Source organism: Leguminivora glycinivorella, chromosome 14, assembly GCF_023078275.1.
Source record: "Leguminivora glycinivorella isolate SPB_JAAS2020 chromosome 14, LegGlyc_1.1, whole genome shotgun sequence".
Lineage (NCBI taxonomy): Eukaryota > Metazoa > Arthropoda > Insecta > Lepidoptera > Tortricidae > Leguminivora > Leguminivora glycinivorella.
Window position 1 is genome coordinate 19,664,440 of NC_062984.1, and position 144,179 is coordinate 19,808,618.

Below are 144,179 nucleotides of genomic sequence, written 5' to 3' on the forward strand. Positions count from 1 at the left end.
TATCTCTATGAAAAATTGAGCTGTTCTTTTGGAGTCTGATTTGACGAAAAGGTTCTTTGAAAAATTCTTCGATTTCATCCGGAAATGTTGGTAATATTGTCAACAGATGTGACTGAATAGGCCAGGTGTCCAATGATTTGTACATATTACTTTTCTGGTGAGCTATGTTCAGGAGCAAAATCAAGGAAATAAAATAATATTAAGTAAATAAAGAAGGAGAATCGTATGCAAAGGGAGCTTAACGTGTTATCTTATGTGATATTTGTTTTTTTGACCGAACCGTCCCGGCTTCTCACAATGTGGGTACAAAACATCTCTAAACATTATACGTTCTTAAGGAAATCGCAGTCCGTTGCCTCGCTCAAGGGGCAGTTAAAAAAGCTGTGGCTATCGGAACATGGATGACTTGTTTGTAACTAGTTATAGATACTATATATAAATATATATTTATTTACTATATATATTGTTATATATTCTTTATATTTGATGTACCTTTTATTCCAATTTTATTTTATTATTTTTGTTTTCGTCTCTTTTATATTTTTATGGGCTTTCCTATAAACTGTTGTACTAAGTGCTATATTTGTCTACCATTCTTCATCACATTTCACCTACTCAAAGGTTAGCTGGAAGAAATCCCTTAAAGGGATAAGTTCGCCTTTGTACTGTCTATCCTGTGTCATATTTGTGTTTTGTGTTTTGTACAATAAAGAGTTTAAACATACATACATACATACATACATATACGGTAAGATACAATTATACACCTACCGCCAAATATTTTTTTAAAAACCTCCGATTAGTGGACCGATTTCCATCAAACATGGCTACGAAGTAAGAACACTCCCGACTAAATTTTTAACTTCTGATTAGCAGAAACGTCTGCAATCGATGCCACTAGGCTTAGAATAAATTTAAAAGTGGAAAATGTCTGCCTTGGGTGAGATTTGAACTCTTGAATCCAGAGGCCGTGAGTTCAAGTCTCACCCAAGGCAGACATTTTCCACTTTTAAATTTATTCTACTCCCGACTAATTCAGCTATCACACAAAAAAAAATTCTAAATCGGTTCATCAGTTTGGGAGCTACAATACCACAGACACATAGACACACAGACAGACAGAAACGTCAAACTTATAACACCCCGTCGTTTTTGCGTCGGGGGTTACAAAAAAGGGGAGCAGATAATTTAAATCAATTTTCGACGTTTCATACGCTTTTCTTTATATCTCTAAATATCTCATTTGAGTCTCAAATTCACCTTTATCTAAGGTACCTACCTTGTTATTTGATTCCAACATAAATGCCTTCAAATCTCACTTTATTGTTTACAGTCATATGAAATCTTATAATACCGTAGCAAGTAGCAACCGCATATCCAAGAAATTTCAGAGAATGATACAAACAATACGTAAAAAAATATTGAGAAAGATTTCTTCAGGGAATTGGAGTTGCCTTGACTGAAATTGGATAGTGAACTAAAGCTTGTCTCAGTCTTATTCTTACCTCGCCTCGGTTGCCCATAGATCAATGTGGAAGGATAGAAGGTTCACTCCATGCATGATAAAAAATATAAAATGTTTTGAGACATTTTTAGTTGAATCGAATGTCCGAATGTTCTCAATGGTTTGGGATGTGGATTGTGAGTAAAATATTTACAGCTATAGTTAGTTATACTTACTTACAAACATTGATTTGTATTTAAAATAAGAAAAATAATAAATTAAATGTCTAAACTATATTTTTGACAGTCACTGCTCTTTTATTTCGTATAATGATAAATTTGAGTGATAAATCCACTAGGCAAAATGTAACGTGTGTAAATTGTGCCTGCAGAATAACAAGCGTATGTGTGTGTAACGAGTGTAAATTTTAATGTGTCTACAGAATAAGAAAATAAAAGATATTTGTGTGATGAGCACAGATATTTCTTCCTGAGTCATGGATGTTTTCTATGTAGACATACAAGTATGTATATCGTCGCTTAGCGCTTAGCACCCATAGTACAAGCTTTGCTTAGTTTGGGGCTAAGTTGATCTGTGTAAGGTGTCCCCAACCCAATATTTATTTATTTATTTATAAATGAAGTGAGCACTCTATTTATTTATTTCTCTTTGGTTTAGCGAAGAAATCCTTTTCACCGCTCGACTATCCATCAAGATTTCATTTGTATAATTTGCCTTTTTTGCAGCGACGCGTTCTGTTTTACTGATGGGCATTTTTGTGATGCGCAATGTTTTGTTTTGGCTGTAAAAACACGCCATGTTTTCGAGTTATTGTTTAAGTAGTTTTTATGGAATATAGGGCAAAGATAAATTCGCCTGCCCTAAGCAGAAATCAAGTATCTGGGTTTTGTCAAATTTTACAGTAGAGCGAAAAAACGATTTTATTTTTATTTTTCCTGATTATATGCTTTTTAATTAATTGATAGCCTTTAAAACAAACGAACTTTATTATACTAGATATCATTAATAGTGTACTATAATTATTTTTTCAAAATTATTAACACAATCATTTTAAAATACAAAAACAGCTTTCTGCGTAGAATGCGATAAGAAAATTTTAAAGCTTTTCTACAAGAAAGCAAGTATCTTGAACTGTTTTCATTTAGCTTTGGTAGGCTTGTTATTTCTAACTGTATCTAAAACAAAAACTACAGAACGGATTTTCATGCGGTTTTCACCAATGAATATAATGATTCGTGGGAAAGGTTTTGGTATATAATTTGTTGAGATCTTGATTGAATTGGTTGAAATACGTCAATTTTTGCTAATCAAGTCGGACAAAATTCTGCTGGCTGAGAGCTTTAATCGAAAACTAGTTAATTTAAAAAAAATAGTTAGAAAAATCGAGCACGAAAGTCAGACAAAAAAGCATGTCTTGGAGAACTGCCATGTAGTTAAAATAAAATATTTTATACCATGTAAGAAATAAAGCATCAGATAATTATGAGAAAACATGGACAGCAGTTATTTTTAAATCCAATTTCTACTTAATAAGTCAGGTAGAAATATATAAGGTCCTAATTTATTAGTTGCAGATATTTTAACACATGATACTTTACATTAAAATAATTAACTTTAAATATAAATTAGGAATCTTTTCATGTAACTTTTTTGATTTCATTTTCCTAACAAAAAAATTAATTATAATTTCGTCTAAAAAAAATCATCATGTGCATTATCACATGTCACAATAACACTGTCTGTCATGTCAACAATTGTTTGTTGTAAATGTCGTAAAGGTTCAGCGGGAAAACTGCACATGTCATTGAAGTGGCCAGTTACAGTTAAGTGGTACGTAAAAGAGGTACTAGAATCTGTTCAATGAGTTTTCATTTAATAATCACATAAACAGGGTGTTTTTACGTAGCAAATTTGTTTTTCCGTTTTCTTCAAAAAAACATCGTAAAAGCTATAATGTTTCACGGTTTAATATACTCCAGAGACCGAGTACTATCAGCTGTAAAAATATCTGCATCTAATAAATTAGGACCTTATATATAGTAACTGAGTTGACCGTGACGTCACTCAATTCAATTTCATATAAATTCCATATTAGCAAGTCGTTCAAATTCGTTTTGACAGTTCTTAAAAATAAGCTGATTTGATTAGGAGGCAAGTAGCCTATTGATCAACTAACCAACATGCAATAATTATGTAAGTATGTTCGTTATATGTATTTTCGTATTTTGGATAAAAGAAGTTACATACTCGTATTAAATAAGACAAGTTCCTCGTGCTTTTACTGTTTACATCTGGTAGTTTTTAATACTAAGACAATTTCTACCTGAAACCCAAATTTTACATTTTAATACATGTATAAGCAATTACAAGCTTTTGACATCATAACAAAATGATAGACGCCGAAGTCAAGTAACTTCGCAATCAATATCAATAGTTCTACGCTGAAGTCAAGTAACTTATCAATAAAATATCAATATTTCTACGCTGAAGTCAAGTAACTTCGCAATCAATATCAATATTTCAACTCTGAAGTCAAGTAACTTAGCCATCTAATATGAATTGCAAGTATCTTTCGCAAGATACTCGATTTCAAGATAGAAATAGGGTAGATACTCGACTTTAGCGTAGAATACCCCGTTAAAAAAAGATACTTGAATTTTTGAAAGTTCTGTATTTTGAAAAATATACATTATAAAAATTTCAAAAAAATACTGAAAGATGTATTATGAAAAAATGAATCGAATGATGTAAAAAACCATTTTTTGGAAAATTTTGAGATACCTACTTGATTTCTGCGTAGGGCAGCCGAATTTACAAGTACACAATATAGCTGTAACTTACAAATAGGCCGATAATGCACTTTATTTTTAGTCAAATCAGATTCTTTTTACCCACGACGGCACGGAGAAGGTATATGCGTTTAGGGTGAGAGATTGTTTATAATAGATGTGCTGGCTATCAGTCATATAAGTATTGTCTTAATTGAAAAGTGGCGCCATAATGTCGTCACATACCTACCCGTCATCTAGGTGTTTTTACAATCTACAACTATATGAACTATATGTATATGTGAACTTTATTTAGAAACTTACGGCGGTGACAAAATTCCGTGACCATAGAGATCATGGAGCCAATATTTGATAAGTAAATGTGTAAGCCTTCCATGATAGTCTGCGCCTTATAAAATATTGCTAAATGATATGGTATAATTTTATCAAAATGCACTTTATTTTGTGAAATTGTGGTGAAATAGACGAAAGTTTGAAAAAAGAGTATGAATAATAAATACCAAATTACTCATTAGATAAGTAATATTTTCATTTACTATCTGTAACGAACAAATAAGTCATCGTTGACAATGTAACGTCAGTTCAAAGAAAAACATTTTTTTTAACGTTTAGCTCGTATTTTCTTATTTATTTTCTTTTCAATAAATTTATAAAAAACTTTTAAATCATGAATCAGGAAGCGAAAAAAAATCTACCATGTTTCAGCAAAAGCCCGACAAGCGAGAAAAGTAGAGTGACGTATTGTACTGACCTTGAAAAATCGGTGATAATGTCCAACTTTGAGCGCAGAGGCTGGGTCCAGGTGGGTCCTGATGATGAGTGGAACTTCTACTGGTCCTTCACGACCAACTGCCGGAACATCTTCAGCATCGAAAGCGGCTACAGAATGAACGACAACCAAATCATAAATCACTTCCCGAACCACTACGAACTATCAAGAAAGGACTTACTAGTCAAAAACATCAAGCGGTACAGAAAAGATTTAGAAAAAGAAGGCAGCGCTTTAGCAGAAAAAGCCGAGGTGCAACTACCGAACGGACACGTAGTCACTCGATATATCCATCTAGATTTCATACCTGTGACATATGTACTGCCTGCAGATTACAACATGTTCGTGGAGGAATACAGGAAATCTCCGCAGAGCACTTGGATAATGAAGCCGTGCGGCAAATCTCAGGGTGCCGGAATTTTCTTAATAAACAAACTTTCCAAACTAAAGAAGTGGTCGCGTGAAGCGAAAACTCCCTTCCACCCGCAGTTCAGCAGCAAGGAAAGTTATGTAATATCGCGATATATCGACAATCCGCTTTTGATTGGCGGTAAAAAGTTCGATCTGAGGTTATACGTGTTGGTGACGTCGTTCCGTCCTCTGAAAGCTTATTTATTTCAGCACGGGTTCTGCCGCTTTTGTACAGTGAAATATGACACGAGTGTTACCGAGTTGGACAATATGTACGTTCATTTAACTAATGTGAGCGTGCAGAAGCACGGCGGAGATTACAATAGTTTGCACGGCGGAAAGATGAGCATTCAAAACTTCCGTTTATATTTGGAGGGAACGCGCGGTCGGTCGGTGACGGATAAATTGTTCGCGGAAATGCAATGGCTTATCGTGCATTCATTGAAAGCAGTCGCTCCGGTTATGGCAAATGATCGGCACTGTTTTGAATGTTACGGTTATGACATAATTATTGATGACGCGCTTAAACCGTGGCTGGTAGAGGTGAATGCTTCACCCTCTTTGCAATCTACTACACACAACGACAGAATTTTGAAGTATAAGCTGATAGATAACATCGTGTCTGTGGTGGTGCCGCCGGACGGCGTGCCGGACGCGAGGTGGAACAAGACGCCGTCTCCGGACGCGCTCGGGGACTTCGATTTATTAATCGACGAGGAATTCATGGAGAAGGAAGAATGTAATATACGTCACTTCATAGTGAACAGTCGCCGCTTTAGACAGTGATTATATATTGTTATCAAATGTTTTTATATTGTTTTATATGTAAAAATTAAAATTTTCTCACGTTACTGGTGCTCTTTGTTTTTGTATCTCGTAATTTCTCTAATTTTTGGAAATATGTACCTAGATAAAATGGGCATACTAACCATAACATTAATTAGCTTTAAGGGTGTTGGATTGCTGGCTCGGGTATAGGTACTAAGCGGGCTAGTAAAAAATAGTATATAACAATAAAATTATTATGAGCAACATGAGAAGCAACCGCTAGCTAGCATGGGGGCCCGGAACGAGCGTATACATACGTGTGAGCAAGTGGATGCCCTTGTATTCAAGAAGTAAATTCAGAAAAACATTTACATTAATCATATAACAATTTATGTAGGTACCTATAAAATTTTACGCAGTTAAACGTTATAAATTATTTTTATTTAACGCAACAAGAATAAGCATGCATCTAGCTATGTTTTTATTGCATCTAAGAAGTATTTTAAATAACACATGCTTGTTTCAACATTTTTTGAAGTAAACCTAAGATTCTTCGGTACATAAATTTTCATCTATTAACAGTTCGAAGTCTCCCAAAGCTTTATCGCTCGGCGCTTTTTTCCAGCGAGCATCAGGTATCCCACTCGGGGGGAGTATCACAGACAGCATGTTCTCCAGCAGTTTCCTCTTGAGGATGCCGTCGTTTTTAGTCGTCGCCGTCATCGAGGGCGACGCGTTCACTTCGATAAGCCACGGCTTCAAATCCGCATCTATTATGATATCGTAACCGTAACATTCAAAACAATGGCGGTCGTTCGCTATAACCGGCGCCACGGCTTTCAGCGAATGCACTATAAGCCATTGTATGTCGCAGAACAACCGCTCGGTTACTTCCCGACCACGTGTACCTTCTAAATACAACTTTAAATTTTGTATTCCAAGCTTCCCGCCATGTAAACGGTTGTAGTCTTCTCCATGCTTCTGAACGCTCACGTTCGTCAGATGCACATACATGTTGTCTAGTTCGGCGACACTCGAGTCGTACTTCATCGAGCAGAACCTACAAAAGCCGTGACGAAACATGTAAGCCTTTAAAGGCCGAAACGACGTAACGAGGACGTAGATCCGCAAATCGAATTTCTTTCCTCCAATCAAAAGCGGATTATCTATGTAGCGGGATATCACGTAAGAGTCCTTCTTGGTGAATCGATGATGTAAGTATTTCCTCGACTCTCGAGACCATTTCTTCAGCCGCGACAAATTGTTTACGAGGAAAATGCCTTCTCCTTGAGATTTGCTCGTCGGTTTGAGAATCCATGTAGTGTGGGGGTAGCGTCGGTATTCTTCGATGAAGAGATTATAATCTGAAGGTAAGACATAGGTTACTGGTATGAAATCTAGATGTAAAAAGCGAGTGACTTTATGATCTCCTTGGAAAAATTCATGCTTCTCAGCTAAAGGGCTGCCTTCTTTTTCTAATTCTTTGCGGTATTTCTTTATGTTTCGGACGAGTAAGTCTTTGCGGACTAACTCGTGTTGTTTCGGGAAATGGTTGATGAGTTGGTAGTCGTTGAGTCGGATGCCGTTTTCTGCGTTGAATATGGAGCGACAGTTGGTTGTGTTCGACCAGTACACGTTCCAAGCATCTGTGGGCTCGACTTGCTTCCACCCTCGATCCATAAACGTATTGATAACTATAGTTTTGTCGAAATCCGTGCAGAACGTAAGCTGTTTCGGTGGTTTGTTGGTGATTGTTTTTAGTTGGCCATACATACTAAACCCGAACGAAGATGGAATCATCTCGAATTATTCGTTAGCAATCTTTCAGTAACTTAATCTAGGTATATTGTTTATTTTTGCAATATTACGTTTTTTTTTGTACAATATTTTGTAAATAATATACTACTGTCATTGAGAGGCAGATGACATGCAGATGACTTTGTATTTGATGTTGCCTTATGTTCGAAGAAAGTTCAAGTAGGCTAAGAAATAGAAACCTATTTAGAAAAGTATACATAATTCTAGCAACTCTAGCGATATGAAACTTTTTAACTTAAATTATAATTATAAATTAAGCAAACTATGATAGAGATGATGACCTTCGACGGAGATATATAAAACGTTAGGTATTTGGCGCAATATAAGTAAGACTACATATCTCCGCCATATACCTACGTAACTTTGTATATATGGCAACGCTCGCTATATATCGATATTTTCATCTTCAAACACACGTTATATTTACACTACTTGAAAACTCTCATAAAGTTTATTCAAAATGGCCGCGTGTCCAATGAATTCGCAATTTAAATGATGATAAAGTTACAAAGATCGTTAAACCAGTGTCAGCTTCACCCGAAAACTTTTGATCGAACTTCACTTAGCTCCGACCATAAATTATGTTCACTCCGGTGAAGCCCTGAGACCTTAAGGACGCCATCCATCTTGTATTTAAGACCTTCATTCTGTCAAGGTTGGTCGCGGTATGAAACATCTTTTTATATGTTTATAATTTACGAGTATATGTCTTTTCCATCACGAATCATTGGGTATTCCCGACATGTGGGGTGGAAGGCGTGCGCGAAGCTGAAATAGTTATTTGTTATACCTACAAGGGTGCAAAGTTGTATTTTAACGTCGAGTGTGGAATTGAAAAACGAGCAAGTGAAAGGATACTATAGTTAAACCACGAGCGAAGCGAGTAGTTCGAGAATATAATCCTGAACTTGGCGAGTTTTTCAACACACAACAAAGTAAAATACATTTGCACCCATGTGTAACACAAAACTCTAGCGACTTTCCCCTCACTATAGCGAGGAAAATACCACGCAAAAAACGAGTTTATCACTGCTTCCAGTAGTTCCACAGGTGGTAAATCATCTTCGTCATTACATTCACCTAGTTTTATCAATTTTATAGCAGAAAATTTGACTACATTCAAGGACAAATTACTTAATCCCCTGGTGGATTAAAATGCGTTTTTATGCGCTGTGAGGGGAAAATATTTAAAAAATAATCAATGACGACGAATAATGTGGCAGCAAGGACTTCACATTGTTGACCAATATTTATTTGTATCCGCAATTCGGAACGTACCTTCCAAATTTTAACGAAAAAAAGTTTGAAGGCTTTGATTAATTTGAAGGTCGGAATGTCAATCGATGTTGGATATTTCCAAAATAACTATGTGAAGTCTAGTGTGTGTTTTGTATTTCTGTATAATGCGCTATTGAAACTTTATTGTACAAAATAAATAACCTCTAAATGAAGTGTTAAATAATAAGTGCTGAAGAAGGATTACACTTTTCCAGGTACATTTTTCCTTCTAATATGTTCTGGCTACTGAGGTGAAAAGTTGTATGTGCGATACGAGAAGAGAGTTATTTACATATCGTTACTTTTGAGTCCCTCGTTGCGCTCAAGACTCTTTCACTTCCTCGGGTTTATAATTTTTTACTTAATTCAAATGTCAATTTTATTCTATTAAAACCGAAATAAATTACACATAATTATGAAAGAAATAGCACAGGTTGAAATATTTTCAATAGATTGACTTGTGTCAATTAGAATTTCTCCTATTGTTGCACAAATTACTCTTGAGACATAATATATTATGTTCCGAAAAACAAAGGAACCTCTCCCCGCATTCCAGAAATCCCGAAATACGAAAACGAAATACGTTCACGGGACATTCAACGCGTTAATTTTTATATACGTTCGTGTGCTTGTGTGCGTACCTGAATGCACAAACGCTCACGAAACGCTCACGACAATATCTCTTTCGTAGCTATCTATCTCCATCGCTCTTGTGTATTGGCGCGACAGAGCCAGACTACATTTCTGCGGCATTTCGGTGGCGTTGCGCGTCGCAAAAATGCCATTCGGCTACGGGGCTGGGCCTCTACCACGAGTTTATAACGTTACTCGATAACGTGAGAGTCACGGAAAGGGTATGTAATTTTTGTTACTAGTTAGTCTGGGGGCGCTGCCCCCTTTCGCCAAACAATGAATGTAATTTTATTAAGTAACGTATTATAAAACTTCAATAGGGTATATGCATGATTTTTTTATACGATTCTACTAGTTATTACATTACTAAAAATAAATATTAACACGTCCAAAATATAAACTGAGAAACTAAAAAAAAATTACAACCACTATCATTTACGGGCAATTTAAACGCGGCCATTTTGGCGCGCTCGATCGAGCGTAATCTGACGTCACAAGTACGCCCATACTCACGAGTGGGAGCGAGAAAAGAATAACTCTTTTTCGTTCCCACTTACAGACGTCAACTGATACATGACGTCACGTTTTCAGAATTTTTGCGACGCTGACACTGGCTACGCTCGCGGTTCAATATTCGAATCTTTCGCTTGCTCGGGTATCAATATTGGCACGTGCGGTTAAACAACAACTTTGCCCCCTTGTAAAACAAATAAGTATTTTTTTATGAGATAGAAGGCAAACGAGCTGATAGATCACCTGTTGGAAAGCGGTCACTGCCGCGGATACCCGAAACACCAGAAAGATCAGAGGTTAAAGACCTAGACAGTATGGTAGGGCTGAATGAACACAAGTGATCGACAGCTCATACACTACAGCTGTTGTTGTTGTATGTCCTAAGGCACCCCATAGGTGCATAGGGTCTCCACAAAATCCTTCCACGCCTTTCTATCTTGAGCCACCGCCTTGGTCTCGTTCCAGCTCAGCCCATATTCCCTCAGCTCGTTCTCAACGCTCCAGGTGTGTACGGGGCGTTTGCGGGCTCGCTTTCCTCCTTGAGGCCGCCACTTAAACGCGATACTGGCGCTGTTGGTACACTACATCTACGTCTCAAATAATATGGTAGGTATTTATATTACGCGTATAAACAGTAAAACATAGACCTGCATAAAGCCTACATGAATGCATGCAAATTACAATTGTAGTTTCTACGATTATTAACATCAGCGGTCTCACATTTCATATTACTAAAATCTGCTACGGAAGTAAAACCTGGCCAGTAATATATGACTACGCGCCATGTTGCGGAATTTCATTAGAACTATTTCAACCCATACGTCAGAATGAGGAGCAACACTGACATTTTATCCCGCCAGACGGCGTGCAAGTGCCTGGGCACGTCACTGTCATTCATAATTATGTGAGAGAGAAAAACAATCATCTTCTCGCTCTCACGTCTGATATTCTTTATCTGTACAATGGACTAATAAGGTGGCGACATCTTTGAGTGTGCCTCCTCATAACAGCGCCCTGACAATAGTCATATATTTCTGGTCGGGCTTTACTCTTGAATGGAAAAAAGTTTTTGTTAAAAAAATTATGAAATGTCTCATGGTAAAGGCTCACGCCGTCGCGAAGCATTCAAAGGACTCGTAGCAATGTAATAACTATTTGGAGTTCGCATTGCTGAATAGCATTTTCAGTCGACTTTATGCCGTATGAGTTTCTACCTTCTACCTCTTTTGTCACAGTAGGTATAATAAAGAGTACTATCTTACAGTATGGCCACTCCCGCTCCCCGCTGAAAATGCCGTGCACCCGCTCTCGGTTACTTCATAGTTACCACCTGTCAAAAACGCAATCAGTCGGCCTGTCATATCTTACTCATAAAAGCATGGTACGCGTTACCTACACGAGCTTAGACTGTGTGCGTAGGAACGCCCCTTTCAAATATTTGACTGTCATTGTCCGAGGTGTAGTACAGTCGTCGTCAGAAATATCTGAGCGCTTGAGTTGCTTAAAAAAATCTCAACACGCGAACTAACGCCAATAGCACAATACGACAATTATGTTACTCGTATGGGCACATTAGCAAATGGACAGCGACGTGGGAGACATCAATTCAGCTAACTACAGGGTAGTCCCTCTAGGTTAAGTTAGGTTTTGTTTAGCCTTAGTTTTACTGTGTATTAGTACACCTCGGACACTGGCAATCAAATATATGAAAGAGGCGCGTTCCTAACACACATTCTAAGCTCGTCTAGGTGAACGCGTACCATGCTTGTATGAGTGAAATATGACAGGTCTACTGTTCGCGTTTTTTACAGGCGGTATCTGTGAGGTAACCGAGAGGGGGTGGCCGGCACTTTCAGCGGGGAGCGGGAGTGGCCATACTGTACGATAGTACTCTTTATTATACTGTGGTATTAGTACCTATTTTGATTGTGATCTCAATTCTTTAGATTTTTCATTTCGCATACAAATTAAAAATCGTTCTCTCTAGCTGATCGAGTATAGTAGCTAAATAGCTGTATTTATTTCTTTTACATACCTGGCAATTTTCAGAATTCGGGACCCCCCAATTAGCGTAAGTTGTTAACAAAAATTAACACACTGTCAGTTTTGTGACGACAATTAAGCATGACTATAAAAATAGTTAAATAAACTTTGAGCGATAATCTACATTCAGAATGTGAAAAAAGTAAATTTTTAGACAGATTTTATGCTTAATTGTCGTCACAAAACTGACAGCGAGTTAATTTTTGTTAACAACTTACGCTAATTGGGGTGTCCCAAATTCTGAAAATGCCCACATGCTATATTTATTTATAGTCGAAACTCGATGCTCATAACTAAGCGGCACCCAGTCTGCCAACTTCCTCCTATAAATTTAAAACAACTTTGAACTCAACTGCTCGAAATGCAAACCTATTGTGCATACGGCTAACTATTATTGAAATATGGAATCTGGATTTTTTATATTTTTAGAGCGAAAAAATTAACGCTTTTCGGTGGGGAAATAGTTGGGATATCATTTATTTACTACATAAACTTTTCCGGGTTATATGAAAAAGTTTTCCTTTCAGGCATGAAATTATTTTTGTGATAAGCTTTTGATATTACTAATTTATTTCACGCATAGTCTGCCTTTTTAGGGTTCCGTAGCAAAAAGGTACATAAAGAACCCTTATGGTGCTGCTGTCCGTCTGTTTGTAGACCGTGGTTACTTTTTTGATTTTGAGAGCAGATCGCGCGCTGTCTACACAACTTTGTGAACTTTGACATCCACCCGCCGTCTTCAGTTTTCCGTGATCATGATCTGCTGCGTCGAAATATTGGGAGCTCGACAAAAATAAAAAAGGTAATCACGGTCCAATATAAGTCTAATGTTTATTATCTGTCCGAATATCTTTATGAGTTTGGGTTAATTTGATCACATAATTTATTGTTATATTGGGTTAGTAAGAAAGTAATGAGCGATCGATTGAATTCCACATAAAATTTTTGAGAGAGTTCTAGAATCTTCTATGGTCGAAAGTATATAAAGGGCGAGTCGCACAGTTTCTCGTCAGTCATTCACTAGCTGTCGCCGAGCTAATATAAGGAAGAAAATGGACGAATTAAAAGTGCATGTAAGGCATTGCTTACTATATGAATTTCAGTCTGGCCATTCAGCCGCCGAAGCAGTGCGTAATATATGTCAGCGTGTTGCTCCTGAAGTTGTGCCTGAGGCCACGGCGAAACGATGGTTCCAGCGGTTTCGTAGTGGCGACTTTTCATTATCAGATCAACCTAAGTCTGGTCGACCGGTGAAGATTGATGTAGCCAAATTAAAAACCTTAATTGAAGGAGATCCGAGGCTAACGAGTCGTACTCTTGCTACCGAGTTAGGCTGCTCTCATGTCACCATAGAAACACATTTACACGAGTTGGGAAAAAACTACAAATACAGTGTTTGGATACCGCACGAACTTGATAGAGATCAACTAAACCGCCGTGCCGATATCTGCATAAAACTTCTGTCTTTTCGCCGCACATTCAACTGGTTGGACCATCTTATCACTGGAGATGAAAAATGGGTCTTATATATAAATCACACACGCAAACGTCAGTGGCTAGCTCCAAACGAAAAAGGAATAGAGGCACCAAAAACAGAGCCTCACCCGAAAAAAGTTATGCTGTTCGTTTGGTGGGATATTCATGGTATTATTCACTGGGAACTCCTACCAAGTGGAATGACTGTTACCGCATCAGTATACTGTAATCAGCTTGAAAATTTAAACCAAAAAATCTGTCAGAATCGTCCACAGCATGCTAAAGTTTTTTTCTTACACGACAATGCTCGCCCACACATTGCAAAAGTGACTCGGCTAAAGCTATTGAAGCTAGGTTGGAAAGTGATACCTCATCCACCGTACTCTCCAGACTTGGCACCTACGGATTACGCATTGTTCAGATCGCTAAGCAATGCCTTGAATGAAAAAACCGGCCAAGAGCGTGTCGGGCCACGCTCAGTGTAGGGTTCCGTAGTTTTCCGTAATTTACTCAAAAACTACTGGATCTATCAAGTTCAAAACAATTTTCCTAGAAAGTCTTTATAAAGTTCTACTTTTGTGATTTTTTTCATATTTTTTAAATATATGGTTCAAAAGTTAGAGGGGGGGGACGCACTTTTTTTTCCTTTAGGAGCGATTATTTCCGAAAATATTAATATTATCAAAAAACGATCTTAGTAAACCCTTATTTATTTTTAAATACCTATCCAACAATATATCACACGTTGGGGTTGGAATGAGAAAAAAAACAGTCCCCAATTTACATGTAGGGGAGGTACCCTAATAAAACATTTTTTTCCATTTTTTATTTTTGCACTTTGTTGGCGTGATTGATATACATATTGGTACCAAATTTCAGCTTTCTAGTGCTTACGGTTACTGAGATTATCCGCGGACGGACGGACGGACGGACGGACGGACAGACAGACATGGCGAAACTATAAGGGTTCCTAGTTGACTACGGAACCCTAAAAAGTTCGATGATCAAGCCCATCTACGACAGTACATAGCTGAGTTTTTTGAATCTAAACCTAAGAACTTCTTCGCCGATGCTATTCATTCTTTACCAGAACGATGGAGACAAGTAGTAGATAACGAAGGCCATTATATTTTTGATAAATGATTAAAATAATAAATTAAATAAAAATTACAATATTGGTTATGATTCGCTCATTACTTTCTTACCAACCCAATATAATTACATTTCTCAAGTGGCTCAAGTTCTAAACTAACCACTGTTAAGAGATTCTCCAAGGTTAGCTGGAAGAGATCCCTTATAGGGATAAGCTCGCCTTTGTATCTCTATTCCTACAAATTGTATATAAACTGTTGTACACAATAAAGTGATTACTACTACTACTACTAGATTCGCCCATATTATATTCACACACTGTATAAGTATAACTGATAACATATCGGCCCACTTTAATATTTGACTTGCATATGCATATTCAGTTGTGTACCTACACATAAATACAGTCTGCATACATACATACATACATATAATCACACCTGTATCCCATAAATGGGTAGGCAGAGCACATGAACCACTAAGTTTCACTGCCACTCTTGGTAAAAGGGGGTTGAAAGAAATCCAAATTGTGACATTGCAGTGACAGGTTGCCAGCCTCTCGCCTACGCCACATTTTAACTCAACAGTCGATCTGCAATAAGACATATATAAACTCAGATATGTGTATGTCCGCCCACAAACATATGTTTTGCAAGCATATTTACATGTCTAATAATCTCTCCCCATTTATCATCGGGTCCATATATCACGAGTTTGCGGCTGTTTGTCTTCTCATATCTCCTTGCGTGCCGCAATTATTGTAGGAACTCGCTTTTGGTATTGTAATATCCGGATTACTTGAACCGTACAATCCGAATGCCTATGGAGCCGTGGAATAATTTTTATTTTTAAATATAGCTTTGCTGTCCAGTATGTGGGTAGGTATCTATTTTATTTAGGATATTTTATTTTGTGAAAAAAAGAAATGACATAGATTTTTTCTAGATTTCGCCTAGGTACTTTCAGAGTTATAAGCATTCAAAAAATAACTATACATGCTTATTATTTCTCAGAACAAAACGCTGTTTTGATAGCTTTGATACCATTATCGGACATAATCTAACTACCTTCGTTGCAAGATATCAAAAATTAACTAGTGACTCATTGCAAAAAAGTTATTTTTTATAACATTGTAATTTTTTTATTTTAAGCACCAGTTTTATGAATACCATTTACTTTTTATACGAAAATTCATCCAAAAAATTACACAATTTTTTTGTGCGAAATTAGCTTAACGTCATATAATATTTTATCTTTATTTTGTCTCAGAAATACGTAGTTAAAATCCTTCGGTTTCCTCATGCTACACCGTGTATAAGGGCGTCAACGATTGAAACAGACAATTAACGTCATATAAGCAAGAAAGAGACAACGCTCTACGAAGACGAAAAACCAATTGCATCCTTTATGGCCGGCTACAGTAAGTACTGAAATGGCAATTAGTTTTTTTATTATAGTGAACACTAGTTCTGAAACAAATCTGGCCAAATCTCTTCTTGTCACTTCCAAAAAGAAAGCAGCGAAAAAAAAAAGGTTCTTTAACAACCCTCAATAATAACCATGCATGGCATGCATACGCTCCTATGGTTAGCGCACCACAATTTAAAAAAACTAAATTGCCATATCGACTTTTTGAATCCCGATTCTCATAAAAGCATTGCAGCTTGTCATTTCTGCAAATGGCATTTTTATAAAAAAAAAAAACAGCCGGCTAGTCGAAGTGACAATCGTGGATGTAATAGCAATCGAAACGCAGTCTGGCTCTGTCGCGCCACTACTTACAGGAAGGCTATTTTTGAATCTCCCATACGGGATTTTGTCACTAAAATACCGGTTGAAAACGGTGACTTGCCTATTATTTTCAGTGACACCTTTCTGAATTCGAATGCGTGAGACTCAAAAATCGGCCCGCTGAAGAGCGATAGGGAGCTACCTATCTACTATGCGGTTACGAAGTGTGCGATTGTGACGTAGGCTAGGTATTCTGTGCATTTGTGCAACGCCAATTCGCATTCGATTTTAATGGACAATCCGCTCGTAAAGATGTGTCTCCGCTTTTTCACTGCAATTCGATGTTGTTTTGTTTTTCGAGAATGGATGGCACGCGGGAAATGGGGATAATTCTTCGCAGCTATAAGTACAGTAAATTGTAGTGAAAAGTGACTTTTCCTGCATAAAAGCTTATATGCAAGGTTCAGAGCAAATAAAATACTGCTATGACAGTAGGGACATTCTAGCTCTTGTATTGATCTTATTGTAATTTATCGTATCGTATTTATTTAGCTTATAGTCAAGTCGTTCGTGGTATAGAGTAAGGCCTGATTTAGACGGTGTGCGAACTCGCATGCGATTTTAGGTACATTGCTGGCTGTTGAGGTTACATACAATTTTGCACAGCCATCAAATACCGCAATGTATTAAAACTCGTATGCGAGTTCTCGTACCGTCTAAATGGGCCCTAACAGTTATACCATTAGATCATTTTTTATTTTATGATGAAAAAAAGCAAACCAGCAGACGGATCGCCAGATAGTAAGAGAGAACTGTCCTACAAACACTCACTACACTCATATTACACTATAGTGTTGCAATTGTAGGTACATATTGCCATCCTCTTTTCTAATTTTAGGGCTGAAATGAGATTTTTAAAGTTGTCTACTTCGTTGGTTAAAGATAACGAATAAACATTCAAAATATTAATCAAACAATAAAACATGCAAGAATGTTTTATTGTTTGATTAAATATTTTGAGTGTTTTATATCATTTTCCCATCCTTTTTCATACTGCCAAATGCCTCAAAAACCTTGGTCCAATATTAGATACCAGCAAAATCTGGCCCTTTGATCTTTGACAGCACTTTACCCAATCAGAAAACAATTTCCTCCCGTTCTGGGCAAAGTATAAAAACGACAATATTTTAAGGATGAACCCGGGCGTACGAATGAGTTCGCACATCGCTTGAATCCCGGTAAGCTCTGTTAGAGGCTAGTTAATGTAGAAGACGGACAATAAAACTCACATAGCGACGACAACAACGTACAAGGCCAAATCATTCTGCGATTTTTCTTTGTAGCAGATAGCACCTTTACGTTGGTGGGTAAGGTGCAATTTTCTGAAAAAAATAATTGCAGGTTGCACCCTATACGTTGTTGTCGTCGATAGGATATGTGCGAGAATCAGACTAGTTGCTGGTTTTGGCAGCTTCAGTGAAATTTCCAACCGAAAGAGAACTCACCGTTGGCCTTATTAAATTAATACTAAAAATGATGGCCATTTACTTTAATTATAGCCGACACTGTAAACATTTTAGTTAAAAATGCAAGTATTTTTTTTATTGATCGATTTTTACTTTTGTGCCTAAAAAAGTACCAACAAAATAATAATAATACAAATTCCCATAAAAATGACAAGCCGATAAAATTCAATGAGGTCAGAATCACTGAGCTTAAGTATTCCGCTACGGCCTTTAAAAATGTTAGCCTGCACCTGACACTTACGCACGTGTGTAATAGCTTCATATCAACTAAGTATTGTACTTTATTTTATTTCTACAAGAGTACAAAATATAAAACAATGTGTACTTATACTATACAAGTACACAGGAACCGACGTAAACAAATTATCCGTCTTCAATGTTGACTACCCTTTGTCTCCACCAATCCTGCCACGTGTTTTCGAACATTTTCAGTTTTTCCTTTGTTGTCCAGGATATACAATCAAGGGGGAAATTCTTAGTTTGAGAAATGTAGAGGCTTTTGAAACCATCATTTTTGCTTCCTGACTTGAATTTATGTTTAGGCTAAGCCAATACGTGATCCGACTTGCTTATTTTGGTTCTGACGTATTATATGGCGCGATTCGAAAATTCGAGGTAATGTTGAGATACGTCAAATACAGACAAAAATTAGCTTTAAATACAATATGGATCGGATATGGCATTTTCGATCAATAAACTAATTTTTGGGACCCGTAACTGAAAAAAAAAACGCTATTCTTATAAGATCACTTTTGCGTCTCTCTGACAGTGCACCTGTAACAGCCTATTTGGGGGCCGATTTTTGAGTCTCACGGCGTTCGAATTCAGAAAATTGTCACTGAAAATAATAGGCAATTCACCGTTTTCAACCGGTATTTTAGTAAAAGTGAGATTCAAAAATCGGCCCCCTGTTCCAAAACTACTGGGGCGCGTCAGACCAGACAACCAAGCACATAGTGGAGGAATGCCCTATGAGACGCTTCTCTGCACGGGTAGCATGGTCGCGCGATAGACGATAAAATATCAGGCCGTCCCTATCGCACTATTAGTAAGGGTGATAGGAACGGTCAGATGTTTTAACAGGCGGTCTTATCGCTCTTTAGCGATAAGACCGCCTGTTGTTACCTACTATTTAAGTTCTTTATTTGTTTGTTTAGCTGTTGTCGTTGTAGTAGTGCAATAAAGTATTTTATTATTATTATTATAATTGCCTGCCTGGAGACCTGAAAAAACTGCACGCTATAACCGCAGATGCCAGGGAATAGAAGTAACACACATTTGGTGTATAACAGCTGAATAAAGGCATTTTTTAACGCTTTAGGCTGTACTAAAGGTACATAAAAAGCTATGTAAAAGCTCTATAATAGCTATGACAGCCCTTAATACTCTTAAATGGGCACAAATTAGACAGCCTTAAGGGTACATAGTGCTTTAAAAGCGGTATAGCAGCAATGTAACAGGGGTATAAGGGTGGCAAGAGTTATAAGGGCTGAATATCGGCAGAATAAAAGAACACAAGTAGCCACTTACTCAGCAAAAGCGGTATAGCAGCAATGTAACAGGGGTATAAGGGTGGCAAGAGTTATAAGGGCTGAATATCGGCAGAATAAGAGAACACAAGTAGCCACTTACTCAGCTAAAGGGTCACATTATATACGTGATTTCATACATTTAGGTGAAATGCAAACAAATTTTTACTTATATTCTAGCTATTTGGTTGGAACTTTAGTGAGTGAAACTTTAATGGTGAATGGTTTATCTGTTGGTATTGGTAACTACGTTTTGTTTTGTATATCTTATGCAAATATGTTTGGGAATGAAAGTTTACCGACATTATATATACATATTTACTAACAAAATTTTAATGCGCCACGTAATTAATTAGTTACGATAAATAAATAAGATGTGCTGAAATATTTTTTTTTGTGTTTTGGAGGCATTTATACAATACAAAGTAAGCATTATGGTTTTAAAAAGTAATAACTGATACAATACATTCATAATTTATACCCAAAATATCATAAAAGTCGAAATTAATCAGGATGTATTTATAGGTTAAACAATAAAAATGGTGGATTCATAATAAAGACGAGGAGGTTACAAGTTACCATAAAATAACATTTATTCAGCTTATTCCTAGTTAATAATCTACGCGTGTACCACTATAAAGCAATAGCCGTTATTACGGTACACAAGTGCCCCACAAAATAGCTACCAGGCGTATAGCGGGTATTTTAAACAGCCGCTATGCAAATAATAATAAAGGCGATATAAAGGCTGATTTGTGGTATAAATGTTCAACTCTAAGCAGTATTATACGCCACATTTTCTCCATTATACCTCTTTTGGCTCTTTAATGGTCCACATGTGCTATCTTAAAAAGTCAGCGTTTTAAAAGGTCACAAGTGGCTTCTTATACCGCTTTTGGAGTAGTGTGATCTACTACGCAGCTCTTATTATATTCTAGGCTGTCAAAAATGCTTATAGCTGAATAATGTCGTTGCAAATATACCATTACAGCACTATTGGCGAATTAGTGGTACTGTTCTCCACCGTAATGCAGCTCTTAAACTGCTTAAGCTGTTTAAATTTCACTGAATGCTACTATGCAGCCGAAGGTTCCTCTGACTGCTCTTATAACAGTGCTAAAACGCGTAAAGTTACGAATAAAACCTAATGTGTGCAGTTATACAGCTATCTGTGCTACTTGAGATATCTAACTTAGATCTAAAATTATAGATTGAAACATGCATGTAATTTTAACGATTTTCTAAAGCCTCTCTGTTAAAGATAGATGGCTTTTAATAAAGCCATACGATAATAATAATAGTAAAAAAAGTGCTTCTTTATCGTCCTAAAGCAAGAAGCAGTACTTCATGTGTAGGTACAACTATGTCGAACCTATACAGGGCAGGGCAGAACCTATATGTACTGAAAATATAGATATATCGACTGCAAACGTCATACCATACGATGCACATTCAAAGAGGCAATTCCCAACTCGCGTAAGTAGTTAATTTTTTTTTCTGTTTATTGGGGTAAACAAATAGTCACAACAAGATATGCTCCTACAATATATTATCTGTAGTCTGCATCGCTTACTGTTAATTAGTACAAGTAGTTTACCTTCAGAGAAAAAACTGCAGATCGTCTGACATACGAAAACTTATAATACTTACTCATATTAGACGACCGGTCTGGCTCAGTCGATAGTGAGTTAGTGACCCTGCCTGCTATGCCGCGGTCCTGGGTTCGAATCCCGGTAAGGGCTCTTATTTGTGTGATGAGCACAGATATTTGTTCCTGAGTCATGGATGTTTTCTATGTATATAAGTATGTATTTATCTATTTAAGTATGTATATCGTCGCTTAGCACTCATAGTACAAGCTTCGCTTAGTTTGGGGCTAAGTTGATCTGTGTAAGGTGTCCCCAATATTTATATTTATTTATATGAATGTTATCTATTAAGGATTACATTTCAATAAGCATGTGTGTTTGTGAATGACACGATCATGATCAATATTCACCTACTCCTACTGTGTCAATGTACTATTGTCGACATTGTCGTGTTTTAAGTCCTTTTTTTCCTACTTTTTTAGTCGTTATCCGCTTTCCAAATGGCCCTTTCACGTCTGTTTTTATTTTTCCGCGACACATGTTACTGTCGCGTATTTAAAATGTTTTGCGTTCTGTTTTTCACGTTTCGCGTGGTCAATGCGGTGGCGTAAAGCAAAAATAACTGTTTGTACCTAATACCTTCCTTTGTTAGTTGTTTGTCGTTTTACGTTTCGATGTTGGTACTCTTTTATATGCAAACTACAGGAGTGTAATTGAAGGGTTACTATTGCCAGAAACAAAATAATAAAAAACTTCACAGAAAAGCAAAAAGTATTCATTTAAATGAGTAAAATCATAAAGTCCACAATGGGACATAATCATTAGGTTAAATTAATTTCTAGTGCTAACGGGCACTGATTCGCGGACGGACGGACGGACGGACGGACGGACAGACAGACATGGCCAAACTATAGAGATTCCTAATTAACTAGAGAACCCTAAAAACACTTGTATTAAGTAAAAACTTACAAATATTTTCACCTAAGTCCGCGTCCTTAGGTAAGGTGCCCAGAAGGCTGGCCGCAATGCCAATTAATCCGCCGAAATACCTAATGGTCAGCCCTCTGGGTATAAGAATTTGGAAGCTGAAGCCTTTTTGCAAAGTTGATAAGGCTTACCTACATAGGTTACATAAAAATCAACTGCATGCCGCTTAAATACGATTTGAACAACTTTACGGGCATGAGAAGCGAAATCAGAGTTTAAATTACACGCAAACGTCCGTGTACTTAGTTTCAATAGTTTTCCTCTGTTAACAAACACCCCTACCATGATTGCAGTATACAGTGACTGTACTCGATTTGAGTTATAGACCGCGGGCCAGGCGAAACATTTGCCGACCCTAAGTGCGTTTTCACATTATCCGATCCGATACCGGATGTAGGACCGATATCCCATAAATTTAAGCCTCAGATTTGAAATCCTTACTACATCCGATATCGGATCGGATAATGTGAAATTGCACGAAAGGGTGGTGTCCACTGAAGTCGAATCGAGCCGCGTTGAATCTAGTCGTATATATTATGTCGAGTAGTAAACTCTTTATTGTACAATTAATAACAAAAAAACACAGTATATATTATTTGCGTGCGTCTATCACAGATTTCGGTATCGAATCGTCTCTCAATAATTCGCTTTGTACCTACATTTCGCAGTTTAATAGTACCTACATTTTCCATTGGCGATGAGTCAAATCGACTTCACAGTTCATAGTAAACATAATAGACGAATTTTTGCGATTTGATTCGGCGAGCCTAGTGGACGCCAGCCTTTAACAGACCCCATCTTATTCTGGCTACCTTACACACTATCAGAAACACAACACTCACGCTGGGCACATTGCCAGGAACTCTGGAATGGAAGCCCACTAACACCCTCGGCCGTGGCAAACTGCCCCTGAGATGGAGAGATGGCATCTGCCAACAAGTTGGCAAGAACTAGTTGCAGGTGGCAATGGACGGACACTACGGACAGGCGTGGAGGAATGGAGAGGAGGCATATGTCCGAAGACGGGCGTTTTAAAGGCTGGTATAGATAGATGTAACATGTATATAACAAAATTGAATCCCCAACAAAATAGACCACAAGGCAAGCCAAGAAAACGGTGGATAGACTGCGTGGAAGAGGATATGAGTAAAATCGGAAAATACCTACTCAAATTGGAGAAAAAAAGGCAAAGGCCCGGAGCAAATGGAAAAGCACTATAGAGGAGGCCTAGACCCTCAAAGGGTTGTAGCGCCACAGGGATAGACTCATATTAATGTAGATCCACACTAATATTATAAATGGGAAAGTGTGTGTGTCTGTTTGTTTGTCCGTCCTTCACGGCAAAACGGAGCGACGAATTGTCGTGATTTTTTAAATGGAGATAGTTGAAAGGATGGGGAGTGACATAGGCTACTTTTTAGGGTTCTGTAGTCAACTAGGAACCCTTATAGTTTCGCCATGTCTGTCTGTCCGTCCGTCCGTCCGTCCGTCCGTCCGAGGATAATCTCAGTAACCGTTATCACTAGAAAGCTGAAATTTGGTACTAACATGTATGTATATCAATCACGCCGACAAAGTGCAAAAAAAAAAAAATGAAAAAAAAAAATGTTTTATTAGGGTACCCCCCCTACATGTAAAGTAGGGGCTGATATTTTTTTTCATTCCAACCCCAACGTGTGATATATTATTGGATAGGTATTTAAAAATGAATAAGGGTTTACTAAGATCGTTTTTTGATAATGTTAATATTTTTGAAAATAATCGCTCCAAAAGGAAAAAAAGTGCGTCCCCCCCCCCCTCTAACTTTTGAACCATATGGTTAAAAAATATGAAAAAAATCACAAAAGTAGAACTTTATAAAAACTTTCTAGAAAAATAGTTTTGAACTTGATAGGTTCAGTAGTTTTTGAGAAAAATACGGAAAACTACGGAACCCTACACTGAGCGTGGCCCGACACGCTCTTGGCCGGTTTTATTTCTTTCTAACGCGTGAGAAGCTGCGGGCCAAATCTAGTAGATTATAATTTTAATTTACCCATGGTAAAGGTGCGATTGCTCAGTGAAGTGCAGAATAATTGCATGCACCCGAGTTCGGTCAACATATCCAAGCACAGTCAGTACAGTTAGTTCCAGAGCCTAACTACACAATGGACTCAGCCAAATTGGAGTTTAAGCTGGGATCGGAACTCAATTTGAGACGCGTCGACATGAGGGTGTTAATTATACAGGGGCATACAGGGAAGCGCTGGTGGCCTAGCAGTAACAGCGGGCGACTTTCAATCCGGAGGTCGCGGGTTCGAACCCAGCTCGTACCAATGAGTTTTTCGGAACTTGCGAAAGGTCAGTCGTTTTCGCTAGTGCTTGCGCCAGATTTTGAGATTAGTTGTCAAACCGGACCCCAGGCCGTGGCGAATGCCGGGGCAAGGAAGATGATTTAAACCAGGCATAGAATTTATTAGTGTTCATCATTAATTTTTTTACTACACATTTCCTTATTTTTAAATCTTTAATACTGGTGTGTTCGTCAGTATACTTTACATACCTACATCTAATCACATCTGTATAAAGTGGTAGGCAGAGCACATGAAACTACTCATGTTTCAGTTCAACTGTTGGCAATTAAGGGGTTAAAAGAAAAAGGAATTGTGACATTGTAGTTACAGGTTGCTACTTGCCAGCTTGCCAGCCTCTCGCCTACGCCACAATTTAACCCATATATCCCACAGTCGACTTCTACGACACCCACGGGAAGAAAGGGGGTGGTGAAATTGTTAACCCGTCACCACACGGGGGTGAACTCTACATAAATTCCCTTATTCTTATTGTTATCATCTGTCTACTACACGCTTCTGTTCAAATACATTTAGGGTACATTGGCGTGAGAAAATTACATGTGTAAATATTTACTCGGTTTGTCTGTCAATAACAAACACTAGAACCGATTCTGTAGCAGCCATTTTGATATTTTATGTCATTGTTACGGGGCATTAAGTTTGACGACCGGTCGGGCCTAGTCGGCAGTGACCTTGCATGCTAATTATAAAAAGATAGAAAAGAAATGTCATTTTATAATAACCAAATCGAATTTTATAATAAGTCGTTTTGTTTTCACGTTAAAAATACAACGCATAAAATTTCACTCACTTTTCTTCGTCTACAAATGAGACACGTTGCCATTTGTTACCTAATTAATTTAAGTTTAAAGGATTCCGATTAATCCTTTTTACCGTTTCGGTTAAACAGTTAGAAAAGCAAATTATTCACGTTTTCATAATATAATTTCTTGAGTTTAAAACTCTCAATGACACTTGAAATTATTCCGATTGTGGTCTCACTTTCGATCTTTGACAGATCTGTGTGCGTATCCGAATGCACAAACGCTCACGAAACGGAAACACTCATATGTCTATCGCTCTTGCGTATTGGCGCCACAGAGCCAGACTACCGCTTGTAGACAGCGTTACATTTTCGTTTCGCGTCGTAGAAATGCCATTCGGCTGCGGGGCCTGCTTTGTCATCCTACTTATATGGGTACGTATTAAGGTCGTATCAAAATGACATGACAACCATGTAAAATTGTTTGACAGAATAAGCCTCTAATTCTCTTGTGGAAAGGCTTTATTTTATTTACGAATGCCACATTAGTTGTAATAACGTTAATTATTGAATAAATGTAATTCTCATAAATATATACGGTTGAGTAATTGGCAAATTATTATCATAAACTATTACATCGTACGAGCCATATTGACTAAAATACAGCGGCGACTGATTGTAATTAAGTAATAAATTACTGATCTTACCTATACTTAAATGTGAGATTCGTATTGTAAAGTGTGGTAAAGTCAAGTGTAAACAACACACAAGTGTGTGTAAGTGTAACATATGGGAGTACAAGATTTCCTCAAAATTATGACTCATAGAAATTCAGTCGTAGGCCACGTTTTCGCCTCGGCTAGTCTGTGGCCATGAGGCCCATGAGTAATCCCATTTTACAGTAAAAAAACAGAAGCTCTTAATTCCTAAAAATAAGAGGGATATCATTCTGAGCAATCACGATGAAAGACACACAGATCAGATGATGTTGATGGCAGAAGCTAGTAAGTTATTACTTAAATTATTGCAATCCGATAAGAAATCTGAATTCAAAGGTTTATTATTTTTTGCTTTTTAGTTTCTCCGTGTTTTGTAACGCGCTTATTTTTAAAGGCGGTTTTATTTTTTGTTAAAAAGTTTATTTATTTGTTGATTTTTAGTGGTTCCTATTGATATTATATGTATCAGTCCGAATATATGTACAGTAGTGAAAGAATTATCCTTTAACTCCTAACCATTGAGGAGTTGACCTTCCATCATTAGCTCAGCCACATAAAATTACTACCGTCAGGCGTAAATACTGGTGTACCTTTGAAAAATACACTAAACATATTACATGTGCCTATAACGTTTGAAGAGTTCCCTCGATTTCTCCAAGATCCCATGATCAGATCCCGACTTGGTGCCAATGAGACCATCTCGGGGTTATACCTGATCGATTGAAAAAAAAAATTTTGAAAATCGGTCTACGATTCTTGGTGATATCGAATAACATACATACAAAAAAAACAAAAACATTAAGTCGAATTGAGAACCTCCTCCTTTTTTTGAAGTCGGTTAAAAATACTGAACGCAAGGAACATACCGTCTACTCAATCAAAAGAATACGTGAACGGAATACTTTATTTATTCCTAAAAAGAATGGTCAGATAATGAAGCCTGATTACTAAGAACAATTAATTTTTATTCTCCCCCTATTTCAGTGTTTCGAATAATACTTAATTGCATATCGGATTCAAATTACAATTACTCAAATCTGGATGGAGTATCACGATTTCGTTTTTTCATCCTTAGTATATTTTAGATCATCGGTTCGGACGGACTATTTAAGTACCTAGTAGAATAATATTTAATAGATAGAATAATATTCTTAAGAAAACAATTGAATTGTTAGAGTTCTTTATAGATATTAAAGAAAAAAGAAATATATTAAAGACAATAGAAAACAGAACAGGCGTACTAGTTGGACATCTGCTACGACACGACCTGTTCCTCAAAAACATCGTAGAAGGAAAAGTAGAAGGAAATAAGGGAAGAGGAAGACCTAGGAGAAACTTTTTCACCCAAAGAAAAGGTTCAGGTCGTGTCGTACCAGAAGGTGAAGGAGTTGGCAGTGGACCGTATTAGTTGGAGATTGCTCCACCGACAGAGAGCTGTGTTCTGCTCTTAAGTTAGAAGAAGAAGAAGAAGAATATTCTTAAAATGTGACCGTATGCATCTTCCAACAGGCTTTAAAGGAGACCTTTTTATTTTTTTTAAATTAAGGTCGTAATTCTGAGTCCGAATCTGAAAAAATCTCAAAAATCAAATTAATTGATATGTGGCCGTTAAGAAGGCATGGGACGATGTGAGTGCCTTGTCTTGACCTTTATATGTTCATTGTAGACAATTTATAAGTATCAAACTTTATAATGAATTTTATAATACTATCGAGCGGCTTCAGAATTGACCCCCTTCGTAGATATTATCAAAGTAGACCACTCAGACTTATTGAACTAATTTGTCCGCTTCTCACGTCTAAACTCAATCCTATCTTGCATTAAAACTTGTGGCAACTTTAAAGCTATTCTAAACTTATGCTTTTAACTGAAGTATATTTGCTAAAGTTATGTTTAAGTCACGTCGGTTTTAAGACTACCACACTTCAGAACACATATTCCAAAATATGTGTCATTGACGTATAATTGACGTGAATTTATATAATGTAAGTGCTACATTAGGATATTCTCTGCCTTTCGTTTTTTCAATCTCTCTTTAAATTTTTCATGGAAATGAAATACATTTAACATTATAATATAAATTATGATTAAATTTCACATTACTTACTTCAAATTCGACCGAACGATTTAACGACTAAATCTGGCGGTACGTAGTTTTAGATTTAAAAAGTTTATGTAATATATTTAAATTAAAGAATAATATGTTATATCTATCTAAAATTTTTGATGAAATAATTTAACGATTGAATTTCCACAGTGCGTACAAGTGAGAACTGTTCATACAAATGTCTGTGCTCCCCCCAGCAATCTAGAGGCGTTTCCCGACTTATTCGATTATGGAAAACAGCTTGTCTTTGCGAAGTACACGTACTCAAGGGTTATCGCCATGGCGGGTTATGGGGGTCGTTACACTCTCATGTTATATACTCGTACTGTTTAGCTAGTAGCTACCATGAATTTAATAATACATTACGTTACGAGTACGGAAAAGAGCGAATCTGAAACGAGTGGCGATAAATTAAAACACGACCAAAGGAAATCGACACCAGCCGGCGTATCACTTCTAAAACCAATGACTATTTTTCCTTCATAGGTACGTATATAATATTTTCAGTACAGATGGTGTTTTTTTTACGCACTAGTGTGAGAAGTGCAAATCATTATATGCCAGGTCGAAACTTCGGGGGGCCATCTGTACTGAAAAACGTTGTACGATACACGTGCGAAAAGGAAATTCGTTACTCATGTAGATTTAAAACATGTATCGTATACACTTGTATCGTAATGTCTTGTTGTTTCAGAATCCATTTTTCCAATAGCTATAATCGGGGCGGGGTAGCTGTAGTCGGTTGACTGCCTCTTGACCTTTCAACACGGAGAGAAAACTGGGCCATGGTGGTATTAGTCCGATTTCCGACGCGACATTTTGCTGAATAAGTAGAAAAATCATTAGTACGAGCTTTTCATTCCAATTCAGAGATGCGTACCTATATATCGTCACTACTTTTAAAAAAACTTGTATCTTCGTCTGTCAATGAAAAGAAAATTGTAGTAAGTATGTATGGAATGCATATAGACTTACTGCGTTTTAACTTTGAGGAACAGCGTGAGATACGAGATTTTTTAAAAGTAGTGACGATATGTAACTTCGTTAAAGCAGATAAAGTCGAAAAGAAAAAACGTATCGGGGAATTCTGGGAACCATCAAGAAAAATATACGGTGGACTAGATGGCGCTACAGCTTTTGTTGATTCTCAGCTATCATCATCATCCTCCTTGCGTTATCCTGGCATTTGGGGTCCGCTTTGATAACTAACACCAAGATTTGGCGAAGGCACTAGTTTTACGAAACTGACTGCCATCTGACCTTCCAACCCGAAGGGTAACTAGGCTTACTGGGATTAGTCCGGTTTCCTCACGATGTTTTCCTTCACCAAAAAGCGACTGGCAAATATCAAATAACATTTCGCACATAAGTTCCGAAAAAGTCATTGGTGCGATTCTCAATATTGCTATATGGGCCAAATTTTCAAAACGGAGGTCCAAAGTTTCAATGCACTGTGACCTGTGACCTGTGACTACAGATTTTACTTAACGGTAATTCTCTATACCTATACCTACTCGATCCTCTTTGGTATCACAGATACCTTATTGAGCTTATTGATAAATAAAGTAGTACTTACAAACACTTCACTAAATTTATTTGGCACTATGTGTCGATTTCTTTTTGAACTTATTAAATAAATTAGAATAGCACAAATGTCATTTTTGGTTCCACTAGTATATTTACTTACATTATGATTTAAGTCGATACAGGAGGGGTCAATTCTCCATACAAACGCTCTCGATTATTTCCTCCCTGGTTTTTGAAGATACGGCAATGATTTTTTCAACACATCCCTACGCCTCAACACAGATTATCATTACTTTTATTTGTGTCGGACCGTTTTGATTTTTTTGATATTCTTACTTTTAAGGACACTAAAGCTCACCAAAAATTTCCAAAAACAGGCTTATTGATTATGGCGTAAAAAAAGGTGTCGTATTCAAAATTAGTGACAATTAGCCAAAAAAATTAAAAGATCCGACACAGATCATTTCATTGTTATCTATCACATTATTATTTAGATTCTCAAATTTTGTTACGATTGATTAAGTTTTGAAGAAGGAAACAGTCGAGAGCGGAACCTCAATTTTAAAGATTTTTTGCAATATATTTTAACTGAGTTGTTCTTAATGGACATTTTTTTTTTCGATAAATCTAGTATACTAGAATTCCCAAACTGGAAGTGGGCTCCTTTCCATTTTAGCATTTTCGCACCTGTAACGTCTTAAAAGGTTCATCTTTATTAGAACAATTATCACGAAATAAATTCCCGCAGCTTCAAAGAGGGAAATATTGGAAGTGCATTATGTGGGGAGGGTTGTGTGGGGGCTCGCGCTTATCTTTTTTATTCGCTGCATAACTGGCTTAAAACTTTAAATTGGCTGCTAGCGTTTACCAGACGATGGCATTTTCATATATATATATATATGAAGAGCATATTCGTTAGGAACAAAATAGTTACTGCCAAGTTAAAATCAATATTACTGAAGTAGGCAGTTTTGAGGCATTACGTCATCACGACGCGTAAACGGCTGAATCGATTTTAATGGACAGTACCTAAGACAGTAGTAGTCGATTATTATAATGGGTAACAAAATAGGTATATACATAGCTATTCAAATAAAGTAAGAAATCTCATGTCTTCAAAATGTTGACTTTTTGGTTTCATTTTACTCAAAATCGTTTGTGCTGAGGCACATAAAAGAGGCAGACCTTTAGTGTCCCAGAATTTTCTTTCAAAATTTACACTTTTTTGTATGGCAGTTTTTTTGCATGAGCTCACGCTGGAAAACTATTTTTCATACGAAATTTTGGGACACATTTTTTCATGCATGAGACGAAAGTATGCACGATTCCGAGTAAAACGCTTACTAACTACACTGAGAGAAATTTGCATTGTGAATTTAACAAGTTCGACTTGTTGCGGTTTATCCGTTTGAATCAGCCAAACGTATGTTTAAAACAATATGTGTCGGTGTCAGGTTGTTTTTATAAAATCGACTTGTTGATTCAAATATATTGCCGATTCAAATGACAAGTAGCTTGTTGTTTGAACCAAAGAGCACGTAGGCGCTATTTTAACCAAAAAACTTGTTGAACGAACATGAAAACTGGTTGTATTTTCTCTCAGTGTAGGTACTTATTTGAATGTGCGTTTTGCTGTATTATCGGTCAGGCTTAATTGGTCAGAAAGCAGGCGGTCTAGCACAACTTGGTGAACGCAAGTTATGCTAAATCTCCAGGAGGGTTATCAAACGGCCTAGAATCGACTCTTATAATTCGTAAATCAGAATATCATGCGCCGTCGGTTTGACACCTTGCCCGTCGTGAATTTTAATGAAGATCCAAATAATTCCTTTCAAACAAATGCTATAGTCTTCACGGATTAACGTTTAGGATTAAAAGCCCTTTGTTGCCTAACGGGTTTAAACAAAGAACCGGTAGGACCGGTTAAAACCGGTTTAGCTCTTTGGCTCTTTTGTTTTGTTGGTGAATGATTTGTGAATCCGATTCGATGTGTATAATTTTGTAGGTGTAGGTATATGTGTTGAAAGTGTTTTGTTATATTTTATGTGTTTTGTAAATACCATGTTATCTGCTGTGGACATTTAGGATATTGTTACTTATGTATAATTTATTTAAAACACCTAGTACCTACTCGTAAATAGTTAGTGACTTGACACTTAAACAGAGTGTTATTGCATTTGAACACAGTTTTAAATAAAATTCTTTAAATACCTATTTAACAGAGACAAAAGAAGAGATGTGTGTAGAAATTGTCGAACTTCTCGCTAAAGAGCAATCTCTTCCAGAATATCTCACCTTTTTTTGTTTTATATACAAGTATTTTTAGATGCAAAATAAATAAATCAAATTAATATATATTTCATGACCGGCAGTGGGACACGCTATTTCCCTAAAGGTCCTCACAGATGTCAATTTGATGAGACCCGTTACATTAACTCGAGAATAAAACATTTGGCAACATTGTTGTAATCCGACGTTATTGTCAGTATTCAGACAGATTTAGCTCTGAATGCATTGTACAGTAAATAATAAAAGCCTCGTAAAAAGTAATGAAATCTCTCTTCCCTAACATGTTGTCGATCTTATTTACATTCAATTTTAATTTACATTTTTAAACGCCGACGCAAAAACGACGGGGTGTTATAAATAAGTTTGACGTGTCTGTCTGTCTGTCTGTTTGTTTGTCTGTCTGTCTGTGTGTGTGTGTGTGTGTCTGTCTGTGGCATCGTAGCTCCCGAACGGATGAACCGATTTAGATTTAGTTTTTTTTGTCTGAAAGCTGAGTTAGTCGGAAGTGTTCTTAGCCATGTTTCATGAAAATCGGTCTACTTTGTCGCGGTCGGGGGTTTTTCAAAATTGTAATTTTGTGGTTAGGTTTTCTTAATAATATGAGATTTTTGATTTACAATATTTTTACAATATTTTTTCCCTTCACTAGCTCGGAACGCCACGTAGCGTCAACGATTTTCACGTGGCTAAGGCCAGCAGTTAAGACTATTTTGAAGTGTGGTGTCTCTGAATGTTTGATCAGGATCATTTTGCGTGGAACAAAAGAACTTTTGATATGATATTACCCGGAATTTCAATAGAACCTCCGGTCTATGGAATATTGACTACGTTTGCTAGTCGTTAAGGTGAGTTGGGGTAATTTTAGAAACGAGCAGACAAATCAGGTATGTAATTTCAAAAATATATTAACATTTATACGTATAAAAAAATGTTTATTTAGGACCAATTAAAAATCAATAGAACTTGTTAGTATCAACTTAATATCTAGGTTGTTAGTTACTTAATATCTTACGGGTAGTTCGACAACTATAATAAACATGAATAATATCCTCTGACATAAGTTGACGCAAGATGCACGAGAACAAACATTGGACTTTCGGTTCGAACGCCATCTTAGCGGTTTCGTGTCGTGAATAATTCATTTTTCTTTTACTCATTAATATTGTTTAAAGTGTAATATCGATAGCTTATTATGCAGTAAACTAATGTTGTAGTGAGAAGCTGATGAAGAATTAATCTCGAAACGCGTTTAGCCTCTTTTTTGTCGTCAACGGCCGGTAGTCCACGTGCTCTTGTAAAATCTAGCTATCAATAATTTACAAGTGCTAACTCACCGTACACTGTCGTACTTACCGTACAAAAAATATTAATAATTAGCTCATATCACCTTGACACTGGCGAAATAGTCCAAATGGACTGAAGCCATTTAATTAAAAAAAAAAAAACTGAGAACAAACATCAATTTGACATTGAAATGTAGGATCGAAATAAGTAAGTCTTTGCCTTTGGCTAGTCTGTGCCGTCTGTGGCCAAAAGTAAGCCCATTATAATAATAAAAAAGTAGTTAAGCTTCTCGCTGAAATCGCTCGAAATTTCCGACTCAATTGCCTCACCCTGCGCTCGGTGATTTTTATTACGACTACCCTATATCAGGGAAATCGGAGATACATGTTCTCAAAAAAATCTCCTTTCAATTTGCAATGAATAATATAGTACATTACGATACAAGTGCGAAAAAAAGGAAGTTCGAAACGAGTGGCGATAAATTAAAACACTAATACACAGTTACATTATACACGTGCAAAAGGGGATTCGTAATATTTAAAACCTCCCTTCGTTTTTAATTTATCACTCGTTGGTTCCTTTTTTACGCACTTGCGTAATGTACTATTTCAGTACAGATGGTGTTTTTTTTTTACGCACTAGTGCGTAACCACTACTGGTTCATTATATTCCAGGTCGAAACTTCGGATGGCCATCAGACTGATGGCCCTCATAAGGCAATTGGCGATATCCCAAATAAGACGACGACGACGACGACGAGACGACGTTTTTCAGTACAGAATTTCTGTTTACGTCGTAGGTACGATACACGTGCGAAAAGGAAATTCGTAACTCGTGTCGACTGAAAACACACCCTTCGGTCGTGTTTTAATTTATCGCCACTCATTTCGAGCTTCCTGTTTTCTACACTTCTATTCTATCAATATATTTACTCTTCCTAAGCTCGTCATAATAACCCGAACGCACCTCACTTCATTAATATTCCGCCGTTGTACGGCGCGGGCTGTTGCCGTTAAGTTCTGTCTTATTATTACAATGGTAGGGGACACGGTTTTAGGGGACCAGGTTTAGCTGTTGACGAAGGAAATACGTAATGATTTTAAAGTAAGTACTTGACGCTCCTATATTTAAGTTATGTGTTATAGCTTGTTCTAGTATTTTTATTTAAGCCAAACCAGGGGCGGCTCACTCCTCAATTCTATCGCCGCGCTACAAGTACATTTCAGCGGCCGCGAGTTCGCGGCCCATTCATTGGCAACGACCTTCGCGCAGCGCAATAAAATTCAATGTTGGCTGCTCGCGTGCGGTCCGTTTGTTAATGTAGGTAAGAATTTAGAATGGCGGCATTTTGTGAACATCAAAGGAGTGAGCCTTCTGTACTTGTACTATTATATATTCTGTGGCCAAACCAAGCTGTGAATATAGACAAAGTGGCAAAAATATGTATACACACCTTAATGTACAGTCAAGTGCAAAAATACGTATCGAAAAGATCGTGTCATAAATATGGTAGGAACTACGATCTTAATATTGTCTTCGGTTACATGAAATAAAACTATGGAAACGGATTAAATCGCGTATAATGAATTTAAAATTCATTCCGACGTTTCGAAGACTTTACAGCGTTCGTGGTCATAGACATGGTAATTTTTTTGAATATTGTATAACGAGCTTTATTAATAGTGTGTGAACATGCCTTAAAAATCTATATCATTTGTGGTCATGGTTCGTTAATTAAGTTATTTCCTGTATGCGGGCAGTTTTTGCACATTGTAATTTTTCCTCAGTCACCCGTTAACCACAAACGCTGTAAAGTGTTCGAAACGTCAGCTTGCTAGTCCAGACCGATCGTCAATGCAATATAAGCCGCCATTATAATCAAGGTTAGGGTTTGATTGTGGCGTAGGCGAGAGGCTGGCAACCTGTCACTGCAATGTCACAGTTTCGTGTTCTTTCAACCCCTTATTTGCCAAGAGTGGCACTGAAGCTTTAGTAGTTTCATGTGTTCTGCCTACCCCTTTATGGGATACAGGCGTGATTGTATGTATGATTGTATGTATTATAATCAAGTCAATACAACATTCCGCTCGGGGTCACTTCCAAGACGGCCCGATCGTTAAGTTTATCACCTAATTTGAATTTAAATACTACATTTCAGAATTATGGCCAAAGCTTTTAATGTCCTATATAAAGCTCTTTAGACTAATTAATTCCCTCCTCTGCAATTTATATTGCAATAAAATTTAAATGTGGGGGCTTACATTTTAAAGAGATTTTGCAATCTTTTGATACTGGCCATACTTGATGATTCCTTTTTAACCCCCGACGCAAAAACGACGGGGTGTTATAAGTTTGACGTGTCTGTCTGTCTGTCTGTCTGTCTGTCTGTCTGTCCGTCCGTCCGTCCGTCCGTCCGTCCGTCCGTCCGTCCGTCCGTCCGTCCGTCCGTCCGTCCGTCCGTCCGTCCGTCCGTCCGTCCGTCCGTCCGTCCGTCCGTCCGTCCGTCCGTCCGTCCGTCCGTCCGTCCGTCCGTCCGTCCGTCCGTCCGTCCGTCCGTCCGTCCGTCCGTCCGTCCGTCTGTCTGTCTGTCTGCCTGTTTGTCTGTCTGTGTGTGTGTCTGTCTGTGGCATCGTAGCTCCCGAACGGATGAACCAATTTAGATTAAGTTTTTTTTTGTCTGAAAGCTGAGTTAGTCGGGAGTGTTGAGCCATGTTTCATGAAAATGGGTCTACTATTTCGCAGTCGAGGGTTTTTTCAAAATTTTAATTTTGTGGCACATGTAATGTACGAGGTTTTTCAGTACACATGGCTCTTTGAAGTTTCAACATAGGTAAAATGTACAACTTCTCTCACTAGTGTGATAAAGTAGCTCAAACAAGATGGCATTAATAAGCACATTAACTTTACCAGATAACAGGCGGTCTTATCGTTAAAGAGTGATCTCTTCCAAACAACCTATAATATACATATAGGTTATTGTCATTATGTGTAACAAAAATAAAAGTTTCGATAACATTGAAAATTTTTCATTCATAGACTTAATTAGAAAGTAATTCTCAAGTCTCTGAGAAACTAAAGGAGATCCTAAGAACTAACTTAATTATAAAAGTTATGAATAGTTTGATTATAACTTGGATATTTGAATAACTTGGATAAAAGTTTTGATAAAGTTAGAAACAAGTCCTCAGTTTGAATGGACATGTCAAGTTTTCAACTTTTCTGGAGTATTTCAGGATTTGGTTATTACATTTTCACCCCTACTGGTAAAGGCTCTCTTGATTCTTCGAAAACGGATGCAATATCGCATTTTATCCACGAGAGTGCAAAGTAATTTCATAAGGTACAAATTTTAACTTGATGCCCAAAGCTGGTTGGAATTCACGTATAAATGATGATTTTGAATCATGAATGTTAAATAAACTGAAGGATTTGATTTATTTTGATGTTGTGGCGGTTATAACAACCTAGGTACTGCCCACCATATACAGTTTGAGCCACTGAAATTTAAACCAAATTATTGAATAAATAGGGTAGATTTTCCTTTGTATTACGATTTAGGTAAAATATAAAAAAATAGGTATTTTTTGCCCACCCCAGGCTTTTAATTTATAAATTCCAATGGAATATGTCCTTTATAAATCACATTGGGCAGGACAAGGATAGACTACTTATTTTATTAAGTTTAGAAAAATACTTAAATTAACCATATGGTAAATTAAGGCTGGCTATAATATTATGCAACATCTCTTTTACACAAATAAATGATTCTACTTTATTCTATTCTAATAAAATGCTTTACAAATTATACGCCGTATATTCCAGAAGTTTAAATATGAAACTGCAAGTACAAATGCTCAATCTAGCATCTAGTAATCTATGAATACGAATCATTGAGGACGTCATGAAACCCGCATGCGGCATAAACGTGATCAGAGTTTTTATGGACCTCAGCATAATATGCCAGAGTTTATAGACCCACATATGTGGAGGTTGGCAAAATAGTAAGGATATAATAGAATTTGTATTTTAATCATGGGTCATTGATGAGGGCATCTACCAGGGCTGTTAAACTTCCCTCAATTTCAAAATTTCTGACACTGGCATTAACAAATTTTGGGAAATAACCTAACCACAAAATTACAATTTTGAAAAAAACCCCGACATAGTGGACCGATTTTCATGAGACATGGCGAAGAACATTCCCGACTAACTCAGCTTTCGAACAAAAAAAAACGAAATCTAAATCGATTCAGCCGTTCGGGAGCTACGATTCCCCAGACAGACACACACACAGACAGACAGACAAATAGACAGACAGACAGACAGACAAACAGACAGACAGACACACACACAGACAGACACGTCAAACTTATAACACCCCGTCGTTTTTGCGTCGGGGGTTAATAAATGGAATGCCGCAGAGTGAAGTACAAAATTGTTCAACATGCCTACACGAAAAAATACCAACTGTAAAATTTAACATGAAACTAAATCAAAACCATAAATTTATTATACATAAATCGTAATTTTCAGGCCAAATAACAATAAATATTTCAACTTGTGATATCTTAAATATAATTTGACTTGTGTTAATTAGAATTGATTTAGCAGCGCCATTTCTCGAGCTGTGTTGAAACTAACCTGAGTTTGGTACACATGGGGGCAAGAACCATAACGTTCTACCCTAGGGATGGTCAGAGGGCGCTACGAGTCCTTGTATAGATTACTAATATGAGAGATAATTTCGACCTCAGCAGCTGTGACCTGGGTGGCCGAGCGGAAACAGGCATCTGCCGCGATTGCAGGGTACGCTGGTTCGATTCTAGCCTCAGGCACTGGAGGCCTTGGTCACTTTTTGACTTTTTACATATGTGTAATTTATTTACGGTTTTGAATTTATATATATGGTTGAGTGGTGTGACTACTTTATGATAGCACAAGTTGAAATATTTTCAATAGAATATAATTTTGACTTGTGTTAATTGAAAATGAAAACATTGTAAAACATGGAAAAAATGGACCAGTTACATTTGCCCCCCAGTTGAGATTTGTCCCGCTGTACCTTATGGAAAGTTTGAACGGTGCTTTTTATTTCACCGTGTATGCTCTGAAATGAGTTTACTCTTTTTTTGTATACTCTGGCAATGACAATGAATCTTCACTGGCTTCCACCTGGCAACAGACAACTAATTCGCTTACACTCATCAGTCACCATCCATCAACTGCTCAATCTGGTGCCGAGCTTAATGAATATTAGATCAACCGAGAGAATTGCTTTTAAATATCTAATAAAGCCGAAAATACTCCAGCCAGGCTAATATTGCATTTACTTCCCAGTAGTCTACATAAACCTACCATCAATAACCTAACCACAAAATTAAAATTTTGAAAAAACCCCCGACCGCGACATAGTAGACCGATTTTCATGAAACATGGCTAAGAACACTCCCGGCTAAATCAGCTTTGAAACAAAAAAATACTTTGAAAAAACCCCCGACCGCGACATAGTGGACCGATTTTCATGAAACATGGCTACGAATGGCATTTCTACGACGCGAAACGAAAACGAAACGCCGCGAAAGGTAGTCTGATATAATACATAAAATCGATAGAAATAGATATCTACGAGCGTTTCTACCATTACGCACCAAGACTTTAATTACACAGACGTTAACGAATACGTCATTATCAAACTCGTGGTAACGCTAATGTAAACATGTTGCATTCTAAGGAGACGCCAAACAGTCTCAAGCTGGAATGATTTGCATATATTATTATGTTTCACGTTCAACTGAGTCTCAATCTGCTGGCCTAGCCTAAGTGACAAACGTTGACGCTACGCGCTCGAAACGCAGTGTGGCGTTCGCGCCACTACGGAGGAGCGATTGGGAAAGCTAGCTACAATACGCAATACGCGTAAACCATTGACACGTTGGCTACCTAGCCAGACTAATATTCATCAAGAGGTACCCTTCTGTATACAAAGCGTAATGAATATTAGATCAACCAAGAGAATTGCGTCTAAGCCACAATATGCAATCACACAGGAAAAGGCCTCGAAAACTTCGAGATCGTCGCAGAATACCTATAATTGTGAGTGTGCACGGGAAAACGACCCACTTTGTTGATTAATATAAAGCCGCTTTGTCAGTTTATTCATATAAAGATACAAGTAATGCCTGATTTAGACGGCGTAAATGCAATTTTAGTTACATTGCGGGCTGTTGAGGTTACATACGGTTTTGCATAGCCACTAAATACCGCAATGTAATAAAACTCATATGCGATTTCTCGTACCGTCTAAATGGGCCCTAAATCACGCCTTAATGGTAACCGAAAAAGTGGGACGTGTTATTAATAAACACACTCACATTTATAAACGGTTTTTCTTTTTATTACATTAATGGCATCTGGCTTCAGCAGCATGCTGTATCGTATCCAGAGCTCATTTTTGACGTATATAAAAGATCGAACAAGGCCGAGAATCAGTGGGTACCCAATCGGCTGATCGAAACACTTTGATTGCGATTTCTTTTTGTACTCGTTAGATTCATTGGTCTGACCCGAGGAATTTAGTTTGGGCCAACGTTTTAATAAAAGGCAGCTTCAAAATAATCGTATTTCAATTAGTCACATATTAAAGTGAGTATATTCGATGTGAGAACATGAACATCCTTCAAATCTAGGGTGAGCACTTGAGCAGTCATCTTCTGGGTGAGCTCACTCCATCATAGGCCACGTCTTTGATTTTGGCTAGTCTGTGGCCAAGAGTAAGCTCAATTATAATAATAATAATAGATCGATTGCAACGCCGGGCCGTGCTCGTCGACATCACCATCCCCCATAATGAGAATCTCGTGAAAGCCGAGAAGGACAAATCCAGTAAGTACCTAGACTTGGCTCACGAGATAACCGCCATGTGGGATGTTGAATCAACGATCATTGTTCCGATAGTCGTTTCAGCGAACGGTCTCATAGCGAAGAGTCTCGACCAACATCTTAAGAGACTCTCGCTAGGTGGCTGGATCAAGGGCCAGATGCAGAAGGCGGTGATCTTGGACACAGCGCGGATAGTCCGACGGTTTCTCTCTCTGCAGCCCTAACCACCGGTAGCTTGGGCCCTGCCCCGCTGCTGGCGGCACCCTAGGTTAGGTTTTTTATAATATGTTTATATTTTTTTATTGTTTTGTATGTGTTTTTGTATTTTACTTTTATATTCATATTATAAACAGTCTAAATCAAGAAGGAAAATAAATAAAGGAAATAATAATAAAAAAAGAACATTCGCATTTTTGGAAATTTCTCTTCGGTATACACATTTTATAATAAACCTAAGGAAGTTTGCAATCTTTTTCAACGCCTAAGCGTGCGTACGGAGTAAACGACGTCGAAAATCTCCCGGCGCCATCAGGCGTGAAAAATAATGAAAGTTCCTGAAAAATGGTAACGGCTTGAAACTGAATTACATCACACAGGCCAGTTCGAATGCGATACTGATATTTGAATCATATTATTTTGTTATCTTGGATCTTGCTCTGAGCTTACAGATTTCATATTATCCTAATATAGATCAAGCAAACGCATCTACTTAGTGTGTTTAATGAACAGTCAAAACGTCTAGGTTGTCTGTCTTCACTCACAGCTTGCAGCTTTTGGGCGTCAATTTTTGTAGGGGGAGGACAAGGGAAACAAAAAAAAACTTCAATATGTGATATTTAATTCGAACAACACAATAATTATGACCACCCAAAGGCCCATAGATAAAATGAATTAGTTAGTTAGTATGAACAATTAAAACATTTAAGTTCTCAAGTTGGATTCAAATACGAGTAATGTCAAAATGAAGTCAAATCTGAGTTCGAATCGACAAAGTTCTCTCAGTTGTGCACGGGATATTACGTAGACACACTTTAAGGGAGTACTCTTGACTTCATTCATCACACCTTATTTGTTATCTTGACATTCAGGTTTTTTACTAGAGAAAGAAAAGAAGAGTGAAATCTTATACCTTTAAGACGATACGGTAGGGGTCAATTCTCCATACAAACGCTCTCGACTGTTTCCTCCCTGGTTTTTGAAGATAGAGCAATGATTTTTTCAACACAGATTGTTATTATTTTTATCTGTGTCGGACCGTTTTGATTTTTTTGATAATCTGCTTTTTAAAGACTTTAGAGCCAATCAAAAATTTCCAAAAACGGCCTTTTTCATTGTGGCGCAAAAAAAGGTGTGATACTAAAGATTGGTAACAATTAACCAAAAAAGCTAAACGGTCCGACATAGATTATTTCATTGTTATTTAGATTCTCAAATTTCGTTCCGATTGATTAAGTTTTGAAGGAGGAAAGAGTCGAGAGCGGAACCTCGATTTTAAAGATTTCTTTGAAATATCTTTTGACTGAGTTGTTCTTAATGGACAATTTTTTTTCGATAAATCTAGTTCATAACACTTGTATATTTAACTAAAATTCCCAAGTTGAAAGGGGGGCTCCTTTCCATTTTAGCATTTTCGCTGCCGTATCCTCTTAAATGAGCAATTCTTATATATTTATTATTTATATATATACCGACGATCTCGGAAACAGCTCTATCGATTTCGCTGAAATTTGTTATGTGGGGTTTTTCGGGGGTGAAAAATCTTCCGGTCAGAAATAAAGTTTTTTTTGTATTTATAATAATAATAGAACCGTCGCCCAGATATTGTGGATTGAAACATGGATCTTCATTTGATTTTTTAACTCGTCAGCAAAAAGGTTAAAAAGCTTTCTGCAATTATGCAGAAAGTTTTTTTACCTGTTTGCTGACGAGTTTCAGTTGCAGTTATTTTTGATAAAAGTTATTTTGCTGACTGCTCTTTTACCAATAAGGAACTACCTAATTGTTTTTTTGTTCCGTCAGCGAAAAACAGTTCTGTCAGCAAAAATCTGACAGCATTTATAAGGAACCCACACACAATATTCAAGAAAATAATACGATTTCTTCCCTAGTTGTATATCAGCTTGTCAGTTGTTTCGCGGCTGTTAACTTTTGCGTTTTATCCCCTAATTTAAGTACCTAGACACTGTACATATCTAAAGGTTCAGCTCAATCTAATTTATTTATTGCACATTTTCAACTAAAAATGCAGCTCAAAGTTCATCGATTAATCCACAGTTAATCCATTTTGCCCACTGACCCAAAAAGATTTCCTCGCCAACAGCAATTTCCTTTTACTGCAAACCCGTTGCACCAGGTGATGGCCGAAATAGATTTACTGGTGAAATAATAGAATTACCAATTTCATCGCTAGTTCCCAGTGGGTGAGACTATTTTCACTTTGTTGAGCTCATCTCCGTACTATCTGCAATGGAAAATCAATTTTATAGCTTGGTAAATACAGCTTGCATTTGTAAATGATAGAACACCGATGCCATTTATGATGGCGCGTATTGTGTCAAATTTAGCCTATAAAAGCGCAAAAATACGACCCAAATCAAACGATTTCATAAACGACGCGATCTAATATTCGTGTCATTTATGATGTCGCGTAGATTTGTCAAGTTAAATCTTTAATAAAATGATATTAGGAGTCAAAGCATGCGTCTCTTATATGACACGATCTGTATGACAGCATTCATGACGTATGCTGACAGATTCATTTGTAGTATCAATATTGGTGAAGTGGTCGGTCAGAGATTTGGTTTAGTTGTACACGCATATTTATGAAGTCTTTAAATAATAGTTTGTGATTTGGCTTGGAAGTCTAGCGCGGAGTGGGGAATTAAGTGTCGTGGAATGTAAGAGGTAAAGGGCACAGTTTTACAACTGGGCGTTTATACTGTCCAGAGGCTGTGCGAATGGTGGCGACGGAATGTAAGGGAATTGATGACAGCATTCATGACGTATGCTGACAGATTCATTTGTAGTATCAATATTGGTGAAGTGGTCGGTCAGAGATTTGGTTTCGTTGTACATACAGTCGAGTTCATAAATATGTGCATATTTTTCAGGTGAAAAAATTACGCATATTCTGTAAATAATAGCATCTAGGTTTTAATGTAAGGGAATTGATGTTCTAGGACTCTTCAGGTACTTTTCGCATCTAGGTTTTATCATTATTCCTCGGGACAGTGGTAATATAAATTTATTGTATGTATTTAGGTACTAAAAAAATGTTTTAATCTAAAAGTGAAGTAAAAGTCGTACAGTATGTTGTAAGTAAAGGTTTAACCGGTCTGGCCTAGCTGGTAGTGACCCTGCTGCCTGCTAATCCGCGGTCCTGGGTTCAAATCCCGGTAGCGGCATTTATTTGTGAGCAAAGATACCTGTTCCCGAGTTTTGAGTGCCTTGAGCACAGTTAGGGTTTGAAAAATTAACCTAAATCAACAAGGTATTTAAATTGTATGCTTCAAAAATCCGTATTTTACTAGGCAAAATACGTAGTATACTGGTCGTAATTTATACCTCAGGGGAAATTATATTGTGGTGCCAAATTGCTTGCATCATAATTTAACAGCATAATTATCATGAATATATCATTCTGACGAATGACTGGAGTTTTGATATATGTGTAAAATAGGGAATAGATAGGTATTTTCTTTCCAACATCGACTTTGTAGATATATGTAGCGCTAAGAAGTAAGAAAGAAACAAAATATAATCCATACTAATATTATAAATGGTAAAGTGTGTGCCTGTTTGTTTGTCCGTCTTTCACGGCAAAACGTATACTAGCAGTTCTCGAAAAGTTTGTACAAAAATTAAGAAAAAGTTAAATTTGTTTTTATTATTCCTATTTTGTTACCAATATTTCTTTGATGAATTGAGATTTTAGTAAGTTTTATTTCGTCATTAAGGTTTTCTAGTATCTATATTTTCTTAATTATGACAATTATCCTGTATATATCTTACGAAAGTCGACTTATATCACTAAATGTTGGTAACAAAATAGGATCAATTATCGCTATTAATTAGGATCGGATAGGTATTATTAATTAGGATCGCTCGAATCTAGAGCAGAGCCCAACTGGGGTAGTACCTCCGCCTTACAGAAGACCGCAGCCAAATAGCACTAGACCCTACTCATAGTGCTGTGTTCCTGTCGGTGAGTAAGGCTGCCAGAGCTCAACGAGGGTGCGGTGTGCTGATGACAGGAGGACTTACGGAACTAACTTGTTCCGTTTATTGTCCTTTGGAGTCGTCGGCAACCCGAACCCTCCATGGAACTTGTACACTCCTTTTTGCTGGGTACTTAACACAGTAAAAGGGAATGTACAAGTTTCTAATGGGGTGACAACGCGCATGTGACACTGTTTGAGTTGCACGCGTCCGTAGGTTACGGTGACCGCTTTACATCAGGCGGGCCGTATGCTTGTTTGTCACCGACGTAGTATAAAAAAAAAATTAAAATTTGCTGACGTAGTACAAAGTATTCGGGAACTGCTCAGACACGAATTGACGTGATTTTTTAAGTGCAGATAGTTGAAGGGATGGGGAGTGACATAGGCTACTTTTTGTCCCTTTCTAAAGCGAGTAAAGCCACGGGCAAAAGCTAGTAATAAATAAGTCAATAACGTTCTGAATGACAGATACTTTGAAGCGTTGATTTGTCCGCAAGTTTTTGGCTGAGTATGGCTTCCCACAGACAGTCTTAAAAATTCATAATCTTAAAAAAAAATTGTATGCAAATTGACACTGACAGATCTGTCAGTGTCTTGTCAGTGTCAGTTTGAACTGTCAGATTGCATACAAGTTTTTTTTAAGATTATGAATTTTTAAGACTGATGATGTCAACTTCAGCCAGTCTGCTCCGAAGACATAGTGTTTAAAACATAGTAAATACGCGATTAAGTCCCGTTTGCAATTTTAAATATGTGTAAAAATCGTGAAAGTTTGAATCAGTGTTTTTAAGACTGTCTGTGGGAAGCCTATAACTGCAAGGATAAACTATTTGAGTACCTGTACCTCAAGCACCCGCTCTTGGCATTAAACGTCTTACGTCTGTCACCTACCCTTAGCTATTTGTCTAGAGGGCAACGTGTTATTTGCTTAAGCGAGACGGATGCGACGAATTAGTCGCAAATCGGTCCCAAAACTAAATTAATCGTGTCGATCATTGGCTAATTTGATTAATAGCTACACCACTACCATGAGGTGACGTTTTTGAATACGTTAATCGATAGGAAAATAAGCTGGAATGGAGAAACTGAACAGTTGTTTTACAAGGGGGCAAAGTTGTTGTTTAACTCCACGTGCCAGTATAAATACCTGAGCAAGCGAAAGATTCCGATATTGAAACGCGAGCGCAGAGAGTGGCTCAAACAGTTGAATCTTGAGCGCTGTGAGATTCAATGCACGAAGGTCGAACAAACCTTGCCATCGAGTGAAACACAACATTTTGTACCAAACACGAATAAAAAAGTAGTACACATCAAACTTAATCAAATCAGTCGTCAATTGATTAAATATTTATGATTCAAAATCATCATTTACAGGTACATAAGCTCTAACAGCCAGCTTAAGACATAAAGTTAGAATTTGCTCTCTTGTGGATAAAATGCAATTTTTCTATCCGTTTTCGAAGAATCAAAAGATCCTTTACCAGTTCGTGCACTGAGAGAAATTTGCATTGTGAATTTAACAAGTTCGACTTGTTGCGGTTTATCCGTTTGAATCATCCAAACGTAGGTATGTTTAAAACAATAATTATGTGTCAGGTTGTTTTTATAAAATCGACTTGTTGATTCAAATATATTGCCGATTCAAATGACAAGTACCTTGTTTTTGAACCAAAGAGCACGTAGGCGCTATTTTAACCAAAAAACTTGTTGAACGAACATGAAAACTGGTTGTATTTTCTCTCAGTGTGTATTTTATGATGTTTACGATATCAAGCGACGACTAAAACTTCAGAATTCATAGTAGGGGCTAGAGCCCCGCTGGTTAGTCGGGCGGTCTGGGTTTAATTTATTGGCAGGAGCTATTAAAATGTAATCAGATTCATACTCTAAATATAATTTAGTAGATATTAGATGAGTTGTAATAACTTCAATGACAGGGTAGTTTATTTATTTATTTAACCGATATTGTACAATTAAAAAAAATGGCGGGCTTAATGCTAGTTTCAAGTACACTCGACTCGCTGCATAGTATCATAGCATTTTGAATATTTTATCAATATCATTAATACCTAACTGGGAGTTCGTTAAATGCTTAAAAATTTAGAAAACTTTGAAGATTGTGAATTGAAGAATGTTTCACAATTGAAATATTTCCATCAATGCCACTGATTTTAAGAGACAGCGGTCAAGAAATTTTAGTCTAAAACTTTAATAAAATAAAAAATAATATGTTTACTTATTATTATTGTATTCCGTATTGAAGCCAATAAAACTGAAACATCGGTTGTAAATAATAAATGCCAGCGAAGTGAAGGCTTACCACGGGCCAAATCATTTTAAATGGCAGTTGCAGCCGATCCGCTAGATAATATAAATACAATAATCTTCGACACAAATATCGTTTAAATCAATTACGATTCTGTCGGTGTTTTACAGGTTGCACTTCTTGGAGTGTGCTCATCAAGAGCTACACGAGCTTATTCCACCGTCCCCATTCTACCATCGGGTAGACCTTCAAATCAAGAGTGAACAGGCATCTCCTTGGCGAGCTCACTCCATCGTAGGTCACGTCTTTGCCTTTGGGTAGTCTGTGGCCAAAAGCCCATTTATAATAATAATAAAAAAAGAGTAAATAAGTATGATACTTATGTATAGTTTGAGAAGTGTCTCAAACCCTATATCATGCTTGAGGTATTGCGCTTCGAAGCATTTTACCCTAAAAAGTTCATCGACGCCGACTACCTAAGGTAAGACTTCCATAGAGATCGAAGGTTTGATTACATCGGGCCTCGTCGCATCGCATCGCCGTCGCGTGCCCGTCCTCCCCGCAAGCCAGGGCGTTAAACTTTTATCTAATAGCAATTATTTTAAAGTTCAGGTTTTGCTGATTATTAGGGTCCCACTAAAACATTTGTATTATGTATTTTATTTATTTATCGTACAGCGATTCATTACACACATAATATTATTTACATTTGAACTTAAAATTAGAAGTCTGCAGGTACAAACACGCAGTTTGTGTCAAGTTTTTAAAATCCTCAGCTGGTCCATTGTATCTGGTAACAGGGCACTCAAATACCATGTGATAAATGATCTGCTTTGGATCCCCACACTCGCACGCCGGCGACTCGCTCCAACCCCACTTGTGCCAGAGGTACGCACAGTTGCCAACACCGGTTCTAAGGTGGTTCAAAGCACACCATGCTTGTCGGCTTTCGTTAAACCCTCTGTCTCTTGTGTGGTGAACTCAAAGATGGTGTTATCTACATTGTGCTGCTGTGAATTCCATTCTCTTTCCCACGCTTGTCGCTCATTCCATATCGGGTTCTGTGTATGAAAGGCTTTAGCTGGTGAGTTCCGGGACTTGAGTCGGTTACTTCTAATGTTGTCCAGGTCTTCAGCAATATGTTTCCTGACATTTTGGTAAGCTCCCGTGATAGGCATTTTTGTCTCCGAATTCCAGGTGGCATTGCACCACCTGGAATTCGGATGTATGTATAAAATCATATCTTTAGTCCAAATTCCTTTCAAAATAGCACTGGTAATTACTGCATAGTAAAAAAAACGGAAAACAGCAAAATCTTCTTGCAAGTCTATCAGGGTTCAAAACTAAACGGTGGTTACACAGTTTTATCTTTAAGTACCCTGGTACCAATTATTTATTTTATTCTTAACAAAGTGCTACAAGCTTTATACATCGAATCCAAGGTATTTCCTTTTACGTTGATAAATGTGTTTTCCTCCCTTGAGAGTATAATGTTTATAAAACGGGAAAATGTCGAGCACATTCAATGGACACCCAGAAGTGCTATTTATCATCAAAAAAATTCAGTTCATTTTTATTATAATTAATTATTTTTTGTGTCGTTCTTGTGTTACGTTTTTAAACTTTAACATTTATGTTTCGTTAAATAAAAAGCGCTTATTTAATTAAATGACTGAACAATTATAAATTAAGCACTTCTATATAAATATCAGAAGACAAAGCGGACCCTTGATTCATGAGTGCAAGCAAAATCCTGGGATAAAGAAATGAAGAAGATCGCATATAAAAGGATATACTCAGGGTGGCTAGCCGAATGGCACAATCGCTCACGAAACGCTCACGAAACGAAGCGCTAGTAGATGTCTATCTCTATCGCGCTTGCGTATTGGCGCGACAGAGCCAGCGGCGTATCGCTTTCGTTTGGCGTCGGAGAAATGCCATTCGGCTACGGGGCCAGATAATCTAGAATGAATGTAGTAGTATAATGTCTCACATGAACCCTGAAAGGGCACAGCATGTAATATAATATAAGATGTATGCACAGATTAATGAAGCCATATTTACTAAGATACAGAAAGAGCGAAGAAATGTTAACATCAACCTTGGTACAATGCTTCATAGGCCTATTTTAGATTTGAGCTAGCTATTAAATTTTATGCTTAGTCTTTTGGTCTTCGTTTCATTAAGTAGTGGTTTTTTATGTAAATAAACGATTGCCCATGGTAAACCCAAAAACGTCACTTTTGGAAGTTCAGTATCAGGGTAGTGGTCACTGGTCACTCCGTAGAGTATTAAACATGTAGAATTGGGTCACTCACGTGAAAATGTCGAAGATCGCTCGACATGTTAGCTGGAACTGCTGGAAGACGGTTTTACGTACCTGGCCGGTATAGTCTGTGTGGATGAGCCCTTAGCAAATGATGTAGTGAGTGTAGTGTGCAACCCAACAAATGATAATTTTGCCGAAAGTGAGGGTAGTTTCGCACCGTCCCTGCCGCCGTCGACCCTCTCGCAGTCAACAGTCGCAGCGAGCTGCGGCCCGCAGTGTGCGACGGGATACCATCGGCATCGTGCGAGCTCAATGAAAATGCTCCTCGTTACGGAGCGATCTTCGACAGTGACCCGATTTTAGATGTTTTACATGTCAGTGTCTCACGGTAGTTTGGTATCTAATATCTCTCTCTATCACACTAATACAGAAGAGCAAACGGACAGTATTTCCTTCGGTATACCCACCCTACCTGCGAGCACACGTCCCCGTCCTTAACGACCGTAATTCTAGCGGAACCCGCAGATGTGGATGTGCCCCAGACTACCTCCAACACGAGGTTTTATAAAGTCACAGCATTTTCAATTAACATTTTATATTGACCATTACGAATACGAACTCGTCTAAGTATCCAGAGAACCTGATTTCTGCTCATAAGCCCTATCTATCATGCGCGTTCTGTGCCCTGGCAATAACGTTTACGGGCAAATCGCATTGATTAAATTTCCATACTCAACATGGGTTTCCGATTAGTTATTTGAGAACGGTGAAGACATTTGGCATTTTATTAATCCTCTCTTTTTGGTACATTGTCGCACACCCATAACATTGCTGTCTTGATATTATCATTTTTCTCAAGCTTCTAAAGGACTGTTTTTTGCACATAAAACCTGCCAAAAATGAGTAGAAAATAATAGGGGCGCCACAGTCTATGTAAATCGTTCTGCATGTAACAACTATTAAGTCATTTTTGTATTAAGAAAAGTAAGTGTTGCTATGATAAAAAATATAATTCCATTTTAACTCTTTTTAACCCCGACGCAAAAACGACGGAGTGTTATAAGTTTGACGTGTCTGTCCGTCTGTCTGTTTGTCTGTGTGTGTGTCTGTCTGTGGCACCGTAGCTCCCGAACGGGTGAACCGATTTCGATTTAGTTCTTTTTGTTTGAAAGCTGAGTTAGTCGGGAGTGTTCTTAGCCATGTTTCATGAAAATCGGTCTACTATGTCGCGGTCGGGGGTTTTTTCAAAATTTTAATTTTGTGGTTAGGTTATTGGTGAAGCTGTAAATGCTATCTAGAATGCAAGATCTGTGTATGCTGGCAATGACGTTTACGGGCAAATCGCATGTGCACGACGCATTAGGGCCGCAGATTGCGACGCAATCTCGCGACATTTCCGTGCACATACGCAATTTGTGAGGTTTTTGCATAGCGTTGTTTTGCATAGCAAATAGACGATGATACTAGATTGTCTGGGTAAAACCTTTGTTTACTAGTTTGTTCTGTGTATTGGCTTTTTGAACAAACTTACTTAATTACATATATTCCAATATTAAATGTTCTTATGTGTAGGTATGTTCTTTGAATGTTTTTTTTTGTCTGCCGGCCTAGCCGAAATGAAAATAGTTTATTCTAGACGCCGACGATTCTGTTTGCCACCGACGAGGTATAAAAAAAATACGGAAGAGCGATGGATATAGCTAGCTACGATAATGATATTATTATCATAAGCGTTTGTGCATTTTTTTTATTAGGAGAACAAACAGAGTTAAATGTACATAATTTGTATAAAAACTAACTTAAGTGTATGGTAACTTAAGTATTTGGCTAGGTATCCAGCATTGCTTCTTTATCCAGCCTATAGTGTAAGCTCTGACACTTTTAATTAAGGTATCTTCTTTAACAATTCAACCAGGGGGCCCGTTTCTCAAAACTGAAAGCTACAAGTTACAAGTGGAAGTCTCTTTCCAACTTGTCATATCATATAAGACATTTGGCCCGTTTCTCGAAAGGTACAAGCCTTGTATTACAAGTGTGTTTCCATGACAACCCATACGATTTGACAGTTCGCGCACTTGTAATACAAGGGTTGTACCTTTCGAGAAACGGGCCCATTGACTACCACTTGTAAATTGTAACTTGTAGCTTCGAGAAATGGGACCCAGATCATATAAGAAAACATACATATCTGCGCCGTTTGGGGTTGAAACCCTGGGGCCGTTTGGCCCTAGGGCGTAAAAGGAGCTTTCTAAGCGCCTCATGGATACTTCTGGTGACCAGAGGGCTGGTATTTTATATTTTGCTCAGAGGATCAGCATTTCTATCCATATGTTAGCCGTACGGGCTTTTCTATTTTTACAAGCTTTTATTTGCTTTTATTCAACTTGCCTTGTTAGTGTACATACATCAGTGTGTTAGTGTGCATCAAAACGTAAAAGCTAAATTTGACCCACTTCCCGGTTTCGAATTGAGCTGAAATTTTGCACACATTATGGTATCATGGAGCTGATCTGATGATGGAGCAGAAAGGTGGTCATAGGAACTCTGTCATGAAACGTCGTATCCCATCCAGTAAGGGGTTTTTAGAAACGTCTCGGAGAGCAGTAGATTACTCTTGAAAGGTATAGTCGGCGATAAAATCTTGTGCCAAAAATGAAATTTTTGCAAAAAACTTATTAAGTTTTTTTAATGCAAGTGTTTTTTTATTATTGTGTTGTCTTTTATGTTTACGTTGTTAATGAAGAATACATTTCTTTAGAAAACATACAATGTAGCTCCGTAATTCAACATCCAACAATCGGTAAGGCAAACTCGAGCGGAATTCGGCAAGCCTTGACTAAAGCGTCCCCGGAGGCGCGTAATTTATGAATGCGAGATACATGTCTCCGTAAATTATTCCCTCTTGTAACAAAACACTCTGTTACCTGCTTAAGGTGACATTTGAATTTAGACTGTACGTGAGTAACAGCTGCTTAATTGTTAATATACCTCTATGTTCTGGTAGGATGTCTGCCATCAAAAAATACTTAAGTACCTAAGTATCAATCTTATTATTCATTCAGTAAATAGGCCGCAAGAGCACTTTTAGGGTTTCCCCAAACCAATCGCCGCTGAATCGGCTCTAGCCGACCAAAAGCTCGTTTTTATGAAGACGCTTACGGCTCAGCCACGACATTGGTCTAAGCGCGACAGCGGTGAGCGGCGGCCATACATTGGAGCGAGACACATTTTCATTCGCACGTATGGCTGCCGTTCACCGCTGTCGCGCTTAGACTAATGACGTGGCAGGGTACGTAGCCGAATGGCACAAACGCTCACGAAACGCTCACGAAACGAAACGCTCGTAGATATCTATCTCTATCGCTCTTGCGTATTGGCGCGACAGAGTCAGACTACCTTTCGCGGAGTTTCGTTTTCGTTTCGCGTCGCAGAAATGCCATTCGGCTACGGGGCCAGGGTGGCTAGCCGAATGGCACAATCGCTCACGAAACGCTCACGAAACGAAGCGCTAGTAGATATCTATCTCTATCGCGCTTGCGTATTGGCGCGACAGAGCCAGCGGCGTATCGCTTTCGTTTGGCGTCGGAGAAATGCCATTCGGCTACGGGGCCTGGACTGTTACACGTCGCCGTTCGGTTGCTGAACGCATACGCACGCACGTTCATCATAACGAGCGATTTTTGGTCGGCGAACGTCAATTCTGCGTCGAAAGGTTTGGCGAGACCCTTACACATCAACGACAATGTACAACAGATTGAAAATATGATTGAACATTTAATTGGTAATATTCTAAAGTAAAAAGCTACTATAATCAGTTGCTACCTACTGATTATTTATATGACTGCTGTCCACCCGACTTTTTTTGTAACATGGGTATATTTTACACGATTCATACTCAGAATCGCGAGGTCTATCGATCCTGATAGGAGAAAAAAAATGTCCCAAGATTTCCATACATTTTTCAGTCCTTCCATTCCGTTAGCGCCATACAAATGTATGAAAAACTGGTGACGGAATGGGAAAACACCTTGGCACACTTTTTTTCCTATTAGGATTGAGAAAGCTCTCGATTCTGAGTGGAAACCACATAAAAACTTTGAAAATAATTTTTAAGAAAAAAAAAACGCCGCTTTTGGGGTTCTGGTGAAAGCTACTTGCAAATGTTGGATTATGTAGAAATGTGTAGGTATTTTTTTTAAACTGCTTTTAATGCTTTATAATTATTTGATGGCAACAAAAATCAATATACGTATATCGTTAAGGTTTGAGGAGTTTCCTCAATTCCTCATGAATCCGATTATAAGAAATCGAAGCTTGACAAAATTTGACTTGAAAAGTCAACATGCTTAATAAATATAACTAAATAAATGTTACTGTTCTGAACTTAAATGCATGCTGTTCTTATAAAAATCACTATTGTGCCGTTCAGATTTGAGGAGTTCGGTTCTGACCATCATCTGCAGTTCCACTGCACCAAATGTCACCATTCTGGACGTAAGTGCATGCTGTTCTTATAAAAATACCAAAGTCACTATAAGCGTGCCGTTCAGATTTGAGGAGTTCCGTTCTGACCATCATCAGCAGTTCCACTGCACCAAATGTCACTGTTCCGTACGTAAATGCATGCTGTTATTTTAAAAACACAAAAATCGCCATATGTATGCCTTTCAGATTTGAGGAGTTCTCTCGATTTCTCCAGGATCCCATCATCAGAACTGGGTTCTGAGAAAATGGGACCAATCTGTATGCATATACATTCAATCAAAAAAAAAATCAAAATCGGTCCAGTAACGACGGAGATATCGAGGAACAAACATAAAAAAAAAAATACAGACGAATAGAGAACCACCTTCTTTTGAGAGATTTGAGGCGGCGGTTAAAAATGGCTCAGCTGTAGCAGTGCTGTACCAGTAATTCTGCGCAGCAATGTAACGTTGTCACATTAACGTAAAGTTTTATATGATTACCCAGCGGTCGAAGCACGCAGAATTATCTGGACAAGCCTTATCACCTCGACAATAGAGTTGCGTTACTTGCGTTCATATATTTGTGAGCACCTTAACCGCTACGATATATCTGTACCTGCTCGTACTCAGTAGTAACGTCGTGAGAGTAAAGTGAGTGATGGACGTTCGAGCAAGTCATCATTCTCTTGTCCTCTTCCCATTATTTGGGGTCGGCGCAGCAGATTTTCCTCCTCCATTCCTCCCTATCAGCCGTCATTTCTATACTAACACCGTTCACTCTCATACATTGTTCACACATTCCATCCATATTTTCTTACGATAGACGTACGAGCAAGTACGCGTACTTATGGCTCGACGACCTTCTTCGATTGTGTATCACCGTAAGTACGCGTACTTTAAAACCGCCGCGCATAGTTGTAGACGATCCAACCGGTTTGAAATCTTTAAGTACGCGTACTTGCTTGTGTGTCTATCACCAGAGCTATCACCCACTTAACGCAGCTGCAATGGATATTAGAACATCACCTTAAAATTCTGAAATACAAATATGACTTTTAACATTTTTTCTAATTAGCCTTTTTTGTGTCCCACTGCTGGGCAAAGGCCTCCCCTCGCTTTCTCCACTCGACCCTGTTGTCGGCATTTTCCCACCATTTTGGGTAGAATGCGTCCAGGTCGTCCAGCCATCTCCTTTTTGGTCTGCCTGAACCCCGGCCTGCCCCGTCTATGGTATTTCGCGGGTCCCAGTCTGTAATCATTTTAACACTAATTATTATAAATTAAATCTTTATTCAAAATAACCTTTATAAATACGCCTGCGTTTGATGACTTTGATGTCAAACGCAGAAAATGATATTATAATTTTCTTTATAAACACATTTACTTTGTCAATGAATTATTTATGTATTCGTTTTGAACAGGAATACAATTCAAAAGCACGCATTGAAATACTGAACGTATTTTCTCGTTTGATAGAGATTTTTAAAGAGCCTCTCAAACCATGCAAGCATGTGACTCCTTGAGTTGCAGGCGTCCATGGGTTACATGACCGCTTTCCATCAGGCGGACCGAATGATTGTTTGCCACGTCTGATGTAAAAATCATTTTTAACGATTTCGCTGTATTATGTGGGGGTTTTCGGGGGTGAAAAAATCGATTTACCATATCTTAGGTCCCGTAAAACCCGAATTTTCGAGTTTTCAAACTACGAGCGTAGTTCAGTCACCCAGCTACTTTTATTTTAAACTTCAAAGTTTCATAACATTATTACATTTAACCCTTTTCACAGGCACAAAATCGTTGCATACTTAGCCTGGTCTAACCGTAAAACAGTACTCTATCGTGTTTCTGCTATTGTCCTGTAATGCCAGTATCAGTGTAGGTAATAACTGTCTGCGCTGTACTTAAATAACTTACAATTTGTACCCACGTCTACCCCTATACGGTATTACAGTTTAAATTTAGACTCCCCTTTTAAGTTCAAACACCTACGTTGCCTGCGTGAGGGTAAGATCTATTTTAATAACTTAATAAGAAATCCGATTCAGATCTAGAAAATTGTTCTGTTGCGGGTTTTGATACGATCCAAAAAATGCTTACCATTAACACTTGACACTGACAATCCTGTGCCTATTTCTGGTTTGATAAGTAACATTGTTACTCAGCGTCAATATCTCTTTGTTGGCGCCACCCTATTGCACAGATAAAAACATTCATACGTGAGAACGAGAAGATGATGTTTTTTTTCTCTCTCACATATGAATGACAGTGACATGCCTAGACACTTCACAGGCGCCGCCTGGCGGGATAAAATGTCAGTGTGCCTCCTCATTGTTACTGTTAGGAAATAGGCTGCTGATCAGTCATGGCCTATGTACATAATTAACATTAGAGGAGTTAAACAAAATGATTTATCTCACGTGGTGTCGTTTTGTTGTCCTAAATACGATGTCTCAGGATATTTTTGTAACTTTTTCCTTTCGCTAATAGTCCCGTTCTGCCATGTATGTATGTATATCGTCTATTTATTTACTAATTTTATTTATTTATATATATGAAAAACAGAATCCGCTTCTATTTAGGTTCTCGTACCTAAGTAAAGTATTGGGAACGCAAATATTATACAAAGTTGCAATTTCTAGGGTTACATATGAAAGTGGTGGGTTCCTTAACTACATAGGTTATTGTGATTGAAATATATTTTCAATTCATTATGTACAAATTATAATTATGTATACGTATCCTCATGAAAATTATTCTTCCGTTACCCCTTTCAGGAGTTTCTTTTCATAAACCTTTTCACAAACAAAACACACCGAAACTGGTTTTGGGAACGAAACAAAAGAATTCATAATTAAACTTTTAAATAGTTATTTGTTTCACAATTAGGCATGTGTTGTTGTTTAATTGCACGTGACACAATATTGAGACCCGAGCCACGGAAGCTTCCTAAATGAAACCGCGAGCGTAGCGACTGTAGCAAGTATAAGTAAGTTCAGAATATGAAACTGAGTAAAACCACAAGTAAAACGCTCAATTTTTCACCACCCCACCAACACGAAGAAAACATTATGTTTTTAACCCCTGACGCATAAACGACGGGGTGTTATAAGTTTGACGTGTCAGTCTGTCTGTCTGTTTGTCTGTCTGTCTGTGTGTGTGTCTGTCTGTGGCATCGTAGCTCCCGAACGGATGAACCGATTTAGATTTAGTTTTTTTTTTGTCTGAAAGCTGAGTTAGTCGGGAGTGTTCTTAGCCATGTTTCATGAAAATCGGTCTACTATGTCGTGGTCGGGGGTTTTTATAAAATTTTAATTTTGTGGTTAGGTTATAAAACATCAGACTAATACGTAAATCAAACTTCATATTTTTATCACTTATGATTCAAATATTGAAATTAAAAATTGAAATCCCATATATGTACGTGCACACCAGTAAGTACGCGTGTTACATCCACGTGGATTAACTTGCAACCAATTTTTTTCTCAAGAAATGAAGTTTTGTAGATTGATGGCAAAAGTTAAAACTATTTTTACAGGTTTTAGGTTATTTGTAGTCCAATGGATGAGGACGTAGCACGTAGGTGTATCATTGTATCATTCAAATATAATATTATGTATAAATAAATATGTTAAAAAACGCCTCCTCCATGCGTAAGTTGGTTTCAATTGTTACATTTTCCTGAACAACAATTGAAGACATTTTTGAAGCTTCCTACATTCATCGTCTCATTGTGTTTATTTTAATATTTTCCTCGAGAGCGAAAATGTTTATTTTATTGTTCGATACCTACAAGGATGCATCAAACAACAACATTCAGAATAACGACGTTTTGCCGTAGGGATTTTACACAGCTTGCCATCCTTTTCCCTCCTGGACTTTTCTATAGTGAGTGACAAAGACGGAATGATAGCTTTGAATTTTTAAATTCGGAATGAACAACGCAGCACGCCACTAACGTAAATTTATTTTATATTCGAAGCATATCCTGGGAGTTACTGACGAAAGCAGTACACAAATCGTAGTTTCAGCGTCGTAAACTAACCGCTAGTAGAATTTTCCGTAGTTTATTGCAAGTACGATTGATTGCATAGATTTTATCGAGGGAACCGGCCCCTTCCCCTTCTCTTTGTGGGGAGTAGTCACGTGCGATTTCATGACTATTGGGCTAAATCGGATCAGTTTGACCCAAGGAACAATTTTGCCAAGCAGCATCGCCACAGGCAAAAGTGCAAAGTCGCTGGCCTTACTTATCCTACTGGTCACCAAACACAAATATGGCAAAGGGAAAATGAGCATAGTTTGAAAATTATAAGTTCTAGCTATATACTTCCAAAGACAATATTGTAGATAATTTTATAGAGAAAATACTTCTCTTAGACGTTATTATTGTAGCTTTTACGGTTTTCATGGAAATATAAAAAAAACTGAAAACTGGGATACAAAAGTGGGGGGAAGGAGAAACATTGACACCTCGGCGTGTTTCTACTTCTATTTTTTCTTATAACCCTATACGCTATATACATGCCAAGTTTCATGCTTTCTGCCAGACTGGGACTATAGATCTGGTTAAGAACTCGTACTATAAGAAATTTCTTACAATCTGAATTATAACGTCACTATGACCATAGAGGAATAAGGGAAGAGTTGTAATTCCATCATCATCCTCCTTGCGTTATCCCGGCATTTTCCACGGCTCATGGGAGCCTGGGGTCCGCTCTGACAACTAATTCCAAGATTTGGCGTAGGCACTAGTTTTACGAAAGCGACTGCCATCTGACCTTCCAACCGGAAGGGTAACTAGGCCTAATTTTAATTAGTCCGCTTTCCTCACGATGTTTACCTTCACTGGAAAGCGACTGGCAAATATCAAATGACATTTCGCACATAAGTTCCGAAAAACTTCCTAACGAAACGAACTAAACGAAAATTTTCCTAAAATCTTTAAGTTACAGAACCGGTAACTATTTTGCTAATTCCACCTTGTCGGCGAAACATTTTGGTGTATCCTCCCTTTCTGACCGTAGAATTTATTTAGATGTCATGTTTTTGTTCAAACTTCTTAAAGGTAGTATTAATTGCCCTAATCTGCTAAGTCGAGTTAATTTTAGTTGTCCGCGTCAGCCCTTGCGCCCTCGATCGCTGTTTCACATCAGTTTTTGTGTAAATAACTATTCTAGACATACCTTTTTCAGACGAGCTCCTAGCTACTATAATAAACACCTTTTTGATGTTGATTGTTTCCAAAATTCGTTGGGTATTCTAAAAAACATTGTTAAACGTAAGTTGTGTTAAAAACATAATTACGTTAGGTTATGTTATGTTGCTGTATGCAGTTTAATTTTCTTGTATTACGTTACGTTATGTTGTTTTCATATTTTTATTAAGTGAACATTATTTAGTATACAATTATGAACCTCCAGGTCTTTTGTAGCTATTTTCTTTTTTTTGCAGTACATTTTTGTATTGCCAATATATAATGTGTTTATGTGACTGTTTGGTTTCTTAATAAACTAAAAAAAAAAAACTCATTGGTACGAGCCGGGGTTCGAACCCGCGACCTCCGGATTGAAAGTCGCACGCTCTTACCGCTAGGCCACTAGCGCTTCACGCTATTTGACGCGTGATTGACGCGTGATTGTCGCTAGATGTCACTTAACTATGCCTATACAAATAACCCGCATTTACTGATGTATGGAGTTACAACTCTTCCCTTCCTCTATGCTATGACGTAGTTCTACAGTGGCCTAAGATTCCAATTGGTTGACTGTACACTTACCCCCTTATTCATAAACGCACTCTAAAGTTATCAAGCCGATAAAGTTCGTTTGTCCTTTTCTATTACACCAATACGTCGGAAAGGGACAAACGAACTTCATCGGCTTAATAACTTTAGAGTACCTATTCTCCTCACGTGTGAAAGTCAACACTACGGTAACACCAAGCCAACACTGACATTGGCAAATTGACCCTGTGCAAATTGGCAGGAAGTAAAAGCCAAAGCAGGAAAAAAAACTTTACAGTACGTTTATGAATAAGGGAGTTAGGGTCTCCCTAAACCTATCGACGCAGGATCGGCTTTCGCCGACCAAAACTCGCTCGTTAGTACGAACATGCGTACGGATGCATTCAGCTTTCCGACAAGTAAGCGTCTTCATACTGTTGGCAACCATGGCGCCACACGCTGAAAGCGTCATCTAGCGGCCATGAAGGTACTACGGGGAGCCGCTACAGTGCCATCTGTCGCGGAGCTACGTCACAGGCTGACTTCGGCGGGGACACCGAGCTGATAAAAGCGGCTGCACGATCTTCAGAGGCCTCTAGAAGAAGAAGAGGAAGAGGACAACACCCCCACACCACACTGAACACCAACATCGCCACCACCACCACGCCCACGCTAGCCCGAGCTGCCGGTCGCCTTCACTGCAGCCCCGAACCTGGCCCCGCTCAAACGGTATCAGGCTAGGGGTTGGATAACGGCCAATTCTCGTGAAATTATGTGACGATTTTATGACTCAATAAAATTTTAAACTAAAAAACTTTAAAACTTTAAACTGTTTATTTCAAATTAATAATATTACAGTTTCTTAAACCTAGTAGTAATCTTTAAAATCTAAGATTGTAGTAACTAGGTAATACATACTATATTATAGTAATTATTATAATTAATCTATATCAGTGCTTCTTCATTGGTATTTTTTAGCATAATTTTTTTTATGATATGTTTTATTTGAATAGGCTTCTTATCTATATCTTTTACTACTTGATTAGGAAAGCTGTTTAGTGAAGTTGGTAGATATGAAGTCCAGACTCTATTGCCGTATACGTTGTTTGTTTTTGGGACTTTAAAGTGAGGTTCATTTGAGGTCTATTGTATCTATCCAGCTTTCCTAATACGTCTTTATATTCTAAGATCACAGCCAGTTTTACTTTAAGCTATGCTCGCGAGGTCTACAGCTCACAGAGCCACTAGTTTTATAAAATGGCCTGATGTAACTTAATAAATTTCGTCAGCTATATTACAAAGTGTTTTAGGTTAAGCTCCATATCACAGCACAAGCTAGTTGAAGTACCTTGAGCTCGTGAACAAGAAGCAATATCCGTAAACCAACACGCCTGTTTACACACACAGTGCACTTCATAGGATCGATTCAACGAAGTGGTTTACTCGGTTGGTACGTGCCAAATCTTAGTGTTAAACCGTAATGCTAGAATGGTATTCGTAGCGTTGCCATGGTTATAATCGTTTGCGCTGTGATAAAGAAACGATTTGTGTGTCTATTATGTTTGAGCCGTTATAGAGTATGTCTATCTTAATAACACTTTAAGTTCTCGCACTTTGTACACATATTTAAAGTCACATATAGGTCGAACGCGATTAATTAACATTATTTTACCTTTTTTCCCAACGTTTCGACCAGGTTGCACTGGCCGTGGTCGCGGAAGACTGACGTCCCAGCAAACCCGAAACCGAAACGTTGGGAAAAAAGGTAAAATAATGTTAATTAATCGCGTTCGACCTGTATGTGACTTTAAATATGTCGTGTCTATCTTGTTGTCCAAATTTCCTAAAAGTTGTCGCTGTCGACGCACACTGGGTAACGGTAGCTTTTCATAAAACGTACAGTAAACGGCGATAAAGAATGCGCATCGGTCTTTGGAAAGAGACAACGCTTTACGAAGACGAAAAGCCGATGTGCAATCATTATCGCCGGGTACTATATCACTGATAATCTAAGGAACTATCAATTATCCATACTTTAATCTTATAAATGGGAAAGTGAATGTGTCTGTTTGTTTGTCCGTCTTTCACGGCAAAACGGAGCGACGAATTGACGTGATTTTTTTAAGTGTAGATAGTTGAAGGGATGGAGACTGACATAGGCTACTTTTTGTCTCTTTCTAACTCGAGCGGAGCTGCGGGAAAAAGCTAGTATAACAATAAAAGCGGCGGCGGTGGCAATGTACCCTTTGTCACCCCTGAAAGGATGGGCAAATATCAGGCCATGGTTATTCTTCGTTGGGCGGATTACAGTTAAATAAAATAAATAAATTTTATAGGACATTCTTACAAAGATTGACTGAGCCCCACGGTAAGCTCGTGTTGTGGGTACCCAGACAACGATATATATAATAAACATAGAAAACATGCACGACTCAGGAACAAATATCTGTTCTCATCACACAAATAAATGCCCTTACCTGGATTCGAACCCGGGACCGCGGCGTAGCAGGTAAGGGTCACGCGCTAGACCAGACCGGTCGTCAACCGACCGTCAGACGGGAGTTGAGGTGACCTACGTATGCTGGGATTGCTGGGCGTTGAGAATGCTCTTGTGTTCGAGGCCAAGACTCATAAGTAACCAAATAAGGATTTCAGTCTGTGCCAGCCGTGCTGAATACAAGCTCACCCTGCTGAACCCTTGTTTACTTGCTAACTAGTTGCATTTGCCAGAAACTGCGTTTACGTATTTTGCACAATGTGGTCGAATGTTACCTACTAATTTCGTCGCACACGATTCTCTCATGTTGCCGCAAAGCTCGGCTATTACTCCGTTAATTGCTGTAAATGGAACTTTGGATCGAACACTAACTATAAAACACTGACTACTGATAGTCCTTATGCCTTTCCGTTAAAGTTTAGGCGTGGTTACAATGTAACTAACCGCAGAGTTTGGACAAAACAAGCGGTTATGTAATGGGTTTTTAATGAAGCAATTATAAATAACTAGACAACGTTCAGGAATAAATTTAGGAATGGAAAAATGTTGGGTTCTTTGCCTAAAGATTCCTTATCTCCGAGCATATAATACTACATACTTAAGGCCCCCGTGTGGTGAGGGGTTAAGAATTTCACCACCCCCTTTCTTCCCGTGGGTGTCGTAGAAGTCGACTGTGGGATATGAGTTAAATTGTGGCGTAGGCGAGAGGCTGGCAACCTGTCACTGCAATGTCACAATTTGGATTTCTTTCAACTCCTTTTTGCCAAGAGTGGCACTGAAACTTAGTAGTTCATGTGCTCTGCCTACCCCTTTATGGGATACAGGCGTGATTATATGTATGTATGTATGTATACTTAAGACAGAGGACACGCCACCGGCGCAGTTTTTACCATTGAAGTATAATGTAATGGTTTTTAGTTTTTTACAAGCTTTTATTCTACTTGCCTTATTAGTATGTTAGTTTGGGTCAAAACGTAGTAAGCTAAATTTGACCCACTTCTCGGTTTCCGATTAAGCTGAAATTTTGCAAACATAATATGTAAATCACGTGACAATGCAATATTATGCTCATATATTATGAACTCTGTTATGAAACGTATCATACTTATCCCCATCGAGTAAGAGGTTTTTTTAGAAACGTCTCGGAGAGCAGTAGATGACTGTTGAAAGAAAGGTACAGTCGGCGATAAAAGCATGTGCCAAAAATGAAATTTTGACAAAAAAAAAACTTATTGACTGATTGAGAATACAGTTGTCGTATGCGTGCCTGGTCGTTCGCATGTACATAAATACTACACAGACTTAGAAATGATGCGTATAAGAGCGTCCGTATCTACAACTTGACTACAAGTCACAGAGGAGGTTCTCTGTGCTACAAGTGTTCAAGAACTTGAGACAGGCGAGGCATGTCCGATCTCCTTCCTTCCTATATCTTTGGTCCTATTGTATTTATAATTTCGATAACTCACTCAGATATAAATAAAATATGAAATAAATATGCTTAGAAAAATTATCATACTCTTTGCACCTAAAACCGATGAACAGTAGGAGCTTACACTTTTACATACTACCTACTACTTTTAGTTACTACCAGGGTGCGTAGCCGAATGGCACAAACGCTCACGAAACGAATCGCTAGTAGATATCTATCTCTATCGCTCTTGTGTATTGGCGTGACAGAGTCAGACTACCTTTCGCGGCGTTTCGTTTTCGTTTCGCGTCGCAAAAATGCCATTCGGCTACGGCACCTGGCCTACTTCACTCGCTCGCGGTCACGCGTTAAGTACCTACGCGCTAGCCGTTCATTGGAATGAACAAATTTCAACAAATGGCCGAGGAGCGCCACGCGCCCGCCTGTGTAGTCGCGTGGCACGTACCTACTACTATTCTTCTGAGTTTTGTGTAGTATAGTAACTCATTAGTCATCGTCATCCTCCTTGCGTTTTGCCGCGGGTCATGGAAGCCTGGGGTCCGCTGTGACAACTAATCCCAAGATTTGGCGTAGGTAGGCACTAGTTTTACGAAAGCGACTGTCATCTGACCTTCCAACCCAAAGGGTAACTAGGCCTTATTGGAATTAGTCCTGTTTCCTCACGATGTTTTCCTTCATCGAAAAGCGACTGGCAAATATCAAATGACATTTCGCACATGAGTTCCGAAAAACTCATTGGTACGAGCCGGGGTTCGAACCCGCGACCTCCGGATTGAAAGTAACTCATTAGTATTTTAGTGAAATAAAGCGTAGGTATTTGTCGTTTTGCAGGAAAGTGCAGGAACTGTTACGTTAGTAACTTATTAATAATCTGTGCTACTACAATCCAAATAAATAAAAACTAATAGGAGTAAATTAAATAAAAAAGGGGGTAAAAACCTTTACACAACCAACAGGCAACGTGGAGCCTAGTCTCGCATAACCCCATCAAGCAAATCCCAATCATAATTAGTTCTGTTTACAATTTTATATTAAAATTACGAAATTAATCAGGTTGTGGCAAATTGCTTAATACCACAATGGTAATTAATCGCTGGCAGAGAAAATTGGAAAACAGTAATTAATGAGAAAATGTGGAAAACATTGAATGGGTAATAATCATTGGAATTGATTTTATTTGTCCAAACAATTAATTCAGGTATAAAAAGCTATAGACCCATTTTGTTGTTGAAATTGAAATTCAGTCTTCATAAAACCTGCATTAATTCATATATTTAAAAACAAAAACAAAGCATGGGTCAAATGGAAGAAGTACCACAATCTGATAGATTATGAAACATTTTCAAAACTTAGGGACAGGTTTAAGACCGAGGCTGCTAATTGTTACAAATCCTATCTTGGACGGGTGGAAGATAGTACCTATACCTGCCAATATAAAATACTTTTGGAGCTATATTTCTAATCGCAACCACTCGTCTGATATACCTTGCACCATGAATTATCAAAACATAAGTTCTGATAATAAAACACATATATGTAACATGTTTTTTACTTTTTTCCAATCAGTCTTCCAGCCCTCCACTATACCTAAAGACTTTTATGTGTCCGAGAATAACCCATCTTCTAATATTAATATCCACAGTTTACACATTCCATCTAGACTTATCTCACACGAATTAAATCATCTTGATTTATCAAAAGGACAAGGTCCCGATGACATCCCTCCCATATTTCTCAAAAACACAGTAAAAACTATAACTGCACCTCTTACTATTTTATTTAATAAGTGTTTAACCGAGGGCGTGTTCCCTTCTATCTGGAAAACAGCTAACATAATTCCTGTACATAAAGGTGGTTCCAAAAATAATGTTGAAAATTACAGGCCCATATCAATCTTATCTACTCTGTCAAAGGTCTTCGAGAAGTTAGTACATAAACTGATTTACCCCAATCTGCATAATCAAATTATTCCCTATCAACATGGTTTTGTTAGAAATAGATCAACAACCACAAATCTTCTTATTTACACTTCATACTTATTTGAAAGCATCGACAACAATACACAAGTAGATAGTGTATACACTGATTTTCGGAAGGCCTTTGACAGGGTAGATCATCAATTACTGCTAGAAAAGATTGCTTATAACGGTATTAGGGGAAATCTGTGGCGCTGGTTCAAGTCCTACATAACTAATCGAACCCAGAAAGTAACAATAAACGGATGCGAATCTTATGCTATAAAAGTCAGTTCTGGCGTCCCACAGGGCTCAATTCTGGGTCCCTTGTTATTCACACTTTTTATAAACGATATCAGTAATTGTTTTAAATTTTGTAACATCTTATTATACGCAGATGATATTGTCTTCGGTTACCGCGATAGTTACTCATGAAATAAAACTATGGAAACGGATTAAATCGCGTATAATGCATTTAAAATACATCCCGACGTTTCGAACTCTTTACAGCGTTCGTGGTCAACGGGTGACTGAGGAAAAATTAAAATGTGCAAAAGCTACCCACTTACAAGAAATATTAACGAACCATGACCACAAATAATATAGATTTCTAAGGCAGGTTCACACACTATTAATAAAGCCAGTTATACAATATTCAAAAAATTTTACCATTACTCTGTTAAAAAATAATTAACCAATTAATCTACACAAAATTGACAAAGAAACAAACTGCAAATGTCCAACACCATACAACACAAATGCCTTACAGCCTTCGTCGTGCTTGTTCCATTATCAGATGTACTACTGGATCCCAAGCCGGTGGTAAAGTAAAGCCATCCTCTCTATTAAAGTTTGGATATTTCTTGATCTCAATGGCCTCTCGCAACATTCTGGGTATATATCGCTTCTCCTTAGCGAGAACCAGAGGCTTGTCAAACTTTATAGCATGATTGACTTTATCCATGACATGTTCAGAGACTGCAGACCTTTGCCGACGGTGCTTCGGAATATTGTATAAAAATATTGTATAACTGGCTTTATTAATAGTGTGTGAACCTGCCTTAGAAATCTATATTATTTGTGGTCATGGTTCGTTAACTTTATTATTTTTAAACTTAAACTTTATTATTTGTAAGTGGGTAGCTTTTGCACATTTTAATTTTTCCTCAGTCACCCGTTGACCACGAACGCTGTAAAGAGTTCGAAACGTCGGGATGTATTTTAAATGCATTATACGCGATTTAATCCGTTTCCATAGTTTTATTTCATACGCAGATGACTTAAAAATTTATCACACCATTAGTAACGTAAATGACTGTTATAAATTTCAGCAGGATTTGGACCGCTTCTCAAACTATTGTTCTATAAATAAACTTGACTTAAAAAAAAGATCGAATATAAAATTTATAATAACCTTTATACTTTATGTAACACTGAACTAGAATTAGTTGAATCTATTAGGGACCTTGGAATTATACTCGACTCAAAGCTGCACCTTGACATTCACATAAATCACATCACAAGTAAAGCATTTAAGATGTACGGTTTTGTTATGCGTTATAGTACTGAATTTAGACGACCAGATACCTACTTACAGTTATTTAAGTCTTTGGTTCGATGTCATTTAGAACAAGCTGTCGCAATTTGGAACCCCTACTACACTAAATATTCTGAGGCTCTCGAAAATGTACAAAAAAAGTACTTAAAAACTATGCATTTCCGATGTTACAAAAATAGATTATCTTACCAGGAGTTACTAAAGAAATATGGTCTATTAGATTTAGGTTCTAGGCGAATGCTTCTTGAGGCTGCAATGTGGGAAGTAATCGAAACGACTAGTTATCTTTAGGACGTTTATTGCAATCCTATATATGGGTGGATACAGCTCTTATATACTAGTATCATAGAGTAGTAATACATAGAGAGTATACAAAGAGTATAAATGTAGACATGTAATAAGGCATAATACTTATAACACTACACCTCCATTCCTTGAGAAAAAAAAATAGATTACCGTAAAGATAACAGACACAATAATCTATTTTTTTTTAATTAATATAGAAACATATGTTTTAAAAGTACATTTTTGAATAATTTTATAAAGAAGTTACGAAAATGACTAAACAATCAAAATTACAAAACGTTAAATTGTCAATTCAAATTGATCACAACTATTTTTAGACAAAAGGCCAAATCAATTAAAAAAAAAATTGTACGCTAGCTAGTCTGCTGGAATACCCAGACATTTTTATAGCGGAGTACATAATCTGCTTCATCTTTGTTAATTAAATTACAATTACTTAATTACAAATTTCTGCTTTGATGAAGAAACGAAATTGCAATACAAAGTTTCTTAATACAAAATAATTTTCAATTAATACGAACGAAATTACATAATACAAGAAAACACACGTGTTATACGAGACACAGAAAATACAATAACACTAATAAAAAATTAAAAAATCATTGTCCATGTCTAGGTGGGTACCTAGTTTTATCCTCGGAGTATAATACTCTAATCGTGATTCGTGGTGCTTGCAAGCTTTATTTATCATAATGTAGTATACATATCTAATTCATTTCATTTAGGTATACCCTTTTCATAATATATTAAACGTCATTGTTAGTACTGTCAGTATCATTTTTACAATTTAAATCATTTCATAACATAAGCATCTAAAGCGTGCAACTCTGGGCAAGGGTACACAACGCATTTATTTACCTGGTCGGCCGACCTTTTATTTATTTATTTATTTATTAGCTCAGGATACAAGGATATTTATTTTTAAGCGCGCACATACTACATTTATTCATACTTCCAGGCAGTTCTTTTAACACATCCATACATAATATCATTCCGTGTGTCCAAGGGTCTCCACGATTGATACTCGATCGAATCATGGTCAGACACCAAGGATTCCGTGCCTGCCTTGTATCCTGGCATACCCTTGCTATGCCATTTCGATCAAAGGTGCCTCTCGGGTCACCGAAGATGCAATAGGTATTTATTCATTTTAATAAAAAAAAATAACAATATTTATACATTCCCATTCTTTCCAATTAAAATACCCATTCAAAGTCACAACAACAAAACAACTCAAACTTAGAAAACTTTAATATATGTAAGAATGTCAACAACTCCTAGCTGATCAGGCTAGGTGTCCTGTGAAAAGCTTAGATATATAAGTTTTCCCAGCAACTATACTAAAACGCCATTCAAAGTCAATCAAATCCTTACTTGCCATTTATACATACCTTTACCCTACAAAAAAAAATAACCGTACACATACAATACTCAACTTTTACGCACCTTCTAGCCATAAAATTCAACATTAACTATAACATAACACATACAACACAAAACAATTCAACAATTAATAATTCATAATCTGTGAATAACATTCTCATATCATATTTTAGTATGTAATTATTTATCATCATGTAGTGTGATTGTGGCCTGTCACACTACAAAATGATGTATTTCCATATTATTAAGTGTCACATCCGTAAAAAATGTCTATTCCAGGTAACATCTTATTTTTATTATATGTCTTAAACCAAATTAAAATAATTCTAAACAGAATACAATGTAAATCTAATTGGTATAATTATGAGGTTAAAAGTCTGTTGCGTGAATGTTTATACCTACATTTAAAAATCGGTATAATGTTCTAATACTATTTTAATTAACAATGAAATTCAAATGATTTAAAACGGTGCACAAATACTATGTAATTCGAGATGTAATAACAGACGGGCGCATGCCGATCCCTTTAAGGAGTGCACGCGCCGCCGTCATGTGCCATATTTGTAAGAGATAAATTTATGTCACGAAAACAACTATTGTATGAAGTTGAATAAAGTAAATGTAAATTATTTATGAAAAATTAATGAAAGAAGTAATTAATACACACATCTTTAAGATATCCATGAGAAAAATAATTTTAGACCAATATTTTAACCATAATTATACATTCGTATCTAATTACTGTATTTATAAATTCTTATTATTTAAATTCTACCGAACGTACACAAGTAGTATATCTTAGGCATTGTGTACCATTAGCAAATAAAATAACTACTAATTTAACCGTCTCTTTTACGCGGCACGCTCCACACAATATCACGTTATTTTTCACAAATCTCACGATGCAACCAATCTATCAATCACCATTAGATACTACATATCACTTTAGCACATCCTCGGAACTCCCTGGCGCCATCGAAGGCCAAGGACACCATCAACTCCCTGCTGCAACCGTATATATTTATACTCGTCCTTTGAATTGTCCAAATCAATTTCCGTTTCATGCACTTATTAATTAACAATATGCTTTCAGTCACTGGTTATTTTTTCCTTTTCTTTACACGCGTTGTTTTAGTCCACAATCACTTTGTCCGTAATCACTCGTATTTTGAGCGTCCAACGTCACTAATTCACGTATAAAAAGTTTCAGCAGTTCGTCAAATTTATTTAAAAAGTTCAAAAAGTCAGAAGAGTAATTTTATTTTGCACATTATTATAATATAATACTGGCGGCCTCGGCGCGCCGCCAGTGCAGCGCAAGGCCGCACTGGCAGGATCGCCATGCAATGTGGGAAGTAATCGAAACGACTAGTTATCTTTAGGACGTTTATTGCAATCCTATATATGGGTGGATACAGCTCTTATATACTAGTATCATAGAGTAGTAATACATAGAGAGTATACAAAGAGTATAAATGTAGACATGTAATAAGGCATAATACTTATAACACTACAAGGCAATGGTACTGTACGGCCTCTGCAACAACCACTTTGATTGTGTTGCCCTTAACAACAAACTTAGTTATAAGGTGCCCACCTATAGTCGACAGCGAGAAGCGCACGCACGCCGGTGAGCGCGCGCCTCTTCGCAGGCTCGTCCATACCTACAATACTCGTTTTAACCAGGTCGATATTTTTGGCTGCAGCATTGGTATATACAAAAGACATATTACGAACATACTTAAAACTAGTAACTAAACATAATAATAATTGTTCTCGTATCCGATTCATTAGCCCTAGTATTTGTTCAATTTATGAATTGTAACTCAAAGTAAATTGCATCTACATGTCCCCTTCTTAAGAATCTAGTATTGTATTTCTGTTCATTATATTATCTTTGTTACCTAACTGAGCTTTAAGCTCCAGTATTATACCTACCTTATTTAGTAATAAGTACGAATGAAAAACCCTCCGAATGATTTAATGTACTGTATTTAGTAAGTGGTGAACGGTGTTGGTCACACATACTGTAAACACTATTATTATACTTTAAATAAGCCTGTTTTGTAGTGACTGTTTGTTTACCTAAATAAATTGAAAAAAAAAAAAAAAGTCAGCTGATACGTTTGAAATCGGTGCCAAGTCACTTTAAAGCGTCAATACGCCGTCAATCCAAATTATATCCCTGCCCCTCTAGCACAACTTGCCTTGTCGCGCGCGAGTCCATACTTGAAGTCGCGCTTGATGTATGGACTCGCGCGCGACAAGGCAAGTTGTGCTAAAGGGTCTGGTGTTGTTTTATAAGAAATAAAGAACCAAAAAATATAACTAATTGGCTTGGCACCGACTTCAAACTTATCAATTGGTATGGCAAATAATACGAAATGATAATTTATTTTACCCTGTTTGAAGTACCGACTTCAGTGGTTGTTTATGATGTCATTTTTACTATCTCTAACTTCTGTAAAATGTCAAAATCGAATGACATTTTGACTTCCTGAAGCAATGCAGTCGGCTTCATTACTTGTGAGCGTCAGGACCCCTGGACCACTGTGACTACAGATATTTGATGTTTAGTACATACTAAAATTTAGTACCTATTTGATACTATTTGGTACCTGAGAGGAAAAGTGAGAGGAAAAGTTTTGTGTTATACTCGGGTGCAAATGTATTTTACTTCTTGTGTGTTAAAAAACTCGCAAGTTCAGGATTCTATTCTTGAACCACTCGCTTCGCTCGTGGTTCAACTATAGAATCCTTTCACTTGCTCGTTTTTCAATTCCACACTCGGCGTTAAAATACAACTTTGCCCCCTTGTATAACAAATAACTATTTATATTTCGACTATATTAATGCCACTAGTCAGTAGAGATGATGTGCGAGTGCCTAAAAATAAATTCCTATTTAAGTTGACCCGCAGGAGGGCAGGCGGATTTGCCTCTATTCTTTTGACAGGCGCTACATACTTCAACGGCACGGCCGGGCTCAGAACTTTAAATTCCGTCATAACTTTTTTCTGGTACGCCAAAAAAATTTGAAAAAAATATATTGACAGGTATCAAATAGGTAGTAAATATTGACTAAGATATCAATTAGTAGTGTTGTCTAGAACTATGTAAACCAAAAATGGTCCAGACATCCTGACGTCAGAATATCTGGCCACTTTATTCGCTCGATTTTTCGATATCAGTGGAGGTACCAAATATATGTACTCAGGTACCAAATAGTATCAAATAGGTACTAAATTTTAGTATGTACTAAACATCAAATATCTGTAGTGGTCCAGGGGTCCTGACGCTCACCATTACTTACTGCTATAATAATAGGTATAAGTCACGGTATTTTCATACTTATCTCAAGTTTAAATGAATATGAAATCAAGTTGACACTTAATACTCTGAATAGGCCTCCAGTATCGTAAGCATATTAGTCAATGAATCCCTCCGGTATCGAGGCGTCTATAGGCTGTATTAATGGCTACCTGCCAGGCTGAGACGGATGACGCCTGACACATTGCTCGGCCTAGTTCCTGGACTAGAATTAAGTGCTATCGTCAACCTATGTGCTATGTAATTTTTTTTTACCACACCAACTCATAAAGGCTCTCTTGATACTTCAAAAACGACGGGGTTTCATAAGTTTGAAGTGTCTGTCTGTCTATTTGTGGGACGAAATAACTATAGAAATAGATTCTTAGATAATGGCGAAAATAAAGACACATGATGTTCTTGGAGTAGTGTTACTTATTGAGTTTAATGCTTATTTGACACTGGAAAACTTGACAAGATTTTTATCCTAACCTAATTGATGATAAATAAAAATGCATTTTAATCGAGTCAAAAACCGAAATGCTTCCACATTTCTTTTTTTTTTTTTTACTTACTATAATAATTCCTCTTACATGAACATATTTATATAATTATATAAGAAACTAAGACTAAAATACAAGACTTGGTACAATGCCTCAAAGGCCTATTTTAGACATTAGGTAGCTTTTAAGTTTAGTCTTAGTTTCCACAATTTAGGTACTTCATAAAAATTGGGACTCAGTGAATTAAAAATGTCAGTTTTCATTAGCATAAAGGACCACTCAACCCTGGCAGGGGGAAGATGTGAACGGACGCAGAAGTAAGCGGATGACGGTTTACAACCGGGCAGGGCAACTAATCGCACTGAGCCGGTATTACACCTTCCCGTAATAGGTTAGACTTGGTGCTGCAAACAAGGACAGATAGACATTTTAAGTAAAAAAAAATTGAAAATCGGTTTACAATTCTTGGAGATATCGAGTCACATATATACAAAAAAATCTGTCGAATTGAGAACCTCCTCATTTTTTGAAGTCGGTTAAAAACACATTCACATCGACAAACATGAAAATATTTGTAATAGTGGACAAAGCTCTAAAATTCATCTTTTTTCTCTAAATTGCAAGATTGGGTTGATTTTCGAAAAAAAATATTACACATACCTATATACTGTGCATATACCAATAGACACAAGTTAAATTATTTTCTATTGAAAATATTTTTTCAGTTTTAATACACATACATATATTTTATGTAGGTACCGTCACTAGGAACTCGTAGCACTTAAATTATTTATTTATTTAATTCAAAATTTCCTCTCTAACAACCTTAAAGTCTTCTTGACTAGATACCATGAATTTTAACTTGAAGTACTTGCATTAACAAGCTCAGATTTAACTAATAATCTCTTTCTACAACCAGGATTTCTCTTTCATTTCATTTATCATTTTATTTTGATAGGGACGTACTGACAAGTAATAAGAGGTACTCCTTTGAGCACGAATGCTCTATACTTCATGTACTCTGCAACTTCCCTAGATTCAAATAAGTAATTGCTTGAGTTAGAGATAAACTACAGTCTCTAAATGAAGATTGGTCATCATTTAATCAGAGGAAATGAGATCTAGGTCGAAACCCCGGCCTGTTAGAGGTTACCGCGTGAAAGGTAAGGAGGAACGGGCTTATGTATAAGATATTAATTAAAACCTGCCCAGTAGAGGTAACCAGAGTTGGGCAAAAAGTAATCGGCTAACGATTAACGATTAAAATAAGACGATTAATTGGTTTTAATCGACTGAAAAGGACGATTCGTTAGTTGTAATTGAAGATCTTCGATTAACGTTAATAGCGAATAAATTAATCGGCGACTAATTTTGACGATTATTTCTTTTAATCGATTAATTAGTCGAACAAATTTTCGAATAGAAAGTTAATCGATTAATACCTATCTCTGATCCACGCCTGAATTAAATATTAAACTATGGCCCTTAATATTTCAAATTGGTCATTAATTTTGAAATCAGCACCCCTGAAAACCTATTTGACGACACCTATGAGGACTTTTGTGTCAAAGTGACAGTCAGCGATATCAATTAATGGTCCCCCCATAAAACTGCCGTTCAAAGCCGTTTTTAACCTTTGCGATTCCTGTTACGTAATGCTGATTATAAAAATAATGACCAACTTGAAATCCTAAGTGCAGAGTTAGCTTAGCCTGACTTTTCGTAGAAATTGACTACTTGTCAAATTTCAATCGAAACTTAATCGTGAATCAATCAATTAAGATACGGATTAAATCAATTTCAATTGTATGTTAGGTCAATTAACTTAACCCCGAATAAATTAATCGTCGACTTATTTTGACGATTAATTTTTTTAATTGATTAATTAGTTGAATAAAAAGTTAATCGATTAATGCCCATCTCTGCTGCCCACTACCGGTAAAAGGTCACAGAGAATTTGTTTTCCCGACTTAAATAAGTAATGTGAGACAGAAAGAGCGGTTTCGCACTACTTACGTCGTTTCCGCTCTCAAGCATTGTAATTATGATCTGAGGACATAGATCTCCGTTGGCTCGGCTGATCATACAGCCTACTCCACTAAAGTCCAGTGTGCGTAGCCGAATGCACAAACGCTCACGATAATATCAGCTATCTATCTCTATCGCTCTTGCGTATTGGCGCGACAGAGCCAGACTACATTTCTGCGGCGTTTCGATTGCGTTTCGCGTCGCAGAAATGCCATTCGGCTACGGGGCCTGGGAACAGTGGGAACACTTGAGGGCCTTCTGGATCGGAAATTTGTAACTTTTAGCTAGCTTAACCTACTATAATTAATAACTTCTTAACCCTTAAAGCTTTCCTGTCACTTTTTTAGTACAGTCACTTAATGTGACCTAGAGTTTAAACACTAAGTGCTAGCTAGAAAAGGCTATACGTTCATGAAAGTGGAAGAAAAACACTACATCTTCGAGCTTATAGCATGACTCGGCAACATTCGGTTTATGCGCAAGCGACCATTGAAATTTCGAATTTTCGGAATATGCGGCGAAGTGCATTTGTGACGTCATAAAATATAAACTAATTCATCCAGGTGTACTGTTTCTGTTGATTTTGTTACTAGACGAGTTAAACTTTAGTTTCGTGTATAGAGTTCATTCAATAATTAATTTTTTCATATTCAGAAATTGTGAAATATTTCGTGTCACAATTTTGTGACATTGCCGATATTACTGGAAATCAAGTAACCATCTAGCATGTCCTAAAAAACGGACAGTGCCGACTTATGGGCAATCAAAATAGTGACAGAAAACGGACATTGCCATAAATGGGTTAAATAAGTTTTTTATTAAATTCTTAATTTTATTTATAATTAACTGGGCCTGAATACAAACTATGTTCTAATACTAAATTTACATAATGTGGGTTTTCATTAGCAAATGCAAAATCCGCCTTTAATTAGCAGTATAAACAATTTTGACTCATGAAACCTCTTCAAGCTGATGAAAAAGATATTATGATCCTTTAGGTCTTTAAAATGCTGGATGACTCACCACAAAATTCAGAACAGACTTAAAAAAGTAAAGTTTCTCATGTGTAGAAACAAAGGAAATCATTTATATTCTGGCAAAGCTTTCCATACCTAATGTCAAACACCAAGGACCAAGAATCTGCAGCCATGGAGTATGTTATGGATATACGCCATAAAATCATAATCATAATCATATCAGCTTCTATTTCTGGCTAAGGAGAATCAATATGATCCCACTATGTTGCCAGATGCCAATATGATCAAGAAATATGTAATTTTTAATGTGAAAGTTAACTTTTCCTGTGCTCAGATTTCAGTCATCAATAATAAAGAAACAAGAAAGTCAAGACTGTGAGACCACAATGAATGGTTTGAATATTTACGTATTTAGTCTTAATACTTACAAGAATTGTAATTTATAACTAGCCGTAGCTTTGAAACTTACAGATTTATTAAATATTTTTGAATGTGGGTAGTTTTACACGTTACAATTGGGACAGACGTGAAAACATAATTTCTTGTTCAGACGGATGTTGTGAAGAGTTCGAAACGAGATTATTTTTAATTCCGTATACCTACCGATATTCATTATATGTCTTAAATGTGAATTACTATATTACTATCGGCATAACAGCTTAAAAATATTTAGGTTTTAGTTAACATTTTCATGAAAGGTGGCATTTTGAATCACCAAATAAAAAACGTGTATTTCAGGAAGGGAAGGTATTTATTGACTACCTACCTTACTTTTTCAATAGTTATAATATTGAAACTCACTTATAAGTAAACTAAACGAGAAGAATTATGCTCTGGTCCATAGAAAATATAAATTAGATAAGAACATTGGGGTTTAGGCTAAGGGACGAATATGTTTTGATTGTATATCATAATAACATTTATATACTTAATAGTTTTTTGGGTTGTCATGTGTCTTTTTTAATCTTCTCATGGTTGTTTAAGTGTTTTTAATTATTTAGTAGTGTGTTATTTTAATAATTTAAGGTTTTTTCACTTTATAATACGTAATTTAATTTTTATTCTTGGACACCTTATGACGGCGTTGTCCGTTTTTTAGGACTACCTTTGGGGCCATCACTCAGTGAGATTCCTGGCAATGTCCGTTTTAACGGACGTCCTGAAAATCCTACTTTCAAAATACTTTCATTTATTTTTTCTGAAAAATGGTTCGTTTTGACCCATAACTATACCTAAAAACATGCAAAGAGATACATAGTTACATTACTTCATGTCTTGCCGTGTTAAGGGTTAACAGACACCTATGTGACTTCTAAGTCACAGTTGTAAAATAAAATTTATTACGTAAGAAGCTATAATTGCGGTAGAAACTTCGTGCGAATACTGCAAGATAGCGGGCGGAATATTTCACAACTTTCATACTTTTAACTGCTACAATTATACTTAGAGTTGAAAGATACGAAGAAACTTAGATTTCTGAAAATGGATACATTTCTCAAACGGTTTAAGTGGAAAGTGTGAACATTTCTGAACAGAACACAAAGTGGATTTGATGCTGTATATTTTCTGTTTTTGAGTATCGGAGTATACATCAGGCCTAGCCGAAGTGACAATCGTTGATGGTACTTACGATCGTCACGCAGTCTGGATCTGTCTCGCCCACAAACCTATCATTTCACTTACGATTAAAGACTGCTAAAATGTGCAAAAGAGAAGCTGTCACGCATAATTATGATCATCCTATGAATGCAAAAGAGGCAGACTACAAATAATACGAATGAAAAAACGTGACCATTTTTGACGTCAGGCAGCGGCCTACTCAATTTTAGTTAACGGATTAATCGGACTTATCAGTACAAAAACTTGAATTTAAAGTATAGAGTGGGTGATTTCCTTTTTGATTAAACAGTTGGAAAAGTAAATTATTCACGTTATCATACATAATTTCTGAATTTAATACTCCCTGAGAATGAGACTTGACTTTGGTCTAGTTTTGGTCTCACTTTTAATGTTCGACAGTTCTTCTTTGTCATCCTACTTCTATGGTCTCGTCACTATAGAAGAACGATGGGGAGAACTAGCTACGCTAGTCCAAAGCGTGCTTAGTGTTATGACGTTGGCTAGATACTCAGGCAATTTCTGTTTTTCGCACAGTATCAGAGTAAAAGAACTGGACACACAAAGCGTTCTGTTTTCGGATTTTGTTAATAAATTCAAAGCGTTAGGCGTTCATTTAGCGAACTTACTTTTTATTCGGCACTAGTTTAAATCCCGACTGAAGTTGGGCTTGCATTCAGTTTGCTGTGCGAGTGTGCGTCCGTTTATATTTAAGTAGACAAAGGTACAGTGAGCTGCGAAATTTCGTAGAGAAAATGATGAATGAATCTTATACTTTTAAACGAGCAATCAATTTATTTATTTATTTATTTATATATACCGACGATCTCGGAAACCGCTCTAACGATTTCGCTGAAATTTGTTATGTGGGGGTTTTCGGGGGTGAAAAATCGATCTAGCTTATCCTTAGGTCCCGGAAAACGCGAATTTTCGAGTTTTCATGCGTTTTTCTTCGCGCGCCATCTCGTGTGCAGTAGTTGTACTGTTAAGACAGAATTCTTTCGGTCGATGTAAGTACTATTTATTGCAAAGACTAGATGGCGACACAGGTCAAGGCTAACACGAATAGAAAAATACACTATTTGAGCTTTTGTGGCGAAACGCGCGCCATCTCGTGTAGAGTAGTTGTGTTGTTAAGACTGAGAATTCTTTCGCTCGATGTAGGTACTATTTATTTTTGAACTAGATGGCGACACAGGTCAAGGATACCCAGATACGCCCAGATATTTCATTGATAAATTCATTATGCACTTTTGCAGCTCAGTGTATCTTATTGTCCCAATCCCAGAAAGTCTAGCTTTCGTAATGTATTGTCTGGTTTCTTGCGTATGATAAGCTGTTAAAACCCTACCTCTATATAAAACTTGCTTTACTGGTGTAGTGTTTAAATGCTTGAATGTAATACCCAGATAAGAAAATGTGAAATACAATATTACGTTGTGTAATCGAATTCCGGCATTCAACCATGATCTAAAATGGTGTTAAAAGAAAATATGCCTGTGATGGCTTTTACTACATAATTATATTTTTTTAATGAAAAAGTTTTAACTCCCTAGGGTGAACCATAGTTTTTTTATCACAATCTGTAACTATATATAACTACATCCGTCAGTTAAGCCATACGTGGAGGTAATAATCATCTTTTCGAGCAATTGTGATGTAAAGTAATCGAGTACCTTTGTTATCGATGCACTGATAGGCCATTGGTAACATTCCTCTTTCGCTCGTATTTTTATTTCCCACCATGTTCTCCACTGAAGCTCCAGGAATATTTATTTTCAAAGGTTTCCAAGCCCGTATCTCGAACGAATGTGTGCAGAAAAATAAAAGCGTTTTACTTTAAATATAGAGTTACCCAGTATTGATAGTTTCTACGTACTTTAACGAGATTTTATTTAACTCTAAATGTTTGTATTTGCTTTGATTCAATTTATTTTAGTCGATCAACATTCGTTATTTCGTCCCATTAATGCAAATACCGACTAAGTGACTTTTTGACGAAATCGAGTTTTTAGCACCTATAGAATAAGGTTTTCAAGGGCTACAATATGTTAAAACCCATGTATTGATACGACGCTGCATTCAAAAGATAGCTTCCGCATAAAGTTACTTAATGGTCAATTTGTTGCATTATAAACTGCCAGAATGTAATATGAATATTTAATATAAACTTTTATGCTTTATCCGCCAAGTAGAACCTTTTAATGGTGTATAGTGTTTTTTTGCATTTAAACATTTTGTTAAAGTAGCCATCTTATGTTCTACAAAAAAGTTTAATGTGTACATATTTGATTTTTGCAAATAAAACTATCAACAAAATTCTTTATTTTAAGCCAGGCTAAATACACCAAATGTCTTTAAGATGTTTTTCCAGAAGATGTTTGTTTACAAACATCAGCAATTTCATTCTACCAAAAAGTTGTATAGGGACTATAATTGGTTTTGCATGTGATGTGACGAAGGAAAGGATAACGGTCTATTACTGCAAATACCGACTATGTGTAAATAGGCGATTTTGAGATAATGCGGTTTGAAAGTTTGAAGGCACGTTTTATATGAAAACATGAAGAAATTTACGTTATGTGTATGGCATTTTAAACCCTATATTTTTTTGTTTACTACTTTGTCGTATATATATTCAGAATGTATTTAGTTGACGATCAAATACGATTTAATGAAACAGTCGAATACCTACTTAGTTGGTTTTTCCTGTAGAAATAAATGTTTGCATATTTCTCTTCTTTATACATAATTATAACCCATTGTTTGTCTTAAATAAAGCTTCGTTTTTCATACGATGTTCTACAACCTAAATGAGTTTTTTCTGAAATATACCGGGTAATAATTATAAGTTAGCCAGTAAGCTAATATAGTCAGTAGTTTTTAAGAATATTGTACGCTCGAAATGGGCACTGTTGATACTGTATTTCCTGTATATCATACCATCTTATGTACACAGTTAACAATGAATAAACTTTACTTTACTTTACTTACTAGCATACCTACGGTACGAGTAGACTTCAGATGTCACAACTGTGTACCACTTCACCAACTGCAGTATTAAGTGGTTGAAACCACTCATGGTACCCTTTAGGTATTAAATCTCTGTCACAAAGGCTGAATAAAGTCTTGAGGACACTTAGGTGGAGTCGAGGCACGTCGAATCGAGCCCTGCATACATTTACAATGAACGATGAATCCGATTCGACGCGTCGCTAATGGACGTAGTTTCATAAGAAATGCAGAAGGCGAATTAATGAGATTCGACTCGGCGAGCTTAGTGGGCACTAGGCTTAAGTTCATGTCGAGATCTGGACGTAGCACAAGGCAAGAAAATCAACGCCACAAATTAAACTCCAGTTCAGTAGAACCACCTCAAACCTCTTAATGTATCATATCATATTTCTATCTCGGTCTAAAGCTCGATAAACAACTAGCTATCTCTGCGTTCAAGAAAATGGACTTACGCAGACTTTTTGACAAAGGTATCGTAACTAAATAGTACCATGAGTGCTTCCAATCACTTAATACCTAGTTAGTCTAGCATTGTCAGCCGTATTACGGACGTGTTTGTATCGAATTCCACCAGCGATGAAGATGTTGTTTAATAACTTTTTATCACTCTTGCGCAGTAAGTGTGCAATCGCACGAAGGCGTATCAGGAGTAAAAGAAAAACTTTTTCCCAAAAGAGTGTTTAAATTTGTATTTTGGACTACCATAAATACTTTTTTATTTTTTTATTGCAAGTGTGATGAAAAACACTGCGTGTAATTGGGGGCGTAAGAATATTGCAAACATGATTGCTTTAAATCGCCCCAGAAACCTATGTAATTACCGTTACACATTACTTTTTCTTACTTATTACCTCATCTACGCCTACATTTTAGTGACATTGGCGTAAATACTACAAAACTTTAAATAAACTATTACTTCAGGTTATTGAGCGTACAAAAACTATTTACCTATACTAAATGTAACAGTGTAGATAGTGAAATTTCGAACATAAATTATGGCGGACTTCGGATTGCTGAGACAGTGAACTAGTATGTAGTAAGTACCTATGCATATTATGCTATTACCCAAAAACGCATTAACCGATTTGTAAAATTCTTTTTGTGATTTCAAGGGAATGCTATTGCGTTACTTCTTGTTAAATTTTACTGAAATCGGTTAAATTATTTTGTGAAAAATCTCCTAAAACCGGTTGAAGAGGATTTTTTTCAAAATTTTTTTTTTGAGAATAACTCTTCAAAACCATAAATAAAGTATTATTAATGGTTAGTAATGTTAAAAAACTTTTTATTACAAATGTACCAGTTAAATTAACAATGATAAGTGAAGTTTTGTAACATAAAATTAGAGCAGCTATATTTCCTGCAACTAAAACCGCCTATGTCATTGAGAATATTTAATATATTTTGAAATAAGTTCAAAACTTTTGTATATTTTTTCTTTTTTTGCAAATCATAAGTAAAGTGTATTAAAAGCAAAGCTTAATCAAAGGGAAACACTGCTTTATATGTATTAATAAGAGAAATATACAAATTTTTATTTCTACAGGAAAAACCAATAATTTTTTCATGTTTTCATATGAAATCGTACCTTCAAACATTAAAATCGCATTATCTCAAAATCACTTTTTTGCACATAGTCGGTATTTGCAGTAAGGGGACGATTTATTAAATGTTTGAATAACGATATTGCTTGCGTATATATTTAAAATTGTCTATCAAATAACATATAAATAAAAGGTACATAGGGCAAATCTCGACTGGGGGGCAAATGTAACTAGTCCATTTTTCCATGTTTTACCATGTTTACATTATTAAATAGAGTCTCCACCGGTTATATATGGTAGGCGTGTTCAGTGGATACATGTAGAACTCAACATCATAGTGTAATAATGGAAAAAATGGATTAGTTACAATAGTCCCCCAGTCGAGATTTGCCCCTATGTACCTAATACCTGCTAATACTATATAAATTTAAAATTATTTTTTTACTACTTAGGGCCATTTGCACCAACGAAAATGGAGGGTTAACCCACCATTTTATATGGAATTTGACAGATAACAGACCACAAACCCTGAGTTAAGTGGTTGGTGCAAGTGGGCTTTATCTACCTACGCTAACTACATAGGTTTTGATATGAAAATCTGTAGATTCCAAATCTTTATTAGTTTCTCCTTACTGTATAAATAAACAAATGAAAATCAGAGGTCAGAAATGTAGGTACAATAAATCATAAAGAAGTTAACCAAGGGGCAACAATTTTGTTTAATACGCGACTACACATTTGCTTTGTCTCTGCTGTATCTTTTTTCTGTATCTCTTGCTGAGGTGTGCCAATAAAGAGTATTCTATCTATCTATCTATCTATCTACTACATTTTTTTGCTTAGCCTATAATTGTGTCCCACTGCTGGGCAAAGGCCTCCTCTTTCTTCCGCCACCCATCACGATCACACCCCCACACACACATCACTACCACATGAAAGTATAAAAATATGTTCATTAAGCAAAATTCTGAGAAAATAAATGAAAATGCGAAACGTTTGTATGGAGACTACGGAGAAAGCAATCGTCTTAAAGGTCGGTTCGAAGGAAATAACATCGCCACCCAACACTTAAAGCTAATAATGCAAATTAGAGGGTGCTTCGGGCAACGTGATCTGCATACACCGCAGTTTAATCCAGATGCATTGGCTTCGTCGATCAGACTTTGCGAAGTTGGGGAATATTGAGTAGGTAGTCCAACTTCGCTACTAATCGTATTTTCTTTAGGCTTATAGTGCTACCAAACTGGCTGTTATACCTCTAAATGTTATATAACATGGTGTGAGAGGAGAGGGACAACGCACCAGTGCAGTAACCATGCTCCCAGTATTTCCCGGGAAATCCCGGTAATTTTATGATTGCGAAAGATCCGGGACAAAAAATTAGGAACGGTGCTCCCGGTTCTTTTCAAAATATCCGTTTTTTTTTAATTGTATATGCATTTGTATTTGTGTGATGGCATTTTTAGTATTTGTACATAATTAGTAAAGTTGAATCTGACAAGATAAATAAACATGATATTTATTGCAAGTACTTATAGTGCAATTTGCAACATTGCTGGCAAAGCATGGTTCTATTGTAGGTACTTCCTTGTATAACTTAAACAAACCACAGTAAGGTATTGTATAGGGCAAGAACTTGGCAAGAACTTGGCAAGAATTTACCAACCCAATGTGCTGATTCTCTCAAAACACAGACAGACGGACAGGGTCGCGCCATAAGGGTTCCTTTTTTCACTTTTTGGTATGAATCAAGAGTGAACAGACATATTCTGGGTGAGCTCACTCCATCGTAGGCCACGTCTTTGCCTTCGGCTAGTCTGTGGCCAAGAGTAAGCCCATTTATAATAAAAAAAAATGAAACCCTTAAAATACTAAGAACCGGGACTCCCGGTTCCAGTCCCATTTAGAACCGGGAAATGAAGTTCTTGGAACCGCCTCCGGTTCTGCATGCCCTCCGCATCAGTGCTCAACGCCTAATGTTGTTCCCACACTGGCGCCGTAGCATGCATGGACGACGATCGCGCGACTGCCGCCGTCGCGTTGCATCGCATCGCATACGCCGTGGCTTGCGTGGGCGACGGTCGCGCGATGGTCGCGCGACGGCGATGCGACGCATACGAAATCAAACCTTATCGATATGGAAGTATGAGACACGACGGCCCACGCAAGACACGGCGTAAGTAGTTCATCGACGTCGCCCACCTAAGACACTTCCATTTAGAACACACTTGACCGACTTTCTGACGCACTCGGGTAAATACCCAAAATATATTCATCGTGTCCCACGCATATAATGAAACGAGACGTCTTTGTTCAAAGCTAATTAAACTTCCTTAACATTATAAGCACCTCGGTTCAAAGAAACGTTATGAGGTTTTAGGGCGAGGACCTGCGTGAAACCGCCTAATCATACAAACGTACCCCCATTTTCCTCTTTTGCGTATAGCTCCTTATTTAGATTTCTATGAATAATCATAAAGCTTTAAGTTGATGGGGAAATTTATAGCGAAGAAAAGTGCCTACGAACGTAAACTTTGTACTTTTATTTATATAAAAAAACGTAAAATATTCGGGTAGTTTCAGTGTTTCAACAACATTTGTTGCTCAATAAATTTAATATACAAAACAAAGCCGATCAGTTGCTGAGCGATCAGTTTTTTAACCTCCATTATTGGTCGTGAAATCTTTTAACTTTTTTTTCTCACCCTCAACTGGTTTGAGCGTTCTGAGGGTAGTTTTGTTTACGTTTATTTAAATGCCTAAGGATACAGACTATAATAGAAGCCGATATCGGGTCAGCGGCATTGAATATGTTAAAATACACAAACACTGAAACATATACTTCAGTTCGTTTGTGTTGCGAGTGCCGCGGCCGCTGCAGGACACCATCGCGAGCGCAAACTTCTGACCGAAGGGCGTCGTGTTTAGGCGGTTCCGGGGCAACCTGACGAACCCTACGCCGTGTCAGACGACGCAACGGAGCCACGCTGTTACGTCGTCGCCTAAATAGAATACTTATTGTTGTTTTTTTTTTCGTCTGTTTTTTACTACCTCTATTTATGTGCTATACCTATTGTTTTTATTTTTTAGTTTCACAGTGCCTTGGTTTTACTGTTATGCTGTGTAACTTATTTGAATAATAAATAATAAAATAATAATAATATATCCAAAGAGAAAAATAAGGACAACATTTGTAAAAACAACCGATTTTGGGGTTTTAGTCCCCTTTCGTCCTGTGGGTGGAAATGCGGCGAAGGAAAATAATCGAAGTGCTTTGATCGCTCACTGTAAAGCCCCTTAATAAGGGCGTGATGTCTTTGACAGACTGACATGGGATATGAGGGACTCCAACTTAGATTGCTTTGTATGGCCGCCGGCAGATATACACCGTGTTTTTATTACCGTTAAATTGAGGGATCTTTAGGTCACATACAATTTTTTTTCTTAGAAAGTAGTGTAACTTTTACTGTTATTTAGTTATTAAAAAATAATGACTGAAGACCACGAACACGACCTTTATTACTTCTTAATGCTCAGCAACTTTTATGTTACTATGAAATATGTAATATATACGTTATTCTTAGTTACGTGTGTTAGGATCACGAAAGTTTAATGTTTATTCAAATTGTTAAAGTGAAAATGTACCCTAAGGGCCACTTGCACCAACAAAGCTGGAGGGTTAACCCACCATTTTATATGGAATTTGACAGATGACAGCCCACTAACCCTGAGTTAAGTGACTGGTGCAAGTGGGCCTAAGAAAACAAAACAAATAAAGTACTTCAATTGTTTTTATCGCGGTTTTATATTTTAATCTAAACAGCACAAAACGCGGACGATAAATCACTCGGGATAGCTTTTAGCGGCGAGTTTTTCTTCCTACTACATACGTATAGTTTTATTGTGTTAGAGTGATGTATGTGGGTGTGTGACAGGACGGAATTGAAGGTGGGGTGCCAGTGCTAGCGTTTTCTTCAACGTAGCTGAATTAGTATCAAAGACATACATATGGTGCATTAGGTTCATTCCAAAAGTCGTCTAATTTCAAAAGTTGCATAAAATCACCATTATTTCCATCATATCAAGATTCCCCTTTCGGAATAACGAGCATTTATAATATGACATTAGTAAGTACCCTAATGCACCTTACCTACTTGTACAACTAATAGACAGATAAAGTTAAGAAAAAGACTCAAGAGAAATGTGCGGTCGCTTAGATGGCGCTACACTTTTGGTTGATTTTTAGATGGCGCTAATATTAATTTTTCCCAATTTTAAACATATCAAATCAAAAATATGAACTAAATTGTCGAAACTGAGGTCAAAAGTTTTAAGACTGTGTGACTACAGATTTTACTATGACAGTAATTCGCTATATGTTATACACGATCTTCTTTGGTATGTTAGGCTCTCATCCGCAGTACGCGCCGCGCATTGAAGAGTGAAGGCAGGGCGACTCATAAAAAATATCCTCGGAAACGGATCGAAACATGTCGAGCATTATTTCTATTTAATTAAAACGTGAGTAGCCCGCTTAAAATATTTAAAATTCCGCAATGTAACTAAAATCGCATACAATTTAGCACTCCGTCTAAATCAGCCTTGAAATAACATAAATCGCTAACACTCAGACGCACGACGGCTTAAACGGATCAGCGAGGTCGCGGAAATCCATCCATTCACATTACGTGGCTGCTAAACTTTAAGTCGATGTCAAGGGGGGTTTCAAAAAGCTAAAAAGTAAAAACGTCAGTCTATATACATATTGTACATCTCCCCAGATGTTACGTTTCAAAGACTGTTCGAGACATGTCTGCATTTGAAATCGACCAAACTTGGGAAACCTTAGCTGAAGATCGTGGTCAATGTCGAAAGCGTGTTGTGGAGGGGAGAAGGCTATTCGACGAAACCTGGTTAAATATTCTAGAAGCAAAAGGTATCTCAGAGAGCATACTGAGACTGGAACCTCAGGTGGTATGAGTTTTCTCTGCCAAAAATGTGGCAGCACGACCTGCCTGCTTGTGAATCGGCATCCACAGTCATCAAACCCATTGCCGAAACAGCAATATGTAAATCGTCTGCAATAGACGCAAAGGCCTCTGATGATATACATTTTCTTCTTCAGTCGTTCTGTCAATGCTGAGGATCGTAATATCAGGTAATTCTGTTGAAGACTAGGTCCCTCCTGTATCTACGTTGACCTATAAATGAATAAAATAAATATTGGGACACCTTACACAGATCAACTTAGCCCCAAACTAAGCAGAGCTTGTACTATGGCTGCTAAGCGACGATATACATACTTAAATAGATGAATACATACTGAAACTACATAGAAAATATCCATGACAGGAACAAATATCTGTGCTCATCACACAAATAAATGCCCTTACCGGGATCACTACGTTATAAAGCGACAATTTTGAATGTCACATTTAGTAAATATTAAATTTTATTACCATAATTTAAAGTCGTAACGCTTTTATACTAAACATAAATGTTATTGTCAATGTTATTTTAGGTCCAATTTATTCCGAATCAGCAAGAATTCTTTATTCATTAGGTGTTTGCATTCGCATCACGAGTTTAATATTATAAATTTTCTGAATAATATTCCGCTCGTGTTTAATTCTCAAAGGAATGAAAAACTTTGTTCCATTCCAGTCTTATACAAGTCTAGGTATAAAATCTTTTATTTATTCGACTGATACAATACTAACTAGATAGATATGAATAAAAAAATGTTGGTGGGACACCTTATACATATCAATCTACCTAGCCCAAAACTAAGCAAAGCTTGTACTATGTGTGCTATGCGACGATAATATACTTATACTTAGCAAAGAAAACATCCGGGACTTAGGCACAAATATCTGTGCTCATCACACAAATAAATGTCCTTACCGGGATTCGAACCCAGGACCGACCGACCGCTTAACAGACAGGGTCACTACCGACTACGCCAGACCGGTCGTCCACGGACTCTACGGTGATCAATGATCATTGTAAATTTCGGCTAACCTTTATTTCGATACAAACATTTTTTTTATTCATCTTTCCCTTACATATGTAACAAAAACATCAATTATATCGTCAATCTTGCTTAATATAACAAAACAATGTCAATCCTTTGTGAATTGAATAAACAATAATGGAAGGTCCGACGAGTTCACATAAACCCGCGCCTTCATTACGCGCGGGCAAAATAACATAATGCTATTTATTTTAAATACGCCGTGCAAAATATGAGCCAAGTCTGGTGAAAAATTTTAATATTTTTGTGAATGACAATTCCATCTCATTCGTATTTATATGCAGACTTTGGGTATATACCTTCCTAAGGGAGACTTATATTAACCGGGATATAGACCGTGATTACCTTTTTGATTTTTGTCGAGCCCCCGATTGAGTCGGGTGCAAATCATTGGATCAAGTTCATAGTCCTAAGGTAATTTCGACGGAACGCCACTATATACCGAGATTGGTAAGAGAAGCCATTGAGATTCACAAATATAAAAATTTCAATCGTGAGGATGGCTTCAAACTATCTAATGTATGGAATCCAGTGATTTGTTTGTGTAAAAAACCGGTGAAGTCAGAATTGAACAAACGTAGTGACACTGTGAGTGTAGTGTGTTTGGACAGACCATCGAGTGTGAATGCGACCAGTGGTAACGCTGAAAGTGAACGCAGCCAACGCGCGCGAAGGAGTGTAGATCGCGCGCTGTCTATGCAACTTTAACATCCACCCGCCTTCGTCATTATTCCGTGATCATGATGCATGCAACTGCGTTGAAATATCGGGAGCTCGACAAAAATCAAAAAGGTAATCATGGTCTATATCCCGGTCAATATAAGTCTAATGAAAATAACCGTGAGTCATTCAAAACTCTTCCTAAGGGAGCTCGGTTATCCATCGCAATTCAACGGGAAATTTATTATATCGTTGCAGATACAGTAATAAATGAATCATTAAATCACTCGTGTTATTTTAACACAAAACTCGCCTTTCGGTTCGTTTCATAAAAACAACACTCGAACTTTAATGCCTCTTATTATGCACAAGTCGCATATATTTAGGTAGTACATTAATACAAGTGCGAACAAAAGGAAGTTTCAAGCTTCGACCAGACAAATAATGAACCACATCTCGAACTAGTGCGTAAAAAAAGCATGTAGGAAGTTCGAAATGAGTGGCGATAAATTAAAACACGACTGAAGGGTGTGTTTTAAATCGATACGAGTTACGAATATTCTTATATAGTACGACGTTTTTCACAGATAGCCCTCCGAAGTTTCAACCTGACATATTATATAATGAACCACTTCTCGCACTAGTGCGTAAAAAAACATCAACTGTACTGAAAAGTAACTTTTAAATATCAATGTTCGATGAAATGAGGACATAACATAAATGGAACGTAACACAACCCTCGTTAAAGCGGGATTATAAAAATCGTTGCAACCTTTAGTTATTCTTACTTTACACGATTTTGAGCTAGCCGCACGTAAAGACTGTTTCAAAATCTATTAAACTCTCTACTATCAGATTATAAAGGAAAAACCAAGCGGAGAATCAATTCCGAGGCTATTTCAGAACTTGGCTCGCAGTTTATGTGCGAAACGTGATTTAAAGTTACATTCTGTTTCATAAAATCCTCGCTCGCTCGTTATCTCGGGATGTGGCTATTATGTGATGTCCCGTAATATACACCTTTATGGATGCTTCTAAAAGGCTTTGGCGAGTTGGGAGTAAAATTGTTATTACTATCTGTTGTGTTAATTCTTGTGGAAGCTAGTTGTATACAGTGTATTAGCTTAATTAAAACCAATAATGATACAGTTATTAGCAATCGTTTGTATCAGCAAACCATAGTTAGGTATTTAAATTAACTGAAAAAATAATTTTCCGAAATCCCAACATTCAATGTAACGCGTGCACTTCTTAATTGTCATTACTCACATGGCTCATACTTATAAGCTGTCATTACCCTCACTTGACAAGAGTGTGTGCTGTACATTGCTGGCAATATTTTTTTTGTCAGAAAGTTTAATTTAATTATTATTTTTCATTATTAATTCAATTAAGGGCATGGTTAAGGTAAATAACTAATTAACTATGTAAGATTACGTTCCCTTAAAAAAGTGGAAAGAATAAAGTTACTCAGCTTACTAGGGAACCAATCATAATATATTATTTTTGACGGGTACCACGACGGTCGGGGTGGTGTAGAGGTGATCACATGAGTCTTGTAAGCTGAAGACCTACATATTTATAGGTACAGGGCAATGGTGTACAAGACAGTACCGACTCTGTCTGAACTAGCATGACAAATACGAATGTTTGAGGAAAAATACAAGGGAAAAACCTTTTAGAACTACATCTGTAAGTACTGTGCTTATAATGTAAGGTAAAAATTATTTTTTTTAAAAACCTTCGACACATTGGACCGTTTTTCATGAAACATGGCTAAGAACACTCCCGACTAACTCAGCTTTCAAACAAAAAAAAACTAAATCTAAATCGGTTCATCCGTTCGGAAGCTACGATGCCACAGACAGATACACAAACAGACAGACACGTCAAACTAATAACACCCCGTCGTTTTTGCGTGGAGGGATGGGATTTCAACACTAAAATCAGTTAGATTTACATACGCAAATCAAAATGTCACACAATATCTGGCAGGAGTTCAATAACTGGCGCAATTTTAACAAAATATAAGCGGCTTCGGTGCGGAGATGAAATTTATTGCACAACTGTTCGTTTATTGCAGTTAATGTACCTAGTTTGAAATTAAAAAAGAAACTTTGATTTAGTTACATTATACGTAAAATATTAAACATAAGGTACCTACTAAAACTAACAATAAAGAAATATAGTAAAACTTACAGTATCAGCACACATAACATACATGGGGATCTATTCTTTTTTTTCATTTAGGAACACGGCAAAAAAACCAAAGCCACTCTACAAATTATTGGACATAACATAAGCCTTTCTAAACTGAATATTTCAACACTAAACTCCTAAAAATAGCTATTTAAATATGCGAACTAGAATACCGGGCAATATGCTCGCACAATATCCGGGCGTTGCGCGGCGGGAATTCAATAACTGGGGCAACTGTAACAAAATATTGGCTTCGGCGAGGAGACGAAATTTATTGCACAACTGCGTTTGTTAAACTGAAGCTGTAGATAATGTGGTTTAAAATTAAAGAGGATTGTATTAGATATTATATAAAAATATTACAATTTAAATAATACAATAATCAATATTTACACTAAACAGAGACTGTATAACACGTTCAAAAAATGTGAAATTCACAGCTACGAGTATTAGTAGGAATCAGAGTTGTGACCTACCTACACATGATAATTAACTATAGTATACAAATTATTGGAACTTTATACTTTTCGTTTACAAATATTTCAACACTAGTTATTGCTCTAAATCATTATTAGATCCAAACATGTTACCTGCCTTTTTACAGACAAAATTAATAACTGGAGCCAGTCTACATAACACTTAAAACAGCTACATATTTACATAATTATGCAAACCAGAATGTCGGGCAATATGCTCGCACAATATCCGGGCGGTGCGCGGCAGGGATTCAATAACTGGAGCAACTTTAACAAAATATTGGCTTCGGTGTGGAGACGAAATTTATTTCACAACTGCTAGTTTACTGTTTACCAATATTGTTTTTGCTAATTAAAGGGGTAACTTTGTTTTGACAAATTATTGTATAATAGGTATATTGCAAATTTAATAATAAATTTTAACATTAATCCTAACATACAAATTAACGTAATAGAGAAAAATTTTCACAGAGCAAATTAGACCATATTACATTTTGGGCGATCTGCATTTAGTATTTTAGAAAATCTTAAATATTGCGGGTAACAAATAAACGGTACCTATTATAACTTTTACTAATGGTAAAGTTCACGTTTAATCTTTTTTTCTTACATTTTAAGGATATCTATAAAATATCAAAATATAGAGCATCTCTACATATTTGAAATATGTATATTTGTTAAAAATAATTCTGATGTTTGAAGGTCGATATCCAAGGCCGCGCCTTCAGATTGATGCCCTTGGAATTTAAACGAAAACTTTTTCACTGGCTTGTTGAGAAAAGCTACTACAGCATTTCGGATTTTTTTACAGAATGAAAATAATAGGTACATGTATAAGTGTTACGTGTTGTTAGCACAAGTAAATAAAATTAATATAGCCTCTGTCAACCAAAGTTTGGCAGTAGCAATGTACATCGAACTAAAGTATGGTATCCCTATAAAACGAACAAAAACCAGCAATGTACGTCGAACAGCCACAGATATTTTTTTTTCAAGGGGCTGGAGCATTGGAATGCCTCCCTAATAAAAAAAGCATATGAAACGCGTATACTCATCCTTTACTTCCTTACGAATTAGATAATGTATTAAAAAGGGACGGATATATGCTAGTTATTTCTCTTTTTCGTAGGGTGGAGGTTTCCACAGATAAGATACAAATGACACGCGAATATCCACCGATTTTCAAAACTAGTGTTGCTAGCCCGCGATTTTTCAAATTTGCCGCCTTTTTCTAGTGACAAGATTTGGTTGACGGTCTATAAGTGATCGCATTTAGAATTAAGTATACATATTGTACGCCTCCCTGAGGCAAGACATGAAGACCATTGTACATTGGATCTCTGTAACTCATGTTCAACAATAAATATCTTGATTGATTGATTGAATACTATTTAGCGTTATTGAAACATACAATTCAATACCCAATCGATACCCATGAATACCTAAAGGTAAGAACGTACTTTATGTACACAATTCGCCGAATATGGAATCCACGCGCGTATTAATTTGCCACACTAATATAAAATCAATAATTGAAACTATGCAAATGTTCTGTAAAATCCTTTGCCAATTATACTGAATCAATATTGTGATCGAATGAATGGCGACGTGTAAGAGATAATAATGGAATAATTAATGACGGAAGCTCATATTACTGGGTCTGATTTCAAATCAATGTAACGTTGAGCTTGAATTTGCTTCTGTAGCAGTTGAAATAAAATTTAAATTTAAATTGAAATTTCTTTATTGCCACAGAAACAAATTAACAAATCAGTAGGTAGGTACACAAAAAACTTAACTAATACTAAATTTAATCTAAGTACAAAATTTAGACTTTTAAGTTTAGTCTTAGTTTCTTAAATATGTTAAGAAACTAAATTAAATGTAGCTATTATTTCTATCTTATATTAAACAATAATGTGGCAAATGGTTTTGGCGTCAGCATGATGCTGAGAATGCCAGTCCACACGGGTAACACTTCAGCGCTGTGTTTCAGCCAGAACCACATTCCCTTCGCACCTCCACAGTTAACTTTACATACAGAACGCTTTTTACGTTACTTTACGCAGTAAACAAAGAGTAAACAAAAGAAACAAACATTAAAATATAGCACTTTTAGCACACAGAAAAAGTTGGTTATGTAGTTGGTATACATACATACATACATACAATCACGCCTGTATCCCATAAAGGGGTAGGCATAACACATGAAACTACTGAAGCTTCAGTGCCACTCTTGGCAAATAAGGGGTTGAAAGAAAACGAAACTGTGACATTGCAGTGACAGGTTGCCAGCCTCTCGCCTACGCCACAATTTAACCCATATCCCATAGACAGTAGGTAGGTAGTAGGTAGTTGGTATATTGTTTATTATTTGGAATTTGGGGGCACAGTATTGCCCACGCGAAGACGAGCCGAGAGAATCGCAAGGGTATTCAGGTACACCTACATTTAGTCGTGTCTTATCGCATCGTCTACTTCCATATCGATAAGGTTTGATTTCGTGTGCGTCGCATCGCCGTCGCGCGACCATCGCGCGACCGTCGCCCACGCAAGCCACGGCGTTAGTGTTTCGTAGCCTAATCGGTAGTGACCATTCAAGCAAACGCATCTACTTAGCGTGGCAAACGAACTCAGTCAAAACGCAACTAGGTTGTCCGTCTTTACTCACAGCTTGCAGCTTTCGGGCATCAATATTTGTAGGTGTAAATCAACGATAATATAAAAAAAATCCCTGTTACGTGATATGTATCATCAAAACACAAAAATTATGAACAGTTACGCCCTTAATGTCGTTAAGGACATTCCCAAACTTTGTTCTAGTCAAGTGCAAAGTTAGTCTAGACGGTCTACTCTAATGCTACCATAATAGTACTTCAATTTGCGAATTCCACACTCACATGCCTTTCGACCCTCCAACGACTTGGAGTATGATTCTGATTTATTGAATTTATTATGGTTTTGATCTGTGTGAACTTAACTACAAGAAAATAATAGCTTGCACCATTTTCCCATTTCGTACCAGCAATTTTTTGTTGTCTTTGCCAATTGCACATGTACAATAAATTGTACATACAATCGCTGGCACGCAAATGGCTCTGCCGCGCTAATTGATGAAGGTTCAATATAGGGAGAAAACTAGGAAACGATACTCGGCTACAAACATTGACTTGGCTAGAATTATGATTGTACTTTTTGTGTTCTTTTATGTGTTATCTGTCCTAGGATCACCAAATGGGCCCCACGGGAGATCAGCGCAGATTGATGGCTACGTGACTAGTATTATGCTGAGATGGGTGCATTTCACGATGACCACTTTTGATTCATTTTGTTCTTCGTGTTGTTTCGATGTCTGTACAATCACGTCCAACATGTGATTTGATCGTCGTGAATAAATCCTTTATTTTATTTATCTGTTAATATAACAATGGTTGTCATGGCATGTGTGCCTAAAACTACAATTTTACCTTAATCTTTCCTCGTCCATTTTCTATCAAAGCGCGCACACACGGAAACACACGGCCTGTGTTCCCCACAAGGATAGACAGAGCACATGAGACTGCACTAGTTTCAATGCCACTCTAAGCGGATTAAAAGATAAGAAAAATTGTGATATTGCATACAGTGACAAGTCATATCAAAACCACTACAAATAATTTTAACTAGACCCAGCATCTAGGGTACCTATCCTAGTAATTTCAATTACTGGCAATACCCTGACCGGTCTCGATTGCTCGGCAAATTTGTCATTGGCTCGACCACTCTCGGAAAATGTATAATCAAATAGCTTTCTCACGTTCGTCACGTCTGAAAATATCGGTACGGACGAAGTGACAAAAATATATATATATGCACTACCTGCCTTATTGTCCATGTAAGGAGAACGAGACCGGTGAAATTCCTTTTTCTACTCGTCGACTTTAATCTGTCAATTAGGACACCACAGACTAAACTATACGTGCTGACTTTTCAGTGTTGGATAGTCTTTGACACTTAGTCAACTATAATATTTCATTACACTTCACTTTAGTTAACTGAAAAAATTTCAAAAATAGAACTTCATACAAGTTCTATACTAATTTCCGACACCTGGCAAATTTTTCTGTATCTGAAACACATTTTTATTTATTTATCGTGTTATCGACTAATCAGAGACGGTTATTACAAAAAACTGGTTGCCAGGTAATTCGATGTTGATACAACGCTGAAAGACGGTATTAATGCATTTTAACTTGTTGATGATATTTTTCGTCCATTGATGATGAAGATGATGACTCATAGAAAAAGTATTGTATACAATAGTGATATAATAAAGCTTTTCACTATCGTACCCTACTATTAGGCCACTCAGCAAGCTTCGTGGCCTAAACATGGTACTCGACTGAAAAGCTTTGTATTATATCACGATTGTATAAAATACTATTTCATAGATACGAAATAGAGAAAAAAACAAAATAATTATTTGAATGGCGAGTTGCAGTCACTAGTCGGCACATTTGTAAAACCTCTTATGGTTTTTTTTTTATGGCTAAATAGGTACCTATTTTAATGAACATAATGATAACATTTCATACCATGTTTGGGAAAGTGTATTTTCCAATGTTTAAATATCCGAAGAAAAAACCAGAAATCGCTCACGAAACGCTCACGGACGTTTGTTTGTATTGGCGATCCTCTGTCCTTTCGTTTGGCTGAGAAATGCCATTCGGCTACGGGGCCTGTCCTCTTAAACTGGTTTTCGTCACTTTGTCTGTACCGATTGTTTCAAACATCACCGTACAAGCACCGTTTACGAAATGAAGCGCTCGGCAAAAAACAATGGAGTTAAATTAATTGGTTGAAAAAAGTTTTGTTTGGAATACGAGTTTATTAAGCGTTCGTATTCCAACTTTTATCGTGTGTTCGCGTTTTTATTGTAGTCTGGCAAATCAATTTGTCAGTTGTGGAATAACAATCTGCTCGATTCGAATTTTAGTTATTAGAATTTGTCTGGTTTGATGCTGCTCTGTACATGTCAGAAGTTTCTTTCACTAAAATTGTCACTTTTGGCATATCGGTATCATAACGTTTTTATTAAATAAATTAATAGTTTAAAAAACACTATAAAACACGCTTTTATAAATGCACGTAAAAGCGAAAAATAAATTATGGATCGTTCAAGTTGTCTCTATTTGTGAGCTGAAGTTAAAAAACTATGTGCTTTTAATTATAATATTTGATTGTAAAAGCGTGGGGCGCTGGAACAGGAAAGACTTTTTGTATAACTTGCTGATAAATCAAATTATGCTATGTTACGGGAAGGAGGTTACACAGATTGACGCGCTAACTGGAGTTGCAGCATGACTAGTAGGTTCTACATTAAACAGTCAAATCAATTAAAAGTCAGTGTTCAAAGTTTGTCGAACTCAGACAAAATATGCGCTAGTAGCGAGGAGAGTCGACAGTCACCGACACTTAGAACGCCGCTTTTTTCCGGTAATCAAAGTACAAAAGGGGAAAGTGTCTACAGTGACAGGATGCAGAGTTCTTGTTCGTGTACGAGATATCTTTGGTTCTCTTTGGTAACCCTTAGGCGGCATATGTAAACGTTATGTTCTTATGCAACTTCATTCGCCAGGATGTTCGGATTAGTATTTGTTCACAAGAAAGTCTTTCCTGTTCCAGCGCCCCACGCTTTTACAATCAAATATTATAATTAAAAGCACATAGTTTTTAAACTTCAGCTCACATATAGAGACAACTTGAACGATCCATAATTTATTTTTCGCTTTTACGTGCATTTATAAAAGCGTGTTTTATAGTGTTTTTTAAACTATTAATTTATTTTATACTCATTAAAGTAGTCATCAAGTAATCATTAAAGTCATTAATAATGAAATACTTTTAACATTTATACATAAATTTATTTCAAGTAGGTGGATTTTACATGCCATTTGTGGTTTAACGTGTACTTATTGCTAATTGCTACTTAATAATAACTAGCGGCTACCTTCTTATTACGGTATTATCATAAAAATGTATATACCTAGTAAGTTATCCGTAAAAGATAGACAATATAGACATGTGCCATCGCGGACTTTTTAAAGACATTAGAGAGACATACTTTCGCCATACATTGTTTTGAAGCTCTCAGCTAGTGGGATTTTGTTTGACTCGATTAGAAAATATTGTCACATTTCAACTAATTCAAACAAAATTTAAGTATTTCTTTTTTGCCGAGCCCCCTTTATTTGCTCTTAAGGGTCACAGGAAAACCATTACCCAACTTATTTTAAATACAACGTTGATCTTTCTTTTATGCGGGGGGCTTCGCCCCCCGAGCCCCCCTTTGTTTGCTCTTAAAGGTCACAAGAAAACGCTAACCCAACTTATTTTAAATACTAAGTTAATCTTTCTTTTATGCGGGGGGCTTCACCCCCCGAGCCCCCCTTTTCCTTACTCTTAAGGGTAACAAGAAAACCCTAACCCAACTTATTTTAAATACAACGTTTATCTTTCTTTTATGCAGGGGGATTCGCCCCCCGAGCCCCCTTTGTTTGCTCTGAAAGGTCACAAGGAAACGTTAACCCAACTTATTTTATATACTACGTTGATCTTTCTTTCATGCGGGGGGCTTCGCCCCCCGAGCCCCCCTTTGTTTGCTCTGAAAGGTCACAAGAAAACGCTAACCCAACTTATTTTAAATACTACGTCAATCTTTCTTTTATGCGAGGGGCTTCGCCCCCCGAGCCCCCCTTTGTTTGCTCTTAAAGGTCACAAGAAAATGCTAACCCAACTTATTCTAAATACTACGTTGATCTTTCTTTCATGCGGGGGCTTCGCCCCCGAGCCCCTTTTCTTTACTCTTAAGGATCACAAGAAAACCTTAACCCAACTTATTTTAAATACAACGTTTATCTTTCTTTTATGCGGGGGCTTCGCCCCCGAGCCCCCTTTGTTTGCTCTTAAAGGTCACAAGAAAACGCTAACCCAACTTATCTTAAATCCTACGTTGATCTTTCTTTCATGCGGGAGGCTTCGCCCCCCGAGCCCCCCTTTGTTTGCTCTGAAAGGTCACAAGAAAACGCTAACCCAACTTATTTTAAATACTACGTTAATCTTTCTTTTATGCGGGGGCTTCGCCCCCGAGCCCCCTTTGTTTGCTCTTAAAGGTCACAAGAAAACGCTAACCCAACTTATCTTAAATACTACGTTGATCTTTCTTTCATGCTTCCCCCTCGATCCCCCCCCCCTTTTTTTCTGTTCTTATCTTCCGGCACCATCATCAGGCCTTGAAACCTAATCGTAGTCATAGTTAATTACAAGACTTTTCTAAGAAGCCCAAAAACAGCTATGATACGATGTTCCATCATGTAGTTCCAGTTCATATCTTCCGGCTCCATCATCAGACCTTGAAACCTAATTGTAGTCAAAGTTCATTACAAGACTTTCCTAAGAAGCCCAAAAACAGCTATGATACGATGTTCCATCATGTAGTTCCAGTTCATATCTTCCGGCTCCATCATCAGACCTTGAAACCTAATTGTAGTCAAAGTTCATTACAAGACTTTTCTAAGAAACCCAAAAACGGCTATGATACGATGTTCCATCATGTAGTTCCAGTTCGTATCTTCCGACTCCATCATCAGATCAGCTCAATAGTACCATATTATTGTATTGTCATCGGAACTACATATAGCTGCCAATTTTCATTACGCTACGACTCCTGGAAGATGGTTAAATTAGCTTCCTTAGATTCCATTACATACAGCGCCGGCCCGTGCCGCCGATCAGGGTAGAGCGAGTTTGAGTTTCGGCGCCCTTGACAAGAATTTTCACTACGTAGGAAAAAGGCGCGAGCGTAGCGAGCGCGAAATTTTTTTCATACTAAGTAATGCCGTAAATTTTTTTTCATACTAAGTAATCATCATACAGAGTACGAAAGGGACAAAGGGTTGAACTTTCTCAGTCGAACCCTAGTATAGTTACGTGGGGCTGAACGTGAATATCATGTACTATAAATGGAGTACTATAGTGGCCAAGTCAGGAAAGCAGACTCGAAATGAAAACGCGACCGAAGAATTTTTCCTAAGTAACTAAAAGAGAACCGATATAAGTAGTGAGCGCGAGCGAAGCGAGCGCGATTTTTTTCCTATTGACGCAATTTATTAAGACTCAAGCCGCTAGCGGGGAATCTGCGAACTTTGAAGCTTTGATCTCCTGCAGAGCTGCGTCTTTGGCATATTTTGGGGTATTTTGACTTCACAGGGCGCCTATGTTCCCGACTTTTAGGCCTAGTATTTTTTTATAATACTAATACTATTATTTTTGTAATACTAAGAGTTAATTAAGAGATTAACTGCGGACTCTATCGTCACCGTCGGGATGCCCATTTCGGTATTTTGCCACTAAGTGCCCTTCGGGATCTTAGTGCTTTGAAGTTCGCTCATCTTCTCCTGTGACACACAAAGTTGCGCCTCTCTGAGACGTTTCGCGCCTTTGGCTTTATGAGGAACTCCGCTTTGGACTAACGGATAGACTCATATGTTTGCATTTGGATAGCGACGTAACTTTGTCGTTCGGCCGCACAACAATGTGGTTCATCAAGGGAGAATCCTCCAATTACGGCGCCCTAGCAACAGCACCCTGAGTGTTGGTATATGTTAATTGGCAATGTGGTGCAACTTTCCACTTAATCTGAATTACAAATCTAGATTTTCAATAGCTGGATTCATTCCCGACTCTTCTCGCCATTTTGTGATATGTGCGCGCCCATGCAACGTATAATTTTTTTGTATGGATTTTTCCACATTCTCGATTTTGGCGCCCCCTTACCATGTGGCGCCTAGAGCGGCCGCTCCACTCGCTCTACCCTTAATCCGGCCCTGATTACATACATAGTTACATACACGACGACCTAATAAAAGCGTGTTAAAAACTAAAAGGTATTAGGCACTGAATGTACTTTTTGATTTATTTTTGAATTAAGTTGTGTTGGCAATTATAAAATGTTATTGACCGCAGCGTTAGCAAGGTCTACGTTTCAGCAATTTGATTTTGTATATCCGGATATTCCGCTCGCTCGACAGGTCGCAATTTTCAACGGATTCTCGTGAAATTTTCAGAAATTTTGTGAGTTTCTATGCCTCAATCAATACTAATCCATACTAATATTATAAATGCGAAAGTAACTCTGTCTGTCTGTTAAGCTTTCCCGCTTAAACCACGCAACCGATTTTGATGAAATTTGGAACAGACAATCTTTAGACCCTGAGACAGAACATAGGCTACTTTTTATTTCGAAAAAAAGGGACGAAGGGGTTGAAAAAGAGGTTGAAAGTTTGTATGGGATTTCTTAATTTTAAAAGATAAAACCATGAAACTTTATATTTTAGCACTTGATAAGAAATCATTGAACATCTTGATAACGGATAGGGATAGGGATAGAGACAGGGACAGGGACAGGGACAGGGACAGGGACAGGGACAGGGACAGCGACAGCGACAGCGACAGCGACAGCGACAGCGACAGCGACAGCGACAGCGACAGCGACAGCGACAGCGACAGCGACAGCGACAGCGACAGCGACAGCGACAGCGACAGCGACAGCGACAGCGACAGCGACAGCGACAGCGACAGCGACAGCGACAGCGACAGCGACAGCGACAGCGACAGCGACGATACGAGCGATACGGATACGGATACGGATAATATGGGTATCGTTAGAGGGATACGGATAATCGGTCGGCGGTCTCTTTCAATCAATGTGCTCTAAGACGATCGTTGTTTGCTTGCTTGAAGATTACGTTTGCGATAAGTATAAGCAAAATGTAAAAAAATTTAAGGGATAATAAAAAAAAGTACTTTTTACCCACCGATCATAGTGTCGAAATACGGGCTATGTGGGATGTTTATAAAGGTTTCCCCAGCGTATATAGAATTACCTACGCTGTGGTCGATGTGTAATATTTCTACAATCATTGCAAGCAAAAGTATTATGTGCAATCGATATAATCGCAGATAAATATACCTACAGAGAAACCTAAGGATCCAAATGAAAATCTTAATGAATACTTTTATTACGCGGGCGAAGCCGCGGGTAAAAGCTAGTATATTATATGTCGCTTAAAACTGTCGCTGTCGTGATTTAATTATGAGAATCAATAAATAATATTTTTCAGTTTTGCGTTATCTAAGCATTCTGTCCAAGGTCTACAGCTCCTAGAGCCACTTGTTAATAAGCAATTCATTGAATACATTTTTTTCGATAATTTTATAAACGGTTACAAATAAATCATTAAAAATTAAATATGTATTAATTAAATATGTTTTAACCAACTGAATTTTAGTTTAGATATTTCATCGTTAAGTTCTATTTTCGCCTCAAACCAAACTGCATACATTATGATGTTTTCTAGAATCTGAGCCGTAAACACAACTTTTCGTCGCATATAAGAGAAGAACAATTCTCGGAACCACTAACGCCTCAAAGACGAGGCTTCTGTCGTTTCGTAGACTAGCCGCCACAGATCATTTACACCTATACTCTTGCCGTCCCCACAGATATTCTTGGCAAAAAAGAGTACAAAATAATAGGGTCACCACCGTCTATGTAAACCGTTTTACATGTGGCAACTATTGAGTCAACAAGTCATTGAGTTGATTTCTTTTGTATGACAATGGTAAGTGGTGATGAAGAAGGAGATCAGACATGCCAGGCAATTTGTATTGAGCATATCTTTGAAACAACAACTGAGACACGTCCACCGGTGGCTTATACGCTCTATTGTAGTAAAATGCTCTGAGAAATATATCAAGCTGGACAAAAGGAACATACACATACATTACTTATACTTAGATTTTTAAAACATAATATTTAGAAATAACAGTGTTTGTGAGTTTCAATACTTTTTTTTTATTATTATAAATGGGCTTACTCTTGGCCACAGACTAGCCAAAGGCAAAGACGTGGCCTACGATGGAGTGAGCTTGCCCAGAAGATGCCTATTCACTCTTGACTTGAAGGTTGCCGGGTTATATGAGCTCGGAAATATAGCCGCCGGCAAGGAATTCCACTCCTTGGCAGTGCGCATAAGAAAAGAAGAAGCAAAGCGCTTCGTGCGGATTCGTGGAACTACTGAAATTCGAACTCAGGTCCATCGGCTTGGCAAGCCCCACTGCCCTACTGGGCAACTGACGTCCACATAATACTTATTTGTAAGATTTCAATGTCTAATAAGCACTGACGTCGGTCGAATGCTTTTTATTTTCACCGATTTGGAAACAACTGTCTCCAAAGATGATTTAAGATGCGGAGTCTGAAGTGGTAGTCTATCTTGTGACCGAGTTTATTGTTGTGTTCTCTCCGTAACATACACCCTGTATAGGCGGAACGAGAGCACGAACTTACCTACTTCGTTAGGTTTTCAAAGAACGACGATATATTCCTAATGATTCTCTATATTTGTTATGACTCCTTGTAGTTAATAACAATGAATAAGGGTGCGCGCCCACGGGGGCAACAGTTGCTCGGCGACTTTCGTATTTGTATGAAAAGTTGCGTCGCCTCGTGTGCGCACTTTCATACTAGGCCATGGTCGCGACAAAAAAGTCGCCGGCAACAGTTGCCCGTGTGCGCGCTCTCTAAGTCGGCGAATAACCTCTATAGTACAGTCACCGGCATAAACAAGTGATGATTTCTGTACCTTGTCGCTTTTAATCGTTTGACAATTTCGTATGACATTTCAAACAATACTTTAACGTGACAAGGGTAGGACATACGAAGATGTGTTCTTAGGAACCATGTCGTTGATTTTAATAAAAAGAAAATCTAGACTCATACATTTGAAAAAAAAACTGTACCCAGCTGGGGAATCGAACCCGGTTGTTGTGAACACACAACACCTCTTCTAGTACTTCATTGGAAACGTGACGTAATTAAATTATTTTATTCAATAAGCCTAATAAACACAGGATTTCTGAATAGCGCACCAATCGAGAGGTTTTGGAAACGGCTCATGTAAACAATTTAATTCCAAAACGAAATATAACGTTTTCGTAAGTCATTTGCATTAGGGTCTCTGATTTTTTTTTTAATTTCTCATATTTAATGAAAATATCGTTTTTAATCAACGATATTTATTTCCGTAACGCTAAAGAATATAAATGTGCAATAATGGAATTATTATATTAAAAGAACACTAAATATTCTGTTCACTGCAAAGAAGCCTCAAGGGTAAAAATAATAAATTATCTTCCTTTTTTATGTATTTTGTCATAAATAAAAGGGACAGGGATCGTATAATATGGTGAAATTGAATTTCGAATAAATTTTACGTTTCTGTTTTTATTTTCATTGTATTGCGAGGGAAAATAAGGAATAAAAGATACCTATTTGTGATTTAAATGGCACTTTTGTCCCTAATGAAAATTCGTAAGGTTTTATTTTCATTATATAATAAAGGTATATTTAGGATTCGAAGCCTTCAAATATCTTTCATTGTCCCCTTTCAGGCTTACTCGATTCAAAGAAATATACAAAACTGGATGAGAATTCATAGAAGTTACAATTTTGTTTTAATATTTGGGACACCTTACACAGATCAACTTAGCTCCAAACTAAGCAAAGCTTATACTATGGGTGCTAAGCGACGATACTTAAATAGATAAATACATGAAAACATCCATGACTCAGGAACAAATATCCGTGCTCATCACATAAATAATGCGTCAGTAAATAATTTAATTTATAAATAATAAATTTAGTATACATCGTGGAATCTACTACTACTACTGCCAAATAAAATAATGCGATTTATCATCTAAGTACTTTAGACTTATATTTAAGCGTGTCACTCACTATGCAGGTAGCTGAGCGCTTATCTTTCAATATGAATCCACATACATAAAATATATATAATTCAATGAGCTAACACACGCGCCGCCGATTATTCATATTTTATTTTGAAGTACATGTGGGGATCGACGTTGGTACGAGATCATATTATATCGTAAAATGGTGAGGAATTTATATGTAGAAAATACAGGATTATAAAGCAAAATACAGGATGTACTTTTTATAACCGGCAATATTTAACGTGGTGAAGTCATATAACTGATATCGAATACAAAACACTGAACGCCCAATGGACTTGCCTCGCGTGACGTCACGTAGTGTTTTTAGGGTTCCGTAGTCAACTAGGAACCCTTATAGTTTCGCCATGTCTGTCTGTCCGTCTGTCCGTCCGTCCGTCCGTCCGTCCGTCCGTCCGCGGATAATCTCAGTAACCGTAAGCGCTAGAAAGCTGAAATTTGGTACCAATATGTATATCAATCACGCCAACAAAGTGCAAAAATAAAAAATGGAAAAAAATGTTTTGTTAGGGTACCCCCCCCCCCCCCTACATGTAAAGTGGGGGCTGATGTTTTTTTTTCATTCCAACCCCAACGTGTGATATATTGTTGGATAGGTATTTAAAAATGAATAAGGGTTTACTAAGATCGTTTTTTGATAATATTAATATTTTCGGAAATAATCGCTCCTAAAGGAAAAAAAAGTGCCCCTCTAACTTTTGAACCATATGTTTAAAAAATATGAAAAAAAATTTTATAAAGACTTTCTAGGAAAATTGTTTTGAACTTGATAGGTTCAGTAGTTTTTGAGAAAAATACGAAAAACTACGGAACCCTACACGAAATCTTTCCTCAAATTACTATTAAGCCAATCTTATCCTATCCTACCTGTCGTTTAAACAAAGATGAAATAAAATAACTTAGTTCTTTGCATGTTAATTTGGTTAAATATAACTTATATATTTTCTTTAAGAATATCATATACTTTTAAATGAGCAATTCTTGTATATTCATTTATTTATCAATTCTATATTCTATTCTATTTTTCTATATAATATAAAGCTGCAACCCGACTGACATTATTCCAAAAATAGCCAGGAGATTTTGCAGGTGGCAGTATTTGGTGTGGCTGTGGTAGTATAGAGGTTGATCTTGCGACCCCGGAAAAATCCGACCGTCGGTCTACCGGTTCCGGGTAAAAAAATGTTGAACGGTCTGGCCAAACGGCAGGAGATAGCCGGGGGGTGCTCGACCAAAATGTCATAGAGGACCCTGGGCAGTTTTTGACGCCGCCATTTTTTTTTTCAAAATGGCCGACTTTTTTTTGAAGATTTTTCAAGTTTGTCGTAGAGTGCTCAAATTTTTGTTGTAGAATCTCCAAGAGGCCTTGATTGGAATGAAATAAAAAAAATTGAAATATACTACAAATGTGAGAAAACTGGCCACTTTTGTTTTGTATGGCAACTTTTAAACGGTAAGAGATAGCCGGGGCTGCTCGACCAAATGTCATACAGGGTTTTAAGTAGAAAAAAGTTTCATTAAAAAAATCAATATGGCTGACTTTTTTTTTTGAAAAATTTCAAAATGGTCCTAGCGCGCTGAGATTTGTCACACGGGTGGACGGCCACCCGAAGATTAGCTTCGCTGAAATTTGTTATGTAGAGGTTCTCGGGGTTGGAAAATCGATCTAGCGTAGCCTTAGGTTCCGGAAAACGGCGAATTATGGAGTTTTAATGAGTTTTTCTTTCGCGTTAGTAAACGTTAAATATGGTCGTTAATTTCGCCCCGCGCACATTGGCTGCGCTTAGCTTAGTCGTACGAGGTCGGTCTAATGTTCGCAGACAGATTGCAGGTGTCAGGGTTTCGAATCCCGGCCAGAAATTAAGTTTTAATTTTTTGTTTTGTTTTTTTTTTGTTCTTGTATTTATAAGTTTTTTTTTCTAAAGACGTGATATAATAAAATAGAACCGAGCGAAGCTCGGTCGTCCAGATGTTTTAGGATATTATTTATTGATTGGCTGCAAGAAATGCCTAGGAGTATTGGCCGAACGGTAATTAACAAAAATTACACAGTCAAAAGGTTAATTGTCATTAACCATTAAAAATTAATGAACGCCAATTGTCATTAAAGTTAATGTATTTCGAAAAATAACAAACAAATTATCATCGTAATTAAAGAAATCGTCACGGTGAGTTCGTGGGTGAGCAGTATCCAAGATAGAGCTGACACTGAGCTGACACTGGCTCGGCTGTACCTAGTAGAACTCAGGTTTGGTACAATATAGAGATTATATAAAGACACGCTGTTTTGGTACGACTCATCATGATAAGCGCTTGGGAAAGTAGTACCTAAGCTTTAGCTCATGCTGAACCCTGAGTCCTGTTAGCGTAGCCAGCGTTTTTGGGTATCTCTTTATGATATCACTGCATGATTTGTTTTGTTGATTTTTACGCTGGGTGACATTTGCTCTTAACGCGGTTGTACAAAATGGCCGAGGCGATGCCAGTCACGGACGTCTGAAAACTGTCACGACTTCGAAACTAGTCTCCAAAGTACTATATAAAAAGTTTTCACAAAACAACAGTTAAAGCTTTTGAAATGGTTGATACTGTAGGTATCTCGAAAATAATAGATACATCATTTCCTTATTGAGGAATTATACTATGAAATAATAAAATCATCCCCTCTCAAAAATAAACACGCCAGTGTTAAAGCCTGTTAAAGGTATGGCAAAAACCATCGTTTTGAACTATGATTTTAATATATATCCATAATTTTAAACAGGCCTATCACAGCTCTCGTTAAATAGTACTTAGATACGAGAGACTAATACGATTGGTCGGCCGAAGGCAAGACAACTCATTGTGATTCGCTGAGACGCTGCTGCAAAAGAATACAAATAGATAAACATTTTCATTAAACTTAACTATCTTATAATTTAATCTGGGGGCACGGGCGGGGGTACGCCAAGTCGAGCACGAAGCCAACACTGCCGTACCATCCTTTACTGGAACCATTTCGCCGCATTTTCAGGCCCCTATTTGAGAACCTCTGGATAAGACCGGAACGCAGAAATTTTCGTCGTCTAGTAAGCTATAATAACATACTTAAAACTCAAAATTGCAAGTCTGTACGTCGCAACACGGGTGGATAGCCGCCCCAAGATTAGTATACAAAAAGAAAATTTCTAAAAATTCAAAATGGCTGCCTTTGAACGCCAATTGAAATTTGTATGGAGGTTTTTTTTAATCGCCATAGCTCCGTAACGGTAGGAAAAAGGTTAAAGTGCTTGAACTAATATTATGTTGTACAGTTATCTTAGGTCCATCGAATGGCATTTACAAAATTTCAAAATGGCCGACTTTGAATTATTTTTTTTTATCTTCGGTCCGAGCGCGGTAAAATTTGGCACGTGGTAAAAACGGGGGCCAAAAATAGGAATGAGATTTTTTTTTTTGGAAAAGTCAAAAACGGCGGCGAGAGGGGACAAAGTCAAATTTCCCAAAATCAAAGTCGGTCATTTTGAAATTGTGTAGTTCAAGCTTTTTTGACCTTTTTCCTACCGTTATGGAGATATGGTTATTAAAAAAAATCTTCCATACAAATTTCAATTTGATTACCATTTTTCTAAGGTAGGGTTAAATTCGAAACCAATTGAGGTAATGTCGAAAATCTGTAAAAAGGATACTAATGCCATATAATGAGAATAATTACAATAATGGCTACCGCAGTCTCACCACCTGTGTTTGCACACACGCGCGCGCACAGAGACACACGCGGCGGGGGACTTTGTTTTATAAGGTGTACAGATATATTATGCCGCCGTGCGCTTCGTGTTCATTATAAATGAAAATTAAGGAAAATATAGGAAATAATATTCAAGTTACAATTTATTGTTTTTGGGTTTTGTATCCATTTGCATCCATAAATATTTCCCGTCATAAAAATTACACCCTGTATTGTGGAACTAAAAACTGAAATCAATAGTTACAATAATATAATCACGGTGTATGAATAGGAGCGCCGGATCGAATTAGGTACTTCAATATCGGGACAAAAGGTTCTGGAGTTTCGAGGATTTCGTAGGGAAATGTAAAATAATAGTGCATTAGGGTAATTCCGAAAGTCGTCTAATTACGAAAGTCACATAAAAATCTCCATTATTTCCATCATATCAAGATTCCCTCTTCGGAATTACCAGAGCATTTTTGTCATTCGGAATTACCCTAATGCACCATAATAAAAATTTACGATAGTTTAGCTAGTTTACTTCGTTTATTTTAGATAGTAGACCTTTACGTGTTTTCGACATTTATAATTGGTCTGTTTTCGTTACTAATGTAATAAAGTTCTTAAGGTTACCTACTATGTATAAGTTTTAATTGGGAAGACTTACAAAAAAATCGGGAGAATCCCGCCAAAGCCCGACCCTCTGGCAATCTTAAATTATGTATGACTGCGCACGAGAAGTAGGTACCTACGCCTCGTGTCACAGCGCGGCGTCGCGCCAGCGGCATGCGCCAACCTGATTGGCTATCGGTTGCGCGCCACACAGCGCAAAAATTTAAAATACTACTCTATTGCGTTGCGTTTTATTCTGCCAAATATTGAAAACCCATGGATGAAAGTGACCCAAATTAAAAATGATGACTTGATATCATTTTATAATAATATAGACGTCAACTTATTAACATGAATTTTTTTTTCAGGCTTTGACAGGGTTTTTATTAAAAAATTTTTTTTTTTATATATAAGCAATGGATAAAATGTGACACACTTTAAGAAAATGTACATATAATAATGTCTTGGATGGTATAAGACTTCACTTACCAACTCTAATATTTTGTTAGGTGTTTTAGGGCCAATATTTCGGGATTCGAACCCAGGACCGCGGCTTAGCAGGCAGGGTCACTACCGACTGAGCCAGACCGGTCGTAGGAAATAATAACTGTAACCACCAAACGAAATCTAATCCATTCAATTTATTTTAACCTTTGATTCAAAATCATCATTTAAACGTCAATTCTACAATCGAGTTAAAATTTGTATGAAAATACTTTGCACTCTCACTATGTAGATAATAAATAAAGTTTCCCATAACCTTCTTCTTCTTCAACCTAGCGTTTTCCCGGCCTATCGCCACAGCTTTCCTGCTCAGTCTTCTCCACTTCGCCCGGTCTTCGGCATCCTTACGCCGTGGCTTGCGTGGGCGACGGTCGCGCGATGATCGCGCGACGGCGATGCGACGCATACGAAATCAAACCTTATCGATATGGAAGTATGGGACGCGACGCAAGACACGGCGTTAGGCGAGAAATTGTTCTCTCGCATGTCCGCTGTCAACGTCCAGCCCAGCCATTTTCCATAATGATAAACAAAAAATCATAAAATCTATTTAGTTACTGCACCAACTGCACATGTGGTTAAAGAGTTAATCCGCTTTAATTGCAGGCCGTACGTTAAAACGGTCCAATTTTATAGCACTTTTGTGTTCCATTTGTCACAGGGAACAAGGTTTATGGCTTTTGTAGCGACATACAAGCCAATTCAAATTTGCACTGTTAGGATGATATTTTGTTTTTTTTTTACATAATATTTAGTTTGGAAACAACTTAAAGTAATAAAACTAAACTAAGTAAATCAATCTAAATTAAAACTAATATAATTCTAAAAACGGCCCTTGTGGCATAGTATCGAAAACGCTGGCCGTGTTTCCTTGCTGAATTCTCAAGCTAATAGGACATGAACATTTGGCTGATATTATGGTTAACTACCATGCAAAATGTCAATCAGCTGCTATATCGTTGGTGGGTTCAGAAAGGGCTGCCTCGGAAACACGTAAAAAGATTTAAATTCAGTCATCGCCTCCCGCTCTATATTTTGTCAGATGATTTTCTTTACATTTATTTAACTACCTAAAGATATAGACTATAATGTCAGAGTAGATTCGAATCGACCTAAAAAACGAGCAACAGAAACTTTGTTGATGAGCATTGAGCACTTGGACAAATTCACCCGACATTCTCCGCCCATAAATACTTCAATGGTGTCGTTTTGGACATTGTTAGCGAGTAAAACGTGTGCGTCGTGTTTTTGGAGTTTTTGTTGCGAAAAATAAAAGGCTGAGGTAGTTTGTCTAGTTAGGACTATAATTTGGACATTGCAGAAAAGTCTTCTGAAATGTATTTTTTTTTCATTACACTTCACTTTAGTTAACTGAAAAAAAAATAAAAAATAGAACTTCATACAAGTTCTATACTAATTTGCGATACCTGGCAAATTTTTCTGCATCTGGAACACATTTTTATTTATCTATCGCGTTATCGACCAATCACAGACGGTTATTAACTTATTACAAACAATTGGTTGCCAAGTAATTCGATGTTGATACAACGGTGAACGACGCCATTAATATTAATTTTAACTTGAATGATGATATTTTTCGTCCATTGATGATGAAGATGATGACTCATAGAAAAAGTATTGTATACAATAGTGATATAATTAAGCTTTTCACACTCGTACCGTACTATTAGGCCACTCAGCAAGCTTTGTGGCCTAAACATGGTACTTGACTGAAAAGCTTTGTATTATATCACGATTGTATAATAGTATTAATAGTACATTACGATACAAGTGCGTAAAAAAAGTTTCGAATTTCCTTTTCGCACGTGTATCGTACGACGTTTTTCAGTACAGATGAGCCTCCAAAGTTTCGACCTAGCATATAACTCCCTTCGGTCGTGTTTTAATTTATCGCCACTCGTTTCGAACTTCCATTTTTACGCACTTGTATCGTAATGTACTATTTTTACAACCATGCACCTTTTACACGCACCTACAGAGACCGTTTTGTAAGTAAGTTAAATTGTCATAAAGAATGATACGAGTCATCTAATAATAAGATTGTAATCGATTTTAGAAGTGATGTTTGAGTCTGACTGATAACTAATTATGTGTAACAACAAATAAACAAAATTTGAATACCTAGTAAATTCTTTTCGACTTATAAAAATATAACGGTAATTTCTGTAAGTAAAAACGTTATTATTTCAGCAGCAATACGTGGCATAACGTCACTCACCATAGCAAGAAAATTGAATATAATTAGTCCGCGTCAGGGTCACAAAGTAATCCGAATGTCATTTCATTAAATTCGTGTCATCCGCGAAAGAAGTGCAAACAAGACGTGGTACTAACTCAGAGCATAAAATACTTATTTCATATATTTTCAAAGAGGAAGCCGCAAAAATATCTGACACAATATTATTTTTAACCCGTACCAAGTTTGACGTAGGTATACCTATGTGTTTTTCTGTTGCATCGTATCTCTCGAACGGATTAACCGATTTAGATTTCGTTTTATTTTTGTTTATAAGCTGAATTTGTCGGAAGTGTTTATAGCTATTTTTGAATGAAATCGGTGGTTTTTCAAAATTTAAATTTTGTGGCTAGGTTGTTAAGCGTTGTTATTGCTGGTTACTGTACTTAACTAGCTGTGATTTCATTTACCAGATGTTTTCTCAATTCCATTTCAGCATATATTATACTAAAATCCGACCATAAATCCGGTTTAAAAGCTTCTCAAGATTACGCCATTCATCATTCAAAAAGCCAATCCTTCTAACCCCTTTTATTAAATAGAGTGCCGTACTACGTGTTTTTTCATCTGGGCTCCACTATATGGAGCTCAGATATCTCGGCCTCGAGTGCTGAGCATATTTACCCTTTTGGAAGCTCCGCCGTCGGTCAATATTAACTTTTTATATTTTAAAGTTCCCAATTGAATGAGGTCTTTACTCTTCATACATTATGAAATGTTACATTACATACAGATGGGAAAGAATTTCAATATTTTTCAAAAATAAATATTTCATTTTCATTTTCAGACTAGACAGAGTAGAAACCATTTAAGTGATATTATCCCGAAATCGATGCCTCCATTCGAACTGCATTATCCATAATAATATTATAAATGAGAAAGTGTGTGTGTCTGTTTGTTTGTCCGTCTTTCACGGCAAAACGGAGCGACGAATTGACGTGATTTTTTATATGGAGATAGTTAAGGGGATGGAGAGTGACAGGCTACTTTTTGTCGCTTTCTAACGCGAGCGAAGCCGCGGGCAAAAGCTAGTGTTTAATATTAGTTTTAGTTATGTAAAGTTTTACATCAATAACCGGCCGGAATAGAAATTGGAATGAATCGCTCTTTATACGAATCCGATATGTCAGTGTCAAAAAATTAAGTTTCTTTAAAATAATTAATATGTAGTGTTAGTAGTTCTTTAGGTATATAGCAACGTGACAGGCAGACGGACGGACAGAGTCTTGCTATAATTTTCTTTTGTAACTTTTTGGCATGAAACGTTAAAATGACGCTTTTGACACACATCATATCCAAATCTATATTATCCTATCTGGAGCTAATATTCGACGAACATATAATTTTGAATTTGGCGGAAAGGCACTGGTCCCACAAACGAAACGAACAAAATATAGTCGCTTCCGTGTAAATAAAAGAGACGCGATGATAGCTTAAGTGAGACATACTTCGCCACTGAGCGATGAACTTTATATCGCTCTCTCTCTTTTATTTTCACGGGAGTGATTATATTTTGCTTCTATCGCCGATACCTCATAAGTAAGCGTACATGCTTTTTATGGCACCAGTGCCTAAGCTACTGAACAGAAACGCCTCGTGTGCTGTAACATGAGCGTTATTCAATTAATAGAAGCAGCAGCGTAATAACCAATTTCGTGAAGCTTAATGCTGTTACGGCAGTGTCGGTAGTGTGCCTTTGTGTTCATTTTCAGGCACTCATCATCATATCAGCCCTTTAAACCTCCGTCACACATAAAGCGTTTTGATAGCGTATATCAGCAAATGTTATAATTCGCGCTCGTTAACGCCAGCGTTCGTCCGGCGCACCGCTATCGTTGCGCTCCGCTGACGCCCGCTACCGCTCCGCCTACGATATCAAAACGCGCATGTGTGGCCAAGCTTTTACCTTATAGTGTGTACAAACCTTATACGGGCAATAAATTAAATCAGACATTAGGTATATCCAATTTATTCATAACCTGAGCACAAAATTTAAATTTTGAATTAACCTAAGAACACTCCCGACTAATTCTGCTTTCAAACAAAAAAAAACTAAATCTAAATGGTTCATCCGTTCGGGAGCTACGATGTCACAGACAGGCACAAATACAGACAAACAGACAGACACGTCATCTACACCCTGTCGTCCATGTTTTTCTTTCATATTTTCTTACTACTACTTACTGTGTAAATTTGTTTTTTTTTTGTTTTTTCTTCGATATTTTTATTCCATTTTCCTTTCATTTAAAAATATACTACTGTATAATATTGTCTTCGGTTACCGCCATGGTTACTCATGAAATAAAACTATGGAAACGGATTAAATCGCGTATAATGAATTTAAATACTACTACTAATACTACTGAGATACTAATTTAATACTACTGTATACTTTACTACTGTATATTTTATTTTAAGACAAACAAGTTCCTTATTGACGTAAACGTTCGAATCAGGTAATGAGGACATGTTCTAGGTGTAATATTTTCTCTTTACATAAAGATAGCTAATTAGGCTTTGAAGTTCTCTCTTTGACTACCTTTGGGTACCTTGTAACTTATTTAGTATGCCTGTAAAGCCCGCCTAAAGGTCATGTTTCGCAAATGTAATGAGTGAAGTTGAGAGCGGTTTTACATGATTAATCCTTTCTTTATGTATGTAGTTGGCTTCATGTGAAAAGAAACTTGATTAAAATGTGTCGATTTTAAATAAAATAAAAAATAAATTTATACTCCCTTATTCATAAGCATAAGGTACTTATACAGTAAATCACTTACTCTAACTTATCTTTATCTACATAAACGGAGGCTGCACGCACACCTGTCTTAGGTATCTCGAACATCCAATAACTGGTGGGAAAGGTGGCACCACTGGGACCCCACAAGTGGGGCTGGGACCCCACAAGTGGGACTGGGACCCCACAAGTAGGTAAGCGTAAGGGGCTAGTCTCAACAGGGGGGGGGGGGGGAATGTAACTTGTCCATTTTTTCCACGTTTTACAATATTTGCATTATTAAATAGAATGTCCACCGGTTATACATCGCACGCGTGTTTAGTGGATACGTGTAGAACTCAACATCATAGTGTAATGTGTAAAAAATGGATTAGTTACAATTGCCCCCAGGCGGAATTTGCCCCGATGTACCTTAGTATGTCGTTACGTTAACGTTATTAAAATGTGTCGATTTTAAATAAAATGAAAAATAAACTTTATAAATATAGTTAACTATAATGATAATGAAAAGAGCTCAGTTTTGTAACTTTGGGGTCTCTTTTTTAAACTGAATTGTGATTTTGTGTTTATTTTGGCCAAAAACAGAAAAATCGACAAATAAAAAGAAAAAAATCTGAACTAAAGCTTCAAGAAAAGAACTCAACGTGTTCACATGTTAAAGGCCTGTAATGGGTTGGCAACGCGCATGTGACACTCCTTGAGTTGCAGGCGTTCATAGGTTACGGTGGCCTTTTCCACCAGGTGGCCCGTATGCTTGTTTGCCACCGACGTAGTATAAAAAAAATATGCCCTATATTTATTACCCGACTTTAATAATTTCAATAAAATATTCAATCATTTCGACGATAATGAGTATAATACGAGGTAACAACGATACGTATTGTGGGTAATTGAACTAACCACCACAGTGCACTAATTGGCAATAACGTAGTTCATACAGTAAATTGACTGCTGATTGCCAATCACTGCCCATTTAAGATATAGTGGTATCATAGATTGACCAGAGCTCAGAGCGCCTATCGCGACCACCATATTCTAATGTCGCTTACAACTAGGGTAAAAAAGAAAAGGTAGTAAAAGAGAGACATTTCATAAGCCAAGAGACTGGGTGTTTACGGTAAGCTGTAGTGTGACAGGCCACACTCACACTACAACTCCTACCTATACTTTATAAGAGGCCGCACCCTGTAATCCTGGCAGGGTCGCCATGTGATGTGGGGGACTAAAGGACAAGTCGATTGTAAGGAATATAGGTATATTCTGCTTAGGATTACAGGGTGCGGCCTCTTATATAGTATAGGTAGGAGTTGTAGTGTGAGTGTGGCCTGTCACACTACAAAGCACTCAGTAGGGCCCGAGAGAAACGAAAATAGTGTTTGCTTAATTTTAACAAAACATTGACTGTCCTTTAGAAATATTTGAATTGACATTCAAATATCAAATTAGTGATGTGTGTTTTTTAATAAGCCGAGTAGCTTTAGTTAAATAAGGTATCTCGCATAATAAATAGCATAATAGTTTCAAACTGATGGCTATCGAAAATTTGTTGCACTTACAACATGCGTTTATCGCCTGGAACGCCGTCAAAAACTTTCAATCTGTTAGTTACCGTTTAAATTGCCTGTTCCAGATCTAGAACAAGGCGCTTGAGGGGTTAAGCTTAAAGAAAATTTCGCTTTATTTTTTTAAGCTTTATCATACTAATATTATAAATGGGAAAGTGTGTGAGTCTGTTTGTTTGTCCGTCTTTCACGGCACGAATTGACTTGATTTTTTAAGTCGAGATAGTTGAAGGGATGGAAAGTGACGTAGGCTAATTTTTTCTCTTTCTAACGCGAGCGAGGTCGCGGGCAAAAGCTAGTATGGAACAAAAGTTAACCTATTAAGTGATAGCTGTGTCAAATTTGTATTTATATATTGTTAATCCGATTGAAATACTCTTTTGTTCGATTTGGCATTTTACTGACTCAAAATTACCTAGTGCACTGAGAGAAATTTGCATTGTGAATTTAACAAGTTCGACTTGTTGCGGTTTATCCATTTGAATCAGCCAAACGTATGTTTAAAACAATATGTGTCAGGTTGTTTTTATAAAATCGACTTGTTGATTCAAATATATTGCCGATTCAAATGACAAGTAGCTTGTTGTTTGAACCAAAGAGCACGTAGGCGCTATTTTAACCAAAAAACTTGTTGAACGAACATGAAAACTGGTTGTATTTTCTCTCAGTGTGGTAACTTTATTCCTCTAAAATAGATGAGTAAATTATGCACCGAATTGTAAAATTTCCTTTTACCGAACTTATTACTTATACACTTATGACACCAATTTATTACTTCCACTATTTTCGCGCTTTTCACTTATTTGGATCCAAGACATGCATGTCAACAATGCAGTTACTTAAACCTTAAATCGAAATTAACCTAAAATCAGATTGTATAACTAGTCAGTATTCAAAGCGGATCAAACAAGGCTACCGCCAAGCTAAAAGAGATGTGTAATGCGTACACATCATATAAATATACATCTAAAATATAATACTAATTTATTTTTATTTGAAAAGTAATTCAAGATGTCAAAACATTATGTTGCATATTTACAATCCGCTATTATTCTTGCTGACTATACACACTATATGTATTAGGACTAAAATTATTAATTTCTGGATCAAACAAGCAAATCTCCAGACAAATGCGCTTTCAAGAAAGGAGTTCAAGTTTAATTAATCCTTTCCTTTGAACTTCGGTAGAACTTCATTTAAGATTTCAATCTCATCAATTTAAGTGAAACCTAACGAATGCCGTTATTCGGGCGGGTCTACACAGAGCGAGGCATCCCGCGAGGCAATGTGCTTGCGCGGCAAATATCCAACGTAGACAATGGTAGACATATATCCCTCAGTAGGCCTAGCACATGATGGCCGCGGGAGTATGTCGCCGCGAGATAGATGCCACGTCTTCTTCTAACTGTATTAATGACATAAGGACGGGTAGTAAACGGTGTAGCTAGTCCACGTCACAATTGCTTGTGCTTCGTAAGCGTATCGTACGGTTGAGTTCACAAACATTTTTACAAGCCAACATGCCAAAAATATATTTTTCATCACACCCGCACTTTAAATGTGCTATTGCACGCAGGTGGAGCGTGAGTTATAGAAAAATCGTTCTCCCAAGGGAATAATGAAATTTCTTGTACCGTACTTAACTTTTTTTACATCTATTTACATATTTTTTACATTGCGAGTGTGATGAAAAACATTGTGTGTAACTCGGGAAGTATGAATATTACTAACTCGAGTCTTTAAATCGCTCCGGCAAGCCGTCGCGATTTAACTTACTCTCGTTAGTAATATTCAACTTCCTCCCCTTGTTGCACAATGTACTATAAACGTCTCTATGACAAATGAGGTCGAGGTCAAAAGGTCGTGTAAACATATAAGGTCCTAATTTATTAGTTGCAGATATTTTAACACATGATACTTTACGTTAAAATAATTAACTTTAAATATAAATTAAGAAATCTTTTCATGTAACTTTTTTGATTTCATTTTCCTAACAAAAAAATTAATTATAATTTCGCCTAAAAAAAATCATCATGTGCATTATCACATGTCACAATAACACTGTCTGTCATGTCAACAATTGTTTGTTGTAAATGTCGTAAAGGTTCGGCGGGAAAACTGCACATGTCATTGAAGTGGCCAGTTACAGTTAAGTGGTACGTAAAAGAGGTACTAGAATCTGTTCAATGAGTTTTCATTTAATAATCACATAAACAGGGTGTTTTTACGTAGCAAATTTGTTTTTCCGTTTTCTCCAAAAAAACATCGTAAAAGCTATAATGTTTCACGGTTTAATATACTCCAGAGACCGAGTACTATCAGCTGTAAAAATATCTGCATCTAATAAATTAGGACCTTATATATTTGGAATGTTGGTTTGTAAAGGTGTTTGTGAACTCAACTGTACCTATAGTTATTCTGACGTTCTAGCCGAAATCACAATCGTTAACGCTAGACACCAATCGAAACGCAGCCTGGTCCTGTCACGTCTATACGGAAGAGCGAATTAGATCGCTAACTACGATAACGGAATTCCTTGCCGGCGGCTATATTTCCGAGCTCATATAACCCGGCAACCTTCAAATCAAGAGTGAACAGGCATCTTCTGGGCGAGCTCACTCCATCGTAGGTCACGTTTGCCTTTGGCTAGTCTGTGGCCAGGAGTACGCCCATTTATAATAAAAAAAAAACGATAATATCGTAAGCGTTAGTGTATTATTTACTTACCCTGGCCCCGTAGCCGAATGGCATTTCTCCGACGCCAAACGAAAGCGATACGCCGTTGGCTCTGTCGCGCCAATACGCAAGCGCGATAGAGATAGATATCTACTAGCGCTTCGTTTCGTGAGCGTTTCGTGAGCGATTGTGCCATTCGGCTAGCCACCCTGGTCATGCACTACCAAAGTGCAATAAAAGTTGCGATAACGATACTATCGTAAACGTTAGTACATTTAGCTACGTATCCTGGGTGGCTAGCCGAATGGCACAATCGCTCACGAAACGCTCACGAAACGAAGCGCTAGTAGATATCTATCTCTATCGCGCTTGCGTATTGGCGCGACAGAGCCAGCGGCGTATCGCTTTCGTTTGGCGTCGGAGAAATGCCATTCGGCTACGGGGCCTGTAGTCGCATGACAGAGCCAGAATGCGTTTCGGTTGAGACGTAGCGAGTAGTGTCAAACATTGTCACGTCGGTTAGGCTGGCAGGTTGCTTGACCAAGGAAAATATGCGCTGCCTCGGCCGAGGCACGTCTACATTAGCCTAGGACATTGTCTCGCAATATTCCCCTGTGTAGACCCGCCTCATCATCCTTCTTGCGTTATCCCGGCATTTGCCACGGCTCATGGGAGCCTGGGGTCCGCTTTGACAACTTATCCCAAGATTTGGCGTAGGCACTAGTTTTACGAAAGCGACTGCCATCGGACCTTCCAACCCGAAGGGTAACTAGGCTATTGAAATTCGTCTGGTTTCCTCACGTTGTTTTCCCTCACCGAAAAGCGACTGGCAAATATCATAATGACATTTCGCACATAAGTTCCTGAAAACTCATTGGTACGAGCCGGGGTTCGAATCCGCGACCTTCGGATTGAAAGTCGCACGCTCTTACCGCAAGGCCACCAGCGCTTCTGCTTCGCTGTGTAGCTGTAGACCCGCCTATTACTGTAATTTACACGCTAACTATACTAGGACACTGCACCTACTTGATCTTTCGGTTTAGCCCATGGTTGACTGGTAGAGAATGCCATTTGGCATTTTTGTATTATTCAATAAAGTTTAAATAAATAAATAAATATTTCATGCACATCACAAAATAAATTGGCGTAATAAAAAAGAAATCACGATTATCTAGCAAATTCCTACGCATAGATTTAGTTGGATAAAAGATGAGCTCTTTAAGAAACATTTATAATTCTTTAAGAGATTAAACTAAAAGATAGACAAATTGTGTACTTAGTGAAGTTTCGTGGTATTTTAAGCAATTTATTGAAGTTAGATTGAATTGCTTGCGGTAAATCTGGGTAAATGGAAACTTTCGGTGAAAAATAGTCTCTGGAAAAAACAATGTAATCTTCTTTGAGCTTTTAATGGAATTTCAAAAGAGCGCATTACAAGATAATTTTTTCACTACGTAATAAAGGATATTTTTATATGAAATGTAAAAAAAAAATTTAAAAAAATTACTTATCTAGTAACAAAGTATGTACTAAGACTCTTAAAGTCTGTTTACTATTTAAGGGTTTCCCAAACCTACCGTCGCAGTATCGGTTCTCACCATAGACGAATAAGTAAGGGAAGAGTTGTAACTCCATACATCAGTAAATGCGAGTTATTTGTATAGGCATAGTTAAGTGACATCTAGCGACAATCACGCGTCAACTAGCGTAAATTATTAGTACTGCTACTTGTCAATAGATGTCGCGACGAACGAAGAGTCTAATGCTCACCAATTTTTAGCTAATATTACAATAGTATTAATCAGTATTCTGTTTTCAATTCCTTCTGCTTGTAATACAAGTTGTAAACTGTTCTAATATTACATTTTTGGCAGACGAGACACTGTGACACCTAGTATCGAATAGTGGTACTGGTAATTCACGCTATTTGACGCCTGATTGGCGCGTGATTGTCGCTAGATGTCACTTAACTATGCCTATACAAATAACTCGCATTTACTGATGTATGGAGTTACAAGTCTTCCCTTACTTATTCCTCTATGGCTCTCACCGATCAAAAATCGCTCGTTTGTATGAAGACGCTCACGCGTCGTCGTCTCTGGACGCATCTGTACGCATGTTTATACTAACGTGCGATTTTTGGTCGGCGACAACCGATTCGGCGTCGATAGGTTGGGGAAGCCCTTAAAACGATACAGGAGGGGTCAATTCTCCATACAAACGCTCTCGACTCTTTCCTTCCTGGTTTTTGAAGATAGAGCAATGATTTTTTCAACACAGATTAGTATTATTTTTATCTGTGTCGGACCGTTTTGATTTTTTTATTTATAAAGACGCTAGAGCCAATCAAAAATTTCTAAAAACGGCCTTTTTTATTATGGGGCCCAAAAGGTGTGATACTCAAGATTGGTAACAATTAGCCAAAAAAACTAAACGGTCCGACACAGATTATTTCATTGTTGTTATGATTCTCAAATTTCGTTACGATTGATTAAGTTTTGAAGAAGGAAACAGCGGAACCTCGATTTTAAAGATTTTTTCGCGATATCTTTTGACTGAGATGTTCTTAATGGACAATTTTTTTCGATAAATCTAGTTAAGAACACTAGTATATTTAACTAAAATTCCCAAATTAAAAGGGGGGCTCCTTTCCATTTTAGCATTTTCGCTCCCGTAGCGTCTTAACGTTGATTTTATAGAAGGATTTTTAATGCAGGTGTCATCATTAATCATACATATTAAACACTTATGACTTACTAAAACATTTGGTAGTTAAGTAAATAATTCACTTGAGGCATCAGAAACTCCAAAAAGCATCAGTTGTTATTTGAAGCACCAGAAACTCTAAAAGTTACATTTTGGGAAACTCAACCGTTTCTCCGGAAAACCTTCTAGTTTTCTTCATTCGTCAAAAAATTAGCTCAAGAATGAAAAATATACATACATACAATCACACCTGTATCTCAGAAGGGGTAGGCAGAGCACATGAAACTACTCAAGTTTCAGTGCCACTTTTGGCAAATAAGGGGTAGAAAGAAAACGAAACTGTGACATTGCAATGAATGACCACAAAATTAAAATTTAGAAATAACCCCCGACCGCGATTTTGTAGACCGATTTTCATGAAACATGGCTAAGAACACTCCCGACTAACTCAGCTTTTAGACAAAAAAAAAACTAAATCTAAATTGGTTCATCCGTTCGGGAGCTAAGATGCCACAGACAGACACACATACACACACACAGACAGACAAACAGACAGACGGACAGACAGACAGGCAGATAAACAGACACATCAAACTTATAACACCCCGTCGTTTTTGCATCGGGGGTTAAAATATGAAGAAAGAAAAATCTTAGCTTATTTTTCAGGTCCATCGTATGTATTCATAAGGACAATCCAATCTGGATTGTCCACAAATACCACAATAGACATTCCAATACTTTATATCAAAGAATATATCTGCTAGTGCAGTGTGCTAAGATTCGTATTTTTGGCACAGAGTGAATGTGTAATAAAGTAGTACATCTTCCAAAAAAGTCAGTCGAGATATTCGATGTTAACCGGTAGGTACGTCTCGGTACGTTATGTAAGCAGTTCGGGTTCAGTGCCTATGGCTAAGAAACGTAAATAATTGTCAGTTTTTTTTTATGTCGGGAGTTCCAGTCTCGTCCAAGATAGGATTGTTTCACTTTGGCTATATTTCTGAGAATTACAATATGCTTTTAAGGTAAGGGCCCACTTACATAGTTTAAGAACTCTTTTGCGAGTTTATACCTACATTACATTACATTACATTAGTGTTCTGAATTTCATGTCACCTCAACAGTCCGCATGTGAGTTTGCACGCCGTTTAAATGGGCCCTAATATATATAAAAAAAGGGTTTTCATAAAAAAATACGTCATTTTTGAGTGTGACAAAGGTACGCGTTTATTTATTTAAACTTTATTGCACAATAATAATAAAAAGTACAAATGGCGGAATTAATGCTTTAAGGCATTCTCTACCAGTCAATCATAGGGCAAAAGAGAAATTCACGAGGGTGGGTGCAGTAAGAAAAATAATTTAGAGAGCAATCCGTGCAAGGCTCTTAACCAATTGAGCTACGGAAGCCACGCCGGACATCGCAAATCTTTCCATGCCTTTCCTTATGTACACACGTCGTCAAGTCCCGCCGGAAGCGTAAATTTTTCCATTTTTTCCTTTAATATAAAAATTTACGACAACTGTGTGTTATAAATATGTCATGTATCTACACTGAGAGGCATTGTGAATTTAACAAGTTCGACTTGTTGCGGGTTTATCCGTTTGAAACAAAAGTATTTTAGTAAACGGAATAAATCATCTATCTGTGAATACCTGTAATTGGCTTTGTGTTATTATTTAAATTAGCATAATGTTATTTATAGCTGTTGGTGTTCCGAAAATAAATAAATAAATAAATAAATCACAATATTGATGATACAAGTCAAATTTGTTCGAACAACAAGGTCAAACTTGTTAAAAGATAATTGATTGAATCAGCCAAACATATGTTTAAAACAATATGTGTCATGTTGCTTTTATAAAATTGACTTGTTGATTCAAATATATTGTTCATTCAAATTTGACGAGTAACTTGTAGAATGTACTAGTACACCTAACAAAATCTAAATTGTTGTTTGAACCAAAGAGCACGTAGGCGCTATTTTAACGAAAAAACTTGATGAACGAAAACTGGTTGTTTTTTCTCTCAGTGTATTATTTGACGCATTAAAACTCCAACCTGGGGATCATTTTTAAATTTCGAACGCACGAATTCGCCATTTGAAAGTCTGTGGAAAACAACGTAATGCTATTTTTGGACAAAGACGGCTAGTAATTTTAAAACTAGTGGAATGACCACTCACTCGTTTTCGATTCTGTTAGTAGAATTTAAATCGCTAGTAGTGGAGATATTATTGAACGAATTTCACGAAATCGAATGGATGAGATTCAAAAATCGGCTCCCAGTTCAATACTCAAAGATAGCCTACTGTTACTTTACACTAGACCCAACCAAAGTGGTCTAGAAAATATTTCCGATTCCATTCAGCTAGTGTACAACGCTCAGCGTCGTCTTACTCTATTATTATTGTATTTCCACAATGGAAATAAGACTTCATAACAGTTTACTGTGACCATTATCCTTTGTGATCGTTGCAACGTTGAGCTGGCCAGCTTTTCAGCTTATTGCCGAAGTTATATTATACTTAGTGCTTGAGAGTATAAGCTCGATTTATTATACTTTTATCGTGAAAATGCTGAGAAGTAATATTCTGTAACGTGGACCAAAATATTATTTTCTCAAACATAGTATGAAATATTGATGTTATTTGCCTTATAATAATTGGCCGCGAAGTTTCAGGTGCGGCTAGGACAAGACCATAAAAAAAATCAGCGCTTCGTCATGCTGTGGCAATATGCTGAGTGGACTTCCAATTTAACATCTAGATTGTGTTGTATTTATCTCTGTTATATTTGTCCAAACTGATGTTAAATAAAAAATAATATTCTATTCTATTCTAATGGAATTTCATACATTTCTTGCAGGTCTAGGCCGGCAAAGTCCTCTTTTTAATTTCCAGTCACTGATATTTGTGACATAACACCTAGCTATTGAGCCATTTAAAAAAACCGGCCAAGAGCGTGTCGGGCCACGTTCAGTGTAGGGTTCCGTATAGTTTCCGGTATTTTTTTCAAACACTGTTCAGCCTATCTAGTTCAAAATAATTTTCCTCGAAAGTCTTTATAAAGTTCTACTTTTGAATTTTTTTAACTTATTGTTCAAAAGTTGGAGGGGGGGGGCACATGTTTTTTTACTTCTGGAGCGATTATTTCCGAAAATATTAACATTATCAAAAAATGACTTTAGCAAACCCCTATTCAGGGGGGTTTCACATTTTATTTTTGCACTTTTTCGGCGTAATTGATTTACATATTGGTACAAAATTTCAGCTTTCTAGTGCTAACGGTTACTGAGATTATCTGAGGATGGACGGACGGACGGAAGACGTGGCGAAACTATAAGGACTTCCTAGTTGACTACGGAACCGTAAAAACCTAAAACGTATTAGTGTATTTTTTGATTTACAGCGGCGCCGAGCCGACTGCAACTGGTAGAGGGCCTCAGACTTACTTAGCTAACGATAGGTAGCTAAGTAAACAACACAGTATTATTTAAAGTTACTTATGGGTCGAACGCGATTACCAGAATTTTAACATATTATTCTACCTATAGAGTTACCGAAATCGACGATCATTTATGAGTACCTTTAGTTATCTACTAAAGGTAGTTAGTAAGTGGTGCTCACTGCTCACTTATTTTTGTATGCGAAAAATGAATATTACTATGCGATCAAAATTTATAAGTCTAGACATATTTGTCTTCAATGAAACGTTTCGATCAATATTTGACTTCTAACTTATTACTTTATCTATTTGATATTACGTTTGATTCTCACAAGTTACCTATTTGTAATTTATTACAAAGTTCAATTAATGTTTGTAATATACATAAACTTTGCAGACGGCTGTCTCGAGTGTCTCTCCCCTTTAACAATAATAATAACGCTAAAACAGTGTGTATAACATGGAGTGTTATTTTCCACTGCAAAACATTAAGGCTCTCACACACTACGCAGATACGAGAATATTTTATTGCCCGTGGCTTCGCTCGCCTTAGAAAGAGACAAAAAGTAGCCTATGTCACTCTCCATCCCTTCAACTATCTCCACTAAAAAAATCAAGTCAATTCGTCGCTCCGTTTTGCCGTGAAAGACGGACAAACAAACAGACACACACACTTTCCCATTTATAATATTAGTAAGTATGGATAAGCACTTAATCATGTGACTGAAATACATGGACGCGGATACGGACAATACATATTTTTTAGATTTATTTCCTTCTTTGACGGATACAGAAACAGAGTCATGTCTAAAAAGTTTGTAAGTACACGCTCGTTCACGGGGCTCCTGTTCGTTTTTTTTATTATTTTTAATTATTATAAGGAAATAAAACAGAAACATACAAGTGAAGAGTATCACATGAAAAAATATACGTATCTAGTACAAAATGTGAATTTTATTAATACCTTCTTGAGATGAATATTCCTACATACCTATTTGGTTTAGTTTAGCTTAAGATTCTATTGATACTGTGTATCCACTACTGCATGGATTTGTCCTTATTTGCAATAAAGATTTGAGTATTGAGTATTGAAAATAGATTAAGATGTTTCCTTTGACATATCCACTGAGAACAACTACTGTTTCCGGGTATTCCCTTTGGGCATTTAAAGCTACCTAACGAACCTAACCTACCTACCTAGTATGACTACCATGAGAATATTACCTTTTGGGAAAAAAATTGTCCTGCTGCAACGCACACAGTTGTATTCTGTACTTTTTTTTTACTATTGTTTGTTTTTTGTTTTTTTTCTGTCTTTTATTCATTTTATTGCTGTCTCCTTTTATTATGTTGCGATTAATTTGTGTGTTTCCTTTAATCTGTATATTGTGTGTGTTTGCAGTTTGCCAAATACATGATTTATCTATCTATCTAAAGACTAGGATTTATACGTATATTCAAAGTACTACCTGTGAATCCACAGTGGGGAAAAATGCGAATGGAAATTTCTTTACACGGAACAAACCCGTTCAGGGTTTAGATTGAGTTCCTTTCCTCTCCAGAACTCCGTACAACCGGCGTAGCTGAATGGCAGTCATCGACGCCAGACGCCGACAGAAATGCAGTCTGTCTCTGTCGCGCCAATACGCAAGAGCGATAGAGATAGCTAGCTACGAATACGATATTATCGTAAGCGTTTGTGTATTTGGTTACGTACCCAGGTAGTTACCGTATCTGCTCAGGCCCCGTAGCCGAATGGCATTTCTCCGACGCCAAACGAAAGCGATACGCCGCTGGCTCTGTCGCGCCAATACGCAAGCGCGATAGAGATAGATATCTACTAGCGCTTCGTTTCGTGAGCGTTTCGTGAGCGATTGTGCCATTCGGCTAGCCACGCAGGCCCCGTAGCCGAATGGCATTTCTCCGACGCCAAACGAAAGCGATACGCCGCTGGCTCTGTCGCGCCAATACGCAAGCGCGATAGAGATAGATATCTACTAGCGCTTCGTTTCGTGAGCGTTTCGTGAGCGATTGTGCCATTCGGCTAGCCACCCAGTGTGCGATACGCTTTAACGTTACAGAATCAAGCTGAAAGTTCCACCGCAGCATTTCGCGGTTAGAATACTAACATACAAAGCGTAGTTTGTAATTTAACAGAACATTACAAACGCGAAAATGTTTTCGTGTAATGTAGGTATATACAGTCAGCATCAAAAGTAGCGAATCATCAAACTGTTTTGTGGGACATTGTTCTTATGCAAACTGTATATTTATTGTAAAAATAAATAATAAAAAAACGCTTCAAAAGTATCATATAGAATAGGCAATTAGAATACGATTCTCCTGACCGCGAAGGCAATATTATCCACAGTTGATTTTAAATGATGTGAATCGACATTAAAGGTAAGGACACACTTGTCCCACGTACGCAACGTATGCAATGCATTATGAAATCTGGACTCTGATATTTGTATGCTTAGAAATATGTTTGTCATACGCAATGCTATCCCACGCGTCCCATGCAACGTTCGACCTGTCGCGCTAGATCGGTGTGGAAACGTGGAGGGGATATCACACGCTTTTCCAGGCGTACGATTAGTGTGTTTCTAGAGATCTGACATTCCGGCGCGTCAGACATAAGTACCGCGGTTTCCTCAAACTGTACTTTAGACATACCTATGGAAGCACATAAAGAATCGGTCGTCATCACATTCCAATATCTGCCTGCAATAATGTGTGGTATTCACCTTCAACATTTTCTGTCTCTTTATTTATATTTTGAACTCAATATCTTCTCTTCTTTCTTTTTTATTTGTGGCGTGGAGATATTCATTTTAAGATAATAAAGCCTCAAATTCACTCTCTGAATCGGAAAACATTGTACAGGAATGCACCTGGAGAACTTACAACAACGTCTGATGTCAATACACGTCGTATACGTGGGACAAGTGTGCACACAATCTCTCCTACGTTGCATTGCATACGTTACGTACGTGGGACAATTACATACTTTATAATGCGGTTCGAATAAAGCCCCTGCCGGTCTAGCCGACTGACAAGCGTTGGCAGTCTGGCTCTGTCGCGCCAATACGGAAGAGCGATAGAGATAGATAGCTTCGAATGTGTTTGTACGGCTACGTGCTATGTACAGATTTGTCTTTATTGAATTTAGGCCTGATTTAGACGGCGTGCGAACTCGCATGCGATTTTAGTTACATTGCGGGCTGTTTAAGCTACACACAATTTTGCGCAGCCGTCAATACCGCAATGTAATAAAAATCGTGTGCGAGTTCTCGTACCGTCTAAATGGGCCCTTATTCAGGATGTCAAATACCCTTGGTGTGTTTTTCACGATACTATTGCTGCTGACGGTACATATAATATGTTTTTGGTATAAACTGTTGTGCATTTGAGGTTTGTGGGATTTCTTGGAATTTCTCGAGACTCTTCTCGGCTCATTATTCGTTACAAAAGCCACGTAGTTATATATGATTTCTATAGAATTTGTTGTTACCTTTCGTATTCAGTTCCACGGTAAAATATTAGGTATTGCACCATTGTGAATGGACTTCCTGTATTTTATGTGCTTACTAAAATCCTTATTTTATTTTGGCCTATACTGTATAATACACATACATACAAAGCTACATCGCTATTTGAATCCCCATCCCATCTTAGCCCATACTGCAAAATAATAGTATATTTAAACCTATATCATTCTTTATTTATCCCATCTTGGCCTATATCGCAAAATAATAGTATATTTAAAGCTACAAAGCGCTTTATGTCCAAACAATCCGCGAGCTCGGGCACTATTATGTTTGTCCAGCGAGAACAAATGGAGCCATCGATCTGGAGGCCGATTCCGATATTTTTTTTAATATTCTCTTCTTCTTCTTCGTCGAAACCTCCTGCATGAGGGTCGTGACCACCATAAGTCGCTGTACGTTGCAGTTTTTTCCACTCAGACCGATCTTTTGCCTTTCTAAAGGATTTCTGGTGCCGTAGCCGAATGGCATTTCTGCGACGCGAAAAGAAATCGAAACGCCGTAGAAAGGTAGTCTGAGAGATAGATAGCTACGAAAGAGATATTATCGTGAGCGTTTGTGCATTCGGCTACGCACACTGGAGCCCAACGCGTGTGACCTTCATGATTGTGCTGGAACAGCGCGTGGGTAATACGGCTCTTTTACGATGGCCCTCTACTGATCCGACGATCAACGCCTTCTCAAGGCTGTCAGGATCTCGTCTGACCAAATGGCCAAAGAAGCCCATTAACTCTCTCCCGGCAGATAGCAGACAGATTTTTATATAGGCAACAAAAAAATCATTTCACCATAATCTCATAAAACTGAATACCGTGAGGTCCGTGAGTGTTGTGTGTCTACAAGTTCCCTAGTGCACAAAATGTTCAAGTGAGTAGTCAGGATCAACTAGTTGCAGGTAGTTCGAAAAACTAGTACCTACAGCTAGAAGAGAGAAGATGTCAACTTAAGCCCCTTGAAATGTCGGAGGTCAGTGTTAAAAACATAACGCGATTAAGTCCCGTTTGCAATTTTAAACATGTATTGTGTAAAAGTCGTGTAAGTTAAATCAGTGTATCAAAACAAATTCAAGACCTTAAAAAATTGCTAAAACACAATCAGCCTGATGTTTACGGTCACGTGCAGCTTCCAATCATTTTGCGGCGGCCTTTAATCTTTGTAATTATTGGAATTTAACCAATTTCCTTGTATTTTATTACGCGGTCAAAGTAAAAATTGAATTATTAATTAAAACTGTTGGTTATTTATTCCGTAATATTACTTAATTATTTTAAAAAAGCCTGGTCGTAATTTGTACGAACTGAAAGGAGACGAATTTTATATTTTGTAATGTAGTTTAGCTACGGAAGATGTTTGTTCGAAATTGGTAAAAAATATGAATTTCTCAATAATACAAGATTGTAGTAAACGGGTCTGCATTTCATTTTTAACTTCTAAATCGGCCTGATTCGAACTAAATTTTATATTTAGATAAGATAAGGGAGTGGCCATACTGTACGATAGTACTCTTTATTACACTGTGCTTGGACAGAGATTGTTTCGGTTCTGCCTGTTACTTGGTTATCAGAGCCGAAACATTGAAAGGTAACAAACTAAATTATAATTTTAATATTTTTTTTTTCTTTTAAACATACTGTACCTATCGACGCATCGATAGCTGGAGACCCAGGTTCGATTCCCAGCTTCGCCACCAGTGGGCTAGATGAGTTTTTTCTTTAGTGTATTGTGTCTATTTCAGTTTACAATGTACTTATATTTAATTATTACAACAAAGCCCCACTGAAGTAAACAAGCAGGTATTAGGTATTGCTCAAACACGCTATTTATCACAAGGAGAATTATCTCGCAGTGTGACAACAATAACAGATATTTCAAATAAGCAATTAATCATGGGGAATGTAACAAATTTGTCAGTTTTGGTCGTGTTCCCATTTTAGCGCGAGAGCGGGCGATTCTGGGACCCTTAAAGTGATAATGAATGTTACCATAGCATAGATAGAAGTGATAGAACATTCATGTGCAAAAGACAAATCTTAACAGATGATTGTTGCAGTGATTTTATTGTGTGGTGCGAGTACGTCGTCATTTGTGGCTTAGTAGTCCGATGGCAGCCCGACACCTTTTGCCACATCTGTCACAGGTGAAACGTGAGTCAAGAGGAGGAGGAGTTCTGGAGCGAAGCCTTTTCTGCTTAAGGTTGTCGAGCCAGGTTTTGTCGTGCTCCGTCACCCCGTCGGATAAGTCACGGCGCTATTTAGGTTTCATGCTAAATCAATTCAGGACAAGTAGGTAATATCAAATAAAGACAAATGTTGTATTTACTCTTTAACACTGGTTAAAGGAGAAGAATGAATGAAGACCTAGACTAGACTGAGCCTAGCGATAAGATTCGAGCGTGCGACTTTCAATCCGATGGTCGCGGGTTGAACCCCCGCCTCATATTAATGAGTTTTTCGGAACTTATATGTGCGAACTGCCATCGTCAAAGCGTCGTTTTTAATGTTAAAATTCGGTGCTTTTATTGTAATATATATATTTATGGGTCATTTGCCTAAATTAAAATTTTTGAATTGAATTGAATTGAAAGCGGACCCACGGCTTCCATGAGCCGTGGCAAATGCCGGGAGTCTTCGACTCTCCCTAATTTTACCACCAACAGGAACAACATTTCGCCCGTGGTCTGACGTGGCGCGATAATAATTAATGAACCTACCCGAAACAAGTCATTAAGGTCCCAGGGGACCCTTATTATACGGCAGGTCACCGTTTAAGAGTGCCTCTTTCACACGATTTTCGCGATCGCGATGGAATTTTTAACCGTCGCCTCATATCTCAAGAAGGACGGTTATCAAGTCGTCTGTATGTTTTTTTTTTTTTTTTTTTTTTTTTTTTTATGTTTGTTCCTCGATATCTCCGTCGTTCCTGGACCGATTTTGAAAATTTTTTTTTTGATTGAATGTATATGCATACAGATTGGTCCCATTTTTCTCAGAACCTAGTTCTGATGATGGGATCCTGGAGAAATCGAGGGAACTCCTCAAATCTGAAAGGCATACATATGGTGATTTTTGTGTTTTTAAAGGAACAGCATGCATTTAGGTACGGAACAGTGACATTTGGTGCAGTGGAACTGCTGATGATGGCCAGAACGGAACTCTTCAAATCTGAACGGCACGCTTATAGTGACTTTGGTATTTTTATACGAACAGCATGCACTTTCGTCCAGAACAGTGACATTTGGTGCAGTGGAATTTCTGATGATGGTCAGAACCGAACTCCTCAAATCTGAACGGCACGCTTATAGTGACTTTGGTATTTTTATAAGAACAGCATGCACTTTCGTCCAGAACAGTGACATTTGGTGCAGTGGAACTGCTGATGATGGCCAGAACCAAACTCCTCAAATCTGAACGGCACGCTTATAGTGACTTTGCCCTTTTTATAAGAACAGCATGCACTTTCGTCCAGAACAGTGACATTTGGTGCAGTGGAATTTCTGATGATGGTCAGAACCGAACTCCTCAAATCTGAACGGCACGCTTATAGTGACTTTGGTATTTTTATAAGAACAGTATGCACTTTCGTCCAGAACAGTGACATTTGGTGCAGTGGAACTGCTGATGATGGCCAGAACCAAACTCCTCAAACCTGAACGGCACACTCATAGTGACTTTGGTATTTTTGTAAGAAAAGCATGCATTTAAGTTCAGAACAGTGACATTTATTTAGTTATGTTTGTTAAGCATATGTTTTGAAGTCAAAGTTTGTCAAGCTTCGATTTCTTATAATATAATCGGATTCATGAGGAATTGAGGAAACTCCTCAAACCTTAACGTTATACGTATATTCATTTGTGTTGCCATCTAATAATTAAAGCATTAAAAGCAGTTTTAAAAAATACTTACACATTTCTACATAAACCAACATTCGCAAGTAGCTTTCACCAGAACCCGAAAGGCGACGGTTTTTTTTTCTTAAAAATTATGTCTCATCAAGAATCCAGTTCGAAGGACCACAAAATGAAGTAAATATTGTCTTTATTGTACTTGTATATTTATTTATTTTTACCACAAATAGTGTTTTTTATCAGACTAAAGTGCGACAAGTGGTACTTTATTTGCCTAATGCCTATGTCAAAACTTCAAATGGCCATAATATGTACTGAAAAACGTCATACAACACACGCGCGAAGCGGAAATTTGGAACTCGTGTCGATTTAAAACACTCCCTTCGGTTGTGGATCGATCTTCCTCTTTTCCGCACTTGTATTATAAGGTTCAAACTCCACCGATCGTTAAGGCTTCTTGTCTTTAGAGAAGAGGCTATATTTTCCGAACCATTTAGACGTACCTGATGTAAAAGATATCCCAACCCACAACCGCAGATCCAGCATTAAATTGAGGTCAAATCGATAAGTCCGCATCACAGAATCACCACTTACTTATTTATAGCGGAACCTGTCATTCTCATCCGAGGCTCAGTAATGAGGTTTGCTCATTTTCCAATCCATTTCGCTGTGAAATCAGTAAGTAAATAATGACAGATAAATCAATCCCACTGCCGTACAGTGTGTTGCTGACAGAGGTTCACCTGTGAATGGAATAAAATGAAATGGAATGAAATGAAATCAAATGAAATGGATTGGGATGAAATGGAATGGAATGAAATGGAATGGAATGAAATGAAATGGAATGGAATGATATGAAATGGAATGGAATGATATGGAATGGAATGGAATGAAATGAAATGGGTTGGAAATTAAATGGAATATAATGTTATGCAAATCAGTGTTATGTTATAGTTTGGAATAAAATAGATTGGAATAGAATTTATTCGAATTATTAGTAAGTCGTCAGTTGCTCGGGCGTGTTATCGCAATAATACCTACTACTTATCGAAAAGTCTGAGAGAAAAAACACAAATAGACTGACAAACATAACGAAGCCATAAAGGTTCTTCGAAATTCGAAACCTCAAAAATTTAGGTTTCTGATTCCACTGTAAGGTAAATAAGCTAGCGTACCTAATTATGTCACCGAGCCAATACATGTCAGTGGGCATTGTGAGCTGTCTACTGTCGAGGCAATATAAACTTTGTTACACTTGATTTATTCAATCTATTTTACACTCTAAAATTGTGTCATTAAGAACGTTAATATTAGCTTTGTTATTACCATTTTTAAAACCTCTTCAGTAAGAAGTATTCCTTCCTATTAATAAGTTATTACCGTGGCGTATGGACGCCTGCAATATAACCAATAATAATATTGTTGAGACACGTTACACAGATCAACCCCAATAAATAATGCCTGTCGTAGTCTTTGGAAGCCACGGCGTAAGGTTCCGTAAGTGAGCATTTCTTTTTTTTGCCTTTTTTTATTTTGATTTTTTTAGGGAATTTTAGGTCAATTGTACTCAGAATCACGAGTACTTTCAATTTCACTGGGAGATAAAGTCTCCCAGAATTTCCATACATTTTTGTTACTTTCCTCTTTTGTTACCCCACACAACATGTACGGAAAATGGTAACAAAATAAGAAAAAATCGTATGGGACAAGTTTTTTAACTACTAGGATTGAAAAAGCTAATATTTTATATATTATTTTTCAAAAATATTACATTTCATAAAAGTGGCAAAAAGTAAAGAAATGCTCAGGTAGCGACCAAAATGCAACTGAAGAGGAACACCAAGAATTTAGTTAACGTATTGCTAGCGATTTTCACATTGGTTAGCCAGTCTAGCCACCCAGACGGCTAGTATTTCTCGGTAAAATCGAAACACTGATTAACTTTCTGAAACATTTATAACTGAACTTTCAAAGTTAAAAGTTCATACACGTGCCCTGTCTATTTTTTATTACATTCGTGGTTTTATTAAATCAAAGCGCATTTAAAGTTGTAATATATTTCTTGGTATCCATCAAAGCTTTTAGTGAATACTTTTCAGCATTTCCAAAATTTTTGTAGATTTTTTTATTACCTATCAGAGATTTATTGAGTGAATGATTATAGAGATCTGAGATAATACCTAATTATAGTTTTTTGTGTTTGTAATTTTGCACCGCCTACAACTTCTCTGCTTTGCCTAAAGGTTGACTGGTAGAGAATGCCTTATGGCATTAAGTTCGCCTATTGTACATTGTGTTTCTTTGTTCAATAAATATTAAATAAATAAATAATATATTATATCTGCCTCTGGTTTTTATTTCGAATATTAAATTATATTTCTAACATTCACTAAAGTGTGTTCTTTTATCAAGCCGATAAAAATCGTTTGTCCACGCTGTAGGTATATATAGGTTTTGAGTTGTACCCTCTATATCCATACTAATATTACTTATAAATGGGAAAGTGTGTGTGTATGTTTGTTTGACCGTCTTTCACGGCAAAACGGAGCGACGAATCGACGTGATTTTTTAATAGTGGAGTAAAAGTAAGGTACCCTGGACATAATTCAATAACTCGTCCTTTTTGATATTTTATTGGGTATTATTATTAAGCATCAAATAGTAATTATGTACATAGATAAAAAAAAAGACGATCGTATTCATATCTTATAAAAATCATGAGATAAAGTACATTATCCCACTTTTCGCTAACAGCAAAATAGTTAACCGAAAACTTTGTTAGATTAACTTTGTGGTGCACTCAGATGCGATCAGTTATTAGCGATATTACACAGAAAATAAATCTGATTGTGTACTTTTTTTTACCGTTTTCATTTAATGTGAATATCTAGGTAGGTAAAAATGGTGACCATGATATATATATCAATTTGCATTGTATTAAGTATATATAGACATTTAACACCGATCTTAAACATATATTTTTAACGCTTAAATAAACATGAATTTCTCAGTAGGTATAAATTGTAACTGAGATTTTTTTGCTTAAGACCAGGTTTTTGTGTACTATAATCATGATTTTATCAAAATTAATACTGTGAAGGTCGCGCTTAAGAAACTGTAAATGTCAGTAATTTAAAAGGGTGCAAAGTTGTCGTAGAGCGGCTGTCGCGGGGCGGGGGAGCGCGCGGGGCGCGGGCCTGGGAGAGCGCGCCGCGCACCGGCCGCGTCACCGCGGCGGATCGGTTAATAGGTTAGGGACGTAAGGTACCGGCCACACCAGAGCGTCGCGTGTCTCGGGGCGCGGACGGACGTCCGCGCCACGCCACCTGAGTGTAATTCAAAAATCGTCTCCTCAGTACATTTTGTATAGGAAGGACGTAAGACGCGCCCCAGGCGGCGTGGCGGCGGCGTGGCGCGCGCCGCGCCGCCTGGGACTTGGTGCCAATAGGACCATCTCGGGGTTATACCCGTTCGATTAAAAAAATAATTTGAAAATCGGTCCACGATTCTCGGAGATATCGAGTAACAAAAAAACCGGCCAAGAGCGTGTCGGTCCACGCTCAGTGTAGGGTTCCGTAGTTTATCGTATTTTTCTCAAAACAATTTTCCTAGAAAGTCTTTATAAAGTTCTACTTTTTTGATCTTTTTTCATATTTTTTTAAACATAAGGTTCAAAATATAGAGGGGGGGGGGACGCACTTTTTTTCCTTTAGGAGCGATTATTTCCGAAAATATTAATATGATCAAAAACCGGCCAAGAGCGTGTCGGGCCACGCTCAGTGTAGGGTTCCGTAGTTTTCAGTATTTTTCTCAAAAACTACTGAACCTATCAAGTTCAAAACAATTTTCCTAGAAAGTCTTTATAAAGTTCTACTTTTGTGATTTTTTTCATATTTTTGAAACATATGGTTCAAAAGTTAGAGGGGGGGGGGACGCACTTTTTTTTTTTTAGGAGCGATTATTTCCGAAAATATTAATATTATCAAAAAACGATCTTAGTAAACCCTTATTCATTTTTAAATACCTATCCAACAATATATCACATGTTGGGGTTAGAATGAAAAAAAATATCAGCCCCCACTTTACATGTAGGGGGGTACCCTAATAAAACATTTTTTTCCATTTTTTATTTTTGCACTTTGTGGGCGTGATTGATATACATATTGGTACTAAATTTCAGCTTTCTAGTGCTAACGGTTACTGAGATTATCCGCGGACGGACGGACGGACGGACGGACGGACGGACGGACAGACAGACATGGCGAAACTATAAGGGTTCCTAGTTGACTACGGAACCCTAAAAACGATCTTAGTAAAAGTAAACCCTTATTCATTTTTAGGGTTCCGTAGTCAACTAGGAACCCTTATAGTTTCGCCATGTCTGTCTGTCCGTCCGTCCGTCCGTCGTCCGTCCGTCCGTCCGTCCGTCCGTCCGTCCGTCCGTCCGTCCGTCCGTCCGTCCGCGGATAATCTCAGTAACCGTTAGCACTAGAAAGCTGAAATTTGGTACCAATATGTATATCAATCACGCCGACAAAGTGCAAAAATAAAAAATGGAAAAAAATGTTTTATTAGGGTACCCCCTACATGTAAAGTGGGGGCTGATATTTTTTTTCATTCCAACCCCAACGTGTGATATATTGTTGGATAGGTATTTAAAAATGAATAAGGGTTTACTAAGATCATTTTTTGATAATATTAATATTTTCGGAAATAATCGCTCCTAAAGGAAAAAAAAAAAATTGTGCGTCCCCCCCCCCTCTAACTTTTGAACCATATGTTTAAAAAATATGAAAAAAATCACAAAAGTAGAACTTTATAAAGACTTTCTAGGAAAATTGTTTTGAACTTGATAGGTTCCGTAATTTTTGAGAAAAATACGGACAACTACGGAACCCTACACTGAGCGTGGCCCGTCACGCTCTTGGCCGGTTTTTTTTAAATACCTATCCAACAATATATCATACGTTGGGGTTGGAATGATAAAAAAAAATCAGCCCCCACTTTACATGTAGGGGGTACCCTAATAAAACATTTTTTCCATTTTTTATTTTTGCACTTTGTTGGCGTGATTGATACATTGGTACCAAATTTCAGCTTTCTAGTGCTTACGGTTACTGAGATTATCCGCGGACGGACGGACAGACAGACAGACAGGGGGAAACTATAAGGATTCCTAGTTGACTACGGAACCCTAAAAACATTCAGTCGAATTGAGAACCTCCTACTTTTTTTGAAGTCGGTTAAAAAAACAACCTTTATTGCCGGCCGGCAAACGGCTAACCGATTGAAACAGAAACATAAATGAAAAGAGAGGGCGAACGGCGACACCTGTGTGTCGGCGATTTCAAAGGTAAGCGCACGTGCACCCGATCTCGCTACCTACGCCCAGGTGCGGGCGCGGCTTTCGACCTTCGCGCCGTGCAATAGAATTTAATGTCGGCTGCTCGTGTGCGGTCTGTTTGTTTTATAGAGTGGCGGCATTTTCAACATCAAAGGGTGAGCCTATTTTGTGCAAAATTCTGTTATATCAATAACTTCTCACGTCACTAGATTATCGACTTTGAATGTCGAGTATATTTATAGTATCATCACTTTATTACAGTGTACGAATTTCTTATGTGTTAAAAATCATTGTTCTAGCTTCATAAACCAGGGAGGAAATAATGGAGAGCGTTTATATGTCTTGTTTTGCCTTAATTCAATATCATCACATATTTTTGTTGCTGATAAAATAATACATCCTATATATCAAGGCCTTGTAGCTCGGCGAAAGAATCGTGATCGCGGAGTGCGCCGGCACTGATTATAATTATTTTGTCCAGTTATTATAATAACCTATACAAAAAGTACCGATAGAATAGGTATTCTAATCTATATCTGCATAGAACTATTTAAAACAAACCACAAAAGTTCATAGTTGATCGTTATTGGTACAGTCAGCAACTCAGCTGTGAATACAGATAAAGTGCCAAATATATGTATACACATACCTTAATGTACCAAGTACCAACACTTGTACAGGAAATAAAATACTCTATACATATTTTTGGCACTTTGTCTTGCCAGCTGTGTTGTTGACTGTACACGATCTAAAAAGGAGCCGAACGGTTATTATAATTACGCGGCGACTTGCGTAGTCGGCGGCCGCGCGATACATAGTGCTGTCTCTGTTCAGGCCCCGTAGCCGAATGCCATTTCTCCGACGCGAAACGAAAACGAAACGCAGTCTGGCTCTGTCGCGCCAATACGCAAGAGCGATAGAGATAGATATCTACTAGCGTTTCGTTTCGTGAGCGTTTGTGCCATTCGGCTACGCACCCTGTTCTCACTACCACGAATTTGAAGAACAATATTGCTGTCTCTCTCAATCTTTAGGCGTCATTCATATATTACGTCATACTAAATGTGACAATCCATGTTAAAGGATTAAAAAAGCGTGGCATTGGGGGGTCCAAATAGTAGTCCATAAACCACGTCTTTGACCAACGTGAGTGATATCTCTGTCACTCTTTACGTCTTTACTAACAGAAATTTAAATAACAATAGTGCTATCTCTGTCACTCTTTACTAACAGAAATTTAAATAACAAAAATGCTATCTCTGTCACTCTTTACTACCAGGAACTTAAATTATTATAGTACTATCTCTATTCTCTGTCACTCTTTACTATCAGGAACTTAAATTGTTATAGTGCTATCTCTGTCACTCTTTACTACCAGGACCTTAAATTATTATAGTGCTATCTCTGTCACTCTTTACTGTGTGCGGGAAGTGCACATACCACGAGTTTGACTAACATGAGTGCTATCTCTATCACTCTTTACTACCAGGAACTTTAATTATGATAGTGCTATCTCTGTCACTCTTTACTACCAGGAACATAAATTTTATTATTACAGTGCTATCTCTGTCACTCTTTACTACCAGGAACTTAAATGATTATAGTGCTATCTCTGTCACTCTTTACTGTGTACGGAAGTGCACATACCACGAGTTTGACTAACATGAGTGCTATCTCTGTCACTCTTTACTACCAGGAACTTAAATGATTATAGTGCTATCTCTGTCACTCTTTACTTTTAGGAACTTAAATATTTTTTTCGGTTTCGGTTTTGGTCTTGGTTTCGGTGTCGGTTTTGGTGTAGGTTTCGGTGTCGGTTTCGGTTTCGATTTCGGTTTTCGTTTCCATTCCCGTTTCGGTTTCCGTTTTCGTTTTCAGTTTTGTTTTTGTTTAAACTAACAGAACTAAAACTAAAACCAAAACCAAACCAGAAACGGGAAACCGAACACGGGAAACCGGATATCGGATACCGTATATCGGATGCTGGTTACCGGTTACTGTCTACCGTTTACCGGATACCGGTTACCGTCTACCGGTTACCGGTCACCGTTTACCGGATACCGGTTAACGGTCATTGGTTACTGGTTACCGGTTACCGGTCACCGAATACCGGAGACCCGTCACCGGTTACCGGTTACCGGACACCGGTTACCGGATACCGGTTACCGGATACCGGTTACCGGATACCGGTTACCGGATACCGGTTACCGGATACCGGTTACCGGATACCGGATACCGGTTACCGGATACCGGTTACCGGATACCGGTTACCGGATACCGGTTACCGGTTACCGGATACCGGTTACCGGATACCGGATACCGGTTACCGGATACAGGATACCGGATACCGGTTACCGGTTACCGGTTACCGGTTACCGGGTACTAGATACCAGAAACCAGGTTTTGATTTCTGGTTTCTCATGTTACAACGTGTATAGATTAGTCGATACCAAGTCGGACACTTCCGATTAGGCGATTTCGGCTCGCATTGTTACGCAGCATTCGAGTGTTGAGTTTCTCACACATGAGGCCCCCTAATAAAATTTGTACCACTCATATTATTGATTTGACTCTCGCAACACAAACACCTCATGCCCACACAAATACACACAAAATAAAATCATTCACAAACTTCAAATCATTCAAAAACTCAACAGTCACACGCGCTCCTCGCGGTCCTCTAAGAACTCCCTCGCGAGAGTCGACACTTCAAAATGAAGCGACATCGCATCGGCTCATCATCCACAAATCCGAAAAGATCCACCGATAAATTTGTACCGGAAAGACCTCACCGCGACAATGTCATATTACCCAAATTACTTCAAAAATCCTCTGAAAGTGAAACAGTTCATTAGGTTTACCGTAAGAGTGAGTGAGACAGACACGCACTGTGCTTCAAATTTGCCTCGCCAAAATACGTTACACACGACTCGAAAGAATACAGTCTTAAGCGCCGCAAGCTTTCATACATATTACGTTGTTGTGATCCAAGCATCTCGTCAAGCTCGATAGGTACTATTATTGAGCTAACGACTTGACCAGTTTAACGTGACCTATCGGACTAATTGATTTGTATGACTTTTGTCACTTGTAATAAGGGAGCTCTCTTATACTGGACGGTGAAATATTTGTTATCGAAGCGTTTTGAAAACGCGGCGCCCTTGATATGAAACACGTGTTGACGACTCGCCGCCCGTTCCCGCTACTACTATACTAGCTATACCTACTCTGTGCACGACCTTATTCTGCAGGTAATAACGTTCATATTAAAGCGCAAGTAAGAAAAATATCAATTAAGTAATGAATCTTACATATTTGTTGTTTAATTGATTTCGTATAGTACTAAGAATATATTAACGGCAAAATTTACCATCTTTCAATTTAGTTAGGTATTTTTCCTTTCCTAAAATTATCAATATTTAAGATTTTGAACAAGCGCCAAAAGTATTGGTATAAGTTTTAATAATTTATCAACACACGTAATATTATATTCATAATAAATTGCAGGATTACGGTTAACAATATTTTCTAGTGAAATACGCCTGAAAATGTGTAACTTACTAAACCTTCTTTATAAATGATAGTTCTGTATGAATTATTTATAAAAATTAGATGTTTTTATATGAAATGCAGGTGTCACAACATAATACAAGCACTTTTTCCGGATTACATTTAATACTTTAGTTATAAAATCAAAAAATATTCAAAGTTCGTTTTTATTTTTTTTTAAATTGAATCAGAACCCTAATTTGATTAATAATTTGTATTTTAACTATCACTAATGATACTTTATACGACAGAAAAAGAAAATTACGGTTATCGAATTATGTCCAGGTCAAGCTATTTTTCCTGGTCTATAAGTGGAGATAGTTGAAGGGACGGAGAGTGACATAGGCTAATTTTTGTCTCTTTCTAACGCGAGCGAAGCCGTGGGCAAAAGCTAGTGATTTAATAAATCAGTTGTTGTCAAGGACTCGTGCTGTTTCATTGAACACTACATGGTGGCAGCGGTGTGCTTTAATTCGATACTTTTTCCCACGTATTGGTGTGATAGAAAAGGACAAATGATTTTTATCGGCTTGTTAACTTTAGTTAACATTTACCAATAACCAAAACCAGTAGGTAAGTCAATATTTCGTCACTACTTTGAAAAAATCTCGTCATGCTTCTCCTCAAAGTTAAAACACAGTAAGTCTATATGCATTCCATACATACTTACTACAATTTTCTTTTCATTGACAGACGAAGATACAAGTTTTTTAGGGTTCCGTAGTCAACTAGGAACCCTTATAGTTTCGCCATGTCTGTCTGTCCGTCCGTCCGTCCGTCCGTCCGTCCGTCCGTCCGTCCGTCCGTCCGTCCGTCCGTCCGTCCGTCCGTCCGTCCGTCCGTCCGTCCGTCCGTCCGCGGATAATCTCAGTAACCGTTAGCACTAGAAAACTGAAATTTGGTACCAATATGTATATCAATCACGCCAACAAAGTGCAAAAATAAAAAATGGAAAAAAATGTTTTATTAGGGTACCCCCCCTACATGTAAAGTGGGGGCTGATATTTTTTTTCATTCCAACCCCAACGTGTGATATATTGTTGGATAGGTATTTAAAAATGAATAAGGGTTTACTAAGATCGTTTTTTGATTATATTAATATTTTCGGAAATAATCGCTCCTAAAGGAAAAAAAAGTGCGTCCCCCCCCCCTCTAACTTTTGAACCATATGTTTAAAAAATATGAAAAAAATCACAAAAGTAGAACTTTATAAAGACTTTTTGGGAAAATTGTTTTGAACTTGATAGGTTCAGTAGTTTTTGAGAAAAATACGAAAAACTACGGAACCCTACACCGAGCGTGGCCCGACACGCTCTTGGCCGGTTTTTTTCAAAGTAGTGACGATTTGTAACTAGTCAAATTGGGCATGGTTCCGATAAATAACAATGTTAGATTACGCTCTTTTTATGTTGACTGTACAGCCAGTTAGTCCAGGCCCCGTAGCCGAATGGCATTTCTCCGACGCCAAACGAAAGCGATACGCCGCTGGCTCTGTCGCGCCAATACGCAAGCGCGATAGAGATAGATATCTACTAGCGCTTCGTTTCGTGAGCGTTTCGTGAGCGATTGTGCCATTCGGCTAGCCACCCTGAGGCCTACAATTCCATTCGCAGTAACAACGAATCCAAATATGTTTCCCCGGTATTCCAGGAATTATGCCTATTTCGGCACTAAAACTGTCTCCTGCTTGCTACTGCAATTACATACACGCGTGAATTTGCATAAAGTACGGTGTTATGCGAGAATACCGAGATTAAATAATGTCAGATACGCTACTGTCAGCACAAAAACTTTGGCCAGTAAGTAAATTAGTCATTCTTATTTTTTTTATCGTGTAAGAGATTTTGCCAATATCTGTCATGACATTACGAATAATTATCTGATCTGAGGCGTAAGTATCCTATTTTTCTGCCCCATGGCCCCATGCATGTAATTGGTCACGAAAGATGATAAAGGTTAAGGATGTGACAGTTAAGTCAACAAGGTAATGTAGGCGGTGTAATGGAAAGTCAACGTCAAAAAGGATTCAGGCCCCATAGCCGAATGGCATTTCTGCGACGCGAAACGCCACCGAAACGCCGCGCAGAAGTAGGTAGTAGGTAGTCTGGCTCTGTCACGTCAATACGCAAGAGCGATAGAGATAGATAGCTACGAAAGAGATATTAGGCCTGATTTAGACGGCGTGCGAACTCGCATGCGATTTTAGTTACATTGCGCGCTGTTGAGGTGACATACAATTTGGCACAGCCATCAAATACCGCAATATAATAAAACTCATATGCGAGTTCTCGTACCGTCTAAATGGGCCCTTATCGTGAACTTTTCGTGAGCGTTTGTGCATTCGGCTACACACAAAGAAGTGTGTACCATTATATAACCGCTAAACAAAATAAAAAATGCGTGTCTATAACTGCGTCGGAAGAATAATTCAACATTGACTTTTTTGATCGCGACGAGTACAGAAAATGTATCTATTATGAAACCTTCCTTTTTTGGTTACCAGATTTCTATGCATTTTCGGTAACAAAAAAGGAAAGTTTCATACAAACTACTTTGGTCGTTTTGGGAAACCTAGTGGATCTTGCTCAACATCATGGACTTTATCAAAATCAAAGACGTGATCCAAATGTCACATCTTTGATCACGTCTTTGATTTTGATAAAGTCCATGATGTTGATAAGATCCATGGATTATCTGTGGGAGTTATTTAATCTGTGGCATAGGTACGAGGTTCAACATCGTGGTTGTATAAATTCTTCATAATGCGACGCAACGCGATACCACAGTAGCATAATCGCACGAGGCTTGTATCACAACTGAGGCATTACCATAAGTACCTATCTTACGTTTAAGAATAATAAAATGAGGTCGCTTGTTGCTGTAAGTGTATTTCTCATTATCATCCTCCTTGCGTTATCCCGGCATTTGCCGCGGCTCATGGGAGCCTGGGGTCCGCTGTGACAACTAATTCCAAGATTTGGCGTGGGCACTAGTTTCACGAAAGCGACTGCCATCTGACCTTCCAACCCAAAGGGTAACTAGGCCTTATTGGAATTAGTCCGGTTTCCTCACGATGTTTTCCTTCACCGAAAAGCAACTGGCAAATATCAAATGACATTTCGCACATAAGTTCCGAAAAACTCATTGGTACGAGCCAGGGTTCGAACGCGTGACCTCTGGATTTAAAGTCGCACGCTCTTATCGCTAGGCCACCAGCCGCTTCTGGCGCTATGCATATGCGCGCTATAGGATATTCTTACACAGATTGGCTGAGTTCCACGGTAAGCTAAAGAAGGCTCGTGTTAGACAGCGATAATTATAATATTGAAATGTAAGATGTCGCTAGTGGTGTTTGACCATTTCACAGTGACGTATAGATAGACATGCTTCACAGTTACAATGGTTAAAGGTGCAGTCATGGACGGATGGTCAATTGGCGAAATTGGTAACGCGTTGGACCGGCAATCCAAAGCTGTGGGTTCGAGTCCTATTGGCCAACTGTTGAGTTTTTCATTGCGATTGCATATCTGTATTTATAATTTGTATATTCTTAAGACGATACAGGAGGGGTCAATTCTCCATACAAACGCTCTCGACTATTCCCTCCCTGGTTTTCGAAGATAGAGCAATGTTTTTTTTTCAACACAGATTATTATTATATTTTTATCTGTGTCGGACCGTTTTGATTATTTTGATATTTTTATTTTAAAAGACGCCAGAGCCAACGAAAAATTTCCAAAAACGGCCTTTTTCATTATGGCGCAAAAAAAGGTCACAATTATCCAAAAAAACTAAACGGTCCGACACAGACTATTTCATTGTTATTCAGATTCTCAAAATTTCGTTCCGATTGATTAAGTTTTGAAGGAGGAAACAGTCGAGAGCGGAACCTCGAGTTTAAAGATTTTTTAGCAATACCTTTTAAGTGAGGTTTTCTTAATGGACAGTTTTTTTTTTCGATAAATCTAGTTAATAACACGAGTATATTTAACTAAAATTCCCAAAGTGAAAGGACGAGCCCCCCTTTCCATTTTAGCATTTTCGCTCCTGTATCGTCTTAAAACGCAAATTATTGGTAA

General features: G+C 37.4%; 2 protein-coding genes across 2 annotated transcripts; one reads left to right on the top strand and one right to left on the bottom strand.

Annotated features, from left to right (window-relative positions):
* Positions 1-4,625: 4,625 nt before the first annotated feature.
* On the top strand, positions 4,626-6,285 carry LOC125233613 (polyglutamylase complex subunit TTLL1-like). Its single transcript, XM_048139674.1, has one exon. The coding sequence runs from the start codon at positions 4,922-4,924 to the stop codon at positions 6,218-6,220; it is 1,299 nt and encodes a 432-aa protein (XP_047995631.1). The 5' UTR covers positions 4,626-4,921; the 3' UTR covers positions 6,221-6,285.
* A 400-nt stretch (positions 6,286-6,685) lies between these two features.
* LOC125233653 (polyglutamylase complex subunit TTLL1-like) lies at positions 6,686-8,033 on the bottom strand. Its single transcript, XM_048139720.1, has one exon. It carries the CDS (start codon positions 8,000-8,002, stop codon positions 6,746-6,748), a length of 1,257 nt encoding a protein of 418 aa, XP_047995677.1. The 5' UTR covers positions 8,003-8,033; the 3' UTR covers positions 6,686-6,745.
* Positions 8,034-144,179: the final 136,146 nt, after the last annotated feature.

Coding starts and splice junctions, on each gene's coding strand:
- LOC125233613 (XM_048139674.1), top strand. CDS start 4,922: ATGAATCAGGAAGCGAAAAAAAATCTACCATGTTTCAGCAAAAGCCCG.
- LOC125233653 (XM_048139720.1), bottom strand. CDS start 8,002: ATGATTCCATCTTCGTTCGGGTTTAGTATGTATGGCCAACTAAAAACA.